At 37.2% G+C, this 144,179-nt stretch overlaps 4 protein-coding genes and 1 long non-coding RNA gene across 9 annotated transcripts; 4 read left to right on the top strand and 1 right to left on the bottom strand.

The window, feature by feature from the left end:
• Window positions 1–1,948: 1,948 nt before the first annotated feature.
• On the top strand, window positions 1,949–12,254 carry LOC141543120 (uncharacterized). The gene is made up of 3 exons (XR_012482340.1): window positions 1,949–2,164; window positions 7,347–7,412; window positions 10,223–12,254. It is a non-coding gene; the product is annotated as an uncharacterized LOC141543120 (long non-coding RNA).
• Window positions 12,255–33,432: 21,178 nt separating this feature from the next.
• Window positions 33,433–51,855, top strand: LOC141543119 (Golgi-associated RAB2 interactor protein 1A-like). 2 transcript variants are annotated; one of them, XM_074268004.1, is made up of 6 exons: window positions 33,433–33,696; window positions 38,797–38,981; window positions 40,221–40,470; window positions 42,180–42,304; window positions 44,676–44,731; window positions 51,634–51,855. In XM_074268004.1, the coding sequence occupies exons 1-6, from the start codon at window positions 33,541–33,543 to the stop codon at window positions 51,723–51,725; spliced, it is 864 nt and encodes a 287-aa protein (XP_074124105.1). In that variant the 5' UTR covers window positions 33,433–33,540; the 3' UTR covers window positions 51,726–51,855. The 2 variants fall into 2 exon arrangements, with proteins under 2 accessions (XP_074124105.1, XP_074124104.1); XM_074268003.1 differs by lacking the exon at window positions 51,634–51,855 and adding an exon at window positions 45,840–46,204.
• Window positions 51,856–74,801: 22,946 nt separating this feature from the next.
• Window positions 74,802–95,718, top strand: LOC141543118 (Golgi-associated RAB2 interactor protein 1B-like). 2 transcript variants are annotated; one of them, XM_074268001.1, is made up of 7 exons: window positions 74,802–75,121; window positions 75,906–76,117; window positions 78,109–78,367; window positions 79,001–79,125; window positions 83,211–83,266; window positions 92,379–92,548; window positions 95,245–95,718. In XM_074268001.1, exons 1-6 carry the CDS (start codon window positions 74,870–74,872, stop codon window positions 92,546–92,548), a joined length of 1,074 nt encoding a protein of 357 aa, XP_074124102.1. In that variant the 5' UTR covers window positions 74,802–74,869; the 3' UTR covers window positions 95,245–95,718. The 2 variants fall into 2 exon arrangements, with proteins under 2 accessions (XP_074124102.1, XP_074124103.1); XM_074268002.1 differs by having other exon boundaries at window positions 74,803–75,121; window positions 75,933–76,117.
• A 7,426-nt stretch (window positions 95,719–103,144) lies between these two features.
• Window positions 103,145–135,318, top strand: CALU (calumenin). 3 transcript variants are annotated; one of them, XM_074268000.1, is made up of 7 exons: window positions 103,145–103,335; window positions 114,910–115,143; window positions 120,635–120,828; window positions 124,362–124,528; window positions 125,628–125,688; window positions 131,505–131,704; window positions 132,844–135,318. In XM_074268000.1, the coding sequence occupies exons 2-7, from the start codon at window positions 114,923–114,925 to the stop codon at window positions 132,946–132,948; spliced, it is 948 nt and encodes a 315-aa protein (XP_074124101.1). In that variant the 5' UTR covers window positions 103,145–103,335; window positions 114,910–114,922; the 3' UTR covers window positions 132,949–135,318. The 3 variants fall into 3 exon arrangements, with proteins under 3 accessions (XP_074124101.1, XP_074124099.1, XP_074124100.1); XM_074267998.1 differs by lacking the exon at window positions 120,635–120,828 and adding an exon at window positions 120,374–120,567; XM_074267999.1 differs by lacking the exons at window positions 103,145–103,335; window positions 120,635–120,828 and adding exons at window positions 105,254–105,439; window positions 120,374–120,567 and having other exon boundaries at window positions 114,852–115,143.
• Window positions 135,319–137,120: 1,802 nt separating this feature from the next.
• OPN1SW (opsin 1, short wave sensitive) lies at window positions 137,121–140,927 on the bottom strand. Its single transcript, XM_074267997.1, has 5 exons — window positions 140,582–140,927; window positions 139,833–140,001; window positions 138,895–139,060; window positions 138,267–138,506; window positions 137,121–137,471 (listed from the first exon to the last, which is right to left on the bottom strand). The coding sequence occupies exons 1-5, from the start codon at window positions 140,925–140,927 to the stop codon at window positions 137,352–137,354; spliced, it is 1,041 nt and encodes a 346-aa protein (XP_074124098.1). The 3' UTR covers window positions 137,121–137,351.
• Window positions 140,928–144,179: the final 3,252 nt, after the last annotated feature.

Genomic DNA, 144,179 nt, shown 5'->3' with positions numbered 1-144,179 from the left:
CCCGATCCCTTATGATACATGAAAGATCCATTGGGAATATTCTGAAACTCTCCCAGTTCAGCTGGATGGGTTCTCATAGACAACCCTTGCTAGGGAGATCTTGATGTTTTCCTAGCTTTATGGGCTAGACCAGAATTTCCATTTCACTGGCAAAATTCTAGAGAACCCTATCCCTAGTCCTTTTCTACACTAAGACAATAATGCCTCAGAGAAAGGAAACCAGGGATCACATAATTAAAAGAGGGCTGCTTTTGGAGTCAGAAAACCTGGGTTTGAATCTGGACTCTTCTACTTCATAATTTTTTACTTTGACCAGATCACTTTAGTTGCTCTGTGCCTCAGTTTCCTAATCTGTAAAATGGTGATGGTAATATCTTAAGAAACAGTGATTTGATCATTATTGGAAGTCTTTAGAAAGAGATTAGATGAAATGCTGTCAGAAGTCATAGATTATGGAGTAGGAAAGCACCTTGGAAACTCTTCCTTTTTTACAGCACTGTGTAGTGGGTAGAGGTGAGAGACCAGAACTCAGAAAGACCCGATTCAAACCTTGTCTCTGACAAGCTGTGTGAGCCTAAATAAATCATTTCTTCTTTCTCTATTTAAGTATCTTTTTAACTAGAGGAATGGACTCAGTGATCTTTAATGTCCTTTCCAGATCTAAAGCTAGCATGCTCCTCAGAAAGGCCCCTCACTTTGACTTCCTCACTTCAATCTGCTTCTTAGAACCCCTAGTTTCCTTCAGAACTCATCTTGAGGAGGATGAGGCTTTTTTGGATTCCTTCTGAGCCATCCCTACTTGTAATTACTAGTTTGTTTATGTTGTGTCAGGCAGCTGAGTGGTGGGATGGATAAAATACCAGGCCTCGACTTAGACTCATGGGCCTGAGTTCAAATTTGACCTCAGACACTTTGGTTTGTAACTCTGGGCAAGTCATTTAACCCTATTTGCCTCAGTTTCTTCATCTGTAAAATGAGCTGGATAAGGAAACGGCAAACCATTTCAATATCTTAATCAAGAAGAATCCAACACCACCAAACAATGCTGTGTCCCTCTATAGAAGCAAGCTCTGAGAGGATTTTGGTCTCCATATGTTGGATATATAACTCAAAAGGATTCGGTTCAACAAATGTTTATTAAGCAAGATGCTGGGTATACAAAGGTTAAAAAAAAAGAAAAGAAAAGAAAAGAAAAAGAAAAAAGAAAGCCAGCAGTCAAGAAGCTAAAGTCTTAGAGATATTATATATAAATGGTGGCTAGTAATGGGGGACCCAAGGAAAAGGTGCCAAGGGAATATTAAGGGAGAACAAGCTCGTCCCCAAAAGTTAAAGCTGGGACTGAATAGAGCCTTGGAAGAAGAGTGATACAAGAATATATATGTAACTTGATCTGTAAAACCTAAAATGCGACATAAACCATTAGCAAAGTAAGTAGACCTAGAGGAGGGTCTTGTTCTTCGAGAAGCAGCTGGGAAGAGACTGCCATCCTCTCCGAGTTCGTCCTCCCAGGATGTCAAGGAAATTTGCCTGACTGCCCCTCAATTTTCCTACACTTGGAGAGGACGGAATTATAAAACCTCGACTGTCAGTCTCTGTCTCTCCCACTCTCTTTTTCTTGTCTTTCTTTGACTTCCTCATGGCGTCTATCAGTAACTATTCTCTGACCGCTCATCTATCTCCCTCTGTTACTGTCTCTTCCTTCTATCTCTGTCTCTGATGTTCTGTCTCTGTCACTTGTCTCCCTCAGTCACTGTCTCCTCTCTTTTTGTCTCTCCATTTCTCTAGATGAATATTCTTCCTATTTTTCTCTCGCCTCTCCCTTTTTGGGACTGGAGGAGCAGTCTCCTTAATCTCTGGGCCGCCAGAAAAAAAGTTTCGGGGGTAGGAGTTTCCTCCTGCCCCCACCCTATCGCACCCCATCCCACCCCTTCCTTCTGTCCACGCAGGCAAACACATTAGCCGCTCTAGGCTAGACCTGACAGTGTGGTCTAGAAGATCCTGAGCTATATTCCTTTAAGAGGCGGGCCTAGAGCAGGGAAGCTATAAATCTGCTGGCTTCTAGGGCCAGAACGCGGTGAAACTCCTAGCAGTTGCCGGAGCTCGCTGCTGAAGGTGCTTGGTTCCGGAGCACGCGGCCCACCTCTCCCTCGGTTCCATAATCGCGGTAAGTACCTACCAGCGGGCGAAAGCAGCGGTCAAGGCCTAGAATTCTACCCCCCCTCTCCCCCGGAAGCCACGCTCTCCCGGCCTGGGTCCGGGATCTACCCTCCCTCCGCTCTGGGGCTCGGGCTGGTGGAGCCTCTGTGAGCTTTCCTCTGTGCTGCTTGCCGCGGGAAAGGCCCGTTGCCCCCCCACCCCCTCTCCCCGGCGGCCTCCCTGCATGGATGAGGACGTGGACGGGAGGTTCTTGTGGACGCAGGCTCCGACCTTTCAGTCTGAGCACCGGAAAACCTACATCATTTAGTCCAGTTTCTTCACTTTACGAATGAGCATAATGGGGCTCACGATTTTAAGGCCACTTAAGTAGAAAGAACTCAAGGCTCCCGAGTCCAAATCCGTGCTCTTTTCTCCCACTTCTCGGGGGTCTTTCACGGTATCCCAAAGTTTTCCCCTAAGTTATGTTCTCCTGCCTTTTTTTTTTTAAAGGCACATGATAGATTTTTTTTTTTCAAGGAAAGGGAGGAAAAGAACAAGGATTTATAAAGCACCTACTATGTACCGGGCACGGTACTGTTAGCATGTGGTTTATTAAATAGCCTCACAAGTTTATTTTTTAAAATAGTGTTTATTTTTATTATTTCCATTTCACAGTTGGGGAAACCGAGGTAGATTTACCATAACTGATAGTGCTACTTTGAGAATTAGTCCAAGATGGAGAGGTATGCTGGCTCTTTAAGTGGGATTGAGCTGTTGGATCTCTGAGTTTTAGTAAGGGGATTAGGGATAGATTTTTTTTTTTTTTTTTTTTTTAAGGCGCTTAAATGTCCTCACCTCAAAGAGTGGGAAGTAATTTATACTTTTATGACATTTGACGAAACTTTTTCTTCATAACTCAGTGTAGGGTTATCTCTATTTTACACCTAATAAAACTTGAGGCTTATTAGCCTGGAGTCTGATATTCTTTTTTAGTACCATAACTCTCCATAAATATGAATGAACCTCTTCTTTTAACATTGGTTTTATATTTAACATTTTTAACATTGCTACAGTAACAAAAGTTTTGGACTTGGAGACCCAGCTCTGCCACATCGGGTCTCAGTTGCGAGCCTCAGTCTTCAGCTATAGAATAGGGATAATATGTGGGAGGTCCTCCATTGGTTAAGTCTTGAGGATCAAATAAAATAATGTTTGCAAAATATTTTCCAAGGATTAAGTGATAGTGATCAATTTTTGTTTACATAAATAACTGCTGGCTTTACAAATTTATGGATTGTTTATTTGTGCTACTTTTTAGACAAATTTTTTTTTTAAATAGCTTATTTTCAAAATACATTCCAAGAGAGTTTTCAACATTCACTCTTGCAAAATCCTGTTACAAATTTTTTACCCTCCCTTTCCCTGCCCCTCCCCTAGACAGTATGTAAACCAATATAAGTTAAACATGGACAATTCTTTTATACATATTTCCACATTCATTATACTGCACAAGTAAAATCAGATCAAAAAGGGGAGGGGGGGATAAGGGAAAAAAAAAAGCAAATAACAACAAAAAAGTGAAAATATTATGTTCTGATCAACATTCAGTTCCCACAGTCATCTCTGGATGCAGATGTCTTTATCACAAGTCTTTTATCACCTCTGTGTTGAAAAGATCCACATTCATCAGAACTGATCATCACATAATCTTGTGTAGTGTTCTCTTGGTTCTACTTGCTTAGTTCATGTAAGTCTCTCCAGGCATTTCTGAAATCGTTCTGCTGATCGGTTCTTATGGAACAATAATTATAGAGCATTAATATACCATAACTTATTCTGTCATTCCCTAATTGATAGGCATCCATCACAAAAAGGACTATCACAAACAGTTTTGCACATGTGGGTCCATTTCCCATTTTTATTATCTCTTTGGGATATAGGCCCAGTAGACACTGATGGATCAAAGTATATGCACAGTTTGGTAGTCCTTTGGGCATAGTTCCAAATTGCTCTCCCGAACGGCTGGATCATTTCAAACTCTACCAACAATATATTAGCATTTCAATTTTCTCACATCCCCTCCAGCATTTATCATTATCTTTTCCTGGTCATTTTACCCTTTCTGAGAGGGATGTCTTAATTTGCATTTTGCTGATCAATAGTGATTTAGAGCATTTTTTCATATGACTAGAAGTGGTTTTAATTTCTTAATCTGAATATTGTCCATTTCATTTGGAGAATAGCTTGTATTTTTATAAAGTTGAGTCAATTTTCTATATATTTTAGAAATGAGGCTTTAATTAGATCCTTTGGATGTAAAGATTTTTTTCTCGGCTTTCTGCTTCCCTTCTAATCTTGTCTGAATTGTTTTTGTTTGTACAAAAACTTTTTAGTTTAATATATTAAAATTATCCATTTTGCATTTCATGCTGTAATACAGTTCTTCTTTGGCCATAAATTCCTTCCTTTTCCAGAGATCTGAGAGGTGAATTGTCCCTTGTTCTTCTAATTTGCTTATATTATCACTATATGTCTAAATCATGAACCCATTTTGACCTTATCTTAGTATAGGATGTTAGGTGTTGATCAATGCCTAGTTTCTGCCATACTATTTTCCAATTTCCCCAGCAATTTTTATCAAATAGTGAGTTCTTATCAGAAGTTGGGGTCTTCATTAGATTGCTATAGTCATTGACCATTATGTCTTATGAAGCTAACCTATTCCACTGAAAAATTACTCTATTTTTTAGTCAGTATCAAATGGTTTTGATCAAATGGCTTTATAATATAATTTTAGATCTGGTACAGTAGGCCATCGTCATTTACATTTTCATTAATTCCTTTGAAATTCTTGACTTTTTGTTCTTTCAGATGAACTCTGTTATTTTTTTCCTAGTTCTGTAGTTTTTTGGCAGCTTGATTTGTATGGTACTGAATGAGTAGATTAATTTAGGTAGAATTGTCAGACTTCACTCTTTAGTGGCAATCCTCTAAGCAAAGTAGAAGAGAGAATATTACCATTTTACTGGAGAACTTGAGGTGATTTGTCTCAAAGAGAACTAGAGGCTGATTCCTGACTCGAGGCTATGGTTCTTTATTTATTGAAAAACCAGCTAACTGCTAGGTCTCCCCAAGGGGTAAAAGGATTAAAAGGTGGTTTGTATACTGTATAGTAGAGAAGATAGAGACTCTTAGCTTTAGAAATGAAAGCAATCTTATCGATTAGCTAGACCAACACTTACACTCACAAATAACTGTTATGTTGCTTTGAAAACCTACTGTCAAAGCTGGCTTTAATTGAAGTCTATAATCAGTATTATCTTTGTGGTTTTCCTTTTTCCCTTTCTTCTTTTGTTCCTCTTTTCTTTCTCACCATCTCTCTTTTTTTCTCTCTCCCTTTCCTCCTTTTTCTTCCCTCTTCTCTCTCTCTTTTTTTGCTGAGGCAATTGGGGTCAAGTGACTTGCCCAGGGTCACACAGCCAGGAAGTGTTAAGTGTCTGAAGTCAAATTCGAATTCAGGTCCTCCTGACTTCAGGGCTGGTGCTCTATCCACTGCACCACCTAGCTGACATCCCCCCCCCCCCCCCTTTTCTTCCTTTCTTCCTCTCTGTCTCTTCCTCTTTAGATCTCAGCTTTTCCTTGAAAACAAGGGAGTAGCCTTTCCTGGTAGTTTCCCCCTCCCTTTCCCAGTTGCTACAGTTTTTTTCCTCTAATGTTACTTTGTATTTCTCTCTATATAATATATTATGTTATCTTCTACCATCAGAATTTCACTTGTTTGAGGGCAGGGATATGTTGCATTTATGGAGCAGGGAGAAGTGGCTATGGGTGAGTGGTTGTAGGTGATTATGGATGAATGTTCCTGAAACATTGTAAGCACTTAGTAAGTACTTGCTCATCAGCATCCTGACTAGGTGGACTTCTAAAGTCTAGTCCCCACTATTGACCTGATTTCCTTGTGAAATAGACAGAGCCTATACCTGGAGTCAGGAAGAACTGAGATCAAATATAGCTTTAGACACTTAACTAGTTATGTGACACTGATTAAGTCATTTAATCTGCCTCAGTTTCTTATCCATAAAGTGCTGTAAAATAATAATACTTATCTCCTGGGGCTTTGTAAGAATCAGATAAAATATTAGGAAAGTATATATATATATATATATATATGCTTTTTGTTCAGTTGTGTTGTGACTTCATGACTCTAAGTTTTCTTGGCAAAAATACTCAAGTGATTTGTTATTTCTTTCTCCAACTCATCTTACAGATGAGGAAACTGAGGACAATAAAATTAAGTAAATGTCCTGGGGCTAGATTTGTACTCAGGAAGATGTCTTCCTCATTGAACACGATTAAAAAATATATAAATATAAGCAATTGCTATTAAGGGAACTAGCATTTATGAAGTGCCTTGCTATGAAAGCTCTTTTTACAAATATCTTATTTCATCCTCATAACAACTCTACAAGATGGGTGCTATTGTTATTTCCATCTTAGATAAGGAAACAGTTTTAGTAACTTGTCCATGGTCATCCAATTAGTTAATTGTCTACTGGATTTGAACTCAGTTTTTCCTCACTTCAGCTCCAGTACTCTATCCACTGAGCTGCTATTATTCTATTTTATTATTATTGGGAGAGGTATAGAATATTTTGCTGATTCTGATCAAGGAAAACTTAATGGCAAAAGTGATTGAGTGGGGAACATTATCCGAATGAACAAAAGGTCATAGTTATAAAGCTGGAAGAACCTTAGAGGTCGTCTGATTGAATCTCAGATGAAGACACCAAAATCCCAAAGAATACAATACTTGATTGGGGTGCCAAAAGTGTAAACTTCAGAGTTGAGATTTGAATCCAGATTCTCTGACTGTAAATCCACTTCGCTTTACCACTGTTTCAGAAATCCTTTTAAGACTTGCAGAATGCTTTTTCACATAGGCTGTATCATTTGATCTTTAAAAAACCACTCTGTGAGGGAGGCACATTATTCCCATTTGAAGATAAAGAAACTGAAAATCTTAAGCAATTCTTCTACAGTCACATGGCTCATAAGAAGAGAATGGACAGTATCTCTTCTGGTTTTTGCCTCAAACCACACTGATTGAGTTGTTTAATCTTCTTTTTCCAGTTGTGTCTGACATTTCCATCTACCCTAATTGAGGTTTTCTTGGCATAGATACTAAAGTGATTTGTCATTTCCTTCTCCAGGTCGTTTAACATAGGAGGAAACTGAGGCAAACAGGATCAAGTGTCTTGTCCAAAGTCGAACAGACAGTAAGTACTGAGGCTAGATTTGAGCTCAGGGCTCTAGGCCTGATATTTCTATCTATTGTACTACTTAACTGCCCCCACATTGATAGGGTAATTCTATAGGTAACATTTAGCTTTTAAGGATACTAACATAAATTACATAACTCCATTGCAAAAACTGTTGAATAGCTTACAGATGCCTACTATAGTCTATATATCCATTGGCATTTTAAAAATCATATGACAAATGTCACATGTTACTTTTAAAGCTGCCCTGTTTATCTGTCCTTCCTTCTGATCTTCTTCAGTTTTCATCTGGGCTTAAAAAAAATAAGCTGTTTCCATTGTTCTCCCTTTTTTTTGGTTGGGGTGGAGGGGAGGGGGAGAGTGATGCACCTTGAAATAAAGTACCCAAGCTTTTATCTTTTTTTAACTTTGGTTTTCATGGAGCTCAAGGATTTTTAACTTTTTACTGGTCAATTTTTTTTTTTTTTTTTATCAGCTGTCTCATCTAGGTTTTTTTCCCCCCCCCACAGTCTTTTGATTTTGTTCCATTTCTTGCTGTCTTGGGGAATCATTTCAGTTTGATCAATGTCCGTTTCTGGTTCAGTTGGGAAGCTTCAGGCTTGTTCGCTTATACTAGTGTTGATGTTTTCCTATTGCATGACTTTTTTTGTAGTTCTGGGATAGAAGAAATAACTTGCTGTGGTTTTTTGTTTTTGGTTTTTTTTTTTTTTTTTTTTTTTTTTTTTTGGTTTTTTTTTTTTTAAGTTTAATAAAATTTTTATTCATTATCACCATCATTTTCCTTCCAGAGTCTTCCTTTATCTCCTTTGATTTTTTTGATGGTTATTTGGTCTGGTGTTGATGGATAGGTTTTTGCTAGGACAGCTGGCCTTGGTTCCAACCTGAAAGATAAGCTCTTCCTCCTTTTTCTGAGTCCCTCATCTACTCCTTGGCTCCAGCAGTATATTACAACAGCCTGAGGCCATTGTAGCTATCCAGGCAGGTGGTAGGTAATGAGAGCCTTTCTAGGACAAGAGCCAAAATAAAGCTTTAATTAGTGTAATGGGGGTGGGGAGCTTTGAGAAGCTTACCTATTATTAACCCCATCTTCCTACTACATCACTGCCCTAGTAACAGTGATCAGCAACTTATTAGCCTCTTTCCCTCTCCCCAAAAATGAGTGGTTGAGACCTGTAAGTCTCAAATTCAAATTTCATCTTTATTTTAGATAGTTGGATCTGGACTCCACCTGTAAAGCCCCGGCTTCTGACTCTTTCCTTTCTTAGCTATGTGACCATGAACATAATACCTCTGGGTTACAGTTTCCCTTATCTGTCAAATGGATATACAAATAAAGTCCCAACCTTCAAGGTTGTTGTGAGGAAAATGCTTTCTAAATTTTCAGTCCTATAGAAATGGGAAGAGAGAGAGTATAGGGCATACTATCTACCTCATAGTGTTATTATAAGGAAATAATGAGATGACATATATAAAGCATTTCTGCAAACATAAAGCACTTCTACAAATGTGTGGTTTTTTTTCCCCCTCAGTGGTATTTAATTTTTCCAAATACATGTAAAGATAATTTTTAAAAAATCATTTTTGCAAGACTTTGTGTTATGGGCATGAATTTGAAACAAGGTGCTAATCCACTTAGTTTACACCTTTAAAGGAGTTCACACATTAGTTCACACATTCACACCTTTAGAAAGCATATATAAGAAGGAGTTCAGAAGCCCATAATCCTACTCTTGGAAAGGGAGAAGATTCATTCCAACTTACCCCTTTGTGCTGTCTGAAGACATTGGGAAGATGAGAGGCTGAAGGACAACCTTTAGATTGGATTCTGAGACATTTGGAGGAAGCTCTTGGAACCAAGGAGAGAGATAGGCCTCTACTAAAGCTAACTGGGCCCCAGGAAAAAAATTCAAGATTTTGAAGGTAACAATAAAGGATCTGGACTTCAACTCCTGGCTGCATTCGGGGTGATTACACTGAACTAAAACTAAGGCTGCCTCCAGAAGCCTCCAAGAAACCTGCTCCCAGAGAACTTTATACTTTAGAGAAGAGAACATTACAACTTTGTGTTCCAAATTTTTCTCCCTCCCTTCCTTACTTTCCTTTCCCCCCCTCTCCACTATAGCAAGCAATCTGATATAAGTTAAACCACTCTATAAATGTCAACTATTAACTAGTTCAATAAAGTAGCCTTTCTAGATTGGCCAGTTAACAAACTTTTATTAAGCATTGTTTATGTACTAGGCACTGTGCCAAGTGCTGGGGGTGCAAAGAAGCAGCAAGTCCCTGGTCCCAGGTAGTTCCCTGTACCTTTCTGGAACCCAGGATCACCTCCAAGTAGAACCCCCATGAAATAAGACTTTAATAGAGGATTAAGGGATTATTAGTATGTTAAACTCCCTAACCCTCTTTACTTTATGATCCAAATAACCCTTGAATTTAGGCTCCCTAGATCCAGAGAATAGAAATGTGAAGGGTCCTTATTGCCCCTGCAGGAGAGATTAATTTCTCATAACGTTTAACCTTTTTCTTAGCGCTTTCTCTGCAACCTCTACATTAATTGCTGTTGAAGTAGGATCCAAAATGGGCCTTAATACAATTTTTGGGGAGAGGAAGTGTCCATAATTTGGATGGGAAGAACAATTACATCATCTTTATTTCAGTATAATTGGTTTCTTTCAGTATCTTTTGTATTTTATTTTAACTAGAAATATGGTACTGAGCAGGAGTCTGTAGGCACCTTTATTATATGACCAAAGGATTACAAATAACAGTGTGGCTTTTAATTCTCACTGTCCTTTCTTTTCCAGGATCTAAAGGATCAAGTGCCCCAGAGAGAACCAAGCTCTTGTCCATATGAAGAGCCTTCCCATCATGAAAAACGTGCTGAACCTCTATCTGCTGGGTATGCTGCTCTCATTCCTCTCTATTTTCGTTAGGCTAATGGAATCCATGGGGGTATTACTAGAAGATTATCCCTTCCGGAGCCACTGGCCCAACAGGGGCCAAACAGTCAGTGCTAATCCACCCAAGGGACTGCATGAAGAACGCTTACTTCCAACCAAAGCTGTGAGACCATACTTATGATGACTTTCATCTAAAGGTGACATTGTTCCAAGAACCTAATTTGAACCCATCTTGAACATCATCAGATTGTGTTCCAGGAATCTAGTTGGAGGCTGGCATCCTGCCTGTGCAGTACAAAGGAATGGTCCAATATCTGGAAGTTAAAAATCCTTCCTGACCTTAAACTCATCAACTTTTGGCCGTTCCGTCTTGCTCTGGATAGATGGAGAAGAGATCAGTCCTCTATGGCAAAGTGTCTTACCCCAAGCTCCATGGACAGATTTCATCCAAGTTGGTGAACTTAGATGGGGCGGGAAAAAAATCATCTTTATTTCATTTTTACTAGTTTCTAACTGGCAGTTACTATTTACTTTAATTATTTAAAAAATATTATCCTGAATATGAACAGACAATTTTCAGAAGAAGCTGAAACTATTTGTAGTGACATGAAAAGGTGCTCCAAATCAATATTGATCAGTGAAATGCAAATTAAGACAACTCTGAGGTACCACTACACACCTGTCAGATTGGCTAAGATGATAGGAAACGATAATCACAAATGTTGGAGAGGATGTGGGAAAACTGGGACACTGATACATTGTTGGTGGAACTGAACAGATCCAACCATTCTGGAGACCAGTTTGGAACTGTGCTCAACCTATGCATACCTTTGATCCAGCAGTGTTTCTATTGGACTTATATCCCAAAAGATTAAAGAAGGGTCAAACTAGTTCTCATTGTTCAGTGATGAAGAGAGCCATCTACACCCAGAGAGAGGGCTGTAGAAACTGAGTGTGGATCATTTCATAGCATTCCCCCTGTCTCTGTTGTTTGTTTGCATTTTGTTTTTTTTTCTTCTTGATCTGATTTTTCTTGTGCAGCAAGATAACTGTATAACTATGTGTACATATATTGGATTTAACATCTACTTTTAACATATTTAATGTGTTGGACTATCTGTCATCGAAGGGAAGGGGTGAAGGGAAGGAGGGGAAAATTTGGAATAGAGGCTTTTGCAAGGGTCACTGTTGAAAAATTACCCGTGCATATGCTTTGTAAATTAAAAACTTTAATTTAAAATAAATTAATTAAAAAAAAAAAAAAGAAAAAAATGTTGTCCTGAGAAAGGGCCCATAGTTTTCACTAGAAAAGTTTTAAGGACTCCTGCACTACCTTCCTTGGGACTGCTTTGGGGGAAGATATTACATAAAGATATCCCTTGAAACTCATGCCCTTCACTCCTTCCAGCTCCCACCCCCTTTCTTATTTGTGATGTGATTGGAAGGGATCACTAGTGGGGTGTAGACAGAAATGCTTTCTGAAAGGAGCAATTACAGACTGTCTATTGTGAGCAAGAGTATCTGGGCTTTCACTTGGGAAGGAAGCCAAGGACCTCTCTTGGGAGTAAAGCCAGTACAGAGAGAGCCTTGCCTGACTTAGGAGAGGTCAAGAAAAGTTTTCTGGACATTGCCCTTCCTGGGGATGGAGAGTAATAGGGAGAATTTTGTTCTTTAAAATGGTGGTTGGCTAAAACATGGTTGCTGCTGAAACTTACTGTTCTGATTGACTTTCAAAAGGACCTCTCTCCCCAGGTCTAGGCAGCATTTGGAGGAGGGGTAACTATTTTAATTTCCTGTTCCTAGAATAAATATATTTTTTTATTCTGGTTGCTTTTTTTTCCTTCTTCCATCCTACAGGGAGACACTAGTTGGACATAGCGATAGCCACCATGTGGCTACAACTTAAAAAATTAATGCAATAAAGATAATTAACCTTTACAGTGGCTTCAATCATTTCTAGATCTGCTAGTCACATGCCTATAACAAAATTTTTATGAGAATCTTTCTATATACACATCAAGGATGCTCTGAATAAGACTTTTTAAAAAGGACAAGATTTAATAAGTAAAGTTTCACAGTACATCATATTTTTACCATCACAGAATTAATGCTAAATATTATATTTCGTTTAGGGAACCTATGTTTTACTTCTTTGCACCAAGTGATCTTGGCCAAATCTGATTTAAATTATGACAGGTTTATGACTAGAAGAAAGTTATTCATAGAAGCAGCTCTATGTGGCCAAAGACACAACTTAATTTTTCAACTGAAAGTTATATTTCTTTAAAGATAAAAATGACAGCATGCTTTTTATTTTCTCCACTTAGATGTACATGTATATTTTTTTTTTATATATTTCCATGAGTCAAATTGGGAGAGAAAAATCAGAATAAAAGGGAAAAACCATGAGAAATTAAAAAAGTAAAAATAGTATGCTAATCTACATTTAACCTCGATGACATTTTGCATCCTCAGAATCTCTTTAATAAGCAGTAAGCCCTATATTGGGCTGTGGGGATCTGATGATCAAAGAGAAAACCTCTTCTTTATCAACCAGAAAGTGTGTATATTTAGTTGGGGAAAGAAGAATGTAAGTCTTCATAGGTAAATAAGCATAAGAGATGATATACAAAATACATGTGTGTAAGGAAGCTGGAAAGCAGTAAAGGGTGGGTAAATGATATCTCTTGAAGGTTTGGGAAGAGCTCTACATATATTATCTCTTTAATCCTCACAATAAACCTGTTTAATAGGTACTCATTCTCATGTTACATCTGAGTTTACAGACGCCCATAGCCATACAATTGCTAAATGTCTTGAGGCAGGTTTGGAATTCAGATCTTTCTTACTTCTAGTCCAACACTATCCACAGTATCATGTACCTGATATATAGAGCTTAAAGGGACATCACAGTCATCTAATCTAACCTTATGGCAGCTGAAAAAGCAATCTTAGGGAATTTGACCAATAGATCAAAGTAATTTCAGAGACAAGATTTGAATTCAAATCCTTTGAATCTACAGATTGAATTATTTTTTGAACAATAGGACGGAAGGTGGCATATGAGCTAGGTCCTCATGGGGTGAAGCTTTATCTTTTTAGATGAGATTTAACTTAATCCTCACCCTTCTCCAATTAGAAGTCCCTAAGTTAAGACAAAAATAAAATTTTAAAAAGCTAGATGAGCTCATTTGAGACCTACCACACCTATAATCCTTTACTTCAATGGAAGGAAAAAAGTACATTTTCTCATCTCAAGGTACTTGATGGTTTTTTTTTGTTTGTTTTTTTTTTTTTCCCATTGTTATTTTCTATATTGTTTTCCTGGTTCAGTTTAATTCACTATCAATCCTTTTTCAGCATAATAATGCCACCGTGTGTTCAGCTATTCCTATAACTACATAGTCTGTCAGTGCCATGCCAGGAAACTGAATCACTTCCTTTTGAATTGTCTTAGGAAGATTTTGAAGATCACCTGGCAGGATAAGGTACCAGATCCTGAGGTCCTACCTCAAACTAAACTGCCAAGCATTTAAATTGTACTGCAGGGAGCAGAGAGCTCCAGTGCACTAGCTAACCACATTGTTCAAATGCCACATATACATTTATCTAAAAAGGAAGACAGGTGATCAAATGGTGGTCAGAGAAAGCAAAACAAGGACACTCAACGTCTTTGTGAAGAACTTTGAAATTGATTATATGACATGGCAGACACAACAGGACCATCCATCATGGAATGCTCACATCAAAGAAGGGGCAAAGCAGAATTTCTGTAACTCAAAAGAAGCTTGAGATGGCAAAAATTTAAAGAATCTACCCCAAATGTTTCCTTGGACTCTTTGTGCCCGATCTGTGTGGTGGAGCCTTCCTAGATTATATTGGTCTGATCAGCCAGAGTAGCACACACAGCTTAACTCTATCATGTCATTTTAGTTCTCTTGGAGAATGAAGGACAATAATCAGATATTCCCTAGTCAATGGGCATTCAATTTTCAATTTTTTGTTACCTCAGAAAATGTTGCTATGAATGTTTAAGTATAGATGGAACCTCTATGTATAAGTATATGACCAACAGTGTATTACTACGCAAGTTAGAAGGTATGAACATAATGGTTATTTTTTCTAATAAAGAATCCATCTCTTTAGTGCTCTTTGATGCTGTATCTGTAAGTCCCTATTAAATCTCAGATTATCTCCCTATTTCCTAATCCTGATTCTTTTGAAAAAGCTACCAGGTTCACCACTTTGTGGTTCTGTATTTTGGTTTCACTTGCATTGTCCTTTTCATTGTTTTCCTTCTTAAAACAAACAAATAAAGCAAAGCTAAAGTACTATCACCTACACTTATCCAGCCTTAGATACTTAGTATCTGTGAGACTAAACAAATTACTTAATCCTATTAAATGCCTCAGTTTCTTCTTATGTAAAATTAGCTGGTGAAGGAAATGACAAACCAATATCTGTCAAGATAACCCTAAATGTTGTCACATATTCAACAAAATACTTAGCTATCCCGTATCAACCTCCCCTCTCTCCCCACTTCTTTTTTACTCCTATTCTTTCCCCCCCTTCCCATTTTCCCCCACTCTTGCTTCTCCTCCCTCTTTCCCAACTCTGGCTCCACCTCTCTTCACAATTGTCTCTATTAGGGGAAGTCAGATATTTTATTTTAGGAGAAAGCCTGATCACAACAGCAAGTACTTGGTTTGGGGGCTGATTCTTCTCCAATTCAGATTCTGTTAATTACTATCTATGTATTTGGAAAAATCCCTTAACCTTTCTAGGAAAGATTCTTGCATCCTTAAAATGAGGAAACTGAAGGAGAAGTCCTCTGAGTGGCCTTTTTTTTAATTTTATTTTTTATTTTTAAATCAATGATCTTGTGCATAGGTGGCACAGTGGATAGATCACTAGACCTGGATACAAATGTGGCCTCAAATGAAATTGTTATCCCGAAAGTCATTTAACCAGAGTTTGCCTTAGTTCCCTTACCTTTAAAATGGATTAATGGCACCTATCTCCCAGGTGCTCTGTGGGTGGGAGGGGAAGGGAATGAACTTTCTCAACTATAAAATAAACAAAAGAAGTAAATTACAAACCACTCCATTATCTCCAAATGAGGTCACAAATAGTCAGAAATGAATAAAAGACTTAACAACAAAATAAAAATGCTAGTGATTATTTCAGAGACACCAAGCAATCAAAGCCTGAACTTCATTGCCATCTATTGGCCAAAAAAAGTGGAGAAAAAATGACATTTCATTGGAAATCTGGCTTTCTCCCTCAGCATATTCTTCCTGTGTCTCTCCTGCTTGCCCTCTAGCTCTTTCCCTCTCTTTCTCTCTGTCTCTCTCCTTTTTCTTCCCTTTTCTCTCTTCCTCTTCTTCTCTTTTTTCATTCTCTGTCTCTCCCTCCACTCAAACATAATCTATACATACACATTTTATGTATAGCTATAATATACATTTATGCATATATGGAAAAAATCTATAATATGGCTAGATCACTGGCTATGTATATGCTTTTAAGGTCAACATTTACTAAGCAGAATCTTACTATTCTCCTTTCATATATGTATGTATGCATGTATATATATGCATGTAAACATATATGTGTGTATATATTACTATCTATAAAACTATTCTATCTACCAATGTACTTTCCAAAAATGCTAGGCTTGCCAGTTAATTAGTAAACATTTATTATTCTATTTTTTTTCAGTCGTACCTGGCTTTTTGTAACCTCATTTTAATGAGGGAAAGGAAAGGGGGAACCCCATTTCTCCACGCATAGATAATCCCATGAGGCACAGTGTCCCCTGTAAAATGAATTTACAGGCCCAAAAACCTAGATTGATAAATAAAAGGTTTATTGTAGAAATTTGGAAGTAAAGTTCAGTTAGAAAGACGCCAGGGCCAGAGGTGGCCGCTGGGCAGGCAGGAACCCTTACAAAGCTGGGAGGATACCATGTGTTGGCTGGGAGCGCTCCTGTAAAAAGGGTATTCTGGCTCGTTTCTTTTATACCTACAAGATTGATGGGCGGTACCCCCCAAGTTCTCAGCAGGCTTTTCAGTTAGCTCAGATCAGGTGAGGGCTGGGGGAAGCTGAGCTGATAGTGGGGGGCTGGGCCCAGATATTCAAAAGGTGCCTTTGACCAGGATTTGTGAATCAAGGTCAGCCATGGGTTGAGCAATTAGAAAGGAATCTTAAAGGGACCTCAACCCCATCAGTTCCCCCCTTAAACAGTTGAAACTTAAATTCATTTAAGAAAAAAGAAAATTTGGGGCATGTCCTTCATTTAAGGCAAGGTTGAAGATTTTTCTCCAAAGATCTTCAGAGTAGCGGGATCCCCTTGTCTTGTTCCCCCCTCAAACCCATCACCTCCAGATGCATGTGGGAAAAGGGGCATCGATCTCCTCTTTAAGTGCTTCGAGCCGACAAGGGTCGTAGAGATTTGGGGTTCCATGCCAGGAGGTGAGGCGTGAGGTGTGGGGGATGGCAGCAGGGCATCGAGGGAGTATCCCGGTCAGTTGTCCCCAGTCAGTGTTCTCCAGGCTGAAAGGCCAGCTGAGAATCCAAAGTGTGAAGCTTAGAGAAAATAGATCTCAGGAACAGATTAAAAGTGGGGTGTCATCCAGGGTAGAGATGGTGACATTCAGGAGAATGGGGCCTTTAGCAAGAAATGCATCAGGTCCCTTCTGTGGGCTGCTGGTCTGATGGCCCATCTAATTATCAAAGAGAAATAGGAGAAAATGCTGAGAAAAGATTATTTGTAGCCTAGCTCTTTCACCCTTAATTTCCAGGAAAGCTAATTTCTCTTGGGGTTAGGATTAATGGGTGTGGACTCAGAAGTCAGGGGAGGCAAGAGACTTTGATATTTAGTAGATTTAATGAACCACTGCTCTTTTGTAAGAAGGGGTCTAAGAATGGGTATATCCCCAGTTGTCAGAGCTGAAGATCAAGATAAGAATGCGGTTTAAGCTCTTGGAAATGTTGGAAAAACTGTGCTGTTCTTGAGGAGAGTTGGTTATTCAATAAGCAAAGATCCTGAATCTTTTCCTTCCTAGTTTCCCCACTCTTTATGGGGGAGGGATGAATGGAGTCAGGGTGCACAGTATCAGCATAGCCTACCCAGCTTACCAGCCCCTGAGGCTGTCCTGAGATAAAAGGAAAACTGGGCCAGACCTCAAATTCCTACCAGGGAGCAGGACACTGGGGGGGCCAGTTCAACCCTTGTGGTGTTCTGTGGTGGTGAGAAGGCAGTTCCTCCTGCTCGAATTCAGGGCAGAGATTCGGGTCTTCTAAGGCTTAAATCTAGAAGAGATTTGCATTAAAAGGGTATCTCTGCTTCTTTCTGAGTGTCTGGAGGCAGGAGTTGCCCTGAGAAGAGAACTGAGAATCTCAGGTTAACTAGATAAACCAACAGGTGTTAGAAATCAGTTTTGGTCTTACACATATCTATTAGTTGTCCAGTAGCAGACAGATGACCAGGCTAAATACTTATCTGGCCAAGCATTTAGGATACAATGATTACATATAATCAGGCTAGAAACAGCAAGGTATGACATAATTGAATTGCATTAACAATTTCTATTGACTATTGCTCTGATCTTAAAACCAGTTACATGAGGGGAAAAAATGCAAGAACATAAATTCTAAACAAATATTTATCATAATCTTATATTGATAACAATAAGGAATTTGTCCCCATAGGTTCATATCCAAGTAGATGATATTCATACAAATTATTTATACAAATCAGTTTGTTTTTTTTAAATGCCCAATGCAAATATAATCATATACAGAATGTCTAATTCCACATAAGAGAATTCAAGAAGTTAGCAGTTAAACTTTTAGAAATAAATCCTACCGAACCATGGAAGGCATTCACAGAAACTCAGGCTAAGTTTGAATATTGCTCTTTCCCAACCTTTTGGCTTCAAAGGAGTTAGCTTTGCTGGGTGTAGAAGCCCTGTCAAGGTGGGTGGAGATAAGGTTAGATAATCTGTTCAGTAGAGTTTCTTGAGAGGCAGTAACTGGACTCCAACTCTATAGCTTTCATTCCCTTTAGGGTTCCCTAAAAGAGACAGAGAGATACAACAAAAAACTTTTATTTCACCAGAGCTGTGCCATGACGTCTCAATGAGCAATGCTTGGCTTGAGCATAGAGCTTCAGACAGTGTTAATCAAGTCCCAGGAAATTGAGCTGACCCACCTCGATGATAGAGTGTGTGTGGGGGTGTTACCTCATGAACAGTAAATCAGGAAGACTAAAATAGAGGCGAGAGCAATATTGGAGTAGGTCTCTAGAGAGATGACATAAATAGTGGGGACAGCATCTTGATAAGAGATTCCCATAGCTTGGGATGGAAGAGGCATTCTGCTATTCTGAAACATGAGATCTTATCAAGTATTCTGATAAAGAGGCAGGGAGAGGTTTTGCAGAACTAAGAGGCAGGGAAACTGAGGCAGGACTGAGTCAGGATAATTAGGGAAACTGAGTCAGGACAATAAAACAGATAAACCAGACTAAAACTAGAAAATGCAAGGATTTGTGGCAAGGACCAGTTTTTCCCCATAACCCCAGAATTATTAGCATAGAACAGCACTCCTTATTCAGAGAGACACACGTCTCCCTGTTTGAATCTCTGCAGTTGAGGAGCATCTCAGCCAGAGATGGACAGTCTTTATGTCTGTGGTCATTTGTGCATTTAACTCAGCCTCTGCTGTGTAGCAGTGCTCAAGGCGGTCCTGCTGCCCTGAGAAGGCACTCCAATTCAGGGGCTCCGAGAGAGAGTCAAAAAATGGAGTTTGAGAGCTTCATTCTCTCTCTCTGTCTAGGGAGGACAGATTTCTTAGTAAATTATGCAATTAGACCAAGACAGGCCACCACAAACCATTAGAGTCTTGATGCCAAAATGCTGAAATAATAAGGAATTGGGGTAACAGGGGTGGAGAAATAGATCAGAGAGGCTGCCAGCCCTTCAACTTCATAGCACTTATTGATGAAGTCTAAATTTAGGGAACCAAAATGAGATTAGGGTTTCTGGTGGTCAGGGAGTTAAATGATAAGGTCTAGTGGAAGGTTCGGGGCTCAGGGAACCAAATGAAGAGATTTGGTTCCCTTATACCCCCTTGGGATTTGGCGCAAAGGTAGGGAGTTTTGGGGAACCCTCTTCTGGTATGCAGAGATTCTCTGTAAAGGAATTTACAAACCTGAAAACTGAGATTGATAAAAGAGGGTTATTGTAAGGATTGGGAAGTAAAGTTAGAAATCCTGACAGAGGCATCAAGTCTCATTAGGGAAATAGGTGAGGATAAAGAGAGAGTAGGACTAGAAAAGAATATTATCCAGTGGGCAGAGGCCTCCTTGGCATGGCATGGCACAGCATAGAATGTTTAGAACCTCTGCAAAGAGAGGATTTTAGATTGGCTCTTTTATAATAGGAGTTTTGTCTACAAGCTGGGTTTCAGCTTGAGCTGAATTTAAATAGAATTGAATGCGTTTCTTTAATTGAATAGGGTTGGAATTCTTTTAGCTGAGGACTGAATCAACCACCTAGATAATATAATGAAGCTGTTCATCTTGTTTCCCTCTGGTGGGGTCCCTCACTGAGGCACAATCCAAGGAGATTTTCTCCTTCAAGGAGTTTTATAGTTTCGGGGTCCCTTCTTCATTATCTATATCATCTGGCATTCATCAACTGTGTCTTATAAATTATCTTTTCATATGTATATGCTGTCTCTAGATCTATACTATAAACTATAGGAAAGGCAATCAATTTTCCATATGTTTAGGATATAGAACTGAAAGAGATCTTTGGAATACTTTAATCCAAGCACCTCTTTTTACAGATGAAGAAACAGAGGTCTGGAGAGGTTAAATTTCTATTTCAAGACCACACAGGTTGTAAATAGAAGAGCTGGTATCTGAATTCAGGGATGGATTCCCAGTTGGGTTCTTCCATTATTAATCACATGAGACTTATAAGCATTCATTTAGCTCATTATATCACTACTGCAAACCATTCATCTTTAAAATGAAATACCACATGATCTAACATCTCCTCTACTAGACACTGGGCTCCATGAGAACAGGTGTCTGCCATATACATTTGTTTAACTTACTATCTTTTTTTTTTTTTTTTTTAATAGCTTTTTATTTACAAGATATATGCATGGGCAGTTTTTTAGCATCGACAATTGCAAGACCTTTTGTTACAACTTTTCCCCTCCTTCTCCTCACCCCTTCCCCATATAGCAGCCTGACCAATACATGTTAAATATGTTAAAGTATATTAACTTACTATTTTGCACTATACACGTACTAGCTGTGTGACTCTAGGCAAGTCACTTAAAACTGGTGACCTCCATTTCCTCATTTGAAAATGAGCTGGAGAAGAAAATGATAAACTTCTCTAATATCTGCCAAGTGCTGAAACTGATGGGGGTTGAGGTCCCTTTAAGATTTCTTTCTAAGTGCCCAACCCCATGGCTGACCTTGATTCACAAATCCTGGTCAAAGGCATCCTGTGAATATCCGGGCCCAGCATCACTATCTGCTCAGCTTCCCCCAACCCTCACCTGATCTGAGCTAACTGAAAAGCCCGACAAGAACTTGGGGGGTACCGCCCATCATCTTCTAGGTATAAAAGAAACGAGCGGGAGCTCTCTCTTTGCAGGAGCCCTCCCACCAACACATGGTATCTTTCCGGCCATGTAAGAGTTCCTGCCCACCCAGCGGCCACCTCTGGCCCTGGCATCTTTCTAACTTAACTTTACTTCCAAATTTCTACAATAAACCTTTTATTTATCAATCTAGGTTTTCAGGCATGTAAATTCATTTTACAGGGGACACTGTGCCTCCTGGGATTATCTATGCACCAAGAAATGGGGTTCCCCCTTTCCTTTCCCTCATTGGTTGGTGGCCTGAAAATTTTTACCCTAAAAAACTAACCTTAACCTTTTTAGGTCTCTCAGAACCAACCTTCATCCTTAGCAGCTCAAGCAGCCTCCGGGAAGAATATCCGTGTTCCTAACCTCGTCTCACTCTATCTCTCAAACATAGGGCACCCAGACCAGGTTTGGGGTGGGAGCCAAAAGTCTCCCGTGGAGACTAGTTGCATTTCAGGCAAAAGTCCTTCATTTCGTCTTAGTCTCTAGAGGCCACTTTTTCTAGAGACCAAAGACCTTTTCCAAGGCATTTCTAATCCCTTTATCTCGCCAGAAAAACCTGCCCTCAGGCTGCAACTCCGACACACAGAGGCAGTTTCTGAGCTTTAAGCTTGACCTTATAATATTTCTGTTCTTTTGACATCAATTCCCACCATCTGGATTCTTGAACTTCACTGGAATTCATCATTCTGCAAGATCATATCAACCTTTATACTTTCTCAAAATCCCCAGCCCCTGGAGCCCTCCCCACCTCTAGTAAGAATGAAACTGGACAGTAGAGAGCCCCTCCTAGATCTTTTGTTATTCAGATTATTCAGGGTGGTATTTTCTTCACTTACCACCCAGCTATACTTCTCTGGATTTTATCATTTTACCCTTCCTCTTTCTCTCTCTTTTTAGCTTTTTATATTTTATTTTCTACAATTAGATTGTGAGCTGTTTAAAAATAGGAGACACCTTTTGCCTTTTTTTTTTTTTTTTTTTTTTAATGTATTCCTAGTGCTCAGTACAGTGCCTGGCACAAAGTAAACCCTTAACAATGGGGCAGCTAGATGATCTGGTGACTCAGTAGTTAGAGCCCTGAGCCTAGAGTCAGAAAGACTCATCTTTCTGCATTTAAATCTGGCTTTAGAACACAACCCTGAACAAGTCACTTAACCCTGTTTGCCTCAGTTTCCTTGGCTGTAAAATGAGCTGGAGAAGGAAATGGCAAGACACTCCAGTATCTTTGCCAAGAAAACTCCAGATACCAATGAACAATAAATGTTTATTGACTGACAGCCATAGTGTCATATAGAAGAATATTTTTTTCATGCAATAGCATTTTATTTTTCCAAATATGTGTGAAAATAGTTTTCAACATTCATTTTTGTAAGATTTTGAATTCCAAATTTTTTCTTCCTCCTTTTCTTACCTCTTCTCTTCCAAAGGCAGCAAGCAATTGAATATAGGTTATATATGTACAACCATTTAAAAATATTCCATGTTGTGAAAGAAAAATTATAACAAAAAGGAAAAATGAAAAACAAAAAGCAAACTAAAAAAAAGGTGAAAATAATGTGCTTTGATCTGCATTCAGTCTCCATGGTTCTTTCTCTGGAGGCAGAAAGCATTTTCCATTCCATTTCTACTGGACTTGTCTTGCATTAGTGTATTGCTGAGAAAAACTAAGTTTATCATAGTTGATCATCATAAACTCTTGCATTTATTGGATACAGTGTTTTAGGAAAATATTATTAACAGTATCCACAAATGAAGTCATAAAGGCCTAGGGTAGAGCAATAAAGGATTTGGTATTGTGTGGTACAGAAATGGTGAGCGATCACCATTTAATAAAAAAAGCTGGAAAGATCTCTAGAAGCAAAGCAAAGTTTATTATACAATACATTCTAGGGAGAAGGGTGTCCCACCCTTGGAGCAGACAATCCAAGGGAGGAAGCACCTCCTGGGGGCAGGGTTAACACTTAATCCCTAATGCAAATATCCCTCCCACCACTGACCCTCATCCTCATTGGCTTAGAATCTTACACTCTAAATGTGAGAACTACCAAAAAAATTGAACTTGACAGATAAGTACATAGTTGCCCATATTTGATTGAAATAGGGAGAAAATGATGTCATGGGAGGCTAGCAAGAAGGCGACTTAATTATGCCCTTGACTCAATCTTCAAAGTCCTTCAGGCCTACTCAAACTCTGAAGTAGATGAAGCCTTACTCAATTTTTACAACTATCTTGAAAGATCTCATCTCATCTCATTCAGTATCATAACTGTAATTTTTTTTTTAATTTTACTTTTTAAACTTTTTAAAAATTTTGAGCTACAAATTCTCTCCCTTCCTCCTTTCCCTCCCCTCCTCACTGAGAAAGTAAACAATGGTACCCATTATACTTATGAACTCAGGCAAAACATTTCTACATTAGCATGTTGCAAAAAAAAAAAAAAAAGAAAAGAAAAGAAAAGAAAGTGAACAAAGTCAGTTTACATTCAGAATTCAATAGATCTATCTCTGAAGGTAGATAATATTTTTCATTATGAGCCCCTTGGAAGTGTCTTGGATCATTATATTGATCAGAGTAGCTAATTTTTGGTATTGGTCGTCATTACACTATTACAGTTATGTACAATGTCCTTTTGGTTCTGCTTATTTTACTTTGGAATAGTGAGTTTTAAGGGGGACATTTCAGGCTTTATATTATTAGACTCCAGAGTTTGAAAGAAGCTCTGGGATACAATGTCATTGAGGAATCATTCCCTCTACAACATCCCTGACTTCTGCCTGAAAACTTTGAGGAATGAATAACTTACTATCTCTAGAGGCAATCCATTTTTATTATTTGACAGGTTTTTTTTCTTGTGTTGATTTGAAATCTCCTCCTTCTTTCCCCAAGCCCCAAAACTTCAGTCTGATTCACTTAAGAAAAAAATTAAGAGGGCAGCTAGGTGGCGCAGTGGATAGAGTACCAGCCCTGAAGTCAGGAGGACATGAGTTCAAATCTGCCTTCAGATACTTAACACTTCCTGTCTGTGTGACCCTGGGCAAGTCACTTAACCCCAATTGCTTCAGCAAAAAAATAAAAAATAAATAAAAAGAAAAAAATTAAGTCTCTACTATGAGATAGGCACTATACTAGAAGAGTACTAACAAAAGAGGAATTGCATCTGAACTGAGCTTTGAAGGAAAAAAAAGGCTTGTGAGGGGGTGGAAATAAGGAAGAGAATGGAAGCAGGAAAATCAATGAGTAGACTCTTATAATAGTCCAGGAGATGAAATCCTGAACAGAGTGGTGAACATACGTTTTGGAGAATAGAGGGCAGATGTAAGAAATGAATTGACAAAATTTGACAATGGATTAGATATGGAAGTGAAAGGGAATGAAAAGTTGAGGAGGTTTCCAAGGTTGTGAACCTGGTTGTAAGCCAGTCTTGATATAACCTGACCTATCATTTATTGTCCTTGTTCAGTCATGAGCAATACTTTGTGAACTCATTTGGGGTTTTCTTGGCAATGACACTAAAGTGGTTTGGCCATTTCCTTTTCTGGCTCATTTTATAGATGTGGAAACTGTGACCAAGGTCACAGAGTAAGCAAATATCTAGAATATGAATCCAGATTTCTCTCCTGCCACACCTGCTGCCCCCTATGATTTATACTCTCACTTTTATCCCAATTTGTACTTCACTGCTATTTCCCCAGGAGTTTTTAAAGCATAAACATTTCATCAAAGAAAGAACAGAAAAAGAGGGCTGTGTATAAATCAGTGAATTGTTATGTGAATATTATATAAACATAATATAGTCAGGCCTCAATGTTTGAGAAAATAGCATGAAAATAAAAAAGTGAATGTTAATACATTGAACTTATGAGAAACATGAGGGAAAGGTTTCTGCAACTACCAAAACCTAATTTCTTCACTAGAAATTGCTGAAAATGCCCCTTTCTGCATACAATTTTTTATAACAAAGCATTAATTCTGATAATATGCACTTTTCCTAATATAGTAACCATGAAATAATCCATAAAATTCAGTACACTAAATAAAATTGGTAACATACAAAACATTTTTCTCCCTAGTAATTCCTTAAAACTCAGTTGTCTTTTGTGCTAACATCTCAATTTTTAAAAAAATATATATTTCAGAAAACATTCACTTTTCATAACACATGAAATCTACAGTTCCATAAATACTTTCCTCCTTTTTTGAGGATATAATGAATCATCAATTTGTTAACACCAAATTTGGCCAACAGCATCTGCTGACATTCTGGCAAGAAGTTTATCTAACACATTTTTTTTCTCACTAAGCTGCATCACTGATTTTGCACATTTGGGCTTAAAGCCCAAAGGACTTGTACTATCCTTGGGGGACATAATTGCAGCACAAAACTTGAATTCTAAAGGCAAATATAAAAAATATGCAACAAATGCACTGGGAGTTCTTTATAATAGGAAAGTGAACAAGACCAGTGAAGCGTCAGGGGCTCCACAAACTTGTGTACATTGTGCCTTTTGTTTTTTTCTATACTGCATAAAGCTGTGATAGTTGCCAATGCAAAGAGAAAATAAAGTTAGTAAGTGAATGCTTAAAGTCAGGAAAGTTAAATGTTTGGAATTTACTGTATATAAATATTATAAAATATATAATTTCTCATAATATATGAATATATAATGATATATAAATATGTATATTATATGCATATTTAAGATGGGGGAAGCTAGGTAGTGCAATGGATAGAATGATGGGCCTGGTGTTAGAAAGACTCATTTTCCTGAGTCCAAATCTGGCCTCAGATACTTACAGAGACTATGTGATCCTGAGCAGATCATTAGCCCCTTTCCTCAGTTTCCTCATCTGAAAAATGACTAGAGAAGAAAATAGCAAAGTATTTCCACATTTTTACCAAGAAAAGACCAAAAGAGATGATGAAAAATGACTGAACAATACCAAAATTATTCTGCTTTTTGAATATCCTTCTATGTATTTTAAATGTTTCATTGACTTCATTTCTTTTTTTATTCTTTTTAAAAAATTTCTTCTTTTATTTATTTTTATATTTTATTAATTTTCACTAATTATCTATTCCCTCTTCCCTTAACTCTTCTCCCCATCTTAATAAAAGCCTTCCTTTTGACAAATAAGCATGATCATGATATGGTATAGCTTCGAGGGAAACATAGCGGTGATTTCGGGAGCTTCTGTTCTGGCAATCTACCTGATTCCAAAGTCCTCTGACTTTGGAATCTGACCTAATGCCCACCCCCCAACCTATGAATACTATTGTTCTGGCTATCTGTCTGATTCTGAAGTCTTCTGGCCTCAAGATAGTCCCACAAATCAAGTTCCTGGGACAATGGTGAATAGAGTACTCCTCAATTCATTGCTAACTGTCAGATAATCTGTGGGTCAGTGAGAACCAAATTCCAGAGACCACCACTTGGTCCTACTTCTGGGCCATAAAATTAGCATATCTATAACATGAAGAACTTTGCTTCTATTTCTTTGCTAAATTATGTTGGAATTTAGACCATTTCAGTGGTGTCACAATTACAGTAAACTTTGCCCCTTGACTTGGAGATGGGTTCAAGCCTGCAAATTCTTTTGAGACATCTTTCAACACCTGTCTGTAACCCCCTGTAATACTGGAGAAACTGAGGCAAGACAGAGATTAGTGTTTTTAATATTTTTTTTTTCCTGAGGCTGGGGTTAAGTGACTTGTCCAGGGTCACACAGCTAGAAAGTGTTAAGTGTCTGAGACCAGATTTGAATTCGGGTCCTCCTGAATTCAAGGCTGGTCCTCTATCCACTGCACCACCTAACTGCCCTGGTTTTTAATATTTTAATAGGGGAGAATTTAGAATAGCAAAGCCATACTAGCCATAACCAGTTGGCTGGATTGGACTCTTGTCTCAAAGCATCCAGCATCTAGCAATTAATTCCAGAGACTTTTATAGGGCTCCAATTATCAGGGAAACAGAGGCAAGGGGGAGGGGGCTAGAGCACTGGGTGAGTGGAAATTTCAGAAAGGACCATAAATTCTAATAAGTTGGGAGTGAAAAAGGTGTCAATCAGAAGACAGGAAGTCTGGGCCAGGAAAGATAAAAGGTGCCATCTAGGTATCTGAGACAAGCCATCTGGAGTGTTATGACTCTTTGAAATGCCAGAGTGGTCAGAGTTCCACAGCCCTAATTTTCTCAGTCCTAATGGCCAGAAAGAGAGAGGGGACATAGCATACTAACTCAGGGAAACTGAGATATTATAATTCCAGGAAACTAATTCAGGAAAACTAAGGTATTACAATTCAGAGAAACTGAGACAGGGAAACTGAAGTATTTCAATACAGGGAAACTGAGGCATTACACTCCAATCTTTAGGGGTTCCTCTCCCAACCTCAACAGTCAGACAATGCAGTTTCACAAATCAATCGCATCTGAAAATGAATATTCCATTCTGTATTTTCAGTGCATATCTTCTTTCTACCAAAAGTGGAAAGCTTGCTTCATCATCAGTTTTCAGGAGTCATAATTAATTAGAGTTTTCTAGTCTTTCAAAGCCATTTTCCTTTAAGTCATTGTGGTTCTTGTATATGTTGTTCTACCAAAAGGGACTATTTCCTTAAATCCTATATTTTGCCCATGTTTCAGTCATATTGTGACTCTTTTGAGACCTTTTAGACAAAGACACTATAGTGATTTGCTATTTCATTTTCTAATTCAGGAAAACTGGGGTCAATATAAAGAAGAAGGGAAATTATTCCCTTTACTGAAGGTGTATTCCCTTTAAGATTATCACTCTGAAACTGTATTTCCTTTTGATTTGTGATCCCTTTTGGAGTCTCAGCCCCTCCTGGGGAAGACATATCCCCTCAGATAAGTTATCTTTCAGGGATGCCAGACCCTTTGATTCAGTTAGAAATCCTAGTCAAAAGCACCCCTTTCAAGTATTGTTAATTCCAATAAAAGATCTGGGCTGGAAACTGATAAGCATCTAAGCCTGACTCTTGAAGCCTCAAGACTCCTTAAAAGGGCAGTTTCTGGGTTCACTCTTTGCATATTTTGCTAGGACCCTGCCTGCTGAGAAGGCATTCTCTTCTCAGTGCCCTAATGGGACTTTGCCACTATCAAAGTCAGTCTCTTAGCAAACTGGTTTCTATCCAACAATAAACTTTCATTTTGCAATTAATAATTCAGGATAAGTGAATTCACTTTAAACCTTCGACTTACCAAAAGGGGGATTTTAACAACTCTCTTATTGTCACTGATCTCATCACCACCGGGAATAGAGGGGATTCAAACCTCATCAAATAGGGACAAATGTCTTGCCCACAACTAATAAATGATATGATCTATGAGGTGAGGTTTGGCACTAAAAGTTGGGATTTGCTCATGTGAAGAATTCACAATGGCCATTTTCTTTGGCAAAAGGCAGATTTATTTAGGGAAGAGGTTACAGACAAAATGGAGGGTTACAATAGACACTGGGAATGGTAAATATGAAATAGAGTGAGAGAGCATATGAAAGACAAGCTCCTCATTGGAACTCATAATTACCCAGTAGAAAGGGGAACCCCCCATAAGGTTGGGACATGGCCTTAGCTGGTGGGTTAAATCCTGAAAGGAACTTAGTACCTTAAAAGAGTTAGCTGTAAGGAGGAGAAGTGGGTTTGGGAAGCATAGTGGAGTTAGGAGAGACACCACATAGCATGGGGAAGGGGAAGGGAAAAGACATCATAAGCCAGAGTGTTATGATGGGCTGACCCAAAAAAAGGCAGCATCCATGGGATGACCCTTAAGTATATTTTATAAGGAAAACTTAATCTCAGGTACATGACTGGGATTTCTAAAAGGTCAAGGTGAGACTGCTCAGACTCCAGAGAGTGGGGACATGGAACTAAACTGATCTCCATCAGTGCCTTCTCCTTGTTTGCCTCTGAGGTCAATTTTTTAGTTTCTCTCTGTGAAAAACACAATTTAGGACCTCATAATTAAGTATCTGAGATCAGATTTGAACTCAGGAAAATAAGGTTTTCTCACCATGAATGTGGTACTCTGTACAATGTACCAACTAGCTGGGTTCAGTCTTAAAACAAATCACTCAGGCTCTCACTTACTGGCCAACGATAGATCCCAGATCAAACCCTATTTGGTCAATGTTTGGGCGCTGATTGCTCAGAGTAAATATAAATAGCAATTGTTTCTGTTTTGGCTAGTAATCCTAAGGGTTCCCTTTCTCTACTTCTTTTTTTATTTAGCTTTAATTACTAATTGGACATAGCTTTGATCAAATTGTGATCCATTAAAAACCTCTGCTTAAAAAGACCAAGGTCTCCCACTCCATCAAGGGCCATCTTCAATCATTCTGATCTGTATCTTGCCCTGGACCTGGCTCCCACAGAGAATAAGCTGGTGACTTTACACAGCCCTTCCTCACTTAAATTCATTTCACTTGCAAGCCTTAGCATCACTTTCCTGATGTCATGGTCCTCTTCAAGAACAAAAACAATACAACTTTTCCCCTAATTATAAATTCAAAAGATAGAACTTCTATCTTATCATCTGACACTATTTCAATGATCTGAGGTAAGTGGATGGCACAGTGGAGAAACTGGATTCAATGTCAGGAAAACCTGCTTTAGATGCTCACTAGCTAGCTGTGAGTGTTGAAAAATCACTTAATTCCCTTCAGATTCAGTTTTCTCACCTGTAAAATGCAGATAATAATACCAATTTATTGTGCAGCATTGTTATGATAATCAAATGGGATAGCATATATTCATCAGCCTTAAAGCACTGTAAAATGTTATTATTATTTTAACTACTACTTCTGATGATGAGTGAATGAATGAGATCCCTTCTGCACGGAGTTGCAGGTTCAGAAGAGAATTTGCTAACCCCAAAGGCTGTGGCAAAAGAAAAGGAGGTTTTATTTTTCACTAAGAGGCTTTCCCTTAGTGGGCATATTTTCTTAATGAAGAAAATTTTGCAAAGAATGACTGACAAAGACCCACTTTATGAGTAAATCTGGGGCAGTTTGAATTATAATCAGATCAGGATTTCTCAATTGAATGAAAATTAGAATTTCCTGAATGAGGATGTGACTCCCCAAAAGATCAATGGGAGTAGATTTGCCCTTGAATAATGCTGCTTATCTCATCCAGGGAGGATGGGCCTTCCTTCTAGACTCCTTGGAGCCTGGGAGACCCTGGTCTCTCTTCTTTTGCATATCAAAGGGAATCAAATGATTTCAGTGATTATTTTACACAATTTTTACAGAGTTCACTGGCATCTCTACTACTACCCCACTTTCATTATATGTCTACTATGTGTCAGGCATTGTGCTAAGCACTTTTTAAAGTGATTTGAACAATTATTTTCTCAGTTGATCCTCAAAACAACGCTGAGAGACAAGTGCTATTGATGTAATATGATTTTGTGGTCCCCTGACACTGGGGGGCTTCTATTCTAATGGATCAATGGTCCTAGGTCTTTTGGCTTTGGAATCTGCCTCAGGAAACTCACAACCCCAATCTATCTGATTCTGACTACTCCTTAGCCAGATAATTGCTGGCCTCAGGAAACTCCCACAGATCAAACTCCTGAGACAATAGTGAATAAGACCACTCCTCAATTAATTGCCTATTGATAATCTTATCAGTAATAATCTGATCAACCAAGAACCACTGGGAGACCACTCTTTCCTATCTTGAGCCATAGAATTAGCATATCTATGATAGAAGCTTAATAAAATGACCCTCCTTGGTTCTGTTTCTTTACTGAATTCCCTTATAATTCAGTCCTCTCAGTAATGGCCACATTACTTCAATAAACTTTGCCTCTTGATTAGAAGATGGGTTCAATCCTGCAAATTCTTTTGAGACACCTTGCGATTTGGGGTCCCCTTTCTCAATCTCAACACTATTATTATCCTCATATTGATGCAGGCGGTAGCCCCTTTAAGATTCCTTTCTGATTCTCAACCCCCATCCCCTTTAAGATTCCTTTCTGATCCCCAACCCTCATGACTGACCTTTGATTTACAAGACCTAGCCAATCTGCTCAGGTTTCCCAACCCCCACCTGGCAGGTTCTGGCCCTCACTGGTGCCTATGGGTGGAGTCCCAGGTTGGTTGCACCAGTGAGGGTGTCTTGAAAGATCTCACCTCATCTCATTCACTAGCATCATGCTTTGCATCACAGACTCTCTGTCCGTTACTTATGGTGCATTCTTTTCTCTAATACCTTTTACCAACCAGACTTTAACCTTACAATAAACCTTTTTTACCAATCTAGGTTTTCGGGCTTGTAAATTCCTTTACAGGGGATTCTGCACCATCACTAGAACTCATTTAACTCTATATTCTTGTGCCAAATCGAGAGAGGTTGCAGGGGAGCTCCATTTGACTTCCTGTACCCCGAACCTGCCACTAGACCTCAATTAACCCTAATTTTATTTAGGTATCCCTTATCTAGATCTCATCATTTGCCTAGACCTCATCAATATTACATATGAAGAAACTGAAACAGGAAGATTTTAAGTGACTTGTCCAGGATTATGCCTATTGTTCCTAGCTAGCTGCAGCAACTGCTATTATTCTTATTTCATAAGCCTAAGGCTCAGACAGTGGTCACATCTCTTATCATACTGTAATTCTCCTAGCATAGGAAGCCCCAGAGAGTTTGTAGCCACAGGGACTGTATTTGACTGTCAAGTAATTGGCCACACTGGGTGGAAGGTGTTCCTTTACTGGATGGTAGTTTGATTCCTTTAGGAGCTCATGAAAACTTGTTTATTTCATAATAGCTTTTTATTTTCAAAATAATACAAAGATAATTTTCAACATTCACTCTTGCAAAACCTTGCGTTCCATATTTTTCTCCCTTCCTTTTCCCCACCTCCTGCCCTAGACAGGATCCAAAGGGAGTTTATCTATTCTACAATAGACAGCTAGGTGGTACAGTAGAATAGAATCCAGAGTCTGAAGTCAGGAAAACACAAGTTCAAATGTGACCTCACATACTTGCAGGCTGTGTGACCCTGGGCAGGTCACTTACCCTTTGTTTGCCTCAATTTCCTCATCTGTAAAATGGAGATAATAATAGCACTTACGTCCTAAGATTGTGAAGATTAAATGAAATAATAGTACTGATCTTTGTGCCTAGCACATAATAAGCACTATATAAATATTAACAATTATTATTATGTGGTCCATCCATAAATATACTAAAACTCCATAGTTCTTTTGCAAACAAACTACTGTCTAATCATGTCAAAACCATTTATGCGAAGGAAGTTGATTTTGTGAAACCAGGCAAACTTCCATTTATCCCTATTGAATTTCCTCTTATTAGATTCAGCCCAATGCTCTAGCCTGTCAAGATCTTTTTGGATAACAGTCATCCAGTGTGTTAATTCTCTCTCCTAATTGTGTATTGTCTACAAATCTGATGAGTATGACATATATGCATTTATCTAAGTCATGGATTAAAATGTCAAAAGGTACCAGGGTCAATCACAGATTCTTTGGACCCACTGCCGGAGACCTCTTACCATGTTAACATTGAACCATTCAAACTAATTTGAGTCTAGACATTCAACCATCTAACTGTATATCTTTACACTTCTCTAGTCTTTTTTGAAAAAATAGCATGAGATGCTTCAATAGAAATTTTGCTAAAAGTGAGATAAATGATAACTACAACATCCTATAATCTATCAGTTTAATAAGACTCAAAGGAAAAACTTTTTAATCAAATCTCTAGGATTTTCCAAATATATATCATCATATCATCTGCAGAGAGAATTTTATTACCTCATTGTCCATTCTGATTTCTTCCATTTCTTTTTCTTCTTTTATTGCTATTACTAGCATTTCTAGTAACATATTGAATGATAATGATAATAGACATCTTTGTTTCATTCCTGATCTTATCGAGATTCCTGTTACCAAAAAATGCTTGCTGATGGTTTTAAGTAGATACTTATCATTTTAAGGGGGAAAAAAATCTATGTATAACTATGATTTTGACTATTTTAATAGAAATGAATGTTATACTTTGTTAAAAGCTTTTTCTGCATCTGTTGATATAATTATATGATTTTCTTTATTTTTGTTATCATTATAATTATGTTAATAATTTTCCTTATGCTAAACCATCCCTGCAAGAAATCTTCCATTTTTGAATTTATTTCTCCTCATCTAGCATTGTCCCTTAAATAGTTGAAAAATTTAATAAATGCTTGTTGAAATGAATTGAACTCAAATCCCTTTTCCAAGGAGGAGGGATCCAACTTTTTTTTTTAACCCAGGAGTGTCCTAATCATTGGCTTTTGCTCCCCGATCACCTTCTGTCCTTCCTGCTGCTGTCAAGTCCCTTGATGTCATCTCTATACCATTATGAGCTGAGAGCCCTGCCCAGGCCCTGATGGACACAGCCTATAACAAGGGGGTGATGGTGGCACAGGATCTCAGTAACCATACCAGAATGAGGCAGTTGGGCCAGGCCACAATGAAGCACTTATAATGTTAACAAGCTTGCTCTTCCCGGGATCCAATGACAGACATTAGAGGCCTTCCACCCATCATGGTTGGTGAACCATATCCTGGAGTGGCCCTGGGGGTGGAAGAAGGTCTACTCTGCCAGCTGCTTCATTCTCCAGAGTTCAATCTATTCCCCAATTCAGCTGTATTTGAAAGCAACTTTATCCAGGTACTCTTATCCTTTTCTTCAGGTCAATCTCTTTTGAGAAAAGAGAGGTCTCTTAAACCCTGTACCCAGGCAATGACTGGGAGTCTCACATTAGCTTTAGATTCCTAGGGGAGGTGGCAAGGGAAGTTAGGGGGTTAGGTTCTAAATTCTCCTCGTGGTAATTGAGCCACTCACAGGGTTTTGACTGTATAAGGCATCAGGTCTGAACCACTGGGAAAATAAGTTCTTTAGTTTTGAATTTCAACCCTTGTACCTAACTTTTCTCTTTCTCTTGCCCTACCCCTCTATTTCCACCCTTCTGAACCATGAGCCCAAATGAGATGGCTAGAGTGATAATGAAATTAAGACTCAATAAAATGTCAATGCCTAAAGCTATGCCTTTGAATTCTACCTTCCACCATTAGGAATGTTTTGGAAAGTCTTCTGGAAGTCATCCCTGGAAAGCCAAGGATGGACAATATATCAGATAAACATTGATTTAATGGGTCCATAGAACTTTTTTCTCTCAAAATTAGGGAAATTGTCATCATGATATAATTCACAAAGTGATTTAAAGTTGTACAACTATACCACTACGGGCTAGGGATACCAGTTTAGATTTGTCTTGAAAGTCCTATATGCTGCTTGCCTGGATCTGTAAGTCTATATTGTATTTTTTTTATATTATGGAACAAAACAAGCATTTCTATAACAGTACAATAAAAAAGATTTCACATGAAACTGCAAATCTACTCTGTGCAACTTACTATTCCTTTCAAATTTACAATAAAATTATCATGTAATTTTTTTTCCTTTCTTCTCTTTCTCTACCTCCAGAAATGGCTATTATGACAAAAATATGTGTGTGTGTAAATATATATGTATATTATATATATTTATATATGTACAATTATTCTATACATCTTTTCCAGTTCTTTCTCTGGATGCAGATAGTGTCTTTCTTGATGTGTCCTTTCTAGTTAATTTGGTTATTTATAATAGTCAAAATAATTTATTCATTCAATACTGCTGTTACTATATCCAATGTTCTCTTGGTTCCGCTCATATTGCTCTTCATTATTTTGTACAAGCCTTTCCATGTTTTTCTAATACAATTGAGCTCATCATTTCCTACAACACAGTAGTAGTGGTATTCCACACCAATCATATACCACAACTTATTCAGCCATTCCCCAATTGATTGGCATCCATACTACATCCATTTCTTTGCCATCACAAAGAGAGCTGCTATCAACATTTTAGAACATACAGGTTATTTTTCTTTTTTCCCCTAATCATCTTTGAAAATATTTTGGCCCAATACCACTTGAAAATAGTGATATTGGGCCAAAAGATATAGTTTAATAATTTGGGATGTATAATTCCAGTTTACTCTAAAATGGTAGAAACAATTCACAATTCCATCAACAATGATTAGTGCCCCAATTTTTCCACATCCCCTTCCATGTTTGTCACTTTTTCCTTCAATTATTTTAGCCAGACTGGTAGATATAAAATGATATCTCAAGATTCTTTTAATTTGCACTTCTCTAATCAATAATGAATTAGAGCATGTCTTCATGTGACTATAAATTGTTTTGATTTCTTCACTGGAAAACTGCCTGTTCATACGCTTTGACAATTTTTAATTGAGGAATGACTCATGTTCTTTTTTTTTTTTCCACTTCATACTATTTTGTTTTTTCCAATTATATATAAATAGAGTTTCAACATTCATTGAAATGTTGAAACTTACTTCCTTATCTCCCTTACCTCTCCCCTATCCCCAAGATGGCAAGCAATATCTGATATTTATTATACATAAACAATCTTTAAAATATATTTACATATTAGTCATGTTGTGAAAGAAAAATTAGAACAAAAGGGAAAAACCATGAGAAAGGGGCAAAAAAAGTGAAAATAGATGCTTTGATCTGTATTCGGACTTCATAGTTCTTTCTCTGGATGTGGATAGCATTTTTCATCCCAAGTCTATTGGAATTGACTTGAATCAATGTGTTGCTGAGAAGAATTAAATTAAGTCTGACATAATTGACCTTCACACAATCTGTACAGTGATCTCCTGATTCTGCTTGCTTCACTCAGCATCAGTTCACATAAATCTCTCCAGGCTCTTCTGAAATCAGCTTGATATTCTTTTTTTTTTTTTTTTTTTAATATTTTAATAGTTTTATTTACCAGATATATGCATGAATAATTTTACAACATTGACAATTGCCAAACCTTTTGTTCTAAATTTTCCCCTCTTTCTCCTCCCAGATGGCATGTTGACCAATATAAATTAAATACAATGTCATTGATTATTATTATTTTGAGCTTGGTCTAACATCCAAGGTGCTAAGGCCATCCACTACATCTTGGGCCATTGCCAGTAGCCTTGACTTTTGTCCTGCCATCGGATTTTAATGACTCTGGAAAACAGAATGACGTTGGTGACTTGATGCACCTCTGCCTCACTTAAAATCTAATTCATGAGCAAGTCAAGCCATCCCCCATTGAGGTCATTGGTCCTCTCAGAAAACAAAGGATGGACAAAAACTATCTGAGGCAGGATCTGAACTCAGAACTTCCTGACTATATGATTAATGCTCTAGCCACTGTGGCACCTAACTTCTCCTGATAATGGTAATTGAGGGTGGAATTCCTGGCTATTCAAATTCATGAGATAAAAACAACTCACATTTAGACAATGCTTTAAGGTTTATGAAGTGCTTTTATATAATGACCCTCTGGAGTAAGCACTATAAGCATTGTCATTCCCATATTACAAATAAGAAATTGCTGAGATTAAGCTTCTCCTGAATCGTGGATTAAGGAGATCAGATTTTGTTAATATTTGATTCAACAGCTGTCCATACACATCTGCTCTCAGGAAATTTATATTTTACAACTCTTCCAGGCTTGGGATCATAATCTTGCTCAAAGATGTGTTCACACAGATTCTAGAGGATTATGTCCATAAAATTTAATAGCAATATGCTAAATTGGTAGTCAAATGATTATTTAGGATCAGTATATTAGAGCTCAAAGGAACCTTAGCCCTCATTCTGAAAAAGCAGTATGAGGTTGAAGCTAGAGTTCAGTACTCAGATCAGGAAGATGAAGTGTGTTCAAATTCCAGCTCTAATATTTATGAGAACTATATAAATATCAATTATGATTTTAATTATTATTTAGTACAACCCTATGATTTCCCAGATGAAGAAACTGAAGTAATGTGCCTCAGGTCATACAAAATAGCTGTTGGATCTGCTGACAAATAAAGGAGCTAGCTTTTATACCTAATTCAAAATAATTAACAAAGGACGGCAGTGTGGCAAATAAATTTTTAAAAATCTTCAAAAAATGCTTATTTGACTTTGAAAAAAAAAAGGATTTGTTTTTGGCAGCTGGTTTATCCATCTTTGGATACATTTTGTGGAAGCTAATGTTAGTTAAAATTTCAAAGTTCACACCCAGCTATAACTATTGCTTTTGGGAAGAGGGCCTTCTGGGAAGGAGATGGAATTCTAAGGAATTTCATACCCTTTTATACCCAGAAAAGTTTAGTGAAAGACCAGAGAGAAAATGAAATCAATCTTAAAGATTCTTGGAAAAAGGAGTTAACATTGTAAACTTTTATTTAAGGATACTTCTCAAAATGAATTGGATTGGGTTTGGGGAAAAACTCTCCATTCCTTGGAGATCTCCCACTCAGGAAGAGTTCCTGAATGCCAGTATGTTGCTAGAGTTGGATTAAGCATTGGAGCAGAATGCTTTCATTTGTATTTGATGGGGCAGGTCCTAGATGAACCATTCTTGGACAGTTTTTCAGGGAGAGCTTAAGATTTATTATTGATTGGGTAACACACCTACAAATTTCATCACATTATTCTCTGAATTTCAACAAGCAGGTAGATAGATCAGCAGCCATAATTTACCTAGTAGATGGATGATCGTCATGGGCAAAAGCCTTAATGATCACAGATAACAATGAGATCAGCCTCAGAAATGTGTTGGTTGGCAAGAGAAGTCAGTGTGGGATTAAAATTTTGCTGCAGATAATTAACTTGTAGATATTCCCTAGTAATTGCCTGATACCAAGTCCTTAGTACTTAAAAAGTATCCATTACTTCAATTGAATTCCCTTTTCAATCAACACAATGCTCCTCATGTCTGCTTAAAACAGCACACTATTATTAAACTAATCAAACATAGCTTCTCCCCTGGGACTTCACATTCTAGTTGGAGAAGTAAAGCATATACACAAAAGGATAAATGACAATACAACTTAATAAATATTTATTAATATGTTCAGAGCACACAGGGAAAAGTCAAAAAGTTAAGCCTAGGTCCCTATTTTCATGGAGTTTACAGTCTAATTTGGGATATATGACAAGTATACAGACAGCTATAATTCAAAAAATTGTATAATAACTTTTTGTTTTATTTTTTGCTGAGACAATTGGAGTTAAGTGACTTGCCCAGGGTCACACAGCTAGGAGGTGTTTTGTCTGAGGCCAGATTTGAATTCGGGTCCTCCTGACTTCAAGGCTGGTGCTCTATCCACTGCACCACTTATCTGCCCCATATAATAACTCTGTGAAAGGCATAAAATTCTGTGAAATTTGAGGGGAATGATCTCTAACAATGGGGGGGGGGAGGTATCACGGAAGGTCTCTTGGAAGAGGCTTCAAAAGAAAAGTAGAATCTCAACAACTGAGTGTTGTGGCTGGGCAAAGATAAAGGGGGGCATTGTAGGCAGAGAGAACAATGTCAGAAAAGGCACAGAGGTAACAAGGTATAAAAGTTAGGTAGGGGACAGTCATCTAATTTGGCAGCAATGTAGAATATATGGAAAGGGACTTCATACAAATATGAATGGAAAGAGAGATAGCAGGACCAAATCAGGACCATTCTGGGTGGGATCTATCCATCCAACTCAGTGCCTATTGAGACCTAATCATTGCCACATTGGGCACCACATACCAAGCTCTAAAACAATTTATTGCTGCCAATTTAATATTCTCTTTATCTCCCTCATGCTTTCTTAATTCCCTCCTCCTTCAGCCACCAGACTTTAGTTCTTTTCTGATCTTTGCCACTGGAATTGATTTTCAGGTCACAAAGACTGAGGACTGGGTAGATGCTGAGGATAGATTCACAACTGTGGTCCTTGGAGTGACCTCCTCAGTGCCATGCTTGCCACTGCCAAACATCTTTCTGATGGCTAAGGTCACCTGGCCCCAGGGACATTTATCAACATGGATCAAAACCATCAATACACCAACTGTCACTCTTAGTAGGTAAACAAGTAAAATAAACAGTTGAAGAAGACATTGGAAATGAATTTTTATGATTGAATGGCTGGTATAGAGGACACTCAACAGCTGGGTATTAAAAAAAGAAAAAAAACATAGAAAGGGTCATTAAGGGTTTAAATTGAAAAATCTTACTTTGTTTCTTCATCATCATCCTTTTCTTCTTCTTCCTCCTCCTCCTCCTCCTCCTCCTCCTCCTCCTCCTCCTCCTCCTCCTCCTCCTCCTCCTCCTCCTCCTCCTCCTCCCTTCTTCTTCTTCTTCTTCTTCTTCTTCTTCTTCTTCTTCTTCTTCTTCTTCTTCTTCTTCTTCTTCTTCTTCTTCTTCCTTTTCATTCGCCTATTACACTTCATTTTCTTCTTCCTCTTTCTTCTTTTCTCCTCCTGTATTTATCAAACTGTTATAAAATATATCAGATTTGGGGGATATGATGTCTTAAAAACAAAACAGTCTCTAACTTCACAAAACTTATATTCCAGTGAAGGAGTCAGTGTGTACTTATATAAGTACATATATGAAATATATATTCCAAAATAAATATAAGATAGTTTGGGAAGGGGGAGGCATTAGCACTGGAGGATTAGGAAATGCATCAGGCAGATGATAGAACTTGTCTTTTTAAAAAAATGTGGCAGAGCTGAGGAAAATAATAAATACATCATCATTAAAAACACCACAAACATTATTATTGTTATTACTCTTAATATTTTATTATTTGGGTGACAGAAGGGATAGAAGGTTAAGAAGCTGTTTTAAAGAAAGGGGAAGTGCTTTGAGAACAGTAACATGTGGATAATTTATTCTTTTTCTACTTCCCTAACTACTCTACTCTCCCCTAGTTCTTGTCTAGAAAGTTCATCCTCTCTATCATAAAGGAAAATAGGCTGATGTCTTTTTTATTGAATTATTAAAGCCAGATTTATTCTAGGCAGATTTGTTTCCACTTATGCTAAGGACTTTTTCTCTAAAGGAAATCCCTCTAGACTCAGAGGGGAATTATATTTAGATTCCCGGTCACTCCCTCAGCATTTAGTAGTATCCAGTAGTAGTACCCAGCATATAGTAGGCACTGGTGGAACTGGACTGCTTGTGGATGGAATCTGACTGGAATTTATCCAGTGTTTGATAAAAGCAAGCAGAGAAAATGAGACTTCCTGGTTAAGGACAGACTTGCTTTACCCAAAGTAATTAATTCTCGCTGGTGGTATCTTCACTTATGCCTTTAGGATCATCCCACTGAAATTTGTGGAGATCGTGATCTATGATAAGTCCCTACGCATCCTGAGGATCAGAACTGTGACTGAAAAGATCTATTTTATGAAGCTCCATCCCAAACATCCTGATACTGTCTTCGATTTTTGGATCCGACTGGTGAACATTCTACAAAAGGGCCTGTCCATCACCACCAAAGATCCTAGAATTCATGTGAATCATTGCTTGGTACCCAAAACCCCCAGCACACTCTTTCTGGAAGAAGTAAGATTGCTATTTCTTAATCTTCAAGTGGGGATCAATCACTGGGGGATGGTTTAGAGTAGTTAGTCTTCAAGTAAGAAGAGTCTTACTTGACTCCAATAAGTGAGTGCATAGATGATAGACATAAAAAATTTTAAGCAAGCAATTTTATCAGTTTTTAAAAATCAATTTTATTTTATCACTAGAATATAAACTTCATGGGGTCAGGAATTTGTATCCTAATTAAATTTTTTTTAACTCTCCCAAAACCTGACATAGCTCTCTATACATAGCTGTCAATTAATAAATAATAGCTTGTTGAATGTATTGATTTTCTTAGAGTAATTGACTTACAGGAAGTAAAAATAATGTATATCCATGCACAAATAAAAATTATTTTCTTTAGAGGGCACATGGTCAACTTAATTGATTTTAAAATGAAGAACAGGAAATAATTTTTAATTAGTAAATTTAGTGGCATGTTAGCTTTTAAAACCTGCTACTTCCAAATTATGTTAAGAGAAAGGGGGAAAAAAGACAAGAGAGAGGATGAAGAAAGGAAAGGAAGGAGAGAGGGAGAAAGGAAGGAAGGAAGGAAGGAAGGAGAGGAGAGGAGGGAGGGAGAAGAAAAAAGCAGGATTTTAGGATTATAAATACAAATTCAATGCAATAAATATTTATGAAGTATCTATTATGTGTTAGGTACTGAATTCCAAGTCCTGAGGATATAAAACTGAAAATGAAAAAGTACCTGCCCTCAAGGAGTTTATATTCTATATAGGAAAACAACATGTACATAGATAAATCTATACAAAACATACAATTATCTCTTTCACATCACAACCTTCCCCAAAAACGATTGGCATAAAAATGAAATGGGGATTTGGGGGGAATTTTGTGGAAGCCAAGAAAACACAGAGAAAGTTTAGCAACTCAAAAATGCATGAAATATATGTATAGTGTTGTATAGTATCAACATATTTTATCTTTTAATGCTATACTTAATCATAATTTCTTTTTTAAAGTTGGAATTAAAGAAAAAATTAAAAGTTGCAAAAAGAATTGCAAAAACCAGCTGACAACATATAAAGCTGGTATTTTTACTTAACATTGTTTTACATATGACCTTTGGCTTATGACCAAATAATCCAAATTTTATTCTAAGATATCATAAACACCCCATAAAAATAGAAAAAAATCAGACTTCTGGTACAAAGGGAGAGCCAAAAATTTTTATGTGGATTTTTCAGATTGTGGGGGCACCAGACTCCTTCCCACCACAGTGTAGAAAAGGTATAATTGTATGCAAATAAGATAGAATGAAATCTAGGGCAGAGAAGGAAAGAGAGAATAATGAATTGGGGAACCTAGGAAAAAGTTCTCATTAAATTCTAGGGGAGAAGCCAAATAAACATTTTCAGTAGGGGTAATAAAACTTCTGTTTTGAATTATCAACCATGTTGATACTATCTTTCAAAATTCTTATTTTACCAAAGGGAAATTTGACCCTGTTTCTTACTCCTGATCTGAGGGAAAGAATTCTGACTCTTTAAATCATTGCCCTCAAATCAAGAATAAAGTTAAATGTCAGAGTGTGAGGGAAAAAATAGTATGACCTCTGGACTCTTTCATAACTCTGTATTTCAGAGGTGAGAAAAAAGGTCCCTTTTGCTGTCACATACCTTCAGTCTTAGGAACCTGGTTCACCATGTAATTTTTTTTTCATGTAGTCAACAAAGTGTGCCTCTTCAATCTCTCAATCAAAGGAGAACCTGATGCTGCAGATGGCCACAGGGGTACATGAAACCCTCTCTGATCTTTCTATAGATTTTATCAGCAAGAAAGACCAATTAAAGTAAGTGATTTGCACCCACAGTTAATCCCTGACAATTTCTCTTGAAGCCAATGTTAACTCCTAGCAAAAGCAAGGAGGTGGGATGGGGAGGGGGATGTAGCTTGGTTAATGAGTGTAGGGATGAGGAGTGAGGATATATGATGCTATAGCTATTAAGCAGTCAGTGAACCCTTAATTGACAGCGTTTCATTGTTAGAAATGTTTCCTTGGCTCATCTAGCATTTTGTTTTTATCTCTTATGCATAATATTGTTTTGCATTCTACTCATTTGTGTTTGGAATACTCTTTTTAAAAAACATTTTTAAGTAAAAGTAAACTAATTTAATCAAGAAAAAAAAAGAAAGCACAGTGATATTGGAGGCAGCAGCCTCAGTAAAAGACAGTATAGCAAATCTCAATTCCCACTGCACAGAGATTTTGGGACTACATGAAAGGAAATTAGGAAATTAACTGGTTAAATATAAAATTAGCTACATTTAAGCAAGTGTGTAAACTATACTTACTAGCATGTAAAAGAAAGAGAACAGACTTAATTAATATCCATAATCTGATGCTGTCTGGGATATGGCCTACAAATTTTCCTATTTTCCTATATCTATCCCACCCCCAACATCACCCCTTTATATTTAGAATATTCTATCTACTATATTCCTTTTTTTCCCCCTGAGGCAATTGAGGTTAAGTGAGTAGAGTCCCACAGCTAGGAAGAGTTAAGTGTCTGAGGTTCACATTTGAACTCAGGTCCTCCTGACTTCAAGGCTGGTGCCCTACCCCACTGTACCACCTAGCTGCCCCTCTGCCTACTATATTGCCAATTCCATGAGGACTGGAACTAAGTTCTATTTAATCTTTGTATTCCCATGGCTAGCACATGGTAGGTATCTAAAAAATGCATGTAGGATTGGATTGAACTTTTCTCCACATTTTATTCTAACCCTGATTCACTACCTTCCCCACCCTTTCTTTATAATAGACAGAATAATATATATATATAATTAAATTGCTTGTAATAGGTTTGACTTCAATACTGAAGTAACCAAATCTGTCTTTGGGATAGGAACCAACTTGACACACCCTTCTACCCTTGTCCCCTTCTTCCCTCCACACATTTGGGTCTTATTTGCAATCAATTGATTCACATTCCATAGTATACTATAATTCAATATAATTGTCCCTTTCTCCATCTATGTTTTTCTTGCCTTCTCTCTCTCTAGCTTGTATCTTCCTTTAAATTCTTCTTAGTCCCAATTATTTCTTTGACATATTTCTCTTTCTGATTCTTCTCTTCCTCATTTCCCTTGACCTCCCTCCTTTTTTCTTCCTTTTCTGTGAGGTTGCTACATATTATTCCTTACTCTTCTTTCATGTTTTCTTTCCTTCCTTCCTTCCTTCCTTCCTTCCTTCCTTCCTTCCTTCCTTCCTTCCTTCCTTCCTTCCTTCCTTCCTTCCTTCCTTCCTTCCTTCCTTCCTTCCTTCCTTCCTTCCTTCCTTCCTTCCTTCCTTCCTTCCTTCCATTTTGTATGTCCCATAGCTATTAACTTTTTGCTATTTTTAAAGATTTTAGATGATTATTTTTAACTTTTAATACCTGCTAAGTACTAGTGTTATGAAATTTTAATTAAAAAAAAATCCAAATCTTTTAACATATTATATGTTTAAGGGGTTTTCATCCAAGCATTGTTTTAGAGATTTCAATCAAGCCATTCTTTGTACTTAATTGAACCTACCTGTTAGTTGACAGGGTGGGCCGCCAGATAGCAAAAACACCAGATTTTGCATTTGGTTCAAGACATATGCAACTAATAAGTGCCCTAGGCAGAGTCCAGAACAGATGGAGTGGTACCCACTCATTCCCTAGCACAAGCAAAGGTTGGCTCTTCTTTGCTCACTCCCCCTTGCCATTCCCATCTTTTCTCTAGGCAATTTTTAGCAGCATCATACCCACCAAATATAATCATAACTTGCCATTTCTATATTTATGTCTTTGTCTAAAGCATTTCTGCTTTGATAAAATGCAAAGACCCAGTTTTTGTTTTTGTTTTTTTTTTTTGGTGACTGGATAATCTCTATCTTTGCTTAGGCTGTGGAGGTACAGTGACCACTCATGGGCTGCCCCACTGTTGATAACTGTTCCATTTGGGGGAGGCATTGCCCCTTTTTAGGCAGTCTGGTGATCTCTAGTTCCTGAAATACTGAATTTAGAGATTAGACTCCCATGATTGGATTCTAGTCTTGGCACTTCAGAACTCCAGAGTTCAAGTGATCTACAAGCCTCAGCCTCCCATATTCTACCCTCTTCTCCCAAAAACACAATTTTCAATGATTTTCATTTTTTCTTTGTCTTTTTGCTTGATTTTGCCTGGAATTCTAGAAGTTCTGACAGCACTAAAACCAGTGAAACTGAGATCGGAGGAAATGCCAGTTCAGGTAATGTAGAACATAATGACACATCTATCCCTGACAGGTCTTTGCCTTTATTGATGTCAATTTCTTGATTATCAGTTATTGTTCAGTCGTTTTCAACTCTTTGTGACTCCATTTGGCTGAGATACTAGGGTGGTCTGCCATTTTCTTCTCCAGTTCATTTTACAAATAAGAAAACTGAGACAAAGATTTAAATAAACTTGACCATGGTCACACAGGTAATAAGTGTCTGAAGCTGTATTTGAACTCCTGCCCCTTCAGTCTGGCACTCTATTCATTGAACTACCTAGTACCTCATTTGAACATATAAGGAATTAATAAAACAGAAAACAGCTGTTTTTTTTTTAAATAAAATAAAGCCTCAATTTTAAGGACTTTTGAAAAATAGCTTGGCACAGTAGCTAAAATGTTGAAATTAGACCTGGACTTAAATCTGTCTCTGGCACTAGGTTTGTATAATCACAGGTCAAGTCCCTTAACCATTTTTAATCCCAATTTCCCCAGCTGTGATGGGACTCAAATAGATCATGCATACAAAGTACTTTCCAAACTTTGAAATACCAAATACATGTTAAAATTTATTGTCATGGTAAACGTGTTTTGTTTTTTGTTTTTTTTTTGCTGAGGCAATTGGGGTTAAGTGACTTGCCTAAGATCACACAGCCAGGAAGTGTTAAGTGTCTGAAACCAAATTTGAACTCACATCCTCCTGAATCCAGGGCTGGTGCTCTATCCACTACCTAATTATCTATCTAGCTGCCCTGGGAAACATTTTTTCAAATGAGCAGAAGCAAGTCCAGAAAGGGGGACACAGATAGCCAGGGCAATACTAGTACCATTGTGTTTAATTTAATACAAAATTTAATATTTTCTAAAAGTACATAATAGGTCACGGTTTTTTATTTGGTCCTCTTTTTCTTTATTTTGCATGGGAATGTCCATGTTGGTTGGTAGTTGCCAAATTCACAAAATATAAAAAAATTTAAATAAAAAAGGATTATTAAAAAATTTTAAATCCTTTGGCATATGAGAATGATCCACAAATGCTGCTTATCTGGATGACTGAGCACTTTAGAAAACTGTATTTCTCACTTCGTCTTATGGTCCACAGGATGTGCCAGAGAAAACCAAGACAAAAAGGATAACTCAAATGATAAAGTAAAAGTAAATTGGACAGGGTCTTTGAACCATGGCTTGTGGGAACAAGAAAATCCTTCTGGGGTGCAGCCACTTTCTCGGCTTGGAACCCTAGCAGCCTCCACCCAGCAAGTATGGCCACAGCCTTAGGAAGAGGGTCTTTCAACACTGATGACTCTGAACCCCAGAAGTAAACAAGTGATCATCCCTCCTCTGCACTAGAGCTTCACTGTAATACAGTCATCTAGGCCATACCATGGAATCATTCTAAAGGTGAAATAGGGTTAGCACAAGTCTTTTTCCTATACTTCCACTAAATAAACCTCCCTTGATTGGGAAGTAAGGCTGGTCCATTTTGTAAAAAAAACAAAAAACAAAACTGAGGCTTCAGTGTCTTTGAACATCTGGGTAAATCCTGGTGAGTGACAGACATTTAAAAGCTATCATGGGGAAAAAATAGGAGAAATTCTTCTCAGCCTCAGAGAATTAGGATCATGGGATGAGGGAAGTTATAAGAAGACAGATTTCAGTTTAATGTAAGGAAAAACTTCCTAATAATTTGAGCTTCCAAGACTGCTTTGGGGATGTAGTCGATGGGTTCCCTATCTCTGAAGGTCTTCAAGGAAAGGTGAGAGAACCATTTGTTGGGTAAGTTGCAGAGGAAATTTTTGTTTAGGTGTGGCTTGTCCCAGAGGAACTCTGAAGTGTTTCAACTTGGGACTCTTTGGGGAAAATAATTTTTAAAAATTGTTGACTCTCTATTTGAAGCTAAACTGTGATCAGATTCTCAAAAAGAACATCAGCCTTGGGTAACAAAAGGTTCAGTCTAGAAAACTGTGGGAACTTGATTGGCAAAGAAAGAGATTGTATGATTATCTGGTACATATGGCACATAATAATGTGTTTACCTAGAAGTGAGGATTATTATTTTTTAAAATTTAGTTTAATAATATATTATTTTTTCAATTACATGTAAACATGTTTTTCAACATTGATTTTTGTCAGATTTTGAGTTCCATTTTTTCCCCCTCTTTTCCCTTCCTCTCCCTATGTTAAGGCAAGCAATCTGATATAGGTTATACATTTTATTATATTTCCTTTTGAGTCATGTTGGGAAAGAAGAATCAGAACAAAAGGGGAAAACCACAAGAAAGAAAAAACAAAAGAAAAAAGGTTTAAATAGTATGCTTCAGTCCACATTTGGTCTCTATAATTCTTTCTCTGGATGTACATGGCATTTTCTTTTCTGAGTCTATCAAACTGTCTTGGATCACCACATTGCTGAGAAGAGCTAATATAATAGTTGATCATGACACAATATTGCTGTTGCCATATACGATGTTTCCCTGGTTCTGCTTGACATCAATTCAAATAAGTCTTTCCAGGCTTTTCTGAAATTAGCTTATTTGTCATTTTTTACAGAACAATAGTATATTCCATTACATCCATATACCATATTTAATCATTTTATTTTTCTGGTTATACATGTATATTAACTTTTAAAATACATATTTATGAATCATGTTGGGAAAGAAAAATCAGAATAAAAGGAAAAAAACACAAGAGAAAAAAAAACAACAAAAAAGTAAACATAGCATGTGTTGCTTTACATTCAATCTCCATTGTTCCTTTTCTGGATGCAGATGGCATTTTCTGTCCAAAGTGTATTGGGATGGCTTTGGACCACAGAACTACTGAGAAGAACCAAATCTTTCATAGTTGATCATTGCATATCCTTGTTGTTATTGTGTGCAACATATTCCTGATTCTGCTTGTTTCGCTCAGCACCAATAGGTATAAATCTTTCCAGGCCTTTCTAAAATCAGCTTGTTCATAATTTTTTGTAGAACAATATTCCATTAATTTCATATACATAACTCATTCAGCCATTCCCCAATTGATGGGCATCCATTCATTTTCCAATTCTTTACCACCGCAAAAAAAGAGCTGCTACTAACATTTTTACCCATGTGGATCTCTTTGGGATACGAACCCACTTGCTAGATCATAGTTTTATAGCCATTTGGGCATAATTCCAAATTTCTCTCCATAATACCTGGATCAGTTCATAACTCCACCAGCAATGCATATGTCCCAGTTTTCTCCACATCATCTCCAATATTTATCATCATCTTTTTCTGTCATCTCAGCCAGTCTGATAAATGTAAAGTGATACCTCAGAGTTGTTTTAATTTGCATTTCTCTGATCAATAGTGATTTACAGTATTTTTTCATAAGACAATAGAGAAGTAAGAATTCTTGATCTCTCTCCTTCTGTGCTTACTTCAGAGAACTGAAGCCAGGAGAACAATTTGCATCCTTAAGGAGATGCTTAGAACATCCCATCATCTGGGACAAAGGAGTATGTTTACTCTACTTCTCTGAGAGACCCAAATGGTTTGACTATTCCCAGTTTTCCGTATAGCAGGGAAATGTAAAGAATTAACAGTAGATAATGATGGAAGAGACTTGGTCCTTGAGAATGTTCCTCATTTACCAGGGCTGTGAAAAGCCATAGCATCTAATTAATAGTGGCTGATTTCAACAATATTAGTATGTTTGTTAGGGTGCTTAAGGAGGTCAGAAAAGGGGAAGATTACTGATGTATCTCTTAGTTGGATCATGTCATACTTTTACTTATTTTTTTGAACTTTTAATGTTTTAAAAATATTTTAAAATAGTTTATTTTCAAAATACATGCAATGATAATTTTCAACATTTATCCTTGCAAAACTTGTGTTCCAAATTTTTTTATCTCCCTTCCCCCCCATTCCCCCTCTCCTAGAGAGCAAGTAATCCAATATTTGTTAAACATGTGTAATTCTTCTACACATATTAACACATTTAAAATGCTTCAGAAAAAAAAAATTAGGTCAAAAAGGGAAAAAAGAGAGAAAAAAGCAAGCAAACAAAAAAATGTGAAAATATTATGTTGTGATCCATATTCAGTTCTCACAATACTCTTTCTAGTTGCAGGTGATTCTCTCCATCACAAATCTATTGGAATTGGCATGAATCCTCTCATTGTTGAAAAGAGCCACATCCCTTAGAGTTGATCATAAAATAATCATCTTCTTGTTGTGTACAATGTTCTCTTGGTTGTTCCACTCACTTAACATCAGTTCATTTAAGTCTCTCCAAGCCTCTCTGAAATCATCCTGCTAATCATTTTTAAGGAACAATAATATTCCCTAACATTCATAGACCATAACTTATTCAGCCTTTCCCCAACTGATGGGTATCCACTCAAGTTTCCAGTTGCTTGCCACTACAAAAAGGGCTGCCACAAACATTTTTGTACAAGTGGGTCCCTTTTCCCTTTTTTATGATTTCTTTGGGAAACAGATCAAGTCATAATTTGAAAAAAAACTTTTACGCATATCTCTTGTTTGTACTATATTTCCCATTCCACCTCTCCTCAACAATTGAATGCCAGAAAGTCATCCTTTATAATAAAGACTTTTTAAAAGATGAAGAAAGTGAGAAAAAGTTCTAAAAAACTAAAATATCAAAAAAGTCTGACACAGTATTCCACACCCATGGTCTCTCAATTCTGCAAAGAACCAGAGAAAGGGTCTTCTCCTATTCCTTTTTGGGACCAAACTTGGGTTTTTATATTTTGTCAGCATGCAGTTTTGATTGTTTTATTGTTGTTCTTTTCATTCACATTATTGTAGACATTGTGTATATAATTTGCCTGGTTCTGCATACTTCCCTATATCAGTTCATATAAATGTTCCCATGTAGTTTTCTGTTTTCATCATGTTTCTTGTTTCTCACAGCATAATATTATTCTATTTCAATCATGCACCACAATTTGTTCAATTATTCTTTAGTAATTTACCATATACTTTGCTTCCAGTTTTTTGCCACAACAAAAAAGAACTGCTATAAATGTTTTGGTAAATCTTGGGCTTTTTTTTTTTTTTTAGTCATGGATCTCCTTTAGGTACATGCCAACAGTGAAATCTTTGAATCAAAAGGATATGAATTTTAATCATTTTGTTTGCATAATTACAAATTGCTTTCCAGAATGGTTGTAAGACTTCATAACTGTATTCAGTCACTTGACAAGTATTAAATTCCAGACATGATGCTAAGTATACAAATAAGAGAAAATGTGTCCTTGTCCTCAAGTAGCTTACATTTTATTGGGGAAAGACTATTATAAAAGGGAGCTAAAAAGGCCAGGCCATGGATGGGAAGGGTCTGGGAAGGGTGGATAATATGGTGGTGAAGTGTAAAGAGTCAGAAGCAAGAGCCCCGGGGGAATGAAGGATAGCTGGGTTTTGGAATGTTTCCTCAAAATGAGGTTCTTGGAAGAACTCAACATTGTATGAGTATAGCCATCCACTTCTATGCTGGATTCAAGTAGGTTGCTTGAGACTTTATATTTCACCTGACCAGACAAAATCTGCCATGGGCTCTCATCTCTGAGACTCTGGTGGCTCATTTTTCCTGATCTTTGATCTCACAAGATCACACAGGTCTCCAATATTCCTTCTGCTAAGAATGAGAAAAAACAAATTCAAAAAGGCAAAGAGGCCATGTGTTGTCCCTGATTGGGAAATTAATTCCCAAGCATTTTCTCCACTCAGAGAATTACATATAGCATGCCTTCCCTCTATATTAGTCAGAGAGGAAAAATTAGAGAAAAAATTAGTATGTGCATCTTTGCAAAACTCCCCAACACTGACTGAATCAATTTTTAAAAAATCATCCTTGAGAAGTTATTGGGTATGAATGACTCCTTGGAGGTTTTTAAATTTGCATTTCTCTTATTCTTAGCGATTTATAACATTCTTTCATGTTGTTGTGAATACTTGGCAATTCTTCTAAGACATGATTTATGCATATCTTTTGACCACATGTCTCTTGGGGAAGTCAGCCTAAGCTTTCTGGGCAACGAGCATTTAATAATAAGCAGTGGATGTGGTGGTTAGAAGGAATGTTGTGGCCAGAGTGGGTGGTGTGTGTGTGGAGGATAAATCTATTGAGACTAAAAGAATAGTAAAGTTACATAGCACCTAATGTACTTTGTTCCGGTTATTTAGGTTATTAGATTTGGAGTTACAGTACCTAAGTTTGAATCCCTGGTCCCTGCGTATACAGATAGATATGTGACTTTAGGCAGGTAACTTAACCTCTCTGGACCTGGTTTCCTCATATAAAAAACAAGGGTGTTGAACTCAATGTTTAAGGTTCTAATTCAAGATCTATGTTCCTATGGTTATCTCCTTGTGTCATCATCATGTGGTTAAAGAGAGGAGCTATTTACAGAAAACTAGTTGACCTACGATTGTGGTTCATAGTATTCAAGACCTATTTCTTCCCTTCAATCACATTCTACCACCCAGCATAGACAATATAGTCCTGACAGACTGGACAAGCCTACTTAGTTGTAGTAATATGGCAGCCTGAGGGAGAGACAGGAGACAATATGAGCCAGGCAAGTAAATCACCTTGATCAACATCTGCCTTGAGACACCAGTGGATTTCATCCCAAGACTTTGAGCTTTCAGAGTATTGGAATATAGCAGTACTCCCTAAACCACTATATCTACTTCTAGTCCAGTCTCTACAGCCAATATTGGGGGGAGAGGGACCCATTTTCCTTATTATGATCAGCAACAAGTGCTGATCAACTACAACCAAAAAATAGGTAAGCACTTGCCTTGGGAATATTAATGCTTCCAGCTCAATATTTTTAGTCATCATCTTGGGAAGCAACATTTATGGAGATAACATTCTGAAAATTGCTTCTACAGGTGCAATAGTCACTGCTACTGAAGACCAAGAAAACAACATTCTTAACATCCAAGACCTCGGCACTGTTAAATGGTTCAGTCTCAAAAACTAATATGACTGTAATTCCCTCTGTGGAAATGTCAGTAGAGAAAAGGAGATAATATCCACTTTGTGGCTATCATCAATGGACCTTCTATGTGTGTTATCTGAAAGAGATAAGAAAGTGAGTTCTTTGAAACAGGCACTATCTTACTTTTCTTTATGTAACCCTAGCTCTTAGCACAGTACTTCATTCATGACAAGTGCTTAGTAAATGCTTTATTCATTCATCCACAAATGGAGAAATGAGAAATGAGTATTTATGATCAGATCTTATCTCAGACTGCCTGAGTTATACCAGCTGGGCTGATTCTCCATTTCCCATCCTAGTGGGCATTGGGGTTATATGATATTACCTAATATCAGCAAAATGATGCAGAACTCAGGTACTTCTAACTCCTAAGCAATTAGGGAGTATTTTCTAGTGAAGGAAACATTAACTCTATTTTGGGGGAAGTAGGTAGGAGGGATTTACCTTCAGGATTGTGTGAATTTTTCAGCAAATTGAATAGGAGACTTGGAATCAGAATGAACATAGGAACTGGAAAAGACCTCAGAGTCCATTTAATACCCAAACCCACAATTTACAGAAAAAGAAATGGAAATTTAAATGATTTGCCCAAGGTCACAAAGATAGTGTCAGAGACAGGATTTGAATCCAGGTCTAACCTAGCTGGGGGCAGCTACATGGTGCAATGGATAGATCACCAGGCTTGGAGTCAGGAAAATCTGGATATATTGGCAGGGATGACATGATGGTAGCACCAATAAATATTCATACATCCTCTCTTCCTCAGGGTGTGGATTCTATCTACTTTCCTAGCATATCTTTATTTTTTTATATACTGCTTTTCTATTTTTTTTTTTATTAAAGCTTTTTATTTCCAAAACATATGTATGGGCAATTTTTTCAACATTGGCTCTTGCAACAAAACCTTTTGTTCCATATTTCCTCTAGATGGCAGGTAGTCCAACACATTAAGTATATTAAAAATAGATGTTAAATCCAATATGTATACACATTTATACAGTTATCTTGCTGCACAAGAAAAATCAGATCAAGAAGGAAAAAAAAAAAACGGCAAAAGAAAACAAAATGCAAGCAAACAACAGAGAGAGTGAGAATGTTGTGGACCACACTCAGTTCCCATGGTTCTCTCTCTGGGTGTAGCTGGCTCTCTTCATCACTGTATAATTGGAAATGGTTTGAATCATCTCATTGTTGAAGAGAGCCATGTCCATCAGAATTGATCGTTGTACAGTCTTGTTGCAATGTATAATGATCCTCCTGGTTCTGCTTATTTCACTCAGCATCAGTTCATGTCTCTCCAGACCCCTCTGAAATCATCCTACTGGTCGTTTCTTACAGAACAATAATATTCCTCAACATTCATATATCATAATTTATTCAGCTATTCTCCATTTAATGGGCATCCACTCAGTTTCCAATTTCTTGCTACTAAGAAAAGGGCTGTCACAAACATTTTTGCACATATGGGTCTTGAACCTCCCCTCAGAGTTACTGATTGCTAGTTTTACCTAATCCCAGGCCTTTAGATGTCTCCAGCCACTGCCTCAGTGAGTAATGATTCTTTTTCCACAGAGAACTGAACACAACTGCTTGCAAGCTCAAGTCTTTATCCCACCCCCTCAAATCCTGCTCTTTCTCAGCACTCCTCTATACTTCCCCTACTTCCTGGTCCCCACTACTTATAATGAGTCTGTGAGGTTACACACACAGCCAATAAAAGGAGACGTTCTCCTTCTCTCCCACTGATATCTTCTCAATTCGACTAGAGTTCCTGCTCATGAGGTGGTCCCTGCTAGCTACAGATTGGACCTAGGTGCTTCAGGCACTAAGGCCTTTTTACTTCCTCGTTGTACTATGCAAGATTCTTCTTCCAACCCTTATATAGGGTCCCTTTCCCTCCTTTAAAATCTCTTTGGGATAATCCCAGTAGAAACACTGTTGGGTCAAAGAGTTTGATAACTCTTTGGGCATAGTTCCAAATTGCTCTCTAGAATGGTTGGATCCGTTCACAGGTCCAACTGTGTCCCAGTTTTCCCATATTCCCGCCAACATTGTTCATTATTGTTTCCTGTCATTTTAGCCAATCTGACACATATGTAGAGGTATCTCCCAGTTGTCGTAATTTAGTGATTTGGAACACCTTTTCATGTGACTACAAATAGTTTCAATTTCTTCATCTGAAACTTGTCTCTTTATATCCTTTGACCATTTATCAATTGGAGAATGCCTTGAACTATTATTATAAATTTGAGTCAATTCTCTATATATTTTAGAAATGAGGCCTTTATCAGAACCTTTGAATGTAAAAATGTTTTCTCAGTTTATTACTTCCCTTCTAATCTTGTCTGCATTAGTTTTGTTTGTACAAAACTTTTTAAACTTAATATAATCAAAATTATCTATTTTGTGATCAATAATGATCTCTAGTTCTTCTTTGGCCACAAATTCCTTCTTCCTCCACAGATCTGAGAGGTAAACTATCCTATGTTCTTCTAATTTATAATATCATTCTTTATGTCTAGACCCATTTCGACTTTATCTTGGTATATGATATTAGGTGTGGGTCTATGCCTACTTTCTGCAATACTAGTTTCCAACTTTCCCAGCACTTTTTGTCAAATAGTGAATTCTTAACCCAAAAGCTGGGGTCCTTGGGGTTGTCAAATACTAGATTGCTATAGTCAATGACTATTTTGTTGTGTAAACCTAGCCTATTCCACTGATGAACTGCTCTGTTTCTTAGCCAGTACCAAATGGTTTTGATGACTGCTGCTTTATAATATAGTTTTAGATCCCAGTATATCTTTAACAATATTTTAAAATATTATATTTTAAAAGTTTAATAACATTAATATTAATAATATTAATAGAATCCTCCCTTTTAACAAAGAAAATCAGTAAAGGAAAGCTAATTGGCAATGACTATATTTGACAGCTATGCAATATTCCATAGTTGTAATCTCCCAAATGTGTGTTGCTAAGCTCATGTTGGACAAAGCACATATAACCTTCCTATGGTCATGCCTGGTAAGGGTAAGCATTCAGTTTGGGCATCTCTTGCTGTGGAAACTCCCTGTAAGCAATGCAGATCCACTTGTGTATAAGCTTATGGTATATACTATATATATACTAAAAAAAAATATATATATATATATATACATATATATATATATTTTTAGTATATATGTAGTATATATATATATATATATACATATATATATATATATATATTTTTAGTCTTAATTTCCTTTCTTTCATTGTGAACTTTACAGACATGAATGCTCCTATAGATAACATATTCCTAGAGTGTTACTAGAAAGCACTGAGATGTTAAATGATGTCCTCAGTCACACAGACAGCATGTATCAGAGGCAAGACTTGAACAGTCCCCATGATTGCAAGATCAGTCCTCTATCCATGCTATTTATCTCCCAAACAAAAAAAGCACCTTAATCAATCAGTTGTGAAAGCCTAGTTCCTTGGAGCAATATTGTAATAGCATTAGCCAGACACACTTCTTAGTTAAATGATTCTTCATTAAACTTGTCTGCAAAACCATAATCAACAATTCTGGCACTAGGGATAAGCAGCCTGAAAGGTAACTTCAAATCAATATTTTTTTTCCTTCTAAAAATGTCTATTTGATGCCTTCAGGTTTTTAATCACAAAAGGGCATTTCTCAATCCCCTGGTAACAAAGAAAAGCAGCTGAGAAACCCTAAAAGACAGTAATGAAAACTGATATTTCACTTATCAGACCCCCATCTCTATGAGAAGGGAGTCACATAATGTTTCCTCCAAAGATAATAACTTTTAAAGACAAAAGCAGTTTAAGAGGTGGGAAGGGGGCAATGATACTGACCCGTGTGTAGAGGGATAGAAATTTGGGCACATTCAGTCATTGTGGGCAGAAACCCTGCTGTTCTGCAAGGTCACTGGTAGAAAAGTGGTGTTGCCCAGCAAACCAAAAAATCAAGAAGCTAACTTTGGGTGGCTTTCTTCATGGACAGAGAAAAGTCATCTGATAATTCCCCATTTTAACTGATTGTTTTTTGCTAACTAAGTAGTTCATCAACCAGCACCTTGTAGAAGACCTACCAAGGTCTTCTAAGTTTCAATATCTTAAATCAAAGCCCTCTGATAACAATGCTTTCCTTTCCTAAAGAAAAGCCTTCTAAATTTGTGACCAAAGACGAACTAGAGATCACAAAATAGAAAATTTTGATTACATCAAATTAAAAAGCCTTTGTACAAACAAAACCAATGCAAACAAGATTAGAAGGGAAGCAACAAACTGGGAAAACATTTTTACAGTTAAATGTTCGGATAAAGGCCTCATTTACAAAATATATAGAGAACTGACCCTAATTTATAAGAAATCAAGCCATTTTCCAATTGATAAATGATCCAAAGATATGAACAATTTTCAGATGATGAAATTGAAACTATTTCCATTCATGTGAGTGTTCCAAATCACTAGTGATCAGAGAAATGCAAATTAAGACAACTCTGAGATACTACTACATACCTGTCAGATTGGCTAAGATGACAGGAAAAAATAATGAATGTTGGAGGGGATGTGGGAAAATTGGGACACTGATGCATTGTTGGTGGAGTTGTGAAAGGATCCAATCATTCTGGAGAGCAATCTGGAATTATGCCCCAAAAGTTATCAATCTATGCATACCCTTTGATCCAGCAGTGCTACTACTGGGCTTATATTCCAAGGAAATACTAAAGAAGGGAAAGGGACCTGTATGTGCCAAAATGTTTATGACAACCCTTTTTATAGTGGCTAGAAACTGGAAGATGAATGGATGTCCATCAATTGGAGAATGGTTGGGTAAATTGTGGTATATGAATGTTATGGAATATTATTGCTCTGTAAGAAATGACCAGCAGGATGAATACAGAGAAGCTTACATGAATTGATGCTGAGTGAAATGAGCAGAACCAGGAGATCATTATACACTTCAATAATGTGCAAAAATAGAGACATTAATGCATTGTTGGTGGACTTGTGAACTGATTCAACCATTCATGAGAACATTTTGGAACTATGCCTAAAGAATTGGCTATAAAACTGTACAATACCCTTTGATTCATCATTACTGCTACAAGATCTGCATCCCAGAGATTTTTTTTTCAGTTTGTGAAATGTGAAATTTATCTTCAAACTCTCTTTACACATTATTCTTCCACTGGTTCCCCATATCAGAAGAGCTGACCACCAAGGAACCAAGACTCTTGTACTTCCCTTTTTCCTCAACTTTACTAATTTGCATAGTATGAGATAAAAACTCAGATTTGTTTTAATTTGCATTTCCCTTATTATTAGTGATCCAGAACATTATTTCACATAGTTGTCTATAGTTTTAAGTAATAATAATATTCCATTGCATTTACATACCGTAATTTGTATAGTCATTTCCCAGTGATATGCTGTTTATCAATTTTACAAATGAGTTGGATAAAAATACAGATACATGCCTATCAAATTTACCAAACTTATCAAATACATAGAATGATAGAGTTCAGAGCCATAAATACCTTCACAAATTGGAACACTGAGTCAATCTCAAAAATACAAATTATATAGGGACAAATGCAAAATCTCACACTTAAATTTGTTTTTTTCTTTTAAGAGTCAACTTTCACAAGTACAAGGTGGGGGAGTTTGGCTAGACAACAGTTGGTCTAAAAAGACCAGAAAATTTTCATGGATATGAGTCAATATGAGGGAACTATATAACAAAAAAAAGCTAACATAAACTTAGGTTTCATTAAGAACTACAGAATATCCAGGACAAGACAAATGAGAATCCCCTGAATGAGAAATATCCTGGTGAGAACATATCTGGAATATTGTATCCTATACCATTATTTTTAAGAAAGGAAGAAAGAAAAATAAGCATTTAATAGGCATCTACTGTGTGTCAGGAACAAATAAAAGGCAAAGTAGATAGAGATTCATCTTTCTGAGTTTAAATCCAGCCTCAGATATTTCCTAGCTGTGTGACCCTGAACAAATCACTTGCTTGCCTCAGTTTCCTCTTCTGTAAAATGAGCTGGGGAAGGAAATGGCAAATCCCTGCAGTATCTTTGACAAGAAAATTCCAAATGGAGTCATGAGAATCAGACATGGCAGAAAAGCAACTGAATCATGTGTCAGACACTGTTTTAAGCACTTCTACAAATTTTATCTCATTTGATCATGTCAACAACAGGTGCTATTATTATCCTTGATTTACAATCAAGGAAACTGAAGTAAGCAGCAGCTAAATGCCCAGGGTCACTCAAGAATTATGTGTGCTACAGGTCAAGTTTACAAATGACTTGGATAAAGGCCCAGATAGTATGTTTATCAAATTTACAAATTTATCAAGCACATTGGATGATGGATTTCAGATCCAAAAAGATTTTTGCAGATTAGAACATGGAACCTAATCTAATAAAATTAAATTATATAGAGACAAATGCAAATTCCTACACATGGATCTTTTGCTTTTTAAAGTTAATTTCACAAGTCCAAGATTGGAAAGAATCTGTTTCTAGTCAGAAGTGAACTCAAATCATTCTTACTTCAGACCCAGCACTCTATCCACTATGCCACCAGCTAATGAAAGACCTTAATAGGTTGAAGAACATATAGAAGAGAGTGATCAGGATGTGAAAAAACTTATTAAAATCCTTCTATCAGAATCCCTCTATCAGTTAAAGGAATTGGGGGTATATAGCTTGGAGAAGAGAAGAATTAGAGATGGTCCTCATGTCATGAGGAAAAACATTTAGATTTTCTCTAGTTGACAAGGAGAAAACTAGAAGAAACTCGATGAAGACAAACTTATTAGGGAAGCTTATTTGTTTTCTTCAAAGTTAGTTGGCCTCTTCCTCTTTGACTTCTCAAACTCTTAAGTTTCCCAGGTATAGAAGAAGTAAAAGCCTATAAACAGGGGGTGGGGTGGCAAACTGCAGAATGGGGTCTTGTGCCCAGCGAAGCACATTTGGGATGCCCTTGGTGAAGTAGCTGAGGAAGGTTCTCTGCTCAAACTGAGACAGGCTGCAGGAAATGATGTGCCTCATAGGGATCAGGTTACCGAACTCAGGACCCATCTTCATGGAGCTTTCAGTCCAGACATTAGGACACTTTGCCCTCCAAAGACTATGGCTGATGCCCTGGATCCTTACCCCAAAGAGATTTTTTTTTTTAAAGAGAAAAGAGCCTACTTGTACAAAAACATATATTGCTATATTTATTGCTCTATTTTGTGGTATATGATTTAATTGACACTGTCACCTAAAAATGACAGGTTTTTGTTTTGTTTTCTTCCTTTTTTTTAAATTAAAGTGCTTTTTCTTCCCCCCAAAACATATGCGTGGACAATTCTTCAACATTAGCCCTTGTAAAATTCTGTGTTCCAATTCCCTTCCCCTTCTCCCATGCCCTCCCCTAGATGGTAGAGATACATATTTATACAATTATTGTGCCACTCACAAAAAAGGGGGGGGGGAGGCAAAATAAAATGCAAGCAAAAAACAACAAAAAGAGTGAAAATACTATGTTGTGAAGTTTTTAAAAAAACATATTCTACTATTTTTATCTTTCCAGGTACACGTAAAACATTTTTTTGCATTTGTTTTTAAAGTTTTTAGTTCCAGTTTTTCCCCACTACCCACCCACCCCTCTGCATTGAGAAGGCTCATATGAAATTATAAAAAAAATTTCTATAAAAGTCATGTTGCAAAAAAACCCCATAGATATCCCTTCCTCCTGCTAACCATCAAGAAAAAAAAGTATGCTTCAGTTTGTATTCAGACACAATCAATTCTTTCTCTGTGTATGGATAGCATTTTTCAATTTATAAATCCTTCAGAGTAGTCTTGGATCATTGTATTTCTGAGAATAGCAAAGTCATTCACAATTGATCATCCTCTAACTCTGTTAATATTATGTACACAGAACATTTCACTTTGAGCTCATGAAGACTTTTCAGGTTTCTCTGATAGTACCCTGCTCTTCATTTTCCATAGAATGATAATATTCCCTCATAATCACATACCACAATCAATTCAGCCATTCACCAGTTTATGGACATACTCTCAATTTCCAATTCCTTGCCCTGAGAAAAGGGCTTCAATAAACAGAAAAAGCAATTCAAAAGACAGATCTTAAAGCTCTAAAGCCAACCAGAGAGCCAAGATGGCAGAGCAGCAGGAAGAACTACGCTGAGATTCCAGTCCTTCTCCAATTCTTCCAACAGATCTAAGACATAAACTAGCCTAAATCTTGATTGACAAATCTAAAAAAAAAAAAAATCAGAGTGACTCATTTTTTTTCAGCCCAAGTCAGCAGAAGGAGACAAAAATTAGAGGTCCAAAAACACTAGAGATGGAGTTTGGCCAGGAATGTGCCTGCTGAGTATTCTATAGCAAGAGGATACTAAGAACCACGTCAAGAGGAGGACCCATATGCAGCATGGAGGGAGTTAAACTTGTGTATGTTGCAGACAGGTGCCAGGTGGGAGTTCGGTCACTCAAGTTTTGAGTCACAAATCCAGGACAGACTGAGGAGGGGATTTGTACTAGGGAGTTATGGTATTGCAGGGTGAGAAGCTCACCAGTCCCTACAGATTTTTCCTTTAATAGCAAACCAGAGAACATATTCATTCTTTTAAAAAAAAAATTATTTTATAATTACAATTTTTTTACAGTACATATGCATGGGTAATTTTTTTTTTTTTACAATATTATCTTTTCCAAAATTTCCCCTCCCTCCCTCTACTCCCTCCCCTAGATGACAGGCAATCCCATAGATGTTAAATGTGTTACCTTATATCCTAGATACAATATATGTGTGTAAAACCAAATTTCTTATTGCATGCTAAGAATTGGATTACGAAGGTAAAAGTAACCTGAGTAGAATGACCATAGTGCAAACAGTTTACACTCTATTCCCAGTGTTCCTTCTCTGGGTGTAGTTGTTTCTGTCCATCATTGATCAACTGGAACTGAATTAGATCTTCTCTATGTTGAAGATATCCACTTCAGTCAGAATATATCTTCATACAGCATTGTTGTTGAAGTGTACAGAGATCTTCTGGTTCTGCTCATTTCACTCAGCGTCAATCCATGTAAGTCTCTGTATTCCTTCTGCTGGTCATTTCTTACAAGAACAATAATATTCCATAACATTCATATACCACAACTTACCCAACCATTCTCCAATTGATGGGCATCCATTCATTTTCCAGCTTCTAGCCACTACGAAAAGGGCTGCCACAAACATTTTGGCACACACAGGTCCCTTTCCCTTCTTTAGTATTTCTTTGGGATATAAGCCCAGTAGTAACACTCCTGGATCAAAGGGTATGCACAGTTTGATAACTTTTTGGCCATAGTTCCAAATTGCTCCCCAGAATGGCTGGATTCTTTCACAACTCCACCAACAATGTATCAGCGTCCCAGTTTTCCCACATCCCCTCCAACATTCATCATTATTTTTTCCCGTCATTCTAGCCAATCTGACAGGTGTGTAGTGGTATCTCAGAGTTGTCTTAATTTGCATTTCTCTGATCAGTAGTGATTTGGAACACTCTTTCATATGAGTGGATATAGTTTCAATTTCATCATCTGAGAATTGTCTGTTCATATCCTTTGACCATTTATCAATTGGAGAATGGTTTGATTTCTTATAAATTAGAGTCAAGAACATATAAATTCAAAGCATTAAAGATGTTTAATTCTACAGCATGGCAAAATCAGTACAAGAGAGATCATTCTGTACCCATGAAGAGGAGGTATATATATATCTTGAACATATGGCCAGAGAATACTGATTGGGGATGGAGGAACAAGCATACATACAGGGCTGGGGAAGACACACGGACAAGACAACTGTTGTGATTGAGGTTATGTATCCTCCTGGAACATTGCTTTTCCTCCGATACTGTTACTTGTTTCCACAGAGTTGCTATTTACTGTTTGCAGAGCTGGGTGGGAAGGTGTGTGCTTTACAAGGTGGTTGCTCTCTGCTGCCATCTCCTGGTCTTCTAGTTGCTAAACTCTATAGGGCAGGTATCTAATTTGGAGCTCATAGCCCCAGATCTCTTTTGTGATGTAGATCCCTGCCTGACACACTCAGGTGGCGGACTTGGAGTAATTCTTGAACTTTTTTTTTTAACTAATTTTTTTAATCAGCAAAAATTGTATTTTCTCCTTCCCACACCATTCAACCATCACTGCCAAATTTAAAGAAAGAAAAAAAAAATCCTGATACAAACATGTAGTCAAAATCCAGAATTTCCATATTAAATAAAAAATGTTAAAAATAGAAATAATTCACAATAAGCATCACACATGATTTAGCATTCACTTGAGCATTTTTACTTATTAAAGCAATACATGGCAATTACCTAACAAATTGGGACCAAGCCTTTCCTCATTTTAGGGCTGGACCCTGAATATAGTGGGAAATAAGATTTTTATACATTAAAATGATTAATCAAATTATACATTAAAGTTAATTAAAAGCAAACAATACAATATTAGATAATATGATTTCTAATTAGAAAAAGTTGGGAGAGGTGAAATGAACAGGTACAGTTCTCCAAAATCAGAAAAAGAGATGTCTACTTTCCCAAATTTCTGAATTCAATTAAAGGAACATGGAAACAATTGATTGATCAGAATGGAGTCAGTTTTCAGAGAAGACATCTGGGTTGCTTGAGATGTAAAATTATGAGAAAACTTGTATTAATCTTTGGATTAATCTTTAACTGGGTTTCTAGTTCATATAATGTCATCCTTAGTTAAAGGTCTAAGTATGCAGCAGATAGAGGTGTTCCAGCTTCCCAGACACACAGGGTTAAGTTCAAAACATTACAATAAAGTTTTCTCACTATTCCCACCATTAAATAAAGATTTTTTCAGAAGACGGAAATTGGAATAAACTCATAATTGAGTAGAAAGGGAACTGAGTTAGCTCCAGAATCAAGTCACTAGATGAAGTCCTGATGGTTCACTCAATTCCCTCAATTACTGTCCTAATCACCTTAATTCCCTCAGATCATTATAAAAGAGCAGAGAACTTGTAAATACAATATTCCATAAGGCAACCATAAATAACTTACCAGCAAAAATGAGTAAAACTTACAGAGGGACAATGAATTAGAAGGCTTCTAAGTATTTCTGATAAAAAAGACCAGAGCTGCACAGAAATTCTGAAGTTCAAACACAAGAGTCAAGAGAAACATAAATAGAAAAACCCAAATAATCATAAGGGATTAAACAAAGATAAACTACTTACATTCTAATATGGGGAAATGAAATATATCCCTCTAAACCTTATCATTATCAGAATTCACAGAGTCTAATTAGACAAAAGGCATCGGGGTAGTTCTGTTATGGAAGAACAGGGAAGAATGGAAAGGAAGAAGAAAAGTATATTGAGAGGAAGAGTAGGATAAATTATTGAACATAATTGGAATGTGAAAATAAAAGTCTATATGAACAAGAAAAGGTAGGAGAAATAGCTGACACGAACCTCATTCTTATCTGAATAGATCAAAAGAAGGAAGGATGTACATATATACACAATTGGATACATTTCACTCAACAGGAAAAGAAGAAGGAAAAGGGAAAGGAGAATTATAAGGAAAATAGGTAAAGGGAATGATCAGTTCTGGATGGGGAGGAGGGGAGGAATACAAAAAAGCTCTAAATAAAGATGTACAAAAATAGTCGTAGTTCTTTTTATAGTGGTAATGAAACTGAGGAAGGGATTGAAACATCAGTTAGTTACCTGAGATAGTTACAATTATATGAGATGATTTAATATTATTATGCTATAAGAAATAGTGAAGGGGGAATAGTTTCAGAGAAACCTCTGAAGAATTGCATAAAACAACATGAAACAACAATTTATACAATAACAACAATGTTGTAAAGGCAACTTTGAAAGACTTAAGAACTCTGATCAGTGTAATGACCAACTATGATTCCAGATGACTAAGGATGAAACATCCTAACCACCTCATTATAGAAAGATGAAAGAATCAAGTGTGCTGAGTGAGATATATTTTTGTAGGGCATGGCCAACACAGAAAATTATTTTGCTTGACTATACATGTTTGTAACAGGGTTTGTTTGTTTTTTTAATTGGGCAGTGACAGAAAAATGGGATAGGTGAGAGAGAAAACAATCTTAGCTGATTAAAAGAAATAAAATGTAATTATAAAAAAACAAACTCAAGAGTTTCTCCAAGTCAGCAGGCTGGGTGGGTCAGGCAGTGATCTAAGTCATAAGAGTCTTGGGACTGTGAGCTCCAAGTAGCTCCTACCCTATAAAGCTTAGCTACTAGATGACTAGCTGATGACAATAGAGAGTAGCAACTCTGCAAAAAAAAAAAAAAAAATTACACCTCCCAACCCAGCTCTGCAAAGACAGCAGCTCTCAATCATGTGCCAGAACTCCTCCCTAAAAACAAGAAGCAGTTTGGAAGGCTCTAAAGGAAAGGATGGGAGAGAAGAGGGATTAGGTTGCCTACCAAACTGAAAATCTACAGAGCCAGTGTGCTGACCTCATTGCTCTATGCTTATGGAATCTAGACAATCTACCAGCATCATGCCAGGAAATCGAATCATTTTCATTTAAATTGTCTTAGGAAGATTCCAATTACCTGGCAAGATAATGTTCCTGACACTGAGACCCTTTCTCAAAGTAAACTGCCAACCATCTAAACCCTACTGCAGACAGCAAGACTTCAATGAGTTGGCCAACACTGTTCAAATGCCAAATGTATACTTACCTAAAAAATTATTTTACGGAGAATTCACATAAAGAAGTGCCCATGTGGAGGTCAGAAAAAGTGATAGAAGGATACTCTTCAGGTGTCTCTGAAGAACTTTGGAATTGATCTTGAGACATGGGAGACATTAGCATAGAACTGCCCAGAATAGTGTATCTACATCAAAGAAAGTGCTGTACTCTATGAGCAAAGCAGAATTGCAGAAGCTCAAAAGAATATGACATGTGCAAATTTAGAAATATATCTACTTCAAAGGTTCATATGAACTATTTGTATCCAACCTGTGGCAGACCAAGTTCATATTGATCTGATCAGCCACAGTTGGACACACTGTACCTTGACCTCAATGTAGTGATGTAATTTTAGTACTCTTTGACAATAAAGGACAATGACCAGCAGCAGTACTGGAGGAAGAGAACTGTTCCAGCAGAGAGCATCACCAAGTTGTCTCATCCATGTATTCCTCATCCTTGTATGTTGCATATGTGTGCCTGTCCCTTTCCCCAGAGTATTACCTGGCCACATGTGTTCCACCAGTTGTGGTCAATAGGTATGGGATGATATCTCATCCTTGATTTTGCCATGCTATTGAATTAAATATCTTTTGTTTTGAACTAATATGTTCTTTGGCTAGCTATTTTTTTCAATAGTACTTGATTTTTCTAAATATACACAAAGTTTTCAATATTCACCTGCACAAAACCTTGTGTCCCAAATTTTTCTCCCTTCTTTCTCCCTACCCCCTCCACATGACATGTGCAATTCTTCTAAACATATTTCCACATTTGTCATAGTATTTAAGAAAAATCACAGGAAAAGAGAAAGAAAAAAAAGAAAACAAACCACAAAAGAAAAGTTGAAAATACCATATTTTGATCCATATTCAGTCTCCATAATTCCCTTTCTGGATGCGGATGGCATTTTCCATCCCAAGTCTATTAAAATTCTGGCTAACAAGTTTTTAAAAAATCTGTTGGAGCTTGTGAGCTATGGTTTGAAGTAGCTACTGAATGGCAATATGCTTCTATGAGGTTAGAAGATTTCAAGGGAACATGATGTGGGCTAGGCCCTGGATGTGAAAGGAGGTACACCATCCCGATGTAGCCCTTTTTAAAGTCTTAATCTAGAGGAAATGTATATGGAAGGACTTATTCTCAAGTCAATAATAGACAGTTAAGAAAACTTTCCTCTCTTGTGGACTTTACTTTCTATAGGCACTTATATGGACATTCTGACTTAGACTGCCATTAGAAAGTGAGGCTCTCTTATTTATGTCTATTACCAAAATTCTGGATTCCAAATTGTATCTTGAAATCTTTTCAATGGTTTTTATTTATTTTAGCTCAGGCTCAGAATTTCCTCTAAAAACATCAAAACTTTGATCATTCTTCTCTCTGGTCAAGCTATCCTCTTTTATACATTTGGCTCAGCCCATAGAATTATAGGAAACAAGTTCCTTTGTCATGATTGCATACATTCTTGAGCCAAGCTGAATTATTCCATGGTTTTTTTTTGTTGAATTTTTTCCCATGTTTGATGTTTGCATTTTTATTTTTTTTCTTTTGTGAACAGTATTTATTTTTCCAAATACATACACAAACCTGACAAAAAATTTCATGTCTAGCCCTGTCAAATCTGCTATGTGACATGGGTTCTTAATCTAGGGTATGTAAAAAAAATTTTTTTTTTTAGTATTTTATCTTTCCAATTATATGTAAAGAAAAATTTAAATATTCATTCAAATTTTTCTACCTCATTCCCTCCTCTCCCCTCCCCTCTTTTTAAGATGCCAAGCAGTCTGATATATGTGCAATCATGTAAAACATTTCCATGTTGTGAAAGAAGAAACAGGAAAAAAAGGGGGATAAAAAGAAAAAACAGTGAAAATAGCATGCTATTCAGACTCTATCAGCTCTTTCTATAAACTTTTTTTTTTTAATGTATTCATTTATTTAAAACAAATACAAAATAGAGGGGAAAAACCCAAAACATTGTCATGTGCACAGCAGAACATAAGGGAGGATTCAAAATATGTAACAATAAATTTTCATTTCAAAAAAAGCATTTATAATAAAAGACATGTATTCACAACTGCCCATCTTTTCTTTCCTTCCTTGTAAGTTCTCTTTTGTTCTCTGCTGTGCACTTTTTACTTTATTCTTTTTTCCCCTTTCTTCTCTCCCCCATCTGCCCCCCAAGCACAGATATATTTATGTATACATACATACACACACACACATACACTCACATACACAAATATACACCTCCATACATACATACATCAGTGTAGTGCATCATTTTCCTGATGGCATGCTTGTCCATGTCCTGGACAATGTACAATGCTCTTAAGCTTTCCCAGACACCAAAGGCTTTGTGCTGGCTCCCATGTTTATTAGCATGTTTTATTTTTTGAATATTAAAAACTATCTTTAATTTTAATTGGAAAAAATAAAATACATTAAGAGAAAAAAAAGGAAATGAAGTGAAGCAAAGAAATAAGCATATTGGCCACATTTAAAAATAAGAAATAACAAATGGGTCTATTTATTTTCTTTTTTTTCCAAGTGTTTTTTTAAATAAAGATTTTTAATTTACAAAAGATATGCATGGATAATTTTTCAACATTAAGCCTTGCAAAACCTTGTGTTCCAATTATTCCCTCATTCTCCCCTACTCCCCTCTCCTAGGTAGCAAATAATCCAATATATGTTAAACATGGTAAAAATATATGTTAAATCCAATATATACACACATGTTTATACAATTATCTTACTGCACAAGAAAAAATCAAATCAAAAAAGGAAAAAAATGAGAAAGAAAATAAAATAGCATGATGTTTTTAGCCATGTTGTCAAATGCCTTTAATAAACATGGCACCAAAGTCAGTTATTTCACTGATAGTAAATTATTCAATTTGAAAAGGCTACAAGTCAAAACTAAAGTGGAGGAAGTGTTGGTACATGATATACATTTTTTTTTTTTTTTTTTTTGCAGATGTTTGTGCATTCAATGCAGGCTCCAAAGTTTAGATGCAACAAATATGGATTGATTCTCTGCTATCTATACTAATTTTGGCCTAAGAATTCATACCAAGAAAACACAGGTATTTTATCAGTCAGCATCAGGCCATCCATATATAGAATCATCAGTTAAAGCAAACAGAGAAGTTTTGAATGCTGGGGGATAAGTTCACTGATCTTGGCAGTATACTTTTCTGGGATGTATACATTGATAATGAGGTGGACACATTCATTGCCAGAGCTAGCTCAGTATTTGGAAAAGTCTAAAGGAAAGTGTGGAAGAGAAGTAGTAGATTGACCACAAAACCGAAGGTCTACAGAGCCATTATGCTGCCCCCATTGTTTTATGTCTGTGAAACATGGACAATATACCAGCATCATGCCAGGAAACTGAATTACTTCCATTTGAATTGTCTTAGGAAGATTCTGAAGATCATCTGGCAGGAGAAGGCACCGGACACTGAGGTCCTTTCTCAAACTCAACTGCCAAGTATTCCAACTCTACTGCAGAGTGTAACTCCATTGGGTTGGCCACATTGTTTCAATGCTAAATATACTCTGGCCGAAAAGACCTATTTTATGGAGAACTCACTGAAGGCAAGTGCTCACAAATTGGTCAGCAAAAATAATACAAGGACATTCTCAAGGTCTCTCTTAAAAACTTTAGAATCACTTGTATGACGTAGGAGACACTGGCACAGGACTGCCCAGCCTGGTGTGCCCTCATTAGAGAAGGTGCTCTGCTCTGTGAGCAAAACAGAATGGAATAAACTCAAAAGAAACACGAGATGTGAAAAATTAGAGAAACCGCCCCAATGTTCACAGAGGCCAACCTGTCATAGAGCAATCAGAGTTTTTATTGGTCTAATTAGTCACAATTGGACACACTAACTTTACTCTAACAATGATGTCATTTTGGTACTCTTTGAGAACAAAGAATAACTAATATACATACACACCTACACATACAATATATATAAATACAAATACATTTAATATAATATTAATATGGCTAACACAATGTAGATCTTTTGATTGAATCTTTTTTAATTTTGACTTTGAGATCAATGATTATTACTCCTATTTTTTCTAATAAATTCTTCTCCTGATAATTGCTATTATATTTGTGTATATCTTTTGTTTTCTATCCTTACTAACTCCTCTATTTTACTTCTACCAGCTAACTTGTCTTCCCACCCTGATTAAGGATCACTCTTCTCTACTTCCCTCCTCTCTTTATCTTACCCCTATTAATCTACACACACCTCTGTACCCCATTTTATCTTATCCTACCCTTTCCCTCATTCTTTATCCCTTTCTCTTAATCTATACACCTTTCCCTTTCCATTAATCTGTACCCCTTATCCTACTCCCATTAATCTACACATCCTTCTATAAGCTGCTTTTCTATGAATTTTACTATTTTTATTTTTTAATGTATTTATTTAAAGCTTAAATACAAAATAGAAAAAAGACATAAAAAGAAAAAAAATCATCATGTGCCCAGCAGAACATCAGGGAGGACTCAAAATATGTAACAATAAATTTCTATTTCAAAAAAGCATGTAATAATAGAAAACATTGTATTCATAATTGTCCATCTTTTCTTGGCTTCCTTACAGGTTTTCTTTTGTTCTCTGCTGTGTACTTTTTATTTTATTCTTTTTTCTGTGAATTTTTTTTTTTAAATTTTTTTTATTATATATATATATATATATATATATATATATATGTTTTATAATATTATCCCTTGTATTCATTTTTCCAAATTACCCCCCCTCCCTTATTCCCTCCCCCCGACGACAGGCAATACCATACATTTTACATGTGTTACAATATAGTCTAAGTACAATACATGTGTGTGAATATCATTTTCTTGTTGCACAATAAACATTAGAATCCGAAGGTACATGCAACCTGGGCAGACAGATATTAGTGCTAACAATTTACATTCCCCTCCCAGTGTTTCTTCTCTGGGTGTATCTACCTCTGTCCATCATTGATCAACTGGAAGTGAGTTGGATCTTCTTTATGTTGAAGATTTCCACTTCCATCAGAATACATCCTCATACAGTATTGTTGTTGAAGTATACAGTGATCTTCTGGTTCTGCTCATTTCACTCAGCATCAGTTGATTTAAGTCTCTCCAACCCTCTCTGTATTCCTCTTTTCTGTGAATTTTTAAAAAGAAATATTTTGCTATTTCAACATAATTGATTTCCTTTGTAATCCTAGGAATTTTACTTTATGCATTTAAAAATATTATTCTGAAAAGGGGTCCATAAACTTCGTTAGAATGTAAAATGCATCCATGACATAACAGAAGGTTATTAACCCCTGACCTATCCTCAGTAACTAGCACAATGTCTTACAGATAACATGAAGTAGTTAGATGGTATAGTTCATAGAGTGTAAACTTGGAATCAAGAAGACCTGAGTATGAATCCTGCCTCAGACACTTAGGAGCTGGGCAAGTCACTTAACCTTTGGATGAATTTCCTCATCTTTAAAATGAGAATAATAATATAAAATTTATCTTCCTGTGTTGTTTTAAGGATCAAATGAGATAGTATATGTATATTTTGACCTTTTGCAAACCATAAAATACCATATATAAGCTAAGTATCTATTATTAATAATAATACTTATAAATATTTAAATACATATAAATAATGACAATATTTGTAAATATTTAATAGATTATTAATAGAGTCAGTGAAGGCTTGCCAAAGAATCAGCCCTTGGTAACCTTTAGAACTCTAGAGCTTGGGCTGCCAGTGTGGAGCTAGTTGAGGAACTTCCTGAGAAACACAGACTTTTGAAGCAAAGTCATGAGAAGATACTATTTATGAGAGATGGGGTCAAGAAAGGGATTCTTTGGAGCTTCACTTCAGGCTGGATTTTTTTTTTTTTTTTTTGAAATCTACTTGTTTCCTTAGAAACAACTCACTAGAATAGTGCACAGGATAAGCAGAAGAGGTTAAGAAGTTAGGAGCCCTGTTTAGCTTCTTGGGTATTTTAAGAGCTCTTAGGGACAAAGGGAAAGACAAACTTTAGGCTTGGAAATCATTGGGACTATATTGGGGAATGAGGTAAAAGCACTTTTATCTCTGGCTGATGCTTTCTAAATGTGTCTTTTTAAAGGAGTGACTAGGTGGGGCTCAGTGTATCAAGCACCAGCCCTGGTGCTGGAGTCAGGATGACCTGAGTGTTCAAATTCTTCCTCAGACATTTATTAATTGTTTGATCCTGCGTAAGCCATTTAATCCTGATTTCCTTTTTTTTTTTTTAAGTGTTTTTTCTTTTCCTTTCTCACTGGGATAGAGTAGTTATATCATGAAAAACAAGTAAGTACCTGAACATTCAATCTGGAAGAAATCTGACGCTGTGATTAATATAGATAAATTGAAAAACAGAAAGGATGTTTATGTCTGTGGATGATTAAAAGTGATTGGAGCTGCTCACTGTCTTGAAGGGATTAGGTGCCATAAAGTAGGACTTAAACTTTTCCACTCCTGGCCCCTTTTTGCCCAAGAAATTTTTACGTAACACCAAGTATATACACGTATATAAAATAGGTATACAAAACAAATACTTGCTGATAATAAATTGCAATCCACATTTAAGAAACTGGGCCATAGGGAGTGTCTTTCTTCCTGGGCTCTCTATCAGTGAGAAGATTAAATTTAATATCTCTCTTTCATCTTATTGGAATCTCCTACAGATGGAGTCCATTCTGATAGCCTTCTATGTTCTCAAATGGTTAAAAAAAAATACTCAAACACAGTTTCTTCTTCACAGAACTGAAGAGCCAGAAAGAATCTCAGTGGGCATCTTCTCTAAACCATACATCAATGAAATCTCCACTCCAACACACCAAAAGCAATTGCCTCCACCCCTTGAGGCAAACTATTCCACTTTTGCACATCTCTATTTGTTAGGAAATTTTTCCTAACATCTATTCTAAATTTGCTTTTTTGCAGTTTCCACACCTGGCTCTTAATACTGCTTTCCAGGACTAAACAGAATAAATCTATTCCATCTTCAATATGGCAGTCCTTTAGAAATTTGAAGACAATTATTAGATGCTCTCTGAGTTTTCTCTTCTCCAAGCTAAAAATAACTCAGTTCTTCCAATGGATAATTTATTATGGACTCGAGAATTGTCACCATCCTTACTGTCCTCCTCTGGGCAATCTCTAGTATATCAATGTCCTTCTTAAATTCTGGTACCCGGGAATGAATAGGATATTCCAGCTGACATTTGGTGAGGGCAAAATCCAATAGAATTACCACCTCTATCCTCCTGGAAGATGTGGCCTCTCGTAAGTAGTCCAAAAATTACATTAGCCTTCTTGGCTGCCATATTGATATAATATGATTTTGTGGTTCCCTGATTTTAGGGGGACTTCTGTTCTGGCAATAAGTCAGTGATTCTAGATTTTCTGCCTCAGGAAACTCCCATACCCAATATGTCTGATTCTCACTATTCTTTAGTCAGATAGCTTCTGGCCTTAGGAAATTTCCACAGATCTGACTCCTGAGATAATAGTGAATAAAACCAACTCCTCAATTCATTGCTGACTGATAATCTGGTCAGTAATAATCGAATCTATGAGAACCAAATTCCTTCCTACCTATGAGTCATAGAATTAGCATATCAATAATAAAAGCTAGATAAATGTCTCTTCTTGCTTCTGTTTCTCTGCTAATTCAAACCCACTTTGTAATGGCATTACAACTATTATTGCAATAAAACTTTGCCCCTTGACTAGGAGATGGGTTCAAGCCTACAAATTCTTTTGAGATACCTCCCAACCTCAACAATATTTCATAACTGATTCACATGCTAATTCACACTGAAATTTCACAAATTCTTTTCAGAACAACTGTGGTTCTCTCTCTCTCTTGTTGTGCTTATATTGTTATCCCAAGGTCTATTTTGCTCATTTACTACAACATTAATAATCTTGTCAAAAAAATGGAAATGAACTTGGTCTACCATGACCAGTTTGCCACATTGGCTTTTTGTAATCCTTGCCTCCTTTTTAAGATATTTATCAATCAATTCAATCCAATTTAATAAGCATTTATTAAGATTCTATGATGTCTCAGCACTTGCTACTATGCTAAGCTCTAGGGATACAGGTAAGAAAAAAAAAAAAAAAAGGCAGTCCCTGCCCTCTGTACACTAAAGAGGGAAGGCAACATACACAAAAAAAGGTGGAAAAAGGAGAGAAGAATAGACTGCCGTGGGTAGCTGGCATGGGGTCATCATGTTCCTTGGAGTTCAAACCAAGCAGATTTGTAGATACAAAGTAGAGAGTTAGCTGGAAAGCCAGGTCAAGCACTCTATAAAGGAAAGCTTTGGGAAACTACATTAAACAGCTTGATGATGAGCTTATCCTGAGAGGGGTATTCATGTCTTTTGGAATTCAAACCAAGTAATGCAGCAAATGATTTTTTCCGTAAGAATTTAAGTCAAATTCACTGTCCTAGAGTTTCTTGACTCTGCTGTCTTACTTTTTTGGAAAATTAACCTTTCTCCAATCTTGGGGTCTCTTTCCTGTTTTCTGTGATCTTTTCAATAGTAATCATAATTGCTAGTTCTTTCTGGACCCAAAGATGGAGTTCCTCTAGGTCAGATGATTTAAATTCATCAAAGGCAATTAGGTACACTTCACTAACTACTTATGTAGCTTATTCATTTTTGTCTGTTATTACAGTATAAAGGTCATTCTTCTTTGCAGAGAAAACAAATAAAATGAGAACCAAAAAAGCTCCGCTTTCTATTTTTGTTTGTTATCATCATCCCATTCATCCTAGGTAATGGTCTTTCTATACTTTTGTGACACTTTTTTCCTAATGTAACTTAAGAAAAATATCCAAACTTTTGTTGTTGTTCTTCTCTGCTTCATTAGAATCCTGATCTGGAATACAATTGACTATATGTGTTTTCTTCAACAGGGCTTTTGTGGGATATATGCACACCCACTCTTGTGCTTTGCCAAAGGAGCCCAATTAGCTGTCCTCTAGACAACAAATGATGACAATGCGTTGTTTTTATATGATCTTACTTAGAGAAAAGCAAATTACATTTTTTCTCTGGGATTACGTAGATTAGCATAGACTGATCTAGTCTACCAACAATTTGGTATGGCATAACCTCTCTGATTATTTGCTACTCTGTATTTTCTAGTCTCATCAGACTTTCACAGTTGGACTTTATCCCCTTGCTGGAGTTCCTTCCTGATAGTGAGCCCAAACATCATACTGCTCATACTGCTCCCAGTATCATTCTGTGATCTTGTATCTTAAGCTTTTCTTTCTGTTGGGTTCCTAATATGACATGCTGGTCATAAATTTCAAAATCTTGCCTTCCTTCTGATGTCAGTATATGGGTCAATGGGCAGCTGAGGCTTTTGCCCAAATATCAATATGTGTGGATATTTTCAGGCATGGAGATCTGAGGAATGGGAGAATTTGGATGAAATTATGCCTGTGTGTATATATCATAGAGAGGGGCAAAGACTAGAGGAAAATTATCAGCTTTGTTTCTGTTTTTGTTTTGGTGGATGTTACCTAAGATGGCTTGATGGATGTTACCTAAGATAGTGCTGCTTCTGTGGGCTAGCTGGCATATTGAGGGCCACTTTTCCTGGCTAGTGTCAGAGTAGGGATGACCAATAAATTGTGAACTCACTACCCCAGTATAATGATCTATCTCTGCCTCAGTGACTGGTAGATTTTGTCTTGCAGTGTTGCACAGTGGCTCACTACATTGTCCACAATATCCTATGTAGGAAGGTCAATTCTGCTCATATCCATAGTAAGTCTAAAGTATTTAAAATTCAGATAGATTAGAAAATAGTATATGAGGAAGAAAGAACCTCCTTCTTTATCTTTCCTATGAAAGCAGCAAGGTTTTTAATTATCACAATAGCTCATAATTATATAGAATGTTAAGATTTACAAAGTATTTTATTCATGATTCTCAGATTGTTACTGTAAATATTTTAAGTCCCATTTTACAGATGAAGAAACTGAGGTTCAGAGAGATTAAGTGAATTGACCATGGTCACACTGTCTATCAGCTTTCAGATTTGGACGTGAATACAGGTTTTTTGACTATCAAGTCCATCAATACTCTTTCCCCCTACACTATATGCTCACTGTCTCCGTGATGTCATCCATTGTGAGCTGACAGAATTTCCTGGGCCTTGATGAGCAAATTCTAGACAAGTGGAAGAGGGAGTGTCAGATCAGGAACTTACAATTGGCCCCTTGACTCTACAGAGAAACATGTTACCATCAACTCCTTTAAGTGAAAGACCCCAGTGGACGTCAAAGAAAACACTGGATATCCCAAGATACTATCAAGACTACCATTCCCCTGATGCAACAATGGTCATTAGGGGACTCCCACCTGCAGTTAAAGAACCAGACCCTGGAGTGGGACTTGGGGTAGAAGAGGGGCTACTTTGCAAACTGCTTCATTCTCCAGAGTTTAACTTGTTTCCCAACTCAGCTGTCTTTGAAAGCAACTTCATCCAGGTATCCTTATCTAACAATTCAAACAAATTCTTTTCCCCACTCTCAACTTTTATATCTAGGAGCTACCTAAAACACTTAAGTGAGCCTTGAAATCCCTGGGAAAAAGGGGACTGAGAACCCCCCAAAAACCCAAGGGGTTAGATCCCAAGTCCCCCTTTGTTGGTATATGCAGGATAATGGTGTCATCTGGGAGTTCCGCTATATAAGGCATTGAGTATGAACTTTCAGGTAGAGGTCCCTGGAGATTGATCAGACTGGAACTTGACCTCCAACCCTAAAGCATTAGCACAAAATATGACTGGTATGATAAGACCAAACTAAAATCATTACCCAAATCACAAATCTTTGGTTTTATAATATTTCAGATTGAATATGAAATTTCATAAAAATGATGAGTCCTGCAGTTAAAAGAACCATGTACCTACCTTTGAATAGTCTAAACCAGGGTTCTAAGAGTCTTAATCTGGGGTCCATGGCATCCCATTTGGATGGGGGGGGAAATATATCTTTATTTTCACACAAGTTTGGTTTCCTTTGTGTAATCCTCTGTATTTCATTTTAAGCATTTAAAAATATGATTCAGAGAAAAAATTCTTAGGTTCACCAGACTGCTAAAGGGATCCATGACACAAAAATGATTAAGAACACTTTTATGGACAAATTAAACAATTATAAGTCAGAAGTAGGTTAGATGGTTGAGGAAATACTTTGGGACTGAAATTTTCTTGAGGAGTTAAATAGAATGATTGAAAGTGCCTTCTACCCCTTCTTATTACATGCCTAGATCCATGTCCTTGGGGCTGCTTTTCAGGTCTCAAAGTTCAAGAATTGGAAAAACATCTATGATGCATCTACAACTATGGCTCTTGGTGTGACCTCATCAGTGGCTTGCTTGCCTCTTCCCAACATCCTTCTGATGGCCAAAGTTAAATGGCCCAAAGGGCAATCTCCAAAATGGATCAGTCCAATAGAAGCACCAACTATCACCCTCAAAAGGTAAGAAAATTAATGAGGGTCAAAGAATGAAAGAGGATACCACTTAGTGCCTGAGAGGAAGTATGCCTTAAAATTGAATTGCAGTCACAGAATGTTAGATATGGGAAAGACATTAAAGATCAAATCTTTCAGTTTATATTTGGGGAAACTCAGGCCTCTGGGAGCTTAAGTGATTTCCCCAAGATATTGACCAGGACTTGGCCACACTAGAATTTGAACCTAAATCTTTTAGTTCTAAGCCTAATGCTTTTTCCACCATGCCAGAAACACAGATAAAGAAAAAACATAGAAGATCTTCAGAAGCTGTACTGATTTCTGAGTCCAATAGGTTAGACTTACAATGTCAGAATTTTAAGACAATTTAGAAATCATATAGTCAAATTCCCTCATTTTACAAGGTAAGAGGGAAAAAAAAAGACTTGGTGAATGATGAAAAGGACCAGGGATATGAAGACAGACCACCTGGAGAGAGAGAGAAAATAATATAGGAATTAGATATTGACTTCAATTATAAGAAATTTTTCCTTCGTTAACATGAGATATAATGGAAATGAAATGGACCTTGAAAAAGTGCCTCTGGGTTTATGTACTCATTGGTAAGATGAGGGGGCTAACTTAGGCAAATTATAATCTTTCTTTCCAGTCCTAAAATTTACCTTAAAAAATAAAATAAAATTGTTCATTGTTTTAAGTGCTAGGACTATAAAGAAAGGTCAAAGACAGTAACTGTTTTCAAGGAAATTACAATCTAATGAGGAAGACAATATACAATTATGAACAAACAAGTTATATATATAGGTTAAATTGGAGTAATTTCAGAAGGAAGGTATAATTATTAAGCTAAACCAGGAAAGTCTTCTAGCAGAAAATAAAGGTTTAGTGGAGACCTGAAGAAAGCCAGGAAGACAAGAGGAAGTAGGAAATTAGAGAAAAGTGGGTTATAACTATGGATTAAATGAATTGCATTATTAGGTTCTACTTCCATATTCATCAGTCCATGCCTCTGCATCTCACTAGTGAGGAGGAACAATTTGGGATTGAAAGGAGGGAAGAATAACCTTTACTGGAATCCCAACTATTTTGTTTGGTTAAGAGGGATGTGGAGGAGATAATAATAGTGGAAAAGTCCAATATTACTTTGTCTTCTATTTTTCTCCTTTGATTCCCTTCCTGTAGGGTAATCCTAGCATGACTGTCCCTGCTTTCCTGGAAGCCTGGATTATCCCTCTTCTCCCAGGAAATCTGTAACATTCTGGCTACAATGAAGTTTGTGGAATTAGAGCTCCCAGCAAGCTACATAAAATCTGACAGAAAGTAGAGAGCCTCTAATCTAGCATCAAACTTCACTAACCCGGTGGCCCAGTGTTATTCATATTGACCCTTAATTTCTAGATCTGGACCCTATGGATCTAGCTAAATCTGTATAATTGCCTATTGCTCCTTCCTTTCTTCAGTATAACCCAACTAGATTTGTCTGCCCAAAACTGTTACTGAAGAGTTTCCTGCTTAACTAAATTCCTGGTCCTGAGCCTTCCTAGCCAAGCTTCATCTGACATTGCTTATGCCCCAGAATCCTCATTTTCCTGATTCCCCTCTCTATTAATTATCTTATCTACCTGGGTCTATATATTCATCTATCTCTCTCTCAGATCTTTTTTTTTTCACTCTTCTTTCCCTTTTTTCTCTTCTCATATTTTCTTCCCTCTCTTTTACCTCCAACATTTTCTTTTTCCCTTTTACCTCCCACATTTTCTTTTTCCCTTTCCCTTCTCCCTTCATTCGCCCCTTTTAAATCATTTCTCTTCCTTCCCCTTATCCATTTTTGCCCTTTTGTTACCTACAGCTTTCTTTTGGAGGATCACTTTATGGGATTTCATGGAGAAATTCCCTATTGTGCTACTGATTCTGCTGACTGGGGATACGGTCCTATCAAAAAGGATAAGTTCTACTATGGAAGAGTTTTCATTTTGCCTCTTCTCTTGTATCCCCAGAATTCTCCCACTGAAGTTTGTGGAACTCCAAGTTTATGACTGGTCCCAGAGAATCCTCAGGGTCCGGACAGTCGCTGAAAAAATTTACTACCTAAAACTCCACTTGGACCATCCTGAGGTTGTGTTCCAGTTCTGGGTCCGCCTGCTTTATATTCTGGAAAGGGGACTGTCCATAACCACTAAAGACCCGAGAATTCATGTTACCCACTGCCTGGTGCCTAAGGCTCCAGGCAAACTTGCTGGAAATGCCCCAGAAACAGTAAGTGGACTCTCTAGGCTCCTAATCTTCAAACTAGCAAGAATAAAATCATAAGATCAAGGAAATAGAGGCTGCAAAGAGCTCAGAGGTCATCCATTCTAACCCTCTAGAGAGAGACCATTGCAGAGAACTGTTTAGATTGTTCAGTCTGCACACAGCCTTTCCCAATTTTTTGTTGTTGTTGTTTGTTTTTGATGGTTACAAATGTGAGGATCTAATGCAGGTCGACAATCAAGAGTCACTATACAACTGAAGAAATCTCTTTGTACCCTGAGATTTATCTAAATATGGGGTTGGTTTTTTCCCTGAAAGAAACAGAAGTCATTCTACTCACAAGAACAGAAAGGATAAAACTTTATCCAATGCAATAAAAATAGAGTGGAAACAATATATTTAATGGGTAGGAATCCAGGCCTGAAGTGTGAGAAATAAACAGGGTCTCCAAATTCTAAGTGAACTACTAGCACGGCCACTTCATGGAGCATATTTTGGGGTCCATAGTAATTAATTAGGGAAATAGTATTTCCTCATGACTGGGGGCTCCATAATATGGCAAAAAGGCAACAGGGATCCCTTTCAAACCAAAGAGAGTGTCAGCCTAGCAACTTTATTATATAATCTCTCTCTTTCCAGGTTGAAATTAACAGACCACTACCTGCTGGACCAAGTGAGAGCCTGACTCTCCTTATGGCCCAGGGTGTATCTGAAGCCTCTTCAAAGCGTACAGCAAACTTAAGAAAGCACAAGAAAGCAGCTAAGTAAGTTCATCACACCTGCCATTCTTTTCTCACAGGCAGACAGTAGCGCCATAGGACTATTGAGGTCAATTCCAACTACTCCCCATGACATGTTGTCATATGTCCTTGTTCTCTGTGAATCACCTTTTTCTGGTCTTGCAATGGGCAATTTAACTTAAAAATCCAGAGACTTGAGTCAGTTTGATGGGGGGGGGGGGGAGGAAGGAGAGAATCTGGAACTCAAAGTTTTCAAAACAAATGTTAAAAATTATTTTACATATAACTGGGAAAAATATTAAACTAAATTAAAACTAGGCATTGACCCACATTTAACACTGTACACCAAGATAAGGTCAAAATCAGTTCATGACCTAGGCATAAAGAATGAGATTATAAATAAATTAGAAGAACATAAGATAGTTTACCTCTCAGACCTGTGAAGGAGGAAGGAATCTGTGATGAAAGAACTAAGAGATCATTATTGATCACAAAATAGAAAATTTTGATTATATCAAATTGAAAAGTTTTTCGTACAAACAAAACTAATGCAGACAAGATTAGAAGGGAAGCAATAAATTGGGAAAATATTTTTACAGTTAAAGGTTCTGATAAAGGCCTCATTTCCAAAATATATAGAGAATTGACTCTAATTTAAATGGCCGATAAATGGTCGAAGGATATGAACAGACACTTCTCAGCTGAAGAAATTTTTTGTTTTGTTTTGTTTTGTTTTATTTTTATAATTATAACATTTTTTGACAGTACATATGCATAGGTAATTTTTTTTTTTTTTTTTTTTAGAACATTATCCCTTGTACTCCCTTCTGTTCCAAGGTTTTCCCCTCCTTCCCTCCATCCCCTCCCCTAGATGGCAGGCATTCCCATACATACTAAATATCTTATAGTATATACTAGGTACAATATATATGTGCAGAACCGAATTTTGTTGTTGTTGTTGTTGCAAAGGAAGAATTATATTTGGAAGGTAAAAATAATCTGGGAAGAAAAACAAACAAACAAAAAATGCTCACAGTTTACACTCATTTCCGAGTATTCCTTTTCTGGATGTAGCTGATTCTGTCTATCAGATGAAGAAATTGAAACTATTTGTAGCCACATGAAAAGATGCTCCAATTCATTAATCAGAGAAATGCAAATTAAGACAACTCTTGAGATACCATTACACACTTGTCAGATTGGCTAGAATGACAGGGAAAGATAATGCAGGATGTTGGAGGGGATGTGGGAAAGGGACACTGATACATTGTTGGTGGAATTGTAAATACATCCAGCCATTCTGGAGAATAATTTGGAACTATGCTCAAAAAATTATTAAACTGTGTATACCCTTTGACCCAGCAGTGCTACTACTGGGCTTATATCCCAAAGAAATACTAAAGATGCCAAAATGTTTGTGGCAGCCCTTTTTGTAGTGGCTAGAAACTGGAAAATGAAGGATGTCCATCAATTGGAGAATGGTTGGGTAAATTGTGGTATATGAAGGTTATGGAATATTATTGCTCTGTAAGAAATGACCAGCAGGATGAATATAGAGAGGCCTGGAGAGACTTACATGAACTGATGCTGAGTGAAATGAGCAGGACCAGGAGATCATTATATACTTCAACAACAATACTATATGATTATCAATTCTGATGGATGTGGCCATCTCCAACAATGAGATGAACCAAATCAGTTCTAATAGAGCAGGAATGAACTGAATCAGCTACACTCAGTGAAAAAACTCTGGGAGATGACTATGAACCACTACATAGAATTCCAAATCCCTCTATTTTTGTCTGCTTGCATTTTTGATTTCCTTCATAGGTTAATTGTACACTATTTCAAAGTCCGATTCTTTTTGTACAGCAAAATAATCATATGGACATGTATTCACATATTGTATTTAACTTATACTTTAACGTATTTAACATGTATTGGTCAGCCTGCCATCTGGGGGAAGGGGTGAAGGGAAGGAGGGGAAAAATTGGAACAAAAGATTTTGCAATTGTCAATGCTGAAAAATTACCTATGCATATATCTTGTAAATAAAAAGCTATAATAATAAAAAAAAGTAGAAATAAAAACAAATTAAAATTTGTTTTTCAAATCGTTTCTTCAAGGAAGAGATATTTTAAATTTTAACATAATTTTTTTTTAAATTTTGAGCTTCAAATTCTCTTCCTCCCTTCTCTCCCCTCTGAGAAGATAATCATTGATATAAATTAAACATGTGTAATTTTGTAAAATATGTTTGTACATTAGTCATGTGAAAGAAATTTAAAAGACCTATGTTTTTTTCTTTATCTGTTATTCTGGCATAGTGAAAAAAGCATTAAGCTTAGAACTAAAAGACTTAGGTTTGATCTGTTACGTACAATGTTCTCCTAGTTCTGTTGATTTTACTTTGCATCAGTTCATGTAAGCCTTTCCAGGTCTTTCTGAAATCATCCTGCTCATCATTTCTTATAGCACGATAATAGCATCATAATCATATACTACAAATTGTTTAGCCATTCCCCAACTGATGAGCATTCCCTTAATTTCCAATTCTTTTGATATCACTAAAAGAACTAGCATAATATTTTGGTATAAATAGGCTGATAGAGCTTTTTTCTTTAACTTAAAATTTTATTTAAATTTTTAATTGACATTTTTTTTGTAGTTATGTCACAATGATTTTAAAATCCTAACTCTATCTCTTCTATTACCCAATCTAGTCATTCCTTATAAAAATAAATTTTAAAAAGAAAGGATAAAGCATTCTAACAAAAACAAACAAAAAAACCCCCCTCAACAATAGATCCAAAGCATATATACTATTCCATGTCCATGGTCTCCCATCTTTGAAATTTTAATTGGTTTTTAAAAACTAAGTAGATCATTCTGAATTTTTATAAACTTATTTATTTAAAACTAAATATGAAATAAGAAAAAAACAAAATAGAAAAACCGAAAGAAAAGAGAGAAAAAAATATCACATGTCCAGAAGAACATCAGGGAGGAGTCAAAATATATAACAATAAATTTCCATTTCAAGAAAGCATATATAATGATAAAATAGATTATATTCATGGGTCCATCTTTGTTTCCTTATAGGTTATTATTTTGTTCTCTGCTGTATACTTTTTACTTTATTCTTTTTTTCCTCTTTCATTCCCCCCCCCCTTACCTTTCCCAAGCAGGCTACAATTAAGCATAGGTATATATATATATATATATATATATATATATATATATATATATATATATATATATATATATATATATATATATATATACATACAAGCATACATATACACTCACCCACACATACTCACACTACATATATCCATATCCATATATATCTATATATGCCTACATTTATACATATGTGGATATGCATCTAAAATAATATTAATGTGGCTAACACATAATATAGATTAAATAGTCTTAAAAATTAATAATGAACAATTTCAGTCCCAGAATAAAAATAAGGAAATGGATTTCCTTCTTTTTCCTGGAAAGATGAGACCTCTGGGTGCAGAACCTTGCATACAATGTAGTTGCTATATTGATTAGTTTTGCTTGACAATTCACTTTCTCCTAAAGAAAGACTTATGAAATGAGTAAGAAGGGAAGTGCATATATCTAGAAATGATGTGGTTCAAGAAGCATCAACAAAACATGAATAAAAATTTGTATTTAAAAAATTTAATTTCGCTGAGATCCTATGTTGTTGTTTTCTTTCCATGGAGAGGTAGGCACTAGCTTGATGGCAATCAAGACTGTTTTTACATTTGGGATATATGCAATTTACAACAGATAAAATGAATAAATTCTTCCACTTCCATGGAATGTGAACAGATGGAGAAGTACCTACTCCCTTCTCAGCAAAGACAGAACTTAAGCTTTTTTCTGTCCCTCTCCCCTGGCTTTCTCACTTTTCTTGTCATTTTAAAGTAGGTCATATTCACCAATATAGCTATTTCCATTTATATCTGTGTCTAAGACATTTGCACTTGGAAGAACACTATTGGAAGCCAGGCTTGAAATAAGATTTCAATGCTTTTTCCTTTTCCTTTTGTCTTTTTTCTTGATCCTGCCAATACTTTCTGGATCATCAGAACCAATGATGTCAGCATCACAGAAGTCATCAGAAATGTCCGGACAAGCAACTCAGGTAAAGCAGAATGCATGACACACCCCTCTCTCTGTGTGTCTCTTGATTCTCTGTCTCTCTCAGTCTTTTCTCTCTCCTTCTCTTCCTCTCCCTTTCTCTTCCTCTTCCTTTCTTCCTCTCTCCCTTTCCCTTTTCCTCTCTCTATCCCTCTCCCTTCCCCCCTCCCTCACCTCCCTTCTCTCTTTTGGTTTTGAGAATCTACCAACTAGCTTCCCTTCCTGATTTTTAAGATTTTTGTCAAGGGCTCAATGACTCTCCTTTTAATCTTTCAGGTTTAAGGATTTGGAGTGTTCTTTAACCTCTCACTCTCCTTTGTATTCCCCTGATTTCAATAAGTGCTTAAAGATAAAGAATCAAGCTTTGGAATCATCAGCTAGAAACCAAGAAGATAATTTAATTCTATGACAACTTTGATTTATGGGGTTGGCTTTACTTAAGGAAATCCCAAATATGGTATTTCAGGGATTGAGGTCCACCTAATAATTGCTACCAATTTAGATCTTGCCCTTCTGTTGTGTCTGGAATGCCTCCAGACCTTGTCCCCACCTAGATTTAATCGCTGGAGACAAGCCTAGAATAAGCAAATGATAGTACAAAGAAAAAAAAATGCCAACATAGTATTTTTTCAACTCATTATGCATCCACCCATCTCTGTCCACAGATCAGCTTTTTCTTAGCTTATAAAAGAGAAGACTGAGGCTCAAAAACATTAAGTGAATTGTCCAAGATCATATATCAAATAAGACATAAGCCTAAGATTTGAACTTCAGTCCTCTGACTCTATATCCAAGATTTTGGGCTCTATAAAGTCAAAAGACCTTAGCACAAAGATCACCTTATTTTCTATGTGTAGAAGAAATCCTTTGTATGTAGATGACATTCATGGACACAATCAACAAGCATTCAGTATTTATAATGTGTCGTACACTGTGCTAAATATTGTAAATAGAAAAGAAAAAAGTCAGGCCTGACTTCAAGGAACTCGTATTCTGATAGGAAGACAGCATATAGACATCAAAGTATATACTAGATATGTATGCTGAAAGGTGTAATCTCATGAGAAGAAGCACTATTATTTAGGAATACAAGAAAGGGAAGAAAAAATAAATTGAGAAGGTGGGTGGGACAGAAAATGGGAGAAATAACAAGTTCTCTTTTGAAATATTGAGTTTGAGATCCTTATGGGACATCCAACTCAAAATCCAAAAGGGAGTTGTTAATGCAGGACTATAGGATGGAGATTGGGTCTGGATTTATAGAGTTGGAAATCATCTGTATAGAGAATTTAATCTAATCTATAGGAGAGTACTAGATCACCTAGGAAGAGAGTATAGATTAAAAAGAAAAGAGGGTCCATGATTGAACCTTGAAGGAGAAACAAAAACACATCAAAGAGAACTATTTATAGGGAACTAGGATATGGTACTAGAGGAGCGCAGACAGTTACTTCCAGGAACATGGGGGTATGTCGTTGGAATAATGAACACCACCAGTTCCCTACAAACTGAAAGCGCTCAGAAGATACTTCTTTCTTTTATATATATATATATTTACTCTTTTTATATATTTACTAGTTACAATTTAAAATCTAGGGGAATGGATTAGCTCTCAAATAAGATTTTTAAAAAATTATTTTTAAAAACAAGCCCTACCTTACCCACTGAGAAGGCAAGAAAAATAAAAAAGAAAAAATTATAAATATGTATAATTATGCAAAACAAATTCCTGCATTAGTCATGTTCATAAAAAAGAAATGAAAGAAAAGACAATATGCTTCTACCTTAATTTTTCTATCTAAATGTAGGTAGCATATTTCATTAGAATTATGATCAGTCATTGTATTGAAAATTCCAAAGTTTTTCAGATATGATTATTTTTACAATATTGTTGTTATTATATAAATTGCTCTTTTGATTCTGTCCATTTCACTTTATATCAGTTTAAACAAGTCTTTCCAAAATTTTCTGAAACCATGCCACTTATAATTTCTTAGAGCACAAAATTGTTCATCATATTTATATTATCAGAAGTCAATTAATGAGCATCTCCTCAGTTTACAATTTTTTTGCTACTATCAAAAAGCTATAAGTACTTTTTAAATATATTAATCCTTTCCCTCTTAAAATCTGTTTGGCATATAGTAAAAATTTTATTTTTATTCTGAGCTTAAGCACTAAATAAAATTAATATTTACATATACACATAAAAATAATTATACATGAAACTACAGATCTTTATTATGTACAATTTATTTTACTTTTCTTTTTTTTAAAGTTCAACCTTAAGCTTTCAAAGATATCCTGCAGGTCTATTCTTTTTTTGCCTTTCTTATATTTTCTTCTTTTCATTTAAAAAAAAATCCTAAATAACTACTTTCTTTTCTTTTCTTCTCTTCTTTCCTCTTCTTCCTGCTTCCTTTTTTTCCCCTTCTTCCCCAGCACTATCCTCTCATTGGCCAAGGGGAAGAAGTGGAAGGAAGAAAAGAAATACAATAGCATACCAAATAATTAAGCAAAACAAATTTCCACATTAACTATATCCAAAAATGTGTATCTTTTCCCCTCCCTTCTCCTTTCCTCCCCTCCTACATCTCTAGGTAACATGCTTCATCATCAGTGCTCTGGAATAATGTAGTTGGACATTGCATTGATTAGAGTTCTCAAATCTCTATAGTTGTTTTTTCTTCATAATGTTATATCAATCGCTATCTTGGTTTCTGCTTGCTTTAGTTTATTACGTTAGTAATTCATACAGATCTTCTCAGGTTTCTCGGAAGTGTCCATGTCATCATTTCTCACAGTGTAATTATATTACATTCCATTCCTATATCATCACTTCTTTAGCCATTTCTCAATAGATATGTATCACTTGGTTTTCAGTTCTTTGCTACTTCAAAAAGAGATAATAAAATACATATTTTATGTGTGGAGGTCTTCTTCCTTTTAAAATAACATCACAATAACTAGTACTTACTCAGTTGGATACTGAAATTATGATTCCTTTCTACCTCAAAGAATTGATTAATCTAAACCAGTGATTCTCAAAGTATGATCCATAGAGTCCTGGGGGTTTCTGAAACCCTTTGAGTTTTTATTTCTAATATGATAAATATTTATAAATATAACCTACATAAACAAAACCTCTTTGGACAGATCCTTAATGATTTTTAATAGTATAAAGATATAGAGAACAAAAATTTGAGGACTCCTAATCTAGATTAAGAAATTCATTCAAATGAAATCAAAAGTAAACTATAACCTCATTAACATCTAAAGTTGCTAAGAAAAAGCCATAACCATTTCTGGTAAAATAAAAGTCTTTTCAATCTTTTCCCCTCTCTGTCGGGCCCCTCAGACAGGGACAGATATACTCAAATACTTTTGCAGCTGAGCGCAATCAAATGTACCTGGTTTTCAAAACAGGGTGGCAAGGTGGGAATGGAGGTAGAGAAAAAGGAAATCATGGTTTACCATAATCTACCTGTAACATCACAAAATTCACTCAAAGCTGCAATTCAAATACTTGGCTGCCTATCAAGCAAATCTGATGGTTCACCTCAGTACTTCAGCAGGGCCTGGCCTCTTTATTGTCCTGGGGGAATGTTAGAAACCTAGGAAGGAGGGAGGAGATGGAAGCTTGGGGAGGGGCAGGAGATACTTGTTCATATGATGCCAGACAACTCCATCCTAGTTCTAGGTCTAATGAAAGATCACAATTCCACTATGAATTGGTATATTGTCTTGGAAACTTGATGTAGCTCTCCTACCCACACCCACACTCCCAAAAATCCATTTTTTTCCAAGGGCAACCTAGTATGGAATATCTCCAAACTTAACTAGCCCAAATGTCAGAAGAGAACAGAGGGATGTTAGAAAGTGAGGACAAGTAAAGCGCAGTACAGTTTTAAAAGGAAACTGCAGAATAATTTTTAAACAAAAAGTGGTATGAAATATCAGTTTCATAGACAATCCTCTTTTTGTATTCCCCCTATGTGTATGGAAATGTTTTTTTTTTTCTTCTTCTTTTTCTTTTATTGCTATTTAAGTTTAGAATTGGGGGGGAAAATGAATTTAGCTAGGTACATGATCTGTTTTCTGGCCCCTAATCAAAGCTTTTCAAGTTGATAAAGCTTTGCATCCTTTTGGCATAACCTTTCAGAGAGCAACATTACTTCCATTCCAAAAGCATATAGACTTCTGTGTGTGTTTTTAACTGCTTCTACTTGGTCCCTAGCCCTTTGCAATCTGGCTTTCATCCCACATTCCTCTCACATGACACTTTTCTAAGGTTAAGAGTAATTTCTGAATTACCAAACCCAATGGCCTTTGCTCAGTTTCCATCTTTCTTCACTGACTTTTTCACAGCATGTGACATCATTTGATCAGTTGTTTTTTAGACTTTTGTGACATTGGCTTTCAATCTCCCTTCCCATCTTTTTGGCTTCTTCCTCCTTTGTTTCCCTTCTCCCACCTCTTATATGTAGGCATCCCCAAGTTTGAGTCACTCATCTCACCTTCTTAACATATATTCTCTCCCTCAATGAAGTCATCCATCCTCATTCTTTCAACTCAGCTTTATGGTTTCCAATTTTCTAAATTCAGTGAAGACATCAGCTCTGGGACTGAACGGCTGGAATATATTCCAAGTCTTCCAATATCTCAAGTCCATGTTAAAAACAGAGTCCACCATCTGTATCCTGAAACTTGTTTCTTTCGCTAACTTCTCTAGTTTCTTGTTTTCTCTGACTGGAAACTGTAGAGTCAACATCATCTCTGCCTTTTTTGTTGTTCCTCTTCTCCAATAAGTTGTCAAGGCCTGCCATTCTACCTTTTCAGGTTCATTCACACTGATCATAGAATCACAGATGTAGAGCTACAAGAGACCAGAGAGGCCATCTTAACCAACACACTCATTTTTTTTTTTTTCTTTTAAACTGAGGCAATTGGGGTTAAGTGACTTGCCACACAGTTAGTAAAGTGTTGTGTCTGAAGTTGAATTTGCTTTTACTTTGTATGTGGTATATTTCACTTTTCTTGAATTCATGGAGGACTTTTCCAGGTTTGTTTTTGTTTTTGTTTTTTTCTTTTGTTTTTCTGAGAGTATCCTGCTCATTATTTTCCATAGACAATAATAGTTTATCACAAACACATACCACAATTTATTGAGCCATTCCTTAATTGATGAGCATCCCCTCAATTTCTGATTTTTTTTTTGTCCTAAGAACTGTTGATTTTTTTTTTTTTTTTTTGGTATGTGTAGTTCATTTTCCTTTTTTTAAAGTTTTCTTTTTGGTTTGTTTTTGGTTTTGGTTTTTTTTCCAAATCTCTTTTGGCATTCATGCCTGATAGTAGTATTGTTAGGTCAAAGGATATGCATATGGATGAATTTGCAGCCCTTTGGGCATAAATCATATCTTTTGATCATTTATCAATTGGGGCATGACTCTTATTTTTTATAAATTTGACTTCTCTCTATGTTTGAGAAATGAGACCTTATCAAGGAAACTTGCTTTGAAAAATTTTCCAATTACTATTGCTAATTGTATTTCCCCCCACTTATTCTCTCTCCTTTCACTTTGTCCCTCTTCAAAAATATTTTGCTAATAATGAGGTATTCCTTCCCCCAATATGCCCTCTCTTTTATTACCCCCTTTCCATATCCCATTCTCCTATTTTCCTGCAGGATAAGTTAGATTTCCATGCCCTTACTGAGTATTTGTTATTTCTATTTGAACCAATTCTTATGAGAGTAAGGTTCACTCTCCTCCCCCTCTTCCCCTTTTTCTTGCCTTCCCCCCCCCCCCCAGGCTGGGGTTAAGTGACTTGCCCAGGGTCACACATCGAGGAAGTGTTAAATATCTGAGATCGGATTAGAACTCAGCTCCTCCTGAATTCAAGGCTGGTACTCTATCCACTGTGCCACCTAGCTGTCCCCTGCCTTTTTTTTTTTTTTTTTTTTTTTTTTTTTTTTTACAGCAGATAATTTGCACCATTCTACTTCTTCCTTTCCCTTTCTCCCAGAACATTCCCTCCAATCCTTTTTTTTTCATAATTAAAAAAAAGATATTATTCCTTTATATTCAACTCATATCTGTGCTATCTATATATACTCCTTCTAACTGCCATAATAATGACAAAGTTTTAATGTTATAAGCATCATCTTCCCATGTAGGAATATAAATGGATAAACCTTATTAAGTCCCTTATGATATCATTTTCCTGATTACCTCCTTATGCTTCTCCTGAATCCTATATTTGAAAATCAAAATTTCTAGTCAGCTCTGGGCTTTTCATCATGAGTGCTTGAAAATCCTCTGTTTTGTTGAATGACTACCTTTTCTTCTGAAGGATTATGTTCAGTTTTGCTGAGCAGGTGATTCTTGATCGCAATCCTAGCTCCATTGCTCTCTGGAATATCTTATTCCAAGCCCTCTAGTGTTTTAATATAAAAGCTACTAAATCTTGTGTTATCTTGACTGTGACTCAGCTATACTTGAATTTTTTTTTTTTTTTCTGAATCCTTGTAATTTTCCTCCTTAACCTGGGAGTTATGGAATTTGGCTATATTCCTGGGAGTTTTCATTTTGGAATCTCTTTCAGGAGGTAACTTAGATTCTTTTAATTCTATCTTCCCCACTGGTTCTAGAATATCAGGACACTTTTCCTTGATAATTTCTTGAAAGATAATATCCAGCCTCTTTTTTGATCATAACTTTGATTACAATTTTTAAATGATCTCTCCTGGATCTATTTTCCAGGTTAGTTGTTTTTTTCAATGAGATATTTCATATGTTTTTTCTATTTTTTTGGTTTTGTATCATTGAATCTTGATTTCTCATGAAATCATTAGCTTCCATTTGCTCAATTCTATTTTTTAAGGAATTATTTTCCTCAGGGAGTTTTTGTATCTTTTTTCGCAATTGGCTAATTTTACTTTTTAAGGCATTTTTTCCTCTTTGCCTTTTGCATTTCCTTGTGCATCTCTTTCAGTTCTTTCCAAAGTTTTTCCTTTATCTCTCTTATTTGATTATCAAAGTCTCTTTTGAGCTGTTCCATGGCCTGACCCCAATTTTTGTTTTTCTTTTTTTCTTTTTTTTTTATTATAGCTTTTTATTGACAGAACATATGCATGGGTAATTTTTTACAACATTATCCCTTGCACTCACTTCTGTTCCAACTTGTCCCTTCCCTCCCTTCACCCCCTCCCCTAGATGACAGGCAGTCTCATACATGTTAAACATGTTAGCAGGGTTCTCAAACTATGGTCCTTGAGCCAGATAGCCAGATAGGTTATGGCAAATGGGCTGAGGGGCTGGGACAGAGTGTGAGTTTTTGTTTTTACTATAGTCTGGCCCTCCAACAGAGGGACAGTGAACTGGCCCCCTATTTAAAAAAGTTTGAGGACCACTGTGTTAAAGTATATTTTAGATACAATATATGTGTGCAGATCCATACAGTTCTCTTGTTTGCACAAGAAAATCAATTTTTATTTTTCTTGGAGTCTTTGGATATAGAAATTTTGACTTTTTTATCTTCTGAGTATGTGTTTTGATCTTGTCATCATAAAAAATTTGTCAAAAACTTTTTTTTGTTGTCTCATTTTCTTAGCCTATTCCTCTGCTTATAACTCTTTGTTAAAGTAGGGTTCTGTTTCCAGAGTAGAGAATGCACTGTATTTCAAACTTCAGGAATTTTGTGCAGCTGTTTTCAGAGATCCTTGGAACTATTAGGTGTGACCCCATCCCATTGTGGCTATAAGATCTAGCTTTCTGGGGCTCCGCTGACCAGGGCTGCACTATGACCACATATCAGACTCTCACTCCTTTACCATAGACCCTCTCCATTGATCTTCTGAGTCCTACCTGGTATCCCAGGCTGAGAGGTCCAGAAGCCTCTAGCACAGCTGCTAATTCAGAGGTCTCACCTTGCTAATGCCAGGGTCCCAACAGGAGCTGGGGCCAGAGCTGGGCCTGTATACTGGAGTCTCACTCTGGTTGCCCAGACCTTTTCTGCTGACCTGCTTTTAGTTAAAGGAATTTGGAGCAGTTCAGAAGAGAGGTCAGGCAAGTTCCTGCCTTTACTCTGCCATCTTAGCTCTCTCAAAATTCTTAAAGAATATTTAAGGCACTTCATAATCTGGTTCCACCCTACTTTTCCAGCCTTATCTCATCAGACTGCACTCTAGACTTGGCTATTTCTGCTTTTTCCTGTGGTTTGAATTCAATCACAGGATATCTTCTTACTTGAAATCATCCTTGTCCTTAAAAACCAAATGTGTGGGGGGGTCATCTTTCTCATAAAATCTTCCTAAAACATTGCGTTAGCCAGAAGCAATCTCTCATCCTTTGCATCTCTACTAGTACTTTGTATTATGGCTACTTGTACAGATATATTATCTCTCCTATTGCTAGATTATAAATTCCCTCAGCTTGAGGTCTTATCCATCTTTGCATTCGTTTAACTCCTACAATAGTTGCTAATCTATATTGGTTGAACTATATACAAACATCTTCTCTACATCAGCAACCATACAGGCCTTTTTCCAAACTTTGTTCTGAATATATTGAGAATGTCATATTATGGCAAATTTAAATATTTAGAGGTAACTACAGAGTAAGAGGTCTGGAAGTGTTTCTCTAACATCCATTTATTTACAAGCTCTATAGAGTTGAGATTGTTTGATTTTTATTTTTTTTGTCTTCATAAAGGACTTCTCAATGTAGAGGCATCATGTCATAGGTAGTGATAACCCAGGAGTTGGACTTGAGTTCAGATTCTGTCTCTGATATACTAGCTCTATGACTATGAGCAAGTCACTAACTCCAGTCCCCCAAACAACTTTCTATGTCATATGAAGTTCCAATCTGCATTGGGGAAGGGAGTTTTCATAGGGAAATTTCTCTATATGAATGGAATCGATCACAAATCTGTATGAAAAATATCATCATGATTAATTCATTAAACATCAGGGTTTAGTATAACAAAAATACATCTTAAACTTGATCATCATGGTTTACATACAGACATAAGTATACAGAGTTAGATGTAACCTGTATGGTTGAATGATCTAACCTAAAAATAAAATTCATTGAATTTTGTTTTTTAATATCTAGAACAAGAATCTTCCTCCCAAGAAAGCAATCGAAGAAATGAAGGAGATGTATGCTTGAGAGACTCCTTCTCTCACAGTATGTGGGAAAGAGAAAATCCCTCTGGACCACAGTCACTGTCTCTCCTTAGCACCCTAGCAGCCTCTACTTGTTGCTTTGGCCCAAAGCCTTAGGTAAGGTATCTAGACTAAAATTGTTCTGCTATAGTGAGACTGGGGGCTTTTTTTTAGCTTTAAATATTTTGTTCTTTTTCTAATTATATGTAAAAACAATTGTTAACTTTGTTTAAATTTTGAGTTCCAAATTTTCTACTTTCCCTCCTCTACTTCTCCTTCATTGAGAAAGCAATTTGATATAAGTGAAACATGTACAATCATGCAAAATATACTTCTATATTAGTTGTATTATCAAAGAAAATACAGACCACAAAAAACACACACAAAAAAGCAAAATACGGTAAGCTCCAATCTGTATTTAAATACTTATCAGTTCTTTCTCTGGAGATAGATAGTAATTCTTCACAAGTTCTTGGGAATTGTCTTGAATCCTTGTATTGTTGAGAATAGCTAAGTCATTGACAGTTGATCATCATACAATATTGTTGTTACTATGTACAGTGTTTTCTGTCTGGTTCTGCTCATTTTACTTTGTGTCAGTTCATGTAAGTCTTCCTAGGTTTTTCTGAAAACATCCTGCTTCTTATTTCTTTTAGAAGAATAGTATTCCATCACATAACTTGTTTAGACAGTCCCCAATTATGGATATTCTTCAATTTCCAATTGTTGGCCACCACAAAAAGAACTGCTATAAATATTTTTTGGACATATAAGTTCCCTTTTTAAAAAAATCTCTTTGGGATATAAATTTAATTGCTGGGTCAAAGAGTTTTTATAGCTCTTTGGGCATTTATAGTGAGATTTGGAATTGTGGTTTGTTTTTGTTTTGTTTTGTTTTTTTCTTTTATAGTGAAATTTTTAAAGGCTTATATGATACCTTGGGTGTCTCCTGTAATATCTGGTCACAGGAAGCAAGTGCTGAGGTCTTAGAACCCATAACAAGTATTCCTAACCTTCCCTGCTAAATATTTCACTTGGTGTCGTTGCTGAGAACCTATAGAGTCCTTTGGGATTCCTAGAGAGACACCTTGAGGTTTCACAGTAGTAGTTTCTGTGGAACACCTGGGATACTCTGATGAGCCAAGGCTGCTTTAAACCCACATAAAGGAGGAGAAAATTAGGAGGGATGGGGTCAGAATCTATTGTCTCATTTCCTTCAGCGGGTACTCTTAACTTCTCCATGGGAAACATGTTCAGGTGGTGACAGGCACCGATAAGTTATTGATCAGCACAAGTGGAAGAGTTTCTCCACATCAGTGGAATCAGAGGTAGATGAAAAAACAATAATGATGGTGATACATGGAGAGTCATATCAAGGTTTGAGGTTAGGTTGGATGGGAATTAGGGAAAAGAATAACCTATCTGAGCTAACTGGGGGGAAGGAGAGGCAGGATGCTTATGGCTTCAGCCCCCCTTCTCCCTTTTCTTCTTATTAAATAATATCTTAATCATTATTTCATTTATTGGACAAGGGTTTATTGAGTAGTTCTATAGTAAATGTTTGTTGAATTATCTGTTGTATGAGTCTGAGAAGTACAGAGAGTTCCTGGGTAAAACATATGGTCTTCTTGGTTCAGACTAGGTCTCAATGATCCTTTTTGAAATCTGGTCATTTCAATTTAAGGCCATGGCTCGTAATGCTTCAAAATAAGAAAACTCTATGATTCAATGGAAAGAATGCTGGGTTTGGAGTGAGAGGGTCTGGATTTAGATCTCTCTGAAGTTTACTATCTCGCTGACTGTAGACAAGTCACTTAACCTTTCTGGGTGTCTTGGTTTCTCCATCTATAAAATGGGAGGTTGAACCCAATATAGCTTTGAGGCCTCTTCCAGAACTACATCTGGGATCCTTTGACCCTAATTTGAATTCTGATCCTGCTCTTATCTGAGTTACTTTGGCCAAATCACTTGAACCCTATGAGCTTTTAGTTTCAACATTTGACAAATGGGAGGTGTTTGGACTAGATGATCTCTAAGTAGCTCCTTCTGGCTCTATATCTATGATCCTATGAGAATGTGGCACCAATGGTAGAGCCCAGATACTTAGCATAAATGAATGGCTTAAAAAAAAAAAAAAAAAAAGCAATTCAATATTGTATAAAAGAGAGAAAGTATTCTCATGTCTCAGAGGTGGTGGAGAACTTTTTTTTTTTTCTCTCCCATTTGGACATTTATGACATCATTTGCTGGCCGTAAAAAGTTATTCACGTCTAAAACTCAAGCTGTTGTAATTAATTTGTGTCTCATCACCTGTGGTTTTTGACACATATCACCTGTGGTTACCTGAACAAATGATTTCGAGGGCCTTATATGTTCCTCATCTCTGATCTAGAATATTAAGGTTTTATAAAGCACTTTCCTCACAGTAAACTTATAAAGTACAGGTTTATATTGTAACTTATAATATAATAAAGCATATTATCCTTTTTTTTAAATACTTGAAGAAGTCAAGCCTGAAAGACAGGTTAAAATGCTGTTAGTAAAATCAAAGTCAAGACTCAAACCCAGAACTTCTGATTCCAATGTGGGCACTCTTTTCCTTATATCACTCTATAATAATAAAATGTTCAAGGTCTTTTTAATTGTGACAAGAACAGATCATCATAAATGGGCCCTCTTTTATATCCATTTAAAGGATTATCTCCTTTCTTATTTACACACTCCAATTTCCAGAACAAGAATTCAATCGCTTAAGTTACTATATTTATTTGCATATTATGCACACTTTATTCTATGTTTTTTGCTTAAATTAGGAGGTGCAGCCATGATCATACAATGGATTTTGCAGCAGAAGGTATTCAACAGCAGCAGAAAAAAAGAGATGGTTGGCAGAACAATCAGATGGCTGACAACAGGAAAGGCAGTCTGAAACTGTCCAAAAAGATGGCTGATGGCCATGGGAGGGATTCAGGGTTACCCAATTGGGATGTCTAGGAACAGCAGAAGCTAATAATAACAGAAAACTGCAATTGTCAGTCAGCAACGACAGCAACTGGTAACCAGAAGGCAGAAAAGACAGGTGACAGCAGAAGCAATAACTAAACATGGACTCTAGAGTTAATTAATGCTCAAAAGAAAATGACAACAATGGAAATGAACTCAACAGCAATGGAAAAGATGAATTTCAAAGCTGCCCCAAAGGAGTACAAAACTAAGAATATCAATGTAGACTCTTAAAAATTATCATGGAAATCGAACGATGATACTAAAATGGCCAAGCTACACAACTACTCTGATGCTATGTCTTTAATGAGAAAACTAAGGAAAAGCAATCTGGGCAATTAAGAAGTCATAAAGGCATTCTTAATATGGGCATTGTGATAGGAAAGCAGACAAAGCAGATATAGCTTGTCATATTTGGAATGCAGTCCCTCTCACTTCCAACTTCTAGAATCCTTAGTTTCCTGCAAAGCACACTTCAGGTGCTACATACAAACCTATTCCTATTAGGTCCCTATTAGTGCAATTCATGCACTTTCGATCTGTTTGTCTCTCTGTCTCTCCTCCTCACTCTCACTCACTCTCAATTATTATGCATATGATATTTATCTGTATACATGTTATGTACCTTTGGTAGAATGTGAGCTCGAATAGGTCAGGGGCTTTTTTGTTTTGGTCTTTGATGTATCCCAGTGCCTAATACAGTGTCTTGCATATCATAGGCACTTAATAAATATTTGTTGAATTGAATTGAACCCAGAAAAGTTAAACATGTGGAAAGGAATAATAAATGGTTTATAAAATCCCCAAACTGGGAGAAGTCTTAAAGGCCATCTGCTCTAATCTCCCATCTAATGCAGGGATCCCACCTCCTGATAGCATCACATTCCAGTCAATACAGACCATCTAATTTTTGCCAGATATCTTGAAAAAAAAAGGGGGGGGGAGGGAATTTTTTTAAAAGGCAGATAGGTAAATTTTTGTTTTACATATATTGTTATGTGAGCACTACAACAGACCCATGAGGCAGGTACAGCAGTTGTCTTTATGGCCCTTTTCTTTAAGATGATGAAATGGACTGAAAAAGCTCAAGTATGTCGATCTGCCTTAGGGCTGCCTGAATTCAAGTCTATAATCTTTCTATTACATCTCTTTGCCTCTTGAATTAGCTAATAAACTTCAGGACTTAACGGCAATTGTCTTAGGAAAAGCACAGGAAATGGGGGAGGAGAGAGGGAATTGTTCCAAAGCCTAAAGGGACCAAACTGTCCAACTCAGAGTTGCACAGTTCAAAATCTAAATGAAAAGTTAAAGTTATATTAAAGTCACCTAAGGTATATCTATGGAAACACCAACAAACATAAAATAATTTTGACACATTATAATAAGACTGTAAATTGGGAAAATCAGAAAACTTAGGGCTTAATTCACTTCTCTCTGACTGACCTTAGACTATTCACTTTTAAGTGAATTCTATCTGAATTAAACACAAAACAGAATAATTCATTCAACTTCTTCCCTTCATTCTACCTACCACTTAAAATATACAATTTTTAGTATTTTGCTCTCTATATGGAATTGCATTATGGATGTGGGGGGAAATGGCAAAGAAAAGCTAGGGTTGCTTCATAATCTTTCCTCTCAGAGAAGTTACTCAGCTGTAATCCTGCTGGTTGAGGAAATTCTTCCAGTTATCTTGCCTATCTTCAACTTGCCTAAGACTACAACTCAGAGGACTAAGAAGATGCTGAGTGTCCAGTGCTCTCTCCTGACTTTTATTTTATTTTTGTTTTTGCTAAGGCAATTGGGGTTAAGTGACTTACCCAGACCACACAGGTAGGAAGGTGTTATGTTTCTGAGGACAAATTCGAACTCAGGTCCTCCTGACTTCTGGGCTGCCCCTCCCCTGACTTTTATTAAATCATGTAGAAAACACAGATCAATTTTATACACTCTAGCCCCACTGAGTGAAACAGGAATACCCTTACAGGGAAATGCACTCACAGAAATCCAAGACACCTGGACTTTCTACAAGTACAATCAACTTCCAGGCTCCTAGCTGTAAGACTGAGAGGTGAAAATCAGAATTAGGTGGTCATCCTGTAATTTAATTCTCTGTTCTGGGCCCCTAGTAATTTTCTCTTGTTTTCATTCTTTCCCTAGTTAGAATTCACAGGAAGATGGAGGTCTAAAGATGGGGGGGGGGGGGGAAGAGATAGAAGGGTAGGAGAAAGGGGAAGGAAGAAGCCAAATTTATTTTGTAAATAATTACATTTAAATTGTTTTAAATTTAATCATCATAGCAATTACTGAGTAATCTTCTTTAAATCCCTACCATGATTCTTTATCCATTTTTTGGTAAATTCTATTTTTATTCTGAAGTTAACATAAAATAAGATGAGCATTTCTGTATACATAATAGAACAGGAAAAAGACCATACAAAAAACTACAGATATCTATTAGGAACAACTTACTTTTCCTTTTAAATATATAATAAATTTAAACAATAATTTCAAAGCTGTCATGCCTGTCTGTGGTTGCTTCTGACCTTCCTTTTTTTTCAATTTTTTTTTTTTTTTTTCCTTTCTGAGGCTGGGGTTTAAGTGACTTGCCCAGGATCACACAGCTAGGAAGTGTTAAGTGTCTGAGACAAGATTAGAACTCCGGTCCTCCTGAATTCAAGGATGGTACTCTGTCCACTGCGCCACCTAGCTGCCCCTTCCATTTCTTTTTTTTTTTAAAAAGATGCTTTGATGACTGTCTTTTTTTTTTTTTTTTTTTTTTTTTGTTATTTTATACTTTTATCTTCCTAGGTATTACCTCCTCCACTATTGCAAAAAAGAAAAACCCTACAACCCCCCTAAAAACAAATATTTTTAGTTTAAAACAAATGAGGATTCAAAACAGGAGGTAAGAAATTGACAAGTATAGACAGAGAATAGAATTTTGGAGGGCAATAGCTGAGAAGAGGTAAAGAGGGAGAGGGGGGATACAGAAATAAAAGGGAAAGGCAAATTGCCAAACTTCTTTTGTGAAGGGAACCACCACCATGTTTTAATTTCCCAGGTTTGTAACATTGACAGCTGGATTTCACTTACTCTCACTTCACATAGCCAGTCACAGTTGCCAGATCTTTTCTACCTCTACACCTGTTCTCTAATACAATTCCTTCTTTCCACTTTAGTTCAGACTTTTATTGCCTCTCATTTAGTTTTATTTTTTTACTCTTTTTAAAAAATTAATTTCATAATTATAACTTTTTTTGACAGTACATATGCATAGGTAATTTTTTTTACAACATTATCCCTTGTACTCCCTACTCTTCCGAATTTTTCCCCTCCTTCCCTCTACCCCCTCTCCCAAATGGCAGGCATTCCCATATATATTAAATATCTTATAGTATATCGTAGGTACAATATATATGTGCAGAACCGAATTTTTTGGTTGTTGTTGCAAAGGAAGAATTGGATTCGGAAGGGTAAAAATAATCTGGGGAGAAAAACAAAAAAATGCTAACAGTTTACACTCATTTCCCAGTGTTCCTTTTCTGGGTGTAGCTGATTCTGTCCATCATTGATCAATTGGAATTAGATTAGCTCTTCTCTATGTCTACTTCCATCAGAATACATCCTCATACAGTATCATTGTTGAAGTATATAATGATTTCCTAGTTCTGCTTGTTTCACTCAGCATCAGTTGATGTAAGTCTCTCCAAGACTCTCTGTATTCATCCTATTGGTCATTTCTTACACAACAATATTCTATAACATTCATATACCATAATTTACCCAACTATTCTCCAATTGATGGGCATCCGTTCATTTTCCAGTTTCTAGCCACTACAAAAAGGGCTGCCACAAACATTTTTATTGCCTCTCATTTAGATTATTTGAATGGCTTCCTCTTTGGTCACTCTGCCTCAAGTCTCTACCCACTTTGGTCTGCTTTCTACAATGCTGCCAAAGTGATTTTTCTTAAGCACAGATACCATCACATCACTGCCCAACTCCAGCTACTTCCTATCATGTATCAAATAGAAATTCCTATGTTTAGCTTTGGAAGCACTTTACAATTTGGCTCCAACCCTTATTGTATTGTTTCCCCTCCCAAACTGGACTTTTCTTCATTCCCATAGAGGACAAACCAAATTCTGTCTCCGAGTCTTTGTACTCAAACCTGGGATGCACACCTACTCATATCCATCTTACAGAATCCCTCTCTTCCACTAAAAGGCAGAACAAGCACCACCTTATTAGAAAAACCTATTATGTTCTCCTCCACTGCTAGACCCTTCCCTCTTCACAGAACTGCTTTGTATTCTCTTTATATTTACATTGTATATATTTCTATTTCCTTATTTTCTCCTTCAGCAGGTTGGGAGTTGTCCTAGTGAAATGGAATTGTTTTGTTTATTTGTATCCCTAGCATAAAGCCTAACAACATAGTAGGTGCTTAATAAATGCTTGTTGATTCACTAAAATCACTTTGCTAGAAAAACTGTAGTCATGATCATAGATTTAAAACTGAAAAGGTCTTTAGAGAATTTCCTTATTTTAAAAGATGAGGCTCTAGAAAGATGACCAGCTGAGATTTGAACCAGTTTCTGATTTTTAAGCCAATATTCATTTTAGAATACCACATTCCATCAATACAAACAAATATAGTATCACTGAACTCTTTCCCCAACTCTCAGCCCAGCTATTCTGGATCAGTAATGATGAGCACAGTTGTGAGATGACTGTCATCAAGATGTGATAAGGGACAAGAAAAGGCCATCATGTTTGGGGTTCGAACTTAGCTCCCCAGAGGGCACTCAATTTTTGAGATAATGGTAGAAGTTGAAGCATAACAGGCTATCACTGAATCTACATGAGGTCTAAGAAGGTAATTAGTCCTATAAAAGACCTCCAATTCACAGTTATGAAAGCACATCTTAATGATTTTTCTCTCTTTCTCCAAGATAAAAATCTGGAGTTGATGTAAACAGGTTTTACTGGTCCAAGTGAATGTAAGAAGTACTGCATACTGACTTCTTTGACGATCATTCAATGTCCTCCACATTCTAGAACCAACTTCCTATTTCAGGTTTTATTTCATGCTATTTCCTTCCACATATTCTGTGTTCCAATATATCTGGACTATTTGTCCATCCCCTGTAAACACCCTATACTTTCTTTTAAAAAAAACAAAAAATAGATTTTTGTTATCTTTTTTTTTTTTAAATACATCCCTAAAGTTTTTCCTAGTATTTTTTCTTTCCCTTAGAGAGCCATTTCATCTAATGGTTAACATATAATTATTTTATATAATATGTTTTTAAAGGAAAAAAAAATAAAGCAAGCATCCTAACTTTTGAAATTTCATGTTGTTCTTCATGCTTTTCCTTATTCTTGAAATGGTGTCCTACCCCCAAACTCAATTCACATGCCAACTTCTTCAGGAAGCTTATCCTAATTCTCCCAGTTGAAAATTCCTATCATGGACTTTGCATACTAATTTGCTTACACATCTCTTCTATCCAAATATTATTATATAATTTGTATATGTATCATATATATACATATTTACCTGATTGTTAGCTCCTTTAGGAAAGCAACTCCCATCCTTTACCCAAATGAAGTATCTTTCCTAGAAGCAGCATTCTTATCACAGTGGATATTCAATAAATATGTGTGGAAATTGTTCTTAAATTTCTTCAGGGTCCTATTCAAGAGCTTCCTTCTTTGATGACAAAAGATCGCTGTAGTTTTCTTTTTTATGAATTCCTGGATTTGCTGCATGTATCTCTCACCTTTGCATTGGAGCGGAGAGCTTGGAGAGGGGCGCTTGAAGAGGAATAGAGGATTGTCTTGTCAGTGTTGAACATCTGGAAATACTTTAAAAATACAGTGGATTCCCAATTTTTTAAAGAAAATATATTCAAGTACTGGGGCACAGAGCCTGTCTGTTTTCTCTTAGTTTTTACTTGTTCCTTCATTCTCTATCCAAAGTTCTTCTTAATTAGGTCTTATTTGGAAGGGCAAGAAGCTGCCTAATCTTAAATTTTCTATGGGTATTTATTGCTATTACAGGCAAAAAGCAATAACAGGTAGAGATAAACAAAAAAGGAAAAGTTACATTGAGTTTCCAACTTTGATCCCATCTTGTAATCTGGGGAGAGGAGGTGCCAGAGAGAGGAAGGAAGTGTAAATATGTATATTGCATCTTTGTTAGGTTTTTTTCAAGGTGGCATGTTTTTTGTTTTTTCTTTTGTTTTTTGGTTTTTTTTTGGATTTGTTTTATTTTAATTTTTATTACTGCTAACTCCAGGGGTAAACTACAACAAAGGAAAGTTACAAAGATTTAAAAATCAGAGCACATACTCCTTATATTCAGTAAAGAGCTAAACAACGATCCAGCTATTTCTTTTGTTTCTGTTCCACTTCTGTTGAGTCAAGACTGTGAATATGGTATTCATAAGTTTTGCCCTTGACTGACATGAGTTCATAGGGCCAAAAAAAAAACCCCAAACCCCAAAAAAACCATAACCTTGCACTGAAGAACTCTGAACTTAGCTAGCCTGGTCTTTTGTTCCCAGGCCTGAGCAAAACTTCTTAAACTTGCATTCTGCTGACTTAGCTTTTGAGATCCCAGTCAGCTTCATCCCCACAGCCTCAAATGATGGGTCAGAAGGCTGAGGAACCTTTTTCACATACCCTGTCTGAAATAAATTTTAAGCTCCTATGAATGTACATCAATTAGTCAACAGGCATTTATTTCCCAGAATTTTAAAATCTCAAAATTGTAAGGTTCCGTTCCAATCTGCACTAATTCTTAGTTTCCCTCCTTCTACCCTCCTCTCCCCCATTTTTTCTTGCTGGGCCAAGTATTCAATACACATTTCCTAAACTTAGCAGAATCAAATTAAAATGAACATGTTTCAGGTCGTGGATTTGCAACGAAATTGTGAATCAATAAGCACTCATTGAACTGAATACTTTTTGAAAGTATGCAATAAATTCTTCCCGAACTTAATGGAATAAATTAAAGTAGGGGTCATGCACCTCTTGGGTCTTGGATGTGCAATGAGGTGAAAATTCGAAGCAAAGCAAGGGTGCTAGATTTGGGGTGGAAGGACCTAGGTTCGAATCGCTCTCACTAAGCCTCAGTCTTATCACCTGTAAAATGGGAGCTGGGTGCGACAGTAAATATAGAAAGCTGGCCCTGGAGTCTGGAGGTCCCGAGTTCAAATCCAAACTCCGGCACTCAGGAGCGGTATGATCCTAAGCCCCTCGCTCAGTTTCCTCATTTGTAAGATGAGTTGGAGAAGGAAATGGCTAACAAGAAGAAAATCCTAAATGGGGTCACGATGAGGGGGCACCTTGACTGAAAACGACTAAAGCGGGCGGCACCGGAGCGGGAAAGAACTATCAACAGCTACTTGTTGCTGAGATTTATCATCTCTTAAAGCGCATATGGGGTGGGAGAGGGGGAGAACGAGGATGTCCACGCAAAGACCCTGGTGGCCCGGCTCGTGAGGGAGCGAACCGAGGGGCAACGGGCGGCCTGTGGGGAGGACTGGGTTCCAGAGAAGGCGGTTGGGCGGGAATCCAGTCCACGCCACTCCGCGGGCTCGTGGGGACGTGGCGCTTTTCGACCAATAGGAACTACGTGCCCATCGGACCAATGGCCGCCCGAGGAGGCCGGGCGTCGGAGGCGGGCTCTCCGAGGATTGGTCCTGAGGGAGCCGGCAGCGCGGACGAGGGCGGTGCGTGCGGCCGCTTCCGGTTGGGTGGTGCGTGCGCGCGTGAGGCGAACCGGTCCGAGTGAGGCGGCGGCTGCAGAGGCTGTGGCTGTCCCGGTAACGGACGGTCTCTCTGAGACTCTTCTCTTCCCGCAGCCTTGCCCCACTCCTGTCGGCGTGGTAAGTGTGCCCCGGTCCCCCTCCCTCCCCGGAGCGCTCGCCGAGCCCTGGGCCCAGGAGTTCCGAAGCCGCCCGGGCTGCCTGGGACCCCTCCTTGCCGAGGCCGGCTCGGAGAGCACGGGGGGCGGCCTGCCTGGAAGCACTGGCTGGGGTCATTTATGGCGGAGTCGGAGGGGGAGAAGGGAGCAGGGCACTTCTGGTTGGCAAAGCTGCCCGGCCCCCGCTTAGCCGGAGACAGATTCCCCGCCACCGTCCGGGTGAGGACGGGAGGCACTAGTCCGTGGCCGTAAAGCCGACGCTTTCCGAACAGCTCCGGCCCAGGAAGGGCCCCAGGCTGTGGGGACACCCTGGTCTGGCGCGGCCCTCGGGCTCAGCCGTGCCGGAGTGGCCGGCCACTGACGCCGGCCTGAGCTCTGCCTGCCTCCCGTGGATCCCGAAGCGCCAGTCCACAGGTGGGAGAGACCCTGCACGGGCCGGGCCATCCCGGCTCCTTTTTAAATCAATGAAAGTGAAGCAGGAGAGTGGAAAAAAGTGTAAGGCGTGCGGAGGTGGGAGTCAGGAAAGACCTGACCTTGAAACTAGCTTCTGACGAGGTGCTAATGGGTCTGAGGTAGGGTCCCGAGATCTGAGAGCGTTAGGGCTGAAAGAAACCCAAGGGACCCCCGCCCCTTCCCTTTCTCCGAAAAGCGAACGGAATTCCCTTAAGGAGGGGCGGCTGGTCCAGGGTAACTACGTAATCCTAAGTACGATTTCGTCATCTGTAAAACTGGAATGTCTAAGTTACGTAAGTGTGTATCTGTGAAGTGTATAAATCCCTATGAATTGAGACATGTAAATATGTGACGTAATAAATTGGCATATATAAATATATATGATTTGTTTACATAAATATATAAAAGTGACATGTAAGTATATAAAACACAAGTAAAATAAATTGAGACACATAAGTAGTAATACAGGTATTACTGTCTGTATAACCTACTCCACTGGGTTGATTTGAGACTCATATAAGATGAGGCATGTGAAAGGATTCCTCCCCCCTCCAATTTTATTCACTTAAAAAAACTTTACCCCACCCGAGGAATCTCCCTCTTATGTATGGAGCTGCTTTTCAGTCTATATCCAGAGAGAATTGCCTAGGACTGAGTAATTTGCTCAGAGTTAGGAAATCAGTATCTAAAGCTGGTTCTTGGTCTTTGTATGCAATCTAATATAGGAGATAAAATATGTACATATAAACATAACCACACTTCACAGTAGTAGGTAATTTTTAAAAAGTGCTATCGACAGTTAAAGGTTCTATAAGACTTTAGAAGACAGGGAGATTATTTTGAATTAAAATGATCACAGCAAGCTTCATGATCAGCTTAGTATTTAAAAAATACCACTCAGGTTCTTAAAATTCTTTGTTGACAAATATTTGTCATTTGGAATTATAGTAAGGAGAATTAAATGTCAGTTTCCAAGGTCACAAGAATTTTTTGAACCTAAATTATTATTTTTTAATTATAGCTTTTTATTTACCAGATATATGCATGGGTGATTTTTCAGCATTGACAATTACAAAACTTTTTGTTCTAATTTTTCCCCTCCTTTTCCCCACCCCTTCTTCCAGATGGCAGGTATAAGTTAAATATAATATGTGTATACATGTCCATACAGTTATTTTGCTGTACAAAAAGAATTGGACTTTGAAATGGTGTACAATTAGTACAATTAGTCAGTGAATTAAATCCAAAATGCAGGTGGACAAAAACAGAGGGATTGGGAATTCTGTGTAGTGGTTCATAGTCATCTCCCAGAGTTCTTTCGCTGGGTGTAGCTGGTTCAGTTCATTACTGTTTTATTGGAACTGATTTGATTCATCTCATTGTTGAAGAGGGTCACATCCATCAGAATTGATCATCATATAGTATTGTTTGAACCTAAATTATTTTTTCTACCTCTTGTTAATTGATATTTTTGTTTAGCTATTCCTATAATGTAAAGTTATATATTTAGCTGATGGAGAAAAAAATTTTTTCTAGAATTTTTTTTGATGTGAATTTTTATATTGTCATTTATTTCAAAGCATCATACTAATGATTACAGAGTCATGGATTCAGTCATTGTCTGGCCTGTTTTATTAACTTTTTACTGTTTTGTTAATATGCTTTATACTCTTACATCCAATTTGCATTTTATGTATGTCCATGATCATAAACAGTGAAAGTGGTAATGGGTTATTAACTTTTTTTGTGTTATGTGGAACCTTTTGACAATGATAAAATCTATGATTCACTTCTTACAATGTTTTTAAATGCATATATAGACTATAAAGAAGCTAATTATATTGAAATAGTCAACAAAATATTTAAACAAACTTAAGGACCCTAGATTTCAGAATCCCTGAAGTAAATAGGTAACACTACTGTTGGATCAGAGGCTTTTTTTTTTTTTCTTCAGTGAAAAAGCATTTATTAAGCACTTAGTATGTGTAGAACACAGTGTTAAACATTGGGATTGCAAATAGAAAAACAATCCCTACTCTCAAGGGATTAATTTTAATAGAAGATAACACATAGGGGAAATTTCAGCTGTAGGGCAGATGAAAAATTATAGTGTTCCTTAGACTACAATAGCAAGGCAGATGGCAATGTGTCTTTAGTGTTATTTCCATTAATTATATCAAATCTATAGCTTTATCTGCTGTATTCAGGATCCTTGGGTTTACGGATGGTGACAGAAATAGGAGGTTTCTTCATTTGAATGAGGGCTTCTTGGTTAGGAGTATGGCCACTATTGGCTTGTAACATCAACACTGAGATGCTAAGATGAAATGAGACCCTTGGAAGTCATTAAATGTTGAACACAAATTTGTTTTGACACACACACAGCAAAGATATGCAACAAAAGTATTCTTGTACTTCCCCACTCCATGTTGACTAGAGTAAGGCTAGGAAGAAAAGAAAAGACATTTTAAGTATCATTTAAGTGCCTACCATGTTCCAGACTCTATGATAAACATGTTACAAATATCACATCATTTAATCCTCAACACCCTTGCAAAGTAAGTGCTATTTATCCCCATATTAAAGTTGAGGAAACTGAGACAAACAGGTTAAGTGATTTGCCAAGGGTCACACAGCAAGTTTGTGAGGCTGGATTTGAATCTAGGACTTAATGACTCCAGTCCCAGTGCTCTATTTGTTGTCCCACAGGAGCTGCTTCTGAAATGAAGGGGAAAGGAAGCTGTAGTTACTGAAGGGATAAATCACATGGGCCAATTGAGTCCTGGAGGCACTTGTATCCTTTAGGTAAAACATCCTCATGTTTTGGGTGAGAAAAAAAAAAAATCTGTCAGAGAAATGCTGGACCATCTAAAGTGCCACCACACTGCCTAGATATGAGAAGTAGTTGTTATTGAGTTGGTTAGCAATGGTTTGACTTACAGTTAGCATCTTGTTGCTTTGGCTAAGATAATTTACCTGCTCTGGCAGAAGGTATTTGATTGTTGGTTGGTGTTGATAATGGTAGTTGCTCCTCTAGGTGATGACTGAAAGGGCCAACCTTTGTTAAAGGGGGGGGGATGATGGATTCTCATAAAAGTGCCTTTTAAATGAAGATCTTGTATTTTAGATAATGGGATGAATTTGACTTAATAACATTTATCTTGGGCTTATTTTAGTTTGGAAAAGTTACTGGAATCCACTTATTCATTGATTTGGCTTGAATTGACTACTTTTATGCAATAAGGCCCTTTTACTAATCATGGAAATCTTTTCCTTTCCCAATTTAGCTCAGGAAGGAGGAAATCACTTCCATGATTTATTGCTGAACATTAGAATCAGAATAATTTTGTTCATCAAAGTTCCTTAGAAAATTCTTGAATCAAAAAGCTATTATATTGTATATACCTTTTCACCTAACAATATCATTACTAGATCTTTACCTTCCAAGAGATCAAAAAAAGAAAGGACTCATACACAAAAGTATAGCAGCTCTTTTTGAGGTGAAAAAGAATTGGAAAGAGAGGAGGTACCCATCAATTAGGGGAGTAGCCAAACAAGCTGTGGTGTATGAGTGAGAATCCCATTATACTAAAAGAAATGATGAATTTCCAAGAATCAAGGAAGACTTTTATGAATTGTTGCAAAGTAAAGTGAGCAGAACATTTAATACAGTAACAATGATATTATAAAAAACAAACATCCTTGAAAGATAACAATAACTAATTGTGATTCCAGAAGATGCATGATGAAACTTCAGATAGAGAAGTATCAGTCTGAGAGTGCAGAAGGCTTTTTTTGGGAGGGGGAAGAGGGAGAGAAATTAGATGTTGAAAATAAAATTGAATTTAAAAATAAAATTTTAATAGTAATTAGAATGTATTATTGAGGTTTGGGGTTTTTTTGGTAGCTTGTGTTTGACTTGTTACCCCATGAACCATAGCACTCCAAGTCCTTCAGTTCTCCACTATCTCTTGAAGTTTGTCCAAGTTCATGTTGTTTCCACAACACTATATCTTTACAGCATTATACTCCTTTTGTCACCACAGCTGAACTTCCTTTCACCTTTGGCCCAGATGCTTCATTAGTACTGGAGCTACTTGTAGTTGTCCTCCCTTCTTCCTCTGTTGAATATTGAACATCTTCTGAGGGGGAGGGAGGGGTTTCTGGTTCAGTTCATTCTTCTGTGTCATCTCTTTTTTCATATTAATATTGTTCATGAGGTTTTCTTGGCAAATAACTAGAGTGGTTTACCATTTCCCTCTTCAGTTACTGGGGTTTGGTCAAATTATATTCTGACTGACTATACTTCTTCACAGTTGGTCTCATTCTATCAACAAATAACCTTTTGCCCAAACTGACCAGATTAAGTGGGAGTGAAGAGGATAATTTAGATTTTTTTTTTTTTTTTTTTTTAAGGAAAGTGAATTCCTAGAATTTTGTTATAAATAGAACTTCATGTCACAATTCATTAATCTTTTTCACTTAACAGCTTTGAAACAGTTTGTGGAAATAAAAAAATTTGACTATTACTAATAATATACTAAAGGCACCTAAGTTGTATAGCCTAGAATCGGGAAGAGTTATTTTCCTGAGTTCAAAATCTGGTCTCAGACACTTCAGTAGTGTGACTCTGGGCAAATCATTTAAGCCTATTAGTCTCAGTTTCCTCATCTGTAAAATGATCTTGAAAAGGAAATGGCAAAGCATTCCCTGTATCTTTGCCAAGAAAATCCCAAATGGTGCCATGAAGAATTGTACAGGACTGAAAAACTACTGAACGACAACTGAATATAATAGAAAAGTATGACTTAGAGAGAGTGGTATGATGAAAATGACTGTATATTTGTCAGCAGAAATCTAGCTTTAAAACTTTTATTAGCTTGGACAAGAATGAAGATAAAGCACTATTTACCCTATATGTGGTATTGTGAAGGAAGTGTTTGATAAATATTGTAGCTTACTATATAAACGTGAATTATTATTGCTTGAATTTTCCCACATTTTCTATGTCCTCTTCTATATTTAATATGTTCCTCAGAGCAGGGATACTTTAAATATAATCTTAAGAACTACCAATTAATTCATGGGGTTTTCCTAGTCTCTAGTTCATGGATTGGTATTATTTTTCAAATGTGACAAATTTGCCATACTTTTTATTATACATCTTAGCATACTTTAAGAAAAGAATTACTTTTTGATATTATTTTTCATTGAGAGATTTTCAGGATGGTGAGAGGTGGTGGGTTAGGGTATGATTCTCTTTTTGCCCAGATGAAGTGATCCATGAATAGGGAGAGCTTAAAAGAATTTAGATGGGAGTAAAAAACTCACATCAGTAAATTTGTGGGAAAATGTGCTAGATCTATAAAGGAGATGGGGAGAGTCTTTTTAACAATCATAGCAGTGCTTTGTACAGAGCTGAAAGGAATCTTAAAGGTCATCTAGACCACTCACCCTATATCACTTACTTTACAGATGAGGAAACCAACCAAAGCCAATAAATGTCAGGCTTACATGACAAATTATTGTCAAGACTTGAATTTGAAACCACATTCTCTGACCCCAAAATTTAGTGCTTTTACCCCACTGTACCATGTTTCAAGACAGGGTTCATTCAACAAGTTCTAAGTTCCAAACCTCCATGTTCTACTCTAGAGATGTCAGGCAGTCAGTGACCTGAATCAGATTAAAATGTAATTGGAAAATATTTAACAAAATAATAAAAATACAGCAGAGCACAATGGTTTTCTAAATCATATGATCCACTCCAGTGATTCAAACTCAAGTTTACAGTGAAGCACTAGTTCTAAATTGCATAAATTGCGGTGAAATGGCATGACTAAAAAGGATTAAAAAGCTACAATTCCTAAAGTCAGAAGGTTATTGTTTCCTTGGTTCAATGGGTATTCTGCTAAAACCTCAGACATTAACTTCTCATAGATTAGACCTTTTATGTCTCTGAGCAAGCAAGCCAAACCTAAGTAACACTTCTTAGTGTTCCTCCCCACTCTCTTAAGGCAAACTAACTCAGCCTGCATAAACTGAGACCACTTCCAGTTCTTAACTTTATATCTTAAGGATCAGGTTCCCAAAGGTGGATAGAATGAGGGTTGGGGTCTAAAACTGGATGACACTTTACTTTCAAAATAAATTATGTCCTCTACATAAACGTCCAGAATTAGCCACAGCAATTGCTTAATCAAGAAGCACTTATTAAAGAAACTGCAGTCTGTAATACTTCTAGGAACAGATACAAAATAATATCCTTCTAATTAGACTTCATGAAGAAAGCTCTGGGAAGTCAAGAGGAGCAATGTGACTACCTAAGAGGCTCATGAGTATAGTGGAATGAAGGGCAGGGTCTCAGGCACTTTTTATTATTATGCCATAAGCAGAAAGCTTAGGTATTGGTCAGGGAGGCAGTACTTTCCCTCTTCCAGGCTTAGAGCATAGAGGTTTCCATTCTAACAAAAGAAAATTAGGGAAGAGGGAAAGGTTTGAGGAAGAGGCGTTCTTAGAACAGAAGCAAATCCCATTTGGGCTATTAGTATCTAACAATTTCAAATTGTTGCCTAGTCTATGGATGGCAATCTTTTTTTTTCCCCTGAGGAAGTTGGGGTTAAGTGACTTGCCCAGGGTCACGAAGCTAGGAAGTGTTAAATGTCTAAGACCAGATTTGAACTCAGGTCCTCCTCACTTCAGTACTGGTGTTCTATCCACTGCATCACCTAGCTTCCCAGATAGCAATCTTAACTAAAACTATAAAAGTGCATTTCTTTTTTCCTGTTCCTATGACTTTGTATTTAACTATTATTATAACTTCAAAAGAAATCTTTAATACTAGATTTCCTTAGTGTCTTCTGTGTCTGCTATAGCATGCTTCCTGCATCTGGTGGTGGTGGTGGTGGTGGTGATGATGATGTAAAGGTGGTGAAGAAGGTGTAAAGGTGAAGCCTACAAAGGCTTCATACTCCCTACAGAATTTTGGCCAAGAACTACCCTAGCCTAATATGTTTAGCTCCTTTTCCTTCTGGCCTTAAAGAATTCTTTAGATTCTCATTAAGAGTCACCCCTTTACTACTTCCTACTTAATACTTCATGGGTGGGGGGGACAAGCCACTTAATCTCTCTTTGTTTCAGTTTCCTCAATGGTAAAATGGTTACAATTTATAAAGTGCTTGGCAGAGGTGCCTGGCACTATATATTCTTATCTCCCCTTCCTAAAACTTCCAGTATAATAATCTACAAGTGGAATTCTTGCTGGCCAATTGATGCTTTTCTTACTTAATTTCAGTATTCTGTGAAAACTGGGTTTGGGTCATGATTTCTTTTAAAACTTGTCTTGATTAGTTGAGTTGCTTTGGAAGTGATTCTGTTGCCATATTAGAAGAGAGGCTGAGTGTTCTTGTCTTTGTTCATTCTCTCTCTGTCTTTCTCTCCACCCCCCTTCCTCTTCTCTCCTCTTTCCTCTCTCTTTCACACACATATATCCACCCTTATAGTTCAAAGAATGTTTTATGCATCATCTTATTTGATTTCTATTCTCACCTCATTTTCAAATGAAGAACCTGGCAGCAAGTGACACTTGCTAATATAAACAGTCCAAAGTCGTAGTCACATAAAAGCCAGTCTTTTGAATACTCTTCTGACTCAATACCATACCATCAAACTCTTTGCACTCTTTCAGCATTCCCAGTCTCCAGCCTGTGGAACCCTGGGGTGGGTTGAGGGAGAAGGTTCCATATTAATTCCAAGATGTCCTTGAATCCATGTCATGTATACATATGTATTAATGTTTTTCAAATGTATAAATTGTTTTGATTATGAAAATATGGATTTTTAAGTTGCTCAGTTCATAATAGCTTTCTGTCATTCTGAATTTTCTTTATGTATGCTAATAGTATAGAGAACAATAAATCTAGGAAGAGATTCCACTATTTGTGCCCTCTCCCGCCACATTAAAAGCAGTTTTAGTCATATGCAAAGTTTGTGAGCTCTTTATTTTGGTATACATCATAGCTGCCCCAGGTAAGTCTTAATTGTCATATTTTGTATTTCACTTTAAAGTTTAGAAAGTGTTTTTCCTTATAATCCTGGGGACTTGAAGTTGTTATTATTCCCCATTTTATCCATTAGAAAACTGGGACATAGGGATTAATAACCTGCCAGAAATCAAATGAGAATCAAGACTGGGATTTGAACTCCTATCCTTTGATTTAAAGCCTATGCTCTTCTACTGTACTTCACCTCTTAGGCCAGTTTTATTTGATGGCTTCAGTAAATTAGTTTACTAGTTAAGATACTGATGTACAGAAATGTAGAAAACTGGCTTTATCTATATTTCTGTCTTAACCTAAGAAACATTTTGACAGAGGAACTGCTGATAACCTAAACAAAATTACATTAACTTTCTTAGTCACATGTTCACCTATGAATTCAAAGCAGTTAGGAGCCAGTTTTGTAAATACATTTTGTGTGTCTTGAACAATCAAGTATAAACTTCATATTTGGGGGGGGCTTTAGATTATTTTGATTCCACAGTTCCCAAAATATAATATCTTTAGAATTCATTGCGTCAGTTTATGTCTTCCTTGTCAGTTTCTCATTTTTAAAAATAGAATAATAATATTCAGGTACCACAATTTATCCACAGTCTATGGATACCTACTTTGTTTCCAGTTCTTTGTACCACAAAAAAACATTTCTGACTCAATACTATTTTAAGAGCTAGAAGAGGTCTTTTATATAATGGAGGGAAGAATCATCTAATCCAAACCTCCTTCATCTTATCAGTAAAGAAATAGGCCCGAAGGAGATTGTGACTTGTATAGGATCACATAATTAGTGGCAGAGTTGAAAGGAAACTAGGTTTCTGCTTTCCTATTTGGTATGCTTTCCTGTGAACATCTTTCATCTTTGCAGTTAGTTTCCATAGAACTTAATGACATTTTATAATGTGCATGTGAACTTTTTGACTCCCAGATATTGTAAATTTACTAAAAGCTCACATTTTACAACAATTTTAAGGTTGACAGAGCTTTATATAACTATATTCTTAAGTATATAATGGAAATTAGCATCCTCAGTTTATAGATGAAACAGTTATAGAAAAGGTTTTATATATATATATATAGATTTTCAGTCTAATTATATTGCTAGTAATTGTCAGAACTAGGACTTGAACCCAAATCTTTTGACTCCTAGTACAGTGTTTTACTACATCAGGCTGCTATTCTAGAAAGTAAGATAATAATTTATCTTTTATAAATAGGAAAACAGAAGCAAAAATTTGTGATCATTCATCTTATAAAAACATAGTCAATGGCGGAGTTAGAGCACTGAAACCTTAAGTTATCTGACTCTTAAATCTGTTTCTTATTCTGATACATTGTTACCTCTGAGTCAAAATGACAAACTTCTGATACTGTTTTCTCCTCTAAAGATAATACAATATGTGAAATATATTTTGACTAAATGCTAATTCTTAAAAGCTTCCTGCTAGGCCATGTCTAATTATTAAATGTGCCTTAACCATTTATTCCTTGTATAATGCTTGTTTGTAAGAGCTACTAGTATACAATGTTCAATTTTTCATGGACATGTAGTTTTGCTGAAATTGAAATCCTTTGCATAAGTAGAATGAGCCCCAACCCTGATTCCCTAACCCTTAAACCTGCATTTCTGTTGACTTTAGGTTTTCTTTCCTGTGTATCATCCACCTTGGGATAGAAACTTGTTCTCTGATTATCAGTGGATTTTTGTTTTATTTTTGTATGATTTTGACACTTTCCCTAGGAATTTTCTTTGGTGCTTAATGTAACATTATCCTTCATTCTCAATCTCTTCTATACACATGATTTGGCCAAAAGATAAAAGCATAGATGTGTTGATTCTCAAGGAACTTTAATTTTCTCTTAATTATTTGCATCTTATTTCTTGTGTAACTGGTTTTGTGTTTTTAAGTGCCAGTTAACAGAAATGGTATGTTATACTTTAAAGAAATAACTTTAAAATAAACTACGAAATCAGTCTGGGAAAAGACAGTAGGAAGAGTTTTTCTTTACTCCTTCGGTAAAGAATTTTGATTTACCTTGTCCTGTTATTCCTTTAGATACCCCTCTTTGCTTAATGGTGTCCTGTCAGCTAATTCAGGGTGAATCTCTTCCATCTTTGTCTTGAAGCATCCATTCTCCAAAGTTTTTTCACATTGTATTCTCTTTTGATAGTCTAGAAATCTTTAATGAATTAGAGTTGGTTATATCTTAGTTCATTCAACTTCTTAGGTTATCTTAACCTGAAAGTTTTACTTCTAGTTTTTCTTTTCCCTTCCTATGATTTTAAATAACATACTTGTCATTTATCCTTTGAACTACTTTAGGGAAATAGTTATTAATACATTGATAAAAGGTAGTGCAGTAGAAGTTTATATATTCAATTTAGAAAACTGGAAGTATTCTCGATGTATTCCCGTGGCAATTCTTAATTTTCTATAAAAGAAATCAAAGAATAGATGCTTTATTTTGCTGAGGTAATAATGAACAATATTTAAGGGGTAGAAGATGATGCAGTAATTATTGGAGTATAAACTTTTTGAGTGAATGAACTGTCCTCTTTAAAATCTTTAAGGTTTATATCTAGCAAGTATTGTATGAGTATAGTAGGTACTTAAATTTTAGTTGAATGGATAATTCTAGTAGTTGCAATAGAAGTTGATCTGTCCCTTCAACTGAAGCTGTACTTTGGCCCATATATTTTGATGGTTCTTTTTTGTTTGTTTTTTGCAATTCCAAATTCTCTCCTTCCAACATCCCTTTCCACAAGGCCATGTGCCTAGAAGGGAAGATGAACAGAATGAAACATAAATTATTTTCAACTTGCAGACAGATAAAGGAAGCTGTGACAACAGATCCCTGATACTGTAGTACATAGTATGTTAAGTGCGCCTATCCTAATTTTTTAAAATTTAGGATGTAAAATGCAAGACTAACGCAATTTGCCCAAGTTCATATGATAAAAACAAATTAGCACTATAGCTAGGAAACCATACTGCCATATGAATTCTCTGTTTCTTCCTTTCTTTAAGATCTGATCAAATCATGGACCTGCGACAGTTTCTCATGTGCCTATCCCTATGTACAGTCTGTGCCTTGAGCAAGCCCACAGAGAAGAAGGAAAGAGTACACCATGAGCCTCAGCTCAGCGACAAACCTCATGATGATGCCCAGAATTTTGACTATGACCATGATGCATTCCTGGGTGCAGAAGAGGCAAAGACCTTTGATCAGCTGACGCCAGAGGAGAGCAAGGAGCGGCTTGGGTAAGGGTTTAGCTTTGAGAGGAATATATAAATCATTCTTTTTTTCTTTTTTTCCCTTAGCTTTCTTCAACTTTGGATTTTTCTTAACTATAATCTTTAAAACCTGACCATAGAATCAGTGCTATTAAAGGTTGAGAGCTGCTTCCTTAAATTTTCTTATGAAATATTTCACATCAGAACATATTGGTAAAACAGTCATCTTTACATAAAAATGAAGAACAGCTAAACAGCTTCTTTTACTATACTATTTTGGTACAATACTTTTTCTTTAGATTAGTTTTAATCTCAGCATGCCATCACACAACCTATGGCAGAGGTCACATTTTTGTGAGTTGTAAACTACCCTTTGGATTCTTTGTCTTCTGTTAACTCCTGACCTCTGGATATTCCAGTTGTTGCTAAACAACTTTCAACAGTTACAGATTTGTGCCAATTATAGATTTTAGTGCCAGAACATAAGGATTAACACAATAAGAGCAGGAGCAGGATAATTTTGGAAGCCTTTCCATTTGTCATTGTGGCTTTTTAGGACTTGAACTTTTTCAGTTCCTTATTCCTTTAGTTTGGGAGCTATTTGAAAGTTCAGATTCCATAAACTTGGGAGATATTCTCTCCTGTGAAACAAGTTTCAAACTTTTGAATGATCCATGCTTTCACTAGCAAATGGATACTTCTTACTGATAAATTTCATATGTTTTCCAGAGTTGCAAAATTTATCACCTATTACCTTTGAGTAAAAAAACTTTTCATCTTAGTTGAACTGGTCTTAGATAAGAGTTTATTGTTAACTTTTTCTGCCAGGTAAAATGTATCAGAGTTAGTACTTTAGTAGAGAGGAAACTATTTTTAAAATCATGCCTCCTAGTTTCTGCTGAAAAGGGTTCTCCTGACTAAATGTGTCAGTGTACAAAATCATTCTGTTTCTATTTAAGGGTGATAATTGTTTCATTTTAAGTAAACCACCTTTGTTTCACGTATCTTTTCCCCTATTCTAAGATTTTTTTTTGGGGGGGGGTTGTCCCTGAAGGAAGGAACAACTATTCTCTTCATTTCAAAGCATATATCCTCTAGGTGTAGGTCAGTGAAGTAGGACAAATTTTCTTTGCATTGAATATAAAGGATACATATTTTAAACTGAACCATGACTTTTCATATAAATAAATTGCTTTTTCTAAGATTTAAACTCCTGGGGCAGTTAGGTGGTGCAGTTGGTAGAGCACCAGCCCTGAAGTCAGGAGGACTTGAGTTCAAATCTTGCCCCAGACACTTAATACTTCCTGGCTGTGTGACCCTGGGCAAGTCATTTAACCCCAATTGCCTCAGCAAAAGAACACAAAAAAAGATTTAAACTCCTGTTTTCCTGTGTAACCTTCAAAGCAATACGTGATTCCAGTGGTTTGTTGTAGGATTTCTTATGAGAACTGTGTCAAGATTAACTTCTATTAGGTATTGAAGCCTTCCTCATAAACTTGTTCACAAAAAGAGGAATATATTTCTACATGAGAAAAACCAATCAAATGTTTTTACTTTATAATGCATAACTTGGATAAGAGGAAAAAAAAAACTACTTATTTTCACTGACCTTATATTTTTCAAAATTTATTATAATATATAATTTATTATAAAACCTTATTTTTGAGAAGGGACCCATAAGTTTCACCAGACTGCCAGCAGAGTCCATGGCACAAAATAAGCTTTAGTTTGAACAAATGCTACACGCAAAAAAGGTGTTAAATAAAATGTTTATTACTCAAAGAAAAAGTTTCGTGTTCAATTGCTTTGTATCATTAACTTGGAAAGATGGTGAATATTCTTTTGGTACTTGAAGCATCTGGCCACCTGCCAGTCCATAGTTTTCCATTTTCTTTTTGTACCCTGCTCAGTTCACTCTGACTTAATATATAACTCACTTCCCAGAATTACTCTTTGAAAACTGTTAAATGCCATGAGATTTGGGCTCTGTTCCCTTGAGAATGACTCTGCCTGCAGCTTTGATTACAAAACTCAATTGTTGATTTGAAGATCACCAAACTGGGAGAAGCCTGTTGAGAATATAGTAGCCTAGAATTCTGGATCAGAAGCTAGAAGGAACTGAAGAGGCCATGTAGTCCACCCTCCTCACTTTTCAGGTGTGGAAACTGAAGTCCAAAGAAGACATGAGATAATGGAAAACAAAGTACTGTGAGGCTAGTTCTTAAATGTAGTCAGTTTAAGCATAAATGTAATGCCTCAAAGAACCACTAGATGATGATGTTACTCTATAGAAAGTCCCCTCTTTTTTGGGGGGGGTTCTCTAACAATAGCTATTACAAAGAGTTTTGGGGGGTTTTTTTTGTTTTTGTTTTTTTTTTTTTTTTGTATTTTGTATTTTTTTTTTGTTTGTTTTGTTTTGTTTTGCAAACCACTTTCCTGATTTCAACCTTGTAAGTCTTGTTTTCTTTCCCTGATCTTTCCCCTTTCTCCATTTTCTCCTCTCCTGTTTCCATTTTCCAGTTTTTTTCTTAAATGATCCATAATGGAAAATCTAAGTATATATAGTCTTAAATATGAATACAGTAATTTTTTTTCTCTTATTCTTGTTAAGTTTTTAAAATTTTTGGCAGGGAGAGAGTTTACTTTTTTTGTTTCTTTGTAGGTCAGTAATTTTTTTTAATAGAAAAAGGTCTTTACCCCCACAGAACTATAAAGAGTAAAACTTTGGATTTGTTTGTTCCAATTGCAATGCAAAGCTACCAGTCACTTAAGAATATTGTAATTTTAATTGTATCTAAATATTTGTATGGTAGCTTATAACTACATAAATAATTTTCCCGTGTCTTGAAGGTACTCTTGTTTTCTTAATATTATTAACTTTATGAATTTGTAAAATCAGAGTTAAAAGCTTTTTCTTTAAATAGAACTTCCCCATCTTCTATTCCGAATTTTAAAAAGTTTTAAATTTTAATCTTGTCTTTTTTCTGCGTATGTTATGGGAGCAACCTGCCAGTGGCTACTGGGGATCTAACTCTGAGCAGCAGAATAGATTCCTTCATATGAGAGGATGATAATGATACAAGGAGACTGAGAGGCAGTTGCATTCTCTGTCATCTCTCCTCTTCCCTCCTATTTATTTCATTCCAAATTTACAAGCAACATCTGTGCCAGTAAAGGCTGCTTTGCAGTTCCTTCAAGTGTGTTATAATTCACGGTTGTGGGGGCTTTTGGAGAATTGCCTCTTCACACTTAGGTGTGGTTCCTAACATGCATATACCACACATCCACTCTTGTAACAAAGAAAACTAGTCCTCTTTAATGAAGAAGCCAGTTAGGATGCTCCCGTTAGTAATATAAATAAAATTAAGTCACAGAAACAAATACCAGCTTTGAAATTCTGGTTCCCTTATTTCAAAGGAATCTTCTTCTGTTATTGTACATGACCCCTTTATTTAGTTTGGCAATACTTGTTCTAGGCATATGAAAACCTGATTTTTTATTGTACTGTGGTTTATGTTGAAAGCCAGTATCAGCCTAAGTTCCAGCATTCAGTCCTTAAAGCTTAATTATAGGAAGGATAGAGCTATAGTTAAGGTTTTGCTAACATTTTCATAATACTTTGTCTTAATCAAAATAACAAGTTACTGTTTAAAAGTATTTGCTGAAAGTAGGAGATTGTGCTGAAAGAGCTTACCTCTCAGTCAGAAAGAGCAGTTTCAAGTCCTGTCCCTTAATGTGTGGGGAGACCCTGAGTTTTGTAACTTCTCAGCACATACATTGCTAGAAAGAATTTCCTTAAACAGAAGTACCTTGTACCATTTAAATCACAAATCCAGTCCTATTTTACTCACTTCTGTTCCAGTTTGCATAGAATGATATTGTTAATTTAATTGCTTCCTCTGCTTAGATTGTGTGGATATCCCTATTTTACAGGAAGAGATTGCCCTTGAAGTTTTGAATTTCTCAATTTCACAGTGGTAGAGTTAAAGCTAGACCCTTTGTCTCAAAAATATAGTTCCACAAATAGTTCCTCATAATTTCTTTAGGAAGAAGCAGAGCAGTAGGTACACTTAGCTGAAGACTGGTTTATGTTTGTTGACCTTTTTGGAGAAAGGCTGCCCCAGCATGGAAAGAGGCAATACCTCTTACATGTCACTGTTCTCCCCCAGTGTTTTTGTAAGATGAATCCTAGATAAATAGGAATGGTAGCTAATGTCACCAAGGAGAATGCCTTTCAAAACTGCCAGTCACTAAGCTATGCTACATGGCATACCCTGCTGATGGCCATGTGTAATTGTTAAAGTGATGGAGATTGCATAGATTGTCTCCAGGAAAACAGAGATAAATTGATATACACAGGTATCTCCACATTGAAAATAGCTAGTTTAACTTGGAAAGAAAGAAGGACTAATGAAAAAGGGAAAGCTGTTTCACAGGCCACTTTAGCTTCCATACCTTGTTTAGCATCTTGGTCACTAACCTCTCTTAGCTCAGCATGCTCACAGGGTGTACATACCTTTAGGACATGTTTTTATTGGAAATTATCTTTAGCTATAGTTACACATAAAAGTCAAATTTAACTTTTTACTCTGTAGTCAACTTCACTTTATATAGTAAGTATCTTTCCCACTGGTATTTAAACTATAGCAATAATGATTTTTTTCTTAGTTTTTAAATTTTTTGTGGGTGTGTACATTATCCCAGAACAGTCTTTTTGGAGGTGGGGAGGTACAAGTTTTTTGTCTATTTCTCCAATATTTTCTCTCCTCCTACCCCCCTTGAAATCTGCTTTAAATCTTAAAGTATTGTGGAGTGTATAAAAATAAATGTCAATAGTTGTGCTTTACCAAGGATTGGGAATTTTTCTCTTGAATAAGTAAATAAGTACTGTATAATATTATATACAAAGTCTGTAGAACTTGGAAGAAACTATATTTTTACTCTTGTAAGAAGCTATTTTTATTCATAGTCTGATCATAGGCTACAGCCTATCACTTAACTAGACCGTCCATGTGGATGCTGCTGCTAGAAGAAGCAGACCATAACTTTTCTTGGTGAATCCCTATAAAAGCAATAAAGGGCTATTTAACCTCCCATAGCATTGGGCTGTTTTGCCCATGTTCTGCTTTGGAGACAGTTTGTTTACTTCTCTTGCTGTAGTGTAGGACAGCACATGTGGTCACATCATGCAGCACTGCCAAATCTAGAACTTTGTAACCTTTTAACCTCTTGCTGGATTTTTCTACATTTTCTACAGAAAAATTGTAAGTAAAATAGATGGCGACAAGGACGGGTTTGTCACTGTGGATGAGCTCAAAGACTGGATTAAATTTGCACAAAAGCGCTGGATTTACGAGGATGTAGAGCGGCAGTGGAAGGGGCATGACCTCAATGAGGACGGCCTCGTTTCTTGGGAGGAATATAAAAATGCCACCTACGGCTACATATTAGGTAGGTCTTGTCTGGGTGAAAGTCTTGTGGAGCCGACACCTTGAAACGTAACTGTTTTGTCTTGTAGAGTGATTGTAGATAAAATAGACGTGGATAAAGATGGGTTTGTGACCGAGGGGGAGCTGAAATCCTGGCTTAAGCACACCCAGAAGAAATACATGTCTGACAATGTTGAACGCCAATGGCAGGAGTTTGACATGAACCAAGACGGCTTAATCTCCTGGGATGAGTACAGAAACGTGACCTATGGCACTTACCTGGGTAAGGGGCAAGATGTCAGCCTAACAGACCCTGGCATGGGCTTGAATCAAAGAAATAAAAGGGCCACAAAATAAGGGAAAGGGTACAAAATTGTGCTGCGCCTTTAACAGCTTCAGTTAAAAAAATTGAGCTGGTTTTTACCTACCTCTTAATCATTTGAAGCATGTGTGATTTTTGTTTTGATATTGCTCCAGGTTCAATATTTCTTTTATAAGTAATATTTTTCCCTGACTTTTTTTTTTCTTTTGTTATGTCCTTCACGTAGGTAGTAGAGCTGTACAAAATAAAAAACTACAACTCTTAAAGCAGTTTAATGACATTTCACTCCAAATTTGCATCACTTTATCTTTCTGCTAATTAGTGAAAATAGAAGAAAAAAGTATTTTCATAATAGCTTTTTTTATATACAAGGTACTGTGCTAGGACCACCGGAAATAATGATTAATAAATTCAGAATGAGTGGGATAGGGTTATTTTATTTCCCTGACAAAATTTATATATTGTAGAATGCTTTTTCCCCCAATTCATTCTGAAAGTTGATTCTTCCTCCTGCATTTTCAAACTCATTAATTTACTTGATTGGTTTGCTAGTGAGCTCAGAAAACTATGGTACTGATTGTTTTTTCTTAGCTTGAGTAGATAGCCTTAACATTGTTATATGATTAACCATCTATTAGCAATTTACAATTTTTGGATTGCTTACTGATAAACACTAGGTGGCTATCTTAAGAATTTTATTTATAAAGGGTTATGACTGATGAAAATGCCCCCTTGCTTTGGTCACATTAACTGCAGATGTGATACAAATAGTCATTCCTTCCCATACTTTTAGCCTATAAATTATGGAAGCTTCTTTTTTAAAAGTGGTCTGATATATAAACACATACATATTAACAGCTGATGTGTAATGATCTTTTGCTGCTAGAGAACCAACTGTGTGTGTTAATTGTAGGATTGTATGCATTTCTTATAAGGAGGCTTTCATGTCTGTGACTAGCTTGTTCTCATTCCTAAGTCTAAAGTGGAAATCTCGCAAATGCTTGGCATATAGCCAAGAACTGAAGAGATTCCCTTCACCTAATTTAAGAACATGTGTATTCAAAAGTCAGGGCAGATGGTGAGATATCAAGTATGGCTTGCCTGGCTAGATAACTAGTATGCAGACATCATCCTGATTTATCTGGTATTATGAACAAATATTAAGCAGTGACTAGGCTTTTGGTGATCTAAGCAGAATGGCATGATAATAAATTGTGGTTCAGTCTGAGGGGTGCATTTACCTTTTTCACGGAATATGTGGTTATGTACCCTTTGAGAGCTCTATTGCCTCACAGAGATGATGATTCAACATAAAGGGTATTTGTATTTCTATGGATAGACTACACAGTTCTGAAACACTGGCTGGGAATAGCAATGTCTTTATAAGGTATCCCTCTCTGGAATGTGGAAGGTATGGTATTCAAGGGATGAGGACTTTTTTTTTTTTTTTTTTTTTTTTTTTTTTTGGCCTTGTGTATATTTGTCATTCTTAAAGTTATTAGTTTTGGTTCAGAAATACACAAGAATGTCTTTTAATTGAAGTTTGTCATGATGAAACAAACTTCATCAAGGAAAAGAAAGAGAGCTTTGTCTCTTTTTACAAGCAAAATAAATCATCAGCATTGAAATCTCCCCAAAGTAGAGCAAGAGATTTAGATCCTGCCTGAGGTGTTATATAGATCAGCTAGACAAATCTCGCCTAGGTAAGATAAGGAGTAATAATAGACATCTAAATTTATGCTTCCTCCTTTCTGTCTTTTTGCAACTCAGAGTTCAGCAATCATTTAGATTTTGTTTCAGACTTTTTACTTCATAGAAAAAATAGAAGATTATTTACTAAGAATCCGATATTCTGTATCTTCCATATATTTTCCATAGTTACTACTATATTTTTGTTTAGGAATGAAATGGTGACTTGCTATTTGAACAAGTAGTTACTAAAATGGTCTTCATTGAAAGTGTAGATTATTGTGACAATATAGTATAAAGTTTTAAAATGATTTACTTGGGAAGGATTTGGTTCATATACCACTTGATACGTATTAACTTTGTAACTAGAAACAAATCACTTAAATTTTCTGTACCTCATATACCAGATAAGGTTCCTTCCAGCTCCAAATCAGAAATCTTAAGATCTTAATGGAATTTTTTGACACTAAAAAATGAAGCTTTAAGTTCTATTCTTAAAATAGAGCAGTAATATTTTTATAGCTGTATTCCAAGTGTATAGAAAAGCTTGTCTCAGAATTACTTTAGAGGTTGCCAGTGCAATGTTACTGCTGAAGAAACCCTACAGTTCTTTTTATAAAGTTTATGTGTCATCTGAATTTGTTTGTTGTAATATCTTAGACTTTTGTTATGTCTTTTACTTTTAAGAATTTTCTGATAATACAGGATTATTGAAAGGACTTTAAAACTCGTCTGTCTAACCCCTTCATTTTACAGACCTTATTAGCTAGTGAAGAGAGGTAAGATTTGAATCTGTTTTCCTCGTCCTTACTCCAACTCCAGTGTTCTATCTGCCATCTTATTTTATCCTCACAATAATCCTGTGAGGTAGATGCATAATAAACTTTTATTCTTGTTTTTAAAATTGGTTCATTCATAGTTTCTCAGTTTATAGAGATCTATTATTTATAGAGAATAAATTGTTCTTTAATTACCCAGGGCAAGTCACTTAACCCCAAGCCGGGGGGGTGGGGGGGAGTTGAGTTTATCTGGGTAGGTCCAAATTCAAACCAGTTAAAGTCTTCATGAATTTGTTTCAAAGGCAGACATATCTCCATGTTAGATTCCAGTAGTTCCATAAGTACTTGAACTTTCTATGTTTGGAAAGAAGACCAAATATACCAAGTATAGTATTTTCAAATGTAGAGGAGCCAATCTTAAATCTCTTTACCTTTTCAATACATGGAATTCTATTACATGAACTCATGAAAGAGTTAAAGACTTAACTGGGTTAGGATTACAGCCAAAGGACCTTTGGAATCTAGCCTTTTAACTCAGATAGAATATAGAGCTGGAAGGAATTGGAACCTTAGAAGCCATCCATTCTGAGCTCCATGTTTTACAAATGAGAAAGCTGAGGTCCAGATCATTTAAATGATTTGCTCTAAGTCATGCAAATAATAATAAGTGATGATCTAAGTCCCCTGACTCCAAAGTCAAAATGTTTTTGCTCCTTCCTTCTGCTTCACACACACACATGCATTTACATATGGCCTCTATAAAGCCAGTTCTTCGATGGTCAGAATGCTTATTAGGATGAAGCCTTTAGTGTTAGTCTAGAAACTAGGCCTCCAGTTGGCCGGCCAGCAGTTACTAACCCAAAGCTAGGGCATGGTATCCTTTTTATACTCTATTGCTTCATTCTAAAATATGTCTTGGTGTTTCTATTTAGACTGGTGAGGTTTGTACTTATCTTGATGCGTTCCCAGTTTCATCACTTTTTTGTTCTGGGATTCTAATGGTTATGACCTATTGTTATTGTCTAGATGATCCAGACCCTGATGATGGATTTAACTATAAACAGATGATGATGAGAGATGAGCGGAGATTCAAAATGGCTGACAAAGATGGAGATCTCATTGCCACAAAGGAAGAGTTCACAGCTTTTCTTCACCCTGAGGAGTATGACTACATGAAAGATATAGTTGTTCAGGTGGGTGTCAGGCCAGATGATACCAAGATTACAAACTACACTTCTTTCCATGTTCTGGTGCTATGAGTTTCTTTTCCCTGCACTTTTTCTGTTGGATTTGACTGAATGGTTTTCTGTGTAGAATAGCTATTGGTCTTTCCCTTCAGTGCTTTGATACTTCCCTCTGACCCCAACGAAGCAATTTCTTTTTAGTATATCTCAATTTCACCATAGATAATACTTTTTACTAGGTTATTTGAAGTTTTGATAGTGACCTATATAAAAGGACAAGGTCTAACTTTCCATCAATCTTTAATCAATGTATGAATCTATGACTATAAGACAGATACTGTAAAAATAAGAGATTCTCACTAATGGTTGGATAAGCTTCTAATTACCAAGTAATTAGGAGTTACATGTTTTTGTTTAAAACTGAAAGGGAATTGACTTTACCTATATTGAGATAAGGAGTAGCACATCAAATAAAGTCAATAAGACTTCCTGAGGTCAAATCTAGACTTAGACACTTATCAGATATGTGACCTTGGACAAGTCATTTAACCCTGTTGGTCTCAGTTTCCTTATCTGTAAAATAAGCTGGAGAAAGAGATGACAAATCTTTGCCAAGATCCTAAAAAAGGTCACAGAGTCAGGCATGACTGAAAAAACAATTCAATTGAACAAACTGAGCTAAACATGTTTGATGGTCTTAGAAGCCACTCAACACTATCTGATGTGAGAAGCACAGATAAAGAGAAGGGGGGATGAAGATGACTTTGGAGATGTAGAATCTTTTCAAGTTTCTTTCTTTCTTTCTTTTTTAATTTTAATAATCTTATCTCTATAGTGGAAGGAACTCTGTCCTTGAAATCTAGAAACCTGGGTTCATACCCCAGCTTCCACACTTATTAGATGTGTGATCATAGGCAAAATGTTTAACTTTGTGGTCAGTTTTCATCCATAAAATGGGGTAATAATACTTGTACTATATAACTCAAAGGGGTTGTTACAAGTACTGTGTGTATATGGGGAAGTAGTTTGCTGTGTTATAAGTCAAAATTAGATTATACTCCCTATCACAAGTTTTCACAAGTACAAGCTAATATCCTTTTTTCATTAGGAAACAATGGAGGATATCGATAAGAATGCTGATGGTTTCATTGATCTAGAAGAATACATTGGTGAGTTTGTCTTTTGAGAGTTTTTTCCTTAAAGAAACTGAGAAACTTTGGGAGTTCTATATAGCTAGAAAAATAGTTTTATTCTTTAGGCTAGTCATAGTTATGTTTTTTGTTTTTGGAGACAATTGGAGTCAAGTGACTTGCCCAGGGTCACACAGCTAGGAAGTAATACATGTCTGAGGCCAGATTTGAACTTGAGTCCTCTTGACTTCAGGGCTGGTGCTTTATCCACTGCCCCACCTAGCTGCCCCATCATGGTCAATTTTTTTTAAAAAGATGGGTAAAGAGGAAGACACTGTAGACTGGTGTGAGCAGTGATAGATGTGCATTGATACTTAATAATTATTATCCCATTATCTTAAAGTACAGGGGGAAAAATACAAAAAGTCAAGTTTGCATCTTTGGAGACCCAAGAATGAGACAAGGAGTAGAGGAGAATAACGAGAATCATGTGTCTGTGGCATCAGTTAAACAGTTTTAATCATAGAACTGACTCCTTGTATAAGTTATTTAAGAGACAGCATCTACTTGTTCCACACTGTAGAATTTTGTTTTCCTTTGTTAACAACAATTAGCAGTCCCTTATTCTCTTCCTAATTAGGTTATGTCCAGCCTCATATATTAATGAAACAGTTTCACAGGCCACTTTTAGATTCCTGATGCTTTACCTGGAATTCTTCCCTTTAAACTAAAATTCATTTCTGAAAGGGAGACTTTAACTCTGACTAAACATACCAATAGTTTTCGCAAATTGCACTGGGCAAGTTTATCTTGAAATTTAGTATTTCCAGAAATAATTTTTTCAGATTTTCCAGTGGTGATCCAATTCCATTAGGTGAGTAATTCTGACATTTTCTTCCTCTTCCATAAAGGACTTTGAACCACTTAGGAATAGGAAAGAAAGAGAAAGCAGCTTTTTAGGGTAGTTACATGGTACACAATGAAAATAAGTGCCATATTTACGAAGAAAAGTGAAAGGTGGAAATTGTGGATTTTCTTTTTATATATTAGTGCCTTGTTCTTTTAGGTACTGAACTTATACTGTTTGCTAAAACCCATAGAGACTGATCTTCCTTGTTGTAGGATCTGACCCTATAAGGGATCGCATAATTGAATGCAGGGGTCAGGAAATTGTTTTATTAGTAGTAAATATTTGATTCTAATATCTGTATACCTGGGGTCATGTAAAAAATTTTGAGGTGGAAGGAGTTTGCGAGTGAAAAAAATTTTAAGATGCTTATTAGTACAGGTTGGCAACTTTTCTGCAACTTTTCTTTTTTCTCAGAGTTGCTCCAGAGTACTGAGAGGTTAGATAATTTGTCTATATTCACATAGCCAATATGTATGTGGCTAGCAGGATTTGAACCCAGATTGTCTTAATTCCAAAGCCAATTCTGTACTACCTGTCCCTAAACCTGAATAACAATGGGTTTTCTGCGGTTTTTTGTGGGGGAGGGGTCTTCTAAATCACAAAATTTCAGGACTTTATGCCCTTGATTCAGAGTATACCTAGTTTCCAGAAGAAAACCTTAAGGTTTAGGATCTCAGCTGATTAGTAGGCACATGGGTTGCTTTTGGAACTGATAGAGGGGATCTGATGGAAGTGATCTCCACTTGGGATAAATAGATTAGGGATTTATGCATCAAGATCATCCATCAGTTTAAACACTGTTAAAGAGACTTGGACTATATTTTTGCACATGGAAAGTCTTCAACAAAGCAGCTGTTAGTTTCTGTCCTACATAAAAGAGATCTTGGAAGAGAGTTTTTGCCACTTGTATTGAAGTTAGGAAAGTTGATCATATTTGTTTCTAACCCTTTGAATTAAAAAAAACCACAAAAGTGATATTGAATATTTTACTTCCATTAAAATTATTTTTTTTCCAAATTAGGTCCTTCAAGTACTACTAATTGCTGTTTAACTGTTCTTCAGAGGCAGGAATTCTGTTGGAAAATTACCATTGCTTGACCTCCTACTTACTTGGTCCTGGGAAGCTAAGATGATGCAATGGATAGAGGGCTGGGTCTGGAGTCAGGAAAACTCCTTTTAATTCATTTGATGGCCTCAGATGTGTACTAGCTGTGTGACCCTGGGCAAGTCACTTAGCTTTATTTGTCTCTATTTCCTGATCTTTAAAATGATCTGGAGAAGGAAATGACCAACCACTCTATCTTTGCCAAGCTGAACAATAACATTTTGTATTTGTTAAGAGTTTGGAGAAGTTATTAGCCCTATTTAGTGCCACATGTTATTCAAGCCTTACCATACTTTCATAGTGAAACTGAAAATACAAAGTCCTTCTGCACATATTTGTGGTTTTTACCAAAAAGCATTTGATTAAATAGAAAAAAGTGTATACTTTAAAAATGAGGAGTCTTTGTTGCATGTGTTAAAATTACATGAGATTTCTTGAAAAATTAACCATAGAGTGTTGTATCATTTATTCCAGTAATCATTATTAAGATCAAGACATATGTACTTTACTGTATGTACTTTAGTGTTTACCATTATTGTGAAAATGTTTTATACAGTGTCTCAAATGGAAGAGGGATTCCACAGAGCCTTCTAGGCCTTTCTTTTTGGTAGATGATAATTATTTCAAGATGGAAAATAGAATTAAAAACCTTTTAATAGGGGGCAGATAGGTGGCGCAGTGGGTAGAGCACCAGCCCTGAATTCAGGAGGACCCGAGTTCAAATCTGGTCTCAGACACTTACCACTTCCTAGCTGTGTAACCCTGGGCACGTCACTTAACCCCAGCCTAAGGGAAAAACAAAACCAAAAAAAAACCTTTTTAATAAAAATTATGGATAGTTAAGAGAAATTGGTTTAATGTATTGGTCTACCTGCCTTCTGGGGGGAGGAGGTGAGGGGAAGGAGGGAAAAATTGGAACAAAAGGTTTTGCAGCTGTCAATGCTGGAAAATTACCCATGTATATATCTTGTAAATAAAAAGCTATAATGAAAAAGAGAGACAGAAATTGCAGAGACAGAAATTAGCAAACTATACAGGAAAAACTAAATTTTACTTGTGAATTTCTGGGGAAGAGCTTGCATGCTTAGGAGGAGCAAGTTCATTGGTTGAAGTAATTTTTCCCAGAAGCCCTTGCATTATCCCATGCCCATTCTCTGGGAAGATAGAAGAGGGAAGTCACTACTGTGGACCAGAGTTGACGGCAACTGTCTGGAGACAGCGGCTCTCTACAGGAAGAAGAATCTGTCTGAGAGATTTGAGTTAACACAGCAGATCTCCTCCCAGAGAGCAATCGGCAGCTTCTGGAGACAACAGCACGTTACATGTTGGCGTCCACAATGTGGGTCAAGGACTTTTGCTTATCCTGACAAGGACTTATTCTGAGCCCTTCAGAGGAGCTAGACTGGCCATTGCAATTTGGCGCCCGAACAGGGCCAGACACGATCTTGATTCCAGTGGGAAAGCCTCCGATCCAGATCTCAGTCTCTCTGACCCAGAACTGTTGAGTAACAAGGAAACTTTGTTAAAGATTAAGTGAGCTTTCTAATAGACAAATAAGGAACTTAACTTGTCAAGGGCTGACTTTCAATAGATCGCAGCAGAGCATGCTACGTACGAAACCCCGACCCAGAAGCAGGTCGTCTATGAATGATTTAGCACCAGGTGCCCCACGAACATGCGCTGCGCTCCGGGTGAGAGGTGGTCCCCCCCTTCGTGGGCACTCTCCAGCCCCCGGTGCAAACGACCCTCCACACCGGGCCCCGACCCCCCGAGACCCCCCCACCAGAGTGAGGAGAGGGGGCGCGAAGGCCCGGCTATCCGTGGCCCACCAAGGCTCCTCAGTGCTGTGGTATCATCATGCTTAGGGGGGATTCTTACTTAGAGGCGTTCAGTCATAATCCCACAGATAGTAGCTTCACCCCATTGGCTCCACAGCCAAGCACATACACCAAATATCTGAACCTGTGGTTCCTCTCGTACTGAGCAGGATTACTATGGCAACAACCCCTTGAACTCTCTCTTCAAAGTTCTTTTCAACTTTCCCTTACGGTACTTGTTGACTATCGGTCTCGTGCCAGTATTTAGCCTTAGATGGAGTTTACCACCCGCATTCCCAAGCAACCCGACTCCGAGAAGACCCGGTCCCGGCGCGCCGGGGACCGCTACCGGCCTCACACCATCCACAGGCTGTGCCTCGATCAGAAGGACTTGGGCCCCCACCGAGAGCAGCACCGGGGAGTGGGCCATCTGTACGCCACATGCCCCGTGCCCCACTGCAGAGTGGGGATTCAGCGCTGGGCTCTTCCCTGTTCACTCGCCATTACTGAGGGAATCCTGGTTAGTTTCTTTTCCTCCGCTGACTAATATGCTTAAATTCACCGGGTCGCCACGTCTGATCTGAGGTTGCAACCTAACACTAAATGAATGAAGAAATACTGTTTTACAGACCATGACATGCTGTTGTTGGATGTCTGGCTCATTGAGCTATTGAGCCATACATAGCTTTTTATGGGGAGGGGTGTATATGTACACATATCATATACATGTGAATGTTAGATACTGCAAAATCGAGGTAGGCGCAAATTTAAATTAAGAGCAAGAGAGTTGATTAGTCTGCACTTGGGAGGTTGTGGAGAGGTTTTAAAACTATCCAACTAATTTCCCTTTTTAAGATAAATATTTTTCTGATGGTGCTTTGAGATTATAAATCTTAAAATATCAAAGGCTCCAAAGAATCAAAATTCAGGCAATGGAAATATTCCTATTGGGCTTAATTAGGCATAATTTATTTATAGAACAACATGCAGGTGATAAAAGGGAATTTTGTTTGTTCTGACTTGAAATTTCAGTGTCATTAACTTGGTCACTAATGCAGATTTGTTTGTTTCTAACTTCGTTTATCTGGGCCACTAGAAAGTTAAGGGTCTTGTATGCAATAGACAGTTTTGCTCATTTCAAGCCTGGCCCATCATTTATTTTAAGCACATGCATGCTGAAGTGAGTTGTATGGTAAAAGATAGCAAAAGGATTTATGGTTCCCACAAAAAAACAACAGACAAAAATAAAAGCCTCCCAGGAAAAAATATGACTTGAGTTTCAGCCTGTACTAATGGAAGGAGTACCCACATTGATGAGATCACACATGTGTATCATCCTTACATTGTCACAACTAGAATTGGAAGTTTCTTGGTGCTTAAGAGCTGTCCATAGTAATTAATTGGATATGATAGAATGCTCACATAGACGGTGTCATCAGAAAAGGTGTGTAAAAGACCCGTAATTTGCCTTATCAAATGCAGATTGAAAAGAAATGTTCCACAATGGTGTTTTGACACTCTGTGGTATTTTGGGAACCTTTATAAGCCCCTTTTTAGTTTTTTTGAGCGTGGGTGTTCTCCCATTATTTTTAAGCTATAAGGTTATTCTACAATAATTCAATATTCTACAATAATTCAATATTATTCTCTCAATAATTCACAAATTCTTATTATTTTTAAAATAATTTTATTTTCAAAATACATGTAAAGGTAGTTTTCAACATTCACCTTTGCAAAACCTTGTGTTCCATATTTTTCTTCCTTCCCTAGACAGGAAGTAATTTAATATAGATTAAACATGTGCAATTCTTCTATACAAATTTCCACAATAAATTCTTGTTTAGTAGCAAAATCAGTATTGAAATTTGAAGGGTGTCTGTGGCTTCTCTGGCCAGGAAAGCTAGTTTTTGTTGCTTATGTGCCAGGATATAGCTTAATGAGAAAGAGAAGGAGCTGCATCTGATTGGCACTGAGATAGCCTTTATCTTATATACAGTTTAACATGTATCTGTGGGGCACACAGGTGACATGTATAGCCATGATGGAAATGCTGATGAGCCAGAATGGGTGAAGACTGAACGTGAGCAATTTGTGGAATTCCGAGATAAAAACCGTGATGGGAAAATGGATAAAGAGGAAACTAAGGACTGGATCCTGCCTTCTGACTATGATCATGCAGAAGCTGAGGCCAGGCATCTGGTTTATGAGTCAGACCAGAATAAGGTAAGTATAACCAGGCAACTTGGAAGTTATCCAAGTCTATTTCTGATCCATTTCCTGAATAATTTCCATAAAATCACAAAGAAAATTCAGCCCTTAGCTGAGCTTGTTAAGAATTTAATTTAAAAACACTTAAGGGCATTACCTACCTTCTTGCTCACACCTGATAAGACTCCACTTTCCCAGTGCTAGTGAACATTTGCTTTGTTGGTATAGGCTACTCGTTTTTAAAAATTACCTTCTTGGCATGTTCAGAATATAAGTGGTTACTGTCTTATCTGTGGTCCTCTATATTTTTACAGAAAAGGATAGAATATTTTTATTAATATTTTATGTATTGGTCAATGAAAATCCTTTTGGATATGCTTTTTATTGACTCTGGAAAAGGGTCAAGATCCTGTGTGTTGGAGTGTTAATTGGAATTTCTCCACTATCTTTTATTGTCCCTGGACACTTAGGATATCTTAGGTTAACATATAGATCAGTGAAGAGATTTCCCAACCATGATAAAAATCAGACTTTTCAGTATATTTCATTTAGACTAGGCTGACTTGAGATCTTCACAGAAATCCAAAAATTTACATCCTGTTACTGGGCCAAAGCAGAGCCTCATGGGCAGTATTTTCTAGCTTGGAGTCTTTCTTAGAGAAGGCAGGCCTTCAGTTCTTGACTCTGCCACTTGGAGATTCTGGTGTTTGAAATCTGTCATCTGGCTCTTGTTTGCTTCTGAGATAAGGAATAGTAGTTCTTTGCATTGCAACTGAAATAGGTGGGAAGTGTTCCTGGGGTTTTAATAAGTAAATTTCCTTGTGACAGTAGTCAAACAGTACAATGAGTTGAATCACTTTTGAAGTATTTGCCTCTAATCTCTTGGAGAGATCTCTCCTAGGAACAGCAAATTATCACTAAGCTAAATAAATCATCTCTAACTGACCTGCCCACTTGCTTCTGTCAGTTTTATTTTCCATATGTATAGTATATGTGTATTACTGATTACTTCCTTTCTGGAGATGGTAATGATGAGTTACAGTGGGAAGAGATTTGGAATCTTAGATCTGGCATAGACTCTGTACTATGTTAATGCTTCTGAAATTGGGATGGGAAAAAAAGTCGACCTTACTCACATGTTATCTTTATTTCAGGATGGCAAACTTACTAAGGAGGAGATCGTTGACAAGTACGATTTGTTTGTGGGCAGCCAAGCCACAGATTTTGGCGAGGCCTTAGTGCGACATGATGAATTCTAAATTGTTGACAGACAAAATCCATTTTTCTTCAAAAGTAATTTATTTTTTACAGCTTCTGGTTTCACATGAAAATTGTTTTCGCTACTGAGACTGTTATTACAAACTTTAAAGCAGTGAAAAAAACACAACAGCAAAACATATCCCGTCCCCTTTCCTCCTCCCAAAGGGACTGGAGGGACATTCTGTGCTTCTGATGAAAAACTGTAATTATGACATTTGTGTTTTTTAGATTTACACTTTGTTTAATGTATAACAAGTTGTGTTTATTTTTGTATTTGTTTTCTGGTTGGGAGTATGACATGAAGGATAACCCATCCTCACCTCACACTAGTTCATTACCTTCCCCAACCCTTTCTATAATTTTTTTTGTACTTTTTACTTAGTTAATTAATTTTGTAAAGCCTAAGATCAACAAGGAAAAGTCCAGGGGAGGAAAAAAGTAAAACATGCCCTGTATTTCATATCAAAGAGATAACATCCTGGCACTGACTGCCTAAAAGTATGACATTTCCCAATTGTTTGTTGTGACCAATTAGCTCTCCAGCTCCTGATCCTACTCATCATGTCCCAGGCAAGGAAGGATTCTTATTTGTAAACCTGGGCCAAGCTTTCCCTGATGCAGTATTTCTGCTAAGGAAGAAAAAAAAAATACATTTACTCAATCTGACAAACACAGCTGGCCGAAAAAGGGTTAGTACTAGTGACTTGAAAATCAATCATGTAGTGGGTGTGAGCTATCCTTTCACAAAGCTATCTCCAGGGACAGCTGGGGAACTAAAGGAAAAGTAGACTAGTTTCTTTACTCTGTCTCAGGTCTATGTGAATTTGCTCGTTGAAATACCCAGGGCAGGCTTGTATGACAGCTGTTGAAATCATCTTTACTATTGCTGAGTTGCTTGCCAGCAGGCAGGCTGATGGCCCCCTTGCCCTATGCTCTCTAGGCCAGCCTGACGACACTGGGCAAATGGCTCCCACTTCAAAAAGTTACGATTTACTCCTTTTTGATCATGTCGGTGAAGTGCCTTTACCAGCCAAGAGAAATGATCAGTGAAGGCATTTCTTTTATGGAACCCCAAGGTGGAAAATATGCTGAAATGAAAACTGGTTTGGAGCAGAGAAACTCCAGTAAACATGCCATATGCTGAGCTTTGGAAATGCCCCGAGGGTAGGATAGGTTATTCTTATTTCCCTCTTACAGTATTAGTAAAAATCTCAAATGCAGTGTTCTTTATACCCTTGTGGGCTGGTTTCCTAAAACCACATGCTGCCGAATTTACCAGGGATCCTCATACCTCAAAACGCAAACCACTTATTCCCACTTTCTCCTAGATGAAAATTGTCTAGGCCTCAGTCAGTGTCAACTAGGGAACTCCATGACTTGGGTCTAGAGAAGATGGGAATACCCCAATAGATGACTTTACTGGCAGGGACCCTATGGTTTGAGTGCCATTGCCCATATCCACCCACCCCCATCCCAAAATAAAACTACATGGCTAAGCAGGCTGCCAACCTTTCTTAAAGAAAAGGGGGAATTGGGAAAAGGCTTTGTTTTCCAGTTAAAGTCAAGGAAATGGCTTTTTCCAACTCCACAGACTCCCTCGGTGCTTCAATACAACACTAACTATATCTTTTGAGGGACCTTAATTATAAGTAGACCTCTCCTGAAAAGACATTTTGAGTTCCAAGTGAGCAATTTTGAGGTCACTAAGACATGTGTATATATATCCTTTATTACTTCATGTATCTCTTTATAGATAACACATCTTTGATATAACTTGATAGCATCAGGTGGAACTGGGTGAATACACTAAACAAGATCAGGACTTTGATCTTCTAATGGCCATGTTGAGAAAGACCTGTTATTGTGAGTGACTCTTATCCGTTAGGTTCAGCCCCTGATTGGAGGTGCTATGCTCTACTAGACCCCCCAGTTTCTGTGCCAAATTGGCTGAAGATGCTAGTGGTCCATACCCCAGCCTCCACTTAATGCACTTCAGTCATGAGTTACATGGGGAGGATTCATACAGCAGAAACCTGCACAGAGCCCAGCTCTAGTTTTTAAATCACCCACCCAAAGAGTGAATCTTAGTATATTAATTACAGCAGCAGCAGCAATTTCTGCATGCTGGGTGCTCAGCAGCATGCATTTTACTTCAATCCCTCATGGAGCCCCTGGATTATTTTTGGTTTCTAGAAAGCATGAAGCTGATGAGCAAACAGGCCACTCACCCCCAGCGTGTGTCCTGTGAATGCTGGTTCTCTTCTTGATTTGGGTGTTTTGGTTTTTATGGAGTGTAAACCAAGTTTTATATTTTATAATGCAAATAGGTTCCTATCTGTTTCTCAATAAAACTGTTTACATTCATTGTATCTCTGTGTGTGTATATACATATCCTCTTAAGGCTATGGGTCTTGGTACTAAGATCACCCAAAAGAAGGGGTGAAGGAGATGGGGTTGATAAGAAATATCCAAATTGATGTCTGTTCAGATGCTGCCATCTACCAGTTTGACAGTATCCTTCCTGAAATCTCTTAAGCAGTTTTCTCTCCCACTGCAGCTGTAATTAATCTTGCTGATTTTTCCGTTTCCCCAGCACTACCCTGCTAGAATGAGGTTCAGCTGCATGCTGTTGTAATGAGATTTTTTTTTTTTTAACTGTTTACTGATGCCAAAAACCAAGCCAGTCCTGGAGGCACATAGTACATTTATACTACTTGGATAATTTCATAGTGGTGCCTAGATAATTTTTTGGAGTTACAGGGACATTCTTGTTGGTCAGATTTAGTAAAAAGAACAAAGAGAACAGAGGTGGTACTTGAAGCAACTCTTGTTGGCTCAGGGGCTTCTGTAATCAAAAGTCAAGTACAGACCAGCCTGGAGGCTGTATGGAAGAGCAAATGATTGCAGGGTACTGACATGTACTTGATGTGTTATTTCTAACCTGATATTTTTAAGATCACTTTTTATTTTCAAAATATATGCAAAGATAGTTTTCAACATCCATCCCTACAAAAATCTTGTGTTCCAAATTTCTCCACAATTTTTTCTCTTCCAAAATTCCCCCTTAGTAAGCAATTTGATAATATGTTAAATATGTGCAATTCTTCTCTATATAGTAACACATTTTAACATGCTGAAAGAAAAAAGATTAAAAAGAGAAAAATGCAAGCAAACAACAAAAAAAGGTGAAAATACTATATTGTGATCCCTATTCAGTCCACACAGTCCCCTTTTTGGATACAGATCATTTTCTTCATCACAAATCTTGGAATTGGCGAATCACCTCATTGTTGAAAAGAGCCTTGTCCATCACTACTAATCATTGTATAATCTTGTTGCTGTACAATGTTCTCTTCTCACTTCACACGGCATCAATTCATGTAAGTCTCTCTATGCTTTTCTGAAATTATCCTGCTGATCATTTCTTTTTTCTTTTCTTTTTTTTTTTTTTTTAAATAATAATAGTTTTTATTTACCAGATATTTGCATGGGTAATTTTACAACGTTGACAATTGCCAAAACTTCCAATTTTTCCCCTCCTTCCCCCCCCCCCCCAAGATGGCAGGTTGACCAATGCATGTTAAATATGATAGAGTATAAATTAAATACAATATATGTATACATAACCAAACAGTTGTTTTGCTGAATAAAAACAATCGGACTTTGAATAAGTGTACAATTAGCCTGTGAAGGAAATCCAAAATGCAGGCAGACAAAATTAGAGGGTTTGGGAATTCTATGTAGTGGTTCATAGTCATCTCCCAGAGTTCTTTCACTGGGTGTAGCTGGTTCAGTTCATTACTGCTCTATTGGAACTGATTTGGTTCATCTCATTGTTGGAGAGGGCCACATCCATCAGAATTGATCATTATACAGTATTGTTGTTGAAGTGTATAATGATGATCTGATCCTGCTCATTTCACTCCCTGCTCATTTCTTACAGAAAATAATATTCTATAACATTCATATACCATAACTTATTCAGCCATTCCCCAACTGATGGGTATTCACTCAGTTTCTTGTCACTATAAAAAGGGCTGCCACAAACATTTTTGCACATGTGGATCTGACCTCATTTTTTCAAGGTCTTGTAAAAGTAGAGGAGGAAAAATTATTTCAGGATATAGTGATCAAACTACATGAAAATAATTCCTTCAAAGTCCATGTGAAAAGTTTCAGAACAGAAGCTACATCGATACAGTCTTGAGATAACCACTAGTTTAGAGAGGCAACAAGTCAAGAAGAGCTATTAACATTTCATTAAGAGGAGGGCAGAAAGGATTTGGAGGAAAATGATACTGAATACCTACTGCAGACTTGCCCACACATGGCCATCATCTAAGAGTTGAACAGAAGACAGACCCAAGCAGGTTGCTCTGGTTGATGAAAGGTATGAGATCCCTTAACTAGGCCCCACTTGGCTGGAGGAAACAGTGGAGACTTCAGTTTTCTGAGAGCTGGTGGTTTCAGAATCATCTGTCATTGGCTTTTTACATATCATCTCCATGATGCAGGCATGGAACTATAAGGATAAGACAGTGGGGAATCATCATACTGAGTAGGAAACAATTGAGAATTCCAAATTTCAGTTAGTGCCCTAATGTGGAAAAGAGAAACTTGCATCTCCAAGTTTCTGGCATTTCATTTGAGGTTCATTTAGACTTTAAAGGTCCTTAACCTTTTGTATATATTATGGATCCCTTCTCAGAATTTTTTTAAATTTTTATCTTTTTCCCAGTTGCATATTAAGACAATTGAATGTGAAAAATTTTTTCTCCCTCCCTGAAACAGTAAGCAATTTGTTATAGGTTGATACATAAAATGGTATCCAGCAAAGTGTTTGGTCTGGTGAGTTTTTCTCACACTGCTCTACACAGGGCTGTTCAGACTCTAGTCTAAGCTAGTAAGTAATTTAGAGCTAAGCAGGACTGAAGGCTTCATTAGTACTTAGAGATTTTTAGATAGCCACGGAGAGAACTGTCATTACACACTGTGAGGTTAGGAGGAAGATCCTAACTGGTGGGTTGGGAGGATCAGAAGGATTGGGGAAGAGACAGTATGGAGCAGTTTGGCAGAACACTTAAAACACTTCCCCAGCAAAAAACTTGTATCTTTCCTATTAAGGTCTTGGAGATCAGGTTCATTCTCTCGTGAGTAATCTTGTGTTATTCCTTGGACATCCTCTCCATCAAGTTCAACCATAATCTCTACCCTTTGTAGCTAGTAAAAAGTTTCCTAAACCACCAGGAGTTTCTGTAGCCGAGTTTTTCAGGCACATGGGTGTATCAGAGCTCCATTGTTGCTAAGGAAACCTCACCTGCTTGTTCATGAAGCAGTAGATGATGGGGTTGTAGACGCAAGCACTCTTAGAGAAGAAGGCAGGGATGGTGACAAGCCGTAGGTCCAGCCCATGGTTTCTATTGTTGACCATGTACATGGCCATGGCAGCGTAGGGCACGTAGCAAAGGCAGAAGGAGCCCACCATCACCACCACCATGCGACTCACCTCCCGCTCTGCCTTCTGCGTGGTGGCTGACTCTTGTTGCTGGGCCGCAACCTGGGGGAAGAGGGCAGAGCTGAACCCTGGCCTTGGGAACTTGGGACCTGGTCACACAGACTTTTACCCCAGATTCCAGCTTGACCTCCCTGTGCCCATGCCCTTTGGCCCTGGTTCCAAGAAGGAGTCTCCACTGGTGAGTTCTGCCATCTTACCCATCAGGGTATCAACTGGGTATTCAGATCGTTTCCTCACATCTGCCCTATAATCTTCCCCTCGTCAGACAGCTCCTGCCTTGATACACATACTTCATGTGAAACACTTTTGGACTCCTCTCTGCTACAAGGATACCCAGCACAGTTGTGTCCCTCTGGCCACCCCTTGGCCAGCCCTCCTGCAAGCATCCCAGACACTCCCGCTCTTGATCCTCAGATAAGTGAGTACTCACGGCTCGGAGGGCTCCCAGCAGCTGGGAGTAGGAGAAGCAGATGAGGGAGAGAGGCACAATGAAACAGAAAATGAAGAGGAACCAAGTGTAGTATTCACTGCGGTATTTTGTGCCTACTGTGTACCAGTCAGGGCCACAGGAGCACTGTAGGCCTTCGGGAATATACCTGCAGTAGGCAAGGAGAAGCCATCATAAGGATGGGGAAGACAGTTCCAGAAAAGCTCATCAGGGCTGAAGCCAGGATCTGTTTCACATATTTGCTATACATACTTGTAACGGCTTTTATTTTCCTTGGCTGTCTCAATGGGTGGGAAAGAGGGAGGAAGGAGGAAGAGAATTTGGAACCGAAAATAAAATTGAATTTAAAAAAAAGTTAATCCCAAAGTTTTGGGGTGTTTTTTTGGGGGGGAGGGAGTCAAGATATCTAGATTTTGTTGGATCTATGACCTGACTATGCAGAAACTTGAGGCAAAGAGTTTTCATTTTATCTGATAGCAATATCAGTCATAATATAAACTAGTTTTACAAAGAGAATTAGTCAGTACTCATTTCTCTTCTCCAGACCTTCTCATCCTCTATCTAGGGCCTTAGCTCTTGAACTTTTCTTTTTTTTTTTTTTTTTTAAATTAATTTTATAATTATAATTATAATTTTTTTGACAGCACATATGCATGGGTAAATTTTTTTTTTTACAACATTATCCCTTGTATTCACTTTTCCAAAATTTCCCCTCCCTCCCCTAGATGACAGGCAATCCCATACATATTAAATGTGTTACATTATATCCTAGATACAGCTCTTGAACTTTTCACTGAATACAGCTTTGAGTTTTTAGGGATGAAAATCCTGATGGTAACATCATATTTTAGTTCTTTTCCTGGGCCCCTTTCCCCCAGCATTAAGCTCCCTGCTCAATTCTACCCCCCCTTTACTCTCACCGACTCCAGCCAAAGAAGGGTGGGATGGAAACGCCAATGCCAATGATCCAAGTAGCCAGGACCACCATCATTGCGTGCTTGGAATTGAAGCGGAAGTTGCCAAAAGGTTTGCAGATGACAATGAAGCGCTCAAAAGCAAGGAAGGCCAGTGACCAGCCCGTCACCAAACCTGAGGTCAGACATGAGGACAAGCTGAGTAAAGGAGAGGCGCCTGGGAGAGCCGGTGGAAAAACGGGAGCGGCTAAACCTTTCCTTGGTGTATTGCAGGTTCCTTTAGAAGTCTGATGAAGCCTATGGGGACCTCAGAACAATGTTTTTAAATGCATAAAATAAAAAATACAATTACAAAAGAAACCCATTGTATTGAAATAAAAATGTGACTCTCCCATACAGATTCATGGATTCCCTCGAAGAGTACATGCACCCCAGGTAAAGAAGCCTTGGTCTAGGGAAAGCCAAATATAGGGACATTTTAGTTCAGGACATGGAGGAGCGTTTACCAGGGAAAGCACAGATGGAATGAAAGAATAGGTCTAAGGGGTAGGACTGACATTCCATTGGGTGAGAACCTCCGAGACCCTGCCCTCCTTCCCTGCCCTGTGGTTCATTAGCTCCCAAACTTAAAACTACCCCCAGCACTCTCCTTCCCAAGAAGCTGCTTTGGTAATGCACCCCAAGTGCAATAGCCTGGTCCTGGGAGGGCCCAACACTGGGGTCCTGCTTTCTGCCTTCCTCTGCCTGACCAGTACCTGCCACAGAGCCCAGGAAACCCTCCATCGCACAGACATGGCGGCCAAAGACGAAGTAGCCTTGGGAGCTAGAGACGAAGACCGTGAAGACGGAGAAGACACAGAAGATGAAGCCGGCCAAAGAGATGTTGACCAAGATGTAGTTGAGCGGCTGGCGCAGCTTCTTATAGCGAAGTGTGGCAATGAGCACCACGCCGTTGAGGGATGTCCCAGCGAAGAAGACAAAGCCCATGAAAGCCGTCTGGAAGTGGAAGGCCCAGGCAGGAGCAAGGTGGTACTGGGGGCCATCCCACGGTCCTACGAGAGAGATGTTTTTAAACAGGTAGAACTCCTCATCCCCTGACATCTTGCTCTTGGATTGTTTATCAATATGCCCACTTGCTCCCTCTTATAGATTATGTCTCCCCACCCCTACCACAAACCACCTTGAAAAGTCCCTCAAAGCCACTTACGAGTCCCCTGAAAGATCAGGGAGGAAATTAAATCCTAAATACAAAGTTTGAGATTAGGGATTCTTGAGCTCCCTAATCCTCCTGTTATTTTGTTCCCTGACCCCAGAGCTGTTGGTATACTGTCAGGGTGTGGGAGGCTGGGGTCAGGGCATGAGGAGAGAGGCCTGGGAAGACCAGGACTCAGGAAATGGGCACACAAACCGGGCTCTTCTCACCACCTCCTTTGTCAGCCTGTAAGAGCTCCAGAGGCCTCTTTCCTGTTAGGTAACACCAGTGCCCCTGGGGGTCCTGCTCCACAGCAAAGCTCCCTGCTCTCAGCCCTTCCCCACCTTAGCTGGGGGAGGGGAATCTACCCTTCTGCCAGGCCCTCTACCCGGACCTCCCTCCCCTCAGTCCCCAAGTTATCTCTTCCTTCCAGGATGAGAAGTCAGAACGAACAGGAGGGCCCAGCATCAGCTTGGGAGGGGATCCCAGAGGTCACCCCCAAGAACATGATGGCAGTGATATAGTAATGCCCAGTGTTCTAAAGCAAACTTTCCCCCATAACTGAACAGGGCCAGAGGCAAGAGGGGTCATGTCCTTACATTTTATGGACAGAGCAGGCAGCAAGGAGCCAGGACAGTTGGAATCAATATTTGGGAGAAACAGAAGTAGGATGGGTCACAGGGAGGCTCCACTATCATAAGAGCTCATCTTTCTTGGCCCTGACTCCCGAGCAAAGCAAGGGCAGGAGGAGGTCTCTGATTCACCCTGCATGTTTATGTTTAGTAAATGATGCTGACCACCCACTGAGGACAGGAACCAGCCTGTAAATGTAAATCCCCAGCCACAAACCCTCAATCCCAGCTTCCACAACTTCTGTCTGCTCCCCAGAGAGCAATCAGAGTGCCATCTTTCTTTCTCCATCTCTCAGTATTTTTCACGGCTCTCATTAGCACTATAAATCAAAGCTTCTGAGGAAAGGCAAGAAATGCCCTCTTTCCACTTTTCAGTGCTATTGCTCCCTTGTACAAAGCAAAGACAAAACCTTCTGCGTATTCTTCCTTTCTCTAAGGCCCAATGTTTCCTTCTTGGACTTTTTTTGGTTCCTTTTCAATGTTTCGATTATTCTGCACTCTTTCTTCCTGAGTGGGACCATTTGCCCCTTACAGTTCTAGGGTATCTTTTCGGGGTTGGGGGTGTAACACTGCTAGCTTCATCTCCCATTGCAGTGTTTTTCCACTGTTAACTGCCTGCAATTAGTGTCCTGGTTATATTTAACTAAGCAACATCAATGAGCTTTTTTTCTTGTTATGTCTTTCCAGTAAATTACTGGGAAGACATAACAAAAAAAATTATAAATGCTTTTCCCCCCAGCACCAGAGGGATATCCCATTCTTTGTATTGCATTAGTCCCTGGGGAGAGTGGGCTCCGGCTTAACAAGATTTTGACATAGTAATCACACCACCAGATTCACTTCCCAAATGAGATATGGTTGATGGGGAGATGAATCCATGTCTATTATTGCTGGGCTGGATTACTGCTGGACTCCGAGTGGTTCTCTCTTCTGCTCTCGTGAAACTCCCAGCTTTGTAGCCCTCTCCAACATCCTTCACTTAAAACAGAAAGAGTAGATGTGGCAGGTCACAGAGCCCTGGTAAGGAGATGGAAGCCTGAAGCCATCTTCCCTGTGCCTTCTTCTTCTCACTCCAGCTAGGAATGAGCGCCTCCTGGCCGTTGATGTTTTCTGAATGCACCTTAGGCCATCCAGTCCACAGTCTGTCTCTCTCCGGTGGTTAGCAGAACAATTAATTAAGGATCATCTGCATATGCTCCAAATTAGGAATGAGAGAGAGGCATATTGTATTAAACTCTGTAAATATCTCATTGGAGCTTCACAGCAGCCCTGGAAGGATGATTATATTATATTATTAATCAGTTGAGGAAACTGAGGCAAATATTTAGGTGACTTGCTAAGGCTCACAGATTGTGAGTCTCCAAAGCTGGATGTGAACTCCAGTCCGGCCTCTATCCACTGCCCCACGTAGCTGCTGCAAAGGAACTTCCTTTATATATCTGGTTCGTCCAGAACCAACCTTCCCAAAGCAAAGACTCATATATACAGAAATACAAATAACAGATGTTTTTGTAGTGGCAAAGAACCACAAACTGCAGCTCTATTGGGGAATTACTGAACTAATTATGGTATGTGAATAAATACAAGGAAAAGGATTATTATAGGAATTGATTTAGAATATTAAGAACCAGCATAAAATATTTTACAATAACAACAACAGTGTAAGGACAAGCATCTTTAAAAGACTTAATGATTCTGATCATTATAATGACCAAGATTCCAGAGGATCAGCGATAATGTGTATCACTCACTTCCTGACAGAAAGATGGACTCAAGCTACAAAATGAGGTGCACATTATAGGAAATTGTTTTGCTTGAGTTCATATTTGTTATAAAAGATTTTTCCCCCTTTCTTTCAGTGGAGAGCTGGAGTAGGTGGGGAGACAAGAAGAGAGGTCGGTAGAAGTGAAGTTCCCCTCCTTCTAAAATTAAGAACAAAAAGAGAGCTAAAAGGGATTCAAGACAAACAGAATAGTCTTGAAAGTTACATGTTGAATTTATTACATGCTCAAAAGCAAGCTGTATATGTTAGAAATTTGCAATTCAATGTATAATTTCCTTTTCTACATTATATATGGAAATGCTCATTTTGTTTGTTTTGTGTTATGTTCAGAATAAAAAATGAGTAAAATTTAAAAATAAAAGACCTCCAGTGAAGATCCTTCCATGACTTCCTCAGTCAATATGTGTATGGCATCAAGGAAAGTTAGTGAAATCTTTGGGATGGCCACCCTCAGACATTTACTAGTCATGTGACTCTAGACAAGCTACCCAACCACTCTGTGCCTCAGTTTCCTCATTTATAAAATGAGGATAATAATAGCACCCACCTCCTAGGGTAGTAATGAGGATCAACTGAGATCATATTTATAAAGCCCTTTGCAAACCTTAACTTAAAGCACCATGCAAATGTTAGCTCTTATCAGAGTACATTATATAATTTGACTTTGATAATCCAGGATTTCTACAGGGGGCAAGCAGGATGGTGAAAGGGTTAGATCATTGTCACGGAACAGTGACTGAAGGCAC

This window comes from Sminthopsis crassicaudata, chromosome 5, assembly GCF_048593235.1.
Source record: "Sminthopsis crassicaudata isolate SCR6 chromosome 5, ASM4859323v1, whole genome shotgun sequence".
Lineage (NCBI taxonomy): Eukaryota > Metazoa > Chordata > Mammalia > Dasyuromorphia > Dasyuridae > Sminthopsis > Sminthopsis crassicaudata.
The sequence above is the reverse complement of the archived record's forward strand: the minus strand, read 5'-3'. Positions and strand labels throughout refer to the sequence as shown.

Coding starts and splice junctions, on each gene's coding strand:
- LOC141543119 (XM_074268003.1), top strand. CDS start 33,541: ATGACAGACATTAGAGGCCTTCCACCCATCATGGTTGGTGAACCATAT. Junction 38,982..40,220: donor CCAACTGTCACTCTTAGTAG/GTAAACAAGTAA, acceptor TTATGCCTTTAG/GATCATCCCACTGAAATTTG. Junction 40,471..42,179: donor GCACACTCTTTCTGGAAGAA/GTAAGATTGCTA, acceptor TTTTTCATGTAG/TCAACAAAGTGTGCCTCTTC.
- LOC141543118 (XM_074268001.1), top strand. CDS start 74,870: ATGTTACCATCAACTCCTTTAAGTGAAAGACCCCAGTGGACGTCAAAG. Junction 75,122..75,905: donor TTGAAAGCAACTTCATCCAG/GTATCCTTATCT, acceptor TTACATGCCTAG/ATCCATGTCCTTGGGGCTGC. Junction 76,118..78,108: donor CCAACTATCACCCTCAAAAG/GTAAGAAAATTA, acceptor TTGTATCCCCAG/AATTCTCCCACTGAAGTTTG.
- CALU (XM_074268000.1), top strand. CDS start 114,923: ATGGACCTGCGACAGTTTCTCATGTGCCTATCCCTATGTACAGTCTGT. Junction 115,144..120,634: donor GAGAGCAAGGAGCGGCTTGG/GTAAGGGTTTAG, acceptor TTTGTCTTGTAG/AGTGATTGTAGATAAAATAG. Junction 120,829..124,361: donor GACCTATGGCACTTACCTGG/GTAAGGGGCAAG, acceptor GTTATTGTCTAG/ATGATCCAGACCCTGATGAT.
- OPN1SW (XM_074267997.1), bottom strand. CDS start 140,927: ATGTCAGGGGATGAGGAGTTCTACCTGTTTAAAAACATCTCTCTCGTA. Junction 138,507..138,894: donor TGCTGGGAGCCCTCCGAGCC/GTGAGTACTCAC, acceptor CTCTTCCCCCAG/GTTGCGGCCCAGCAACAAGA. Junction 137,472..138,266: donor ACTGCTTCATGAACAAGCAG/GTGAGGTTTCCT, acceptor TTATCCTTATAG/TTCCATGCCTGCATCATGGA.